This window comes from Sander lucioperca, chromosome 10 (assembly GCF_008315115.2).
Source record: "Sander lucioperca isolate FBNREF2018 chromosome 10, SLUC_FBN_1.2, whole genome shotgun sequence".
Taxonomy (NCBI): Eukaryota; Metazoa; Chordata; class Actinopteri; order Perciformes; family Percidae; genus Sander; species Sander lucioperca.
Window position 1 is genome coordinate 36,222,156 of NC_050182.1, and position 115,000 is coordinate 36,337,155.

The 115,000-nt window shown below is 39.2% G+C and overlaps 3 protein-coding genes across 10 annotated transcripts in view; 1 reads left to right on the plus strand and 2 right to left on the minus strand.

Moving 5' to 3' along the window:
- Positions 1–14,796: 14,796 nt before the first annotated feature.
- On the plus strand, positions 14,797–78,394 carry LOC116035353 (zinc finger protein 236). 2 transcript variants are annotated; one of them, XM_031278392.2, is made up of 32 exons: positions 14,797–14,936; positions 17,426–17,565; positions 24,893–25,057; positions 25,167–25,345; positions 26,172–26,302; positions 27,238–27,410; positions 31,849–31,971; positions 33,528–33,701; positions 34,881–35,058; positions 35,348–35,620; positions 37,123–37,326; positions 37,557–37,689; positions 39,380–39,640; positions 40,547–40,779; positions 41,889–41,990; positions 47,201–47,343; positions 47,559–47,662; positions 51,319–51,470; positions 51,992–52,168; positions 52,591–52,897; positions 54,502–54,605; positions 55,177–55,614; positions 56,985–57,130; positions 58,178–58,400; positions 58,950–59,141; positions 59,881–60,039; positions 64,941–65,098; positions 65,945–66,064; positions 66,534–66,707; positions 70,907–71,036; positions 73,851–74,024; positions 77,280–78,394. In XM_031278392.2, exons 1-32 carry the CDS (start codon positions 14,885–14,887, stop codon positions 77,399–77,401), a joined length of 5,544 nt encoding a protein of 1,847 aa, XP_031134252.1. In that variant the 5' UTR covers positions 14,797–14,884; the 3' UTR covers positions 77,402–78,394. The 2 variants fall into 2 exon arrangements, with proteins under 2 accessions (XP_031134252.1, XP_031134251.1); XM_031278391.2 differs by having other exon boundaries at positions 14,798–14,936; positions 66,513–66,707.
- Positions 78,395–88,331: 9,937 nt separating this feature from the next.
- On the minus strand, positions 88,332–105,209 carry LOC116035355 (myelin basic protein-like). Of its 7 annotated transcripts, XM_031278395.2 has the most exons (7): positions 104,879–105,207; positions 95,711–95,815; positions 95,505–95,531; positions 94,496–94,525; positions 92,700–92,783; positions 92,542–92,560; positions 88,332–89,703 (listed from the first exon to the last, which is right to left on the minus strand). In XM_031278395.2, exons 1-6 carry the CDS (start codon positions 104,966–104,968, stop codon positions 92,558–92,560), a joined length of 339 nt encoding a protein of 112 aa, XP_031134255.1. In that variant the 5' UTR covers positions 104,969–105,207; the 3' UTR covers positions 88,332–89,703; positions 92,542–92,557. The 7 variants fall into 7 exon arrangements, with proteins under 7 accessions (XP_031134255.1, XP_031134260.1, XP_031134261.1 ...); XM_031278400.2 differs by lacking the exon at positions 94,496–94,525 and having other exon boundaries at positions 104,879–105,209; XM_031278401.2 differs by lacking the exon at positions 94,496–94,525 and having other exon boundaries at positions 92,700–92,774; positions 104,879–105,208.
- Positions 105,000–115,000, minus strand: part of mbpb (myelin basic protein b) — a 57,162-nt gene continuing 47,161 nt past the window's right edge. The window contains exon 4 of the mRNA XM_031278393.2: positions 105,000–105,397. Within this exon, the coding sequence (XP_031134253.1) occupies positions 105,099–105,397 (299 nt within the window). The 3' untranslated portion in view covers positions 105,000–105,098. The remainder of the gene's footprint in view (positions 105,398–115,000) is intronic.

The following is a 115,000-nucleotide window of genomic DNA, read 5'->3' on the forward strand; positions in this document are numbered from 1 at the left end:
CTAGCAGCTAGGCGAGCATTATAACGTGTGTTACAAAGTGGCGCACGTTTGTCTCTGAAGTAAAGGCTGGACTACAATAGAGCTGTTTGGAGCAGTTTGTGAACAGAGTTTTCTGTTGGAGATGATGAGTCCCTTTGGGGTGGACTTTGGGCTTTTTCACTTCATAAACCTATTACATGCACAAAAAAAAGATATATAACACAATAAAGGAAAGGGAAAAAGCCAAAAAACATAATATGAGCACTTTAATATGCGCTGTTTGGTAACACTTAAAAAGATGTCAGGGCAGTGCATAAACATAAGCACATTTGTGGTGTACAGAAAAGCTGCAGCAGCATCTTGCTGTCTTGCTAGGGTTTCGCTCCATCGTCAGTTATCATTGTCACAGAGTGCAAAAGTTCAACTAGACGAGGCATTTTCCAGTCTTCATGTGTACGTGTGTCAATCTGTGTTTTTGTGTGAGTTTGAGGTGATGCGAGTGAGACGGAAGCATTAATTAGGCCAGCGGTTTTCTTTCCTTCTTTTTTCAGGTGGCGTATTTTTTTCGACCGAGGTCAAATGAACTCTTCAAGTGGTAATGCAATTGTTTCTCTCGTGCATACTCAGGGTTTCCAGCAATTATTCTAAAGTTAATTTTGACAATATTTCCATAACTTGAAACTGTAAACTAACAGCTTAAAAAGTGAATAATATTTGAGAAAGATTTTGCACACCCGGACTTTAAAAAAACAATTACTTTGATTCGGTGATGCCAACAGGCTACATTAGTAGATACATCAATGCAAATATAACAGTAAATATGTAGTTAATTTTACACATGCTCCACAAAATGCTAATAGGAACCATATTCCATGCTAACAATGCATTTAAATATACGATAACACTTTACTTGAAGGTATCTACATAAGAGTGACATGACGCTGTCATGAACACATGACACTGTCGTGACACAGTCATGACACATGAACCCTAACCCTAACCCTAACCATTACCATAACTTGTCATGACAAAAACCGAATGACACTTACTAAAAGAAGTGTTATGTCATCAAGGTTTATGACTTGTTTATAATGTTTATGACACGTTCATGACAGTGTCATGTCACTCTTATGTAGATACCTTCAAGTGAAGTGTTACCAGATATACTGATATATTGCATGTTAACATCCATTTGTGTTGTCACCATTGGGTTTCAGTATTTTAGTTAATAAATGCATCCATGGTTCTGTACAGTATTGTACGTTTAAATAATGATGTAGGATGAAGATGATCATGTGCCAGATTATGGAAGGTTTTAGTTTTTTGAAGCTAGGAAAAAGCAACCACACTGAGCGGAGTAAATTTAGGTGACTCCTAGGTGTCATTTTTCTTTTTCTTTCAGTTTGACGCCCTGCAGTATTGACTATCCATGAAACATAACTTCAGCTGGAGGAGCTTATAGAGTTCAGGACCCATATTTACCTGCTTTGCAGACACTTACAAAATCTGAAATAGTACTATATCTAAAACCTGCTTACACACCCACTCATCTAACCCTCGCCTCAAACACTCTCACTCACACACCATCCCACACTCACTTCCTCCCCTGTCAGAGAAATTGATATTGCCACTACAACTAATAGTACTGCTACTTTTGTTTGACCACAGTAAGAGTTCTTGTGGTTCAAACTCTGTCTGGACTCACATCATTGAAGGGGTCAGTGTTGTATTATGGACAACTTTAGGGCCTTGCAAGAGACAGATTACAGAAATAATGTTCAAAAGCAAAGCAGCACAGGTCAAGATAGCGTGCCTGGTAAACACCCTGTTTGTAACACCATTTTAGTGTCTAAGCCCAAACTGACGTAACCCTGATTACATCACTGTGACATCATCAGGGATATTTTCTCAGGCTTGACAAAGCTTCACTAGAGCCACAGAAAACATTAAACCGCTTTCATGAGTGTAGTAGTACTAGTAAAGTAACTAGTTCTCGTAAACTGATCTTTGTGTGAAATGATCCCGTTAGTGTCATTTCATGTTTGCATCCAGCACCAGAAATCTTCAATCTTAACATCTCTTTCGGCTTTCCACTGTTCCACTTTGAAGACCAATGAGGTCCTCCTTGAATCATTGCACATTTTGGCTTGTAGTTAGTGAACTGAGATTTGCTTTAAAAAGGTTGAACTGAATTAAAAAAAAAAAAAAAAAAAAAGATAAAGACAGTTCTTTAAATCAGTCAAACCACCTGTGCCCCAATCTTGGAACCCATCAGCTATCAGTCTGACAAATATTTAGCCGCTGGGGGCTGAATGGCCAATATTTCGGTGTAGCCAGAGGATATCCAGGCCAAGACTTCCTCTTTCGTGTGCTGGGTCCGATTAGCGACTTCAGACGTGAGAAAAGAGCCAGAGTAAAACAGGTATCTGCATATGAATGCAGATAAATACATAAATACAATAGATTGGTCGAGTATACCTGTAATAAAGGAATATATCCGTGTCAGGTAGGATTTTACTTAGCTCACCCTTACGCTATACTAATACAGTGGTGAAATATGTCACAGCAAGCTCCATTTCATGTGTGTGAAGTAAGGCCAAGGGACGCCGCAGCTGAAGGAGTTAATCGCCTGCTGTAGACTGGTTGTTGGTTAGAAAACTGGATACATGGTTTGGGCTGCCTTGCTTTTCCCACACATTGCAGTACATTTATCATTGGGCGTGATGAATTGAACAGTGATTACTAGTATACAAATACACAGGTGGTCAGCAGGGTGACAGAGCCTTGTGCTGGATCTCCACTCACATTAACTTAGTTGACATTTACCAGCTCTGTGTTAAGATAACATGTACAGTCAACAAGTTGGTGCACATTTATCTGCAATTGTGAAACTTAAATAGATGTTTAGCAACGTACAACACACACACACACACACACACACACACACACACACACACACACACGTCTTGAGTTGCCCTCCACTTATCTTGATCTTGCTAATTATATCCAAGGCATGTGTGTGTGCCTGAATACGCAACTGTGTGTTTGACTTTCCTACTGATGCCACAGACAGCTGTTGTTTGTATAGCCCCAAGTGCTCAAACCGACTTTGTAATTAGCCCTATCTATGTTTTACTTTACTAAAGTGGTGTGTGTGTGTGTGTGTGTGTGTGTGTGTGTGTGTGTGTGTGTGTGTGTGTGTGTGTGTGTGTGTGTGTGGGACCAGTTGACCAGCGCCATCCCAATTCACAACACCCTACCCACCCCCAATCCCTTCTGCAAAGTCACACACACACACACACACACACACACACACACACACACACACACACACACACACACACACACACACCCCCACACACACACACACACACACACACACACACACACACACACACACACACACACACACACACACAGTTCCAGCCAGTAACAATAGCTCCAACACAGAAGCCATGTTAAAAACAGCTGACATAGAAAAGTGTTAGTTTATGACCTCATTCCAAAGGAATTGAGGACATATGGAGTGTATGTTTGCACGGAATCATACTGAAACAATATTTATCAAAGTCTGCTCGCATATCAAAGCTGCTTATACCCACACAAACCTGTTGCCTGAAGCAGCAAACTTCAGCAAAGAATTTTGTTTTTTTACTGTAATCAATGCGAGAGTCAGTCGCATCGATCAGGATAAATTAGAGTATTTTTCATTATGGAAAGTTTGAGTTGAAAAACACAGGCCTAATATAGGAAGGTGAGGGAGGAAATCATGGCAAGGCATGCATTTTTTTAGCGAGAGAGGGGGGATGGGTGGCTTTTTAGATTGTCCCTCCTCCCTCTTCCTCTGTCTTTTTTTCTCTTCTCTCTCATCTTTGTTCAAGGGCTGCCTGGCTAAAACAAGCCGCCCCTGCACACCGAATGAAAGTCATAATAAATGAGTCTAAAGTCGTCGGCAAGACATTGTCACTGACTAGGAGTTGGTGTGTTTACTTGAGATGTTGTATATTATTATTGTGTGGTGGTGGTGATGGTGTGTGTGTGTGTGTGTGTGTGTGTGCTTGTGCATTTGTGTGTGTGTGTGTGTGTGTGCATACGTGCGTGCGTATGAGAAAGAAATGACTAAACATACACACATATTTAGAATATTCATACATTCAAAAACATATCAAAAGCAAATCTTGTATTGCTTGTTACAATACCTCATCATCCTCATCTTTCGTACAGGTTTTGTTCCCTTTTGCAATGAATAATACATGAAAGTACAGTACTACAAGTGGCTCTGGTATATCTCTTGGTTTAATGACCACTGATGACGCACAAACACAATTTCCAACTTCATCTCTGTGCTGCGAGTAGGCAGGGACACACAAAGCCTCTCACTGAAAACTCCTCTCTCTCTCTCCCTCACAAAGCCTGCATGCCTCTCATTTGTAAATCACTTAAAAGCATGACAAATGTGCAGTGGAAGTTTCAGAGCGTCCCTCTTGAAAGCCTTCTCATTCAAGTCTCTCATTCGCACCCCTTCTCCGAAACACAACCGCATTGTACTAACTAGGCATATTGCTTGGCGTTAGATACACGGTTATGGTCACTTAATTGCTATCAGGATGGTGGCGGCCAGGTCAGTGTGATTTGGCTGATTACATTCAGTGTTTCTAGTTACTGAGCAGAAAGGAGTTTTGTAGTTGTGAAATGATTTGAGGGCAGAGAGAATGTTCGACTGAAATCCAAAACAAAGGAGTCTTGTCCACAACACTAATCCCACAGGAACATTTCTGCCGTAGACTGGGAATTACTGTGTATTTCAATCATGTGATGGGCCATCAAGCAGGGGGTTACAGCATTTTCTGGTGTGTTTGGGTCTGAATGTAGTCTAAGCTGATGGCCAATGGCAAGGCATGTATATGGTAACAGTATAAAAAAAAAAAAAAAAAAATGGGGGTAAAGTATATTTACACCACTGTTTAAAAAAAGCCTGAGTTATGACTCACCAGTAAGAATATTTTGAATGGGTCACTGATTAAGTAGATATCTCTTACTGCAGTCTCTCCTGTGGCAAACAAATGTAAGGAAGAGAGGTTGGAAGATGGTAACATATTTTGCAGCCGAGACAGCTATTGTTCAACCTGTGTATGCGTGTGTCATCATTGCAAAACGTGTTCCTGGAGACACCTCCTGTAGCCGAAACTGCCAGGCTGAAACTGCCAGGTGTTTATAAGTCTGTTTGTGGCAAGATTTTGTCACCGCAGTAGCGTCACAACCATAGACTGTAAATATTAATATTTACAGTCTATGGTCACAACCGTGCAAGATGCATAGACAAAACTTTAAATGTGTGTAGTTGAAATCAAAACAAAGGCCGAGTTCGAAAATGGGTGTGGTCCGAGTAAGGGCGCCGGAAGTAAGGGGAGTAGGCCAGCCCCTAAGTAGTCTATATCGACGACGTTCCACCTCTGGGATTGTTCAGGTGCCGCCTGAAATTCCACCGGATGTCCGTCACCTTACGCTTTCTTTGTGTTGGCGTTCTAAACTCTGGTGGATTTCTGAGGACTATGGTTAACTGCTCCTCAGATCTCTGCAGGGTAAATCCAGACAGCTAGCTAGACTATCTGTCCAATCTGAGTTTTCTGTTGCACGACTAAAACAACCATTGAATGAGCATGTTCCACCAAAACAAGCACCGTCATTATGTCCGGTGCTTAGCGCCGCCTAAGACGATTGTGATTGGTTTAAAGAAATGCCAATAAACCAGATCGGACTTGGGGACAGGCATTAAAAATTAAACTAAAATAGTCAATCTTCGCCCTGGTCTCGTTTGCTTAATGTAGTTCATATAGAGGAATCAAAATTACATTGAGACTGTTTCATAAGTAAAATCTCCTTGTAACTGCTTTAATTTAAATAACTGTTTGAGGGAAAATGAACAAATGTTTTACAAAAAAAGAAAAGATTAGAGAAAAGTCTGTAAAAGTAATACACATTTGAATGGTAGAATTTGTTTTTTTTTCTTCATAATACCCTATTAATCATCTCCCGACCCTTTAAACCTCTGTCTGTTTTACCACTGGCTGGTAGACAAGCCATGCACGTTTAATTACATGATTAACAATATGTAACCATTTGCTTTCAGAACAATGCCAGCTGTCAACAATGACTGGATGTATCTGGCTGTCTGCCTACAGACTACACAGTTATTACAGACACAAGATGAGACTGTTGGTGCCAGTCCAGCACACTGAGTAAGCTGAACAATGGGACAAACTCCAAAAAAGCTGGACTTTTTAAAGGTTTTATTCACAGGTTGTCCATCATCTCTATATGTGCTAAATTGTGACTGGGATCACAACATAGCATGTGTGTTCAAGCCATCGATATCTATCTACAGAAGATTGTCAGTGGTTGGTTGGAGTTGCTGCTGTCACAGGAAGTTATGGTTTACTGTCAAACCTGCCGTTGCAAATACTTTCTGAGATACTGAAATGATTCCTGTGGTTTTTAGTGCTTGACATTGCCAAGAAGGAATGCTGTGAATACGAAATGATTGTTTAATTATGTCTGCCGTAATAGATGTTACTAGTCTATTAACAATATCTTTGATTAGCTTTGGCTTATTTATATGTCACCGTAGGTTTGCTAATCCATTTTAATGTTTCTTTGTCGGTTCACCTGTGACCATGCTGACACATGTGAATGATGTCTCTAATAGTTTGTGTTTTATATTAAGGGATTTAAAACCATGCGAAAAATACCGACAAAAACTATTGGTTTCCTAACACATTGGCTGCCAAGCAATTGTTGCCATCCTCACATATCCCTGACAGAGGTGTAACATATTGTCCATTGAGGAATCATGTTGCACAGCCATTTACTACTGCACAGAACTCCCAGAGGACACGAGGCATGCTTTTTTATTCTCATGAGCAATAAAACACAGGAGGGAAGTCTGTTGTTTTCACTTCACCTTTTTAGTGTTATCTCTGTCTTAATGAGACATCTAAACACCCAGATGCTTATGGTTTATGTCTGAAATGAGTCACGTTCTCCTTGAGCTCGGCTCGCAAACTGACAGGGAATTAAGAGACTGTATGGTGAGTGATCATTTGGTCAGATCTATACGCTGTTTGAAGAGTAGCAGTATACCTCCAAACGCTATACACCTGACAGTTTCAATGGATACAGCTATCACATCTTCGTGATTCACCCATAAATATGCCGTGATGAAAAATGGATGAGGTATACTTTGTCGAAAGATCAATTATTTATCTCTGCAGAAGGTTTCAACACCTCCATTAAGCGTCTGGTCACTCCCTGCAGGACTGTTATCTATTCTACTTCACCGCAGCGCACACACACACACACACCGAAAGGATTTCACATCACATCAAAGTTTTCAGCCTTTATTTCTGCACTTTGGTGTCTTTGTCTCTCAAACGCTCACTCATAATACACATATGCACACCTCTGCTCCCCCCACCCTTGTGTCTTTGAATGAGACCCCTGCCTCGCCTCCTGTTGTCATGTTAATTACCTGTTTGCTCTGTTTTTCAGCGGCCCACCATCCATCAAAGCGTCTCCCGGCTTTTCATCTCACACAGTGCATCTCTACCTGTAATTAGGTTTGGGGCGAGGGAGAAGATGGATTTTGTGAGCACCCTGCAGAGGGAAAAGAAGACATTAGGAAGTCTCCATGGCTGTTCTGGGACCAGCCTTTAATGGTGTCTAATTGATCTGAGCTGTCATGGGGCTATGGCTTCATGTGGTAGGAAGCTGACTATCCTTATGTGTCATCCTCAGTGCATGAGCATTAGCTCAGCGCTCTGGCTTTTACAGTCTGATAAGGTGGATGCATGTGCGCGTGTGTGTGTTTGTGTGTGTGTGTGTGTGTGTGTGTGTGTGTGTTTGTGCATACAGGTGTGCACGTGATTATGTGCATCTGTGTAGCCAAATATAACTACAAATTCTATGCACTCTGCATCTGTGTGACTAAAAGTTGGGGGATGGGGATCCTGTTTGTGCTTGTGTCTATGTGTGCATTGCATTCAGGCAGTCACAGATTAGTATGCACTGTATTGCTGCGTGTAGAAAGGGTGATTACGTGTGTGTGTATTTCTAACAGTGTGTATGCGTGTTGTGGCCGAGGAGAGGCTGTGCTGCGGTCAGAGTAATTTAACATCCAGATGTGCGGAAGCTTGAGGGAAATCTATACGGACGATGGCTCCCAAGCAGGTGATGAGCATACTGTCATAATGCAGTAAGGATGGAGAGGGATTAATATTTAACAGTAATCTGGACTGAACAGATGGCCGTTCATAAAAAAACAAAACATTGAGGAGTGTGAAGATGAAATTATATCAAGGCCAAGTAACCACAGTAAACAGTAATATAGTAATCAAAATAAGTTATAATAACATCTAGTGTTTAGATTACAGCCTGTAAAATGATAGGGCATCCATAAAATACTTATTGGGTACCTATTTATGAATGACAGGGAAGGAGAGAAAGGGTTGGGGAATAAGGGTGTAACAATGTTATGTTTAAGAGGGACTTAAAAAACAAATTACCCATGTTTTAAATTACTGAATACTTCAACAAAATAGTGAATTTATTCAATTTATACAAATTTAATAATTTGTTTTTTTATATGAACAAGTACATATACACTAAGTCTGCTGCATGGTACCCTGTTTGTTCCTTGTGATTATTTAAAGTGCCCATATTATGAAAACACTTTCTGGGATTTGGGGTGTTCTGTTGTGTCTCTGGTGCTTCCACACACATACAAACTTGGAAAAAAAAACAACCATGCTGTTTTGAGTGAGATACGGGTTTCTGAATGTAACCTGCCTTCAGTCTCCAGGTGAGCTGGTCAAAATCTGCAGGATTTTCTACATCACTAGCCGAAACGAGGGGGCTAAACCATGCTAGCGGTTAGCCCCCTCGTTCTCAATGGCAAAACACTGCTACAACACACACAAGTTCACTATAATCTACAAAAGAACTACTTACATGTCCCACTTCTGCAGGTATTCCACGCAAAGTTGGAAGCGCGCACTCGTTTAGAAGAAGTCTCCCAGCTAATCCTGCCTTGTACTGACTGACGTTAGAGAAACAGCTAGCTAGCAATTGTGAGCCTTACCTAGCTACTGAGCATGTGCGAATCCCAACAAAGATGGTACAGAAGTAGGATGTCTCCCTCTGTAGCTAAAACAGAGAGCTCAACACACAGGGTTAAAAGAGGAGCTGCAGCAATGTGCAATACAACAAAAATATGGTGTTTTTATTAGCATAATAAATTAAAATAAATTAGCATAATATGGCCACTTTAATATGTGCTGCTAAGTAATTGAAAAAGTACTTACCCCTTAAATGCAAGTGTTGTTTCTTGTACTTAACCAGCACCCACAGGTGTCGAGTAACTATGTCCTTCTTTATTATACTGTAGCTTTCTGGCTACAATCTAAAGCGTTACCCATCTTGTCATCTAAAGCATTCTATTGAAAAGATTAGATTACGCTAGTGATCAGATTACACGACTAGCTCGGAACAACCCTGATTACGTTACAAGCACTTAATCAGAAGATTCTTGTCTATTACAAGAGTCCCTTCGTGACAGCATATAAACATGCAGCTAAGTATGGAAGGAGAGAACGTGAAAAAAAAAAAGATTTTCTGTTTACTTCCTCGTGTGGTGTACTGTAGGGACGTCCATGCTGCTCTGCTGACCTTCAGCATGAAATGAAAAAGGTTGTGATGCCTCTGGTGTGTTTGGAGGGGCTTTCTCTTTTCCGAAGATGGACAGCCATGCATTATTGATTACAAAACACTCCTGCAATGCTATTTCATCTTTCCAGCACAGCTGACCATGAATTGGGCCTTACCTTTTTGATTGTTTGTGTAAAGCTTTCTCTCTCTCCCCCAACTCCCCAAACCCCGCTCACCTCCGTTCCCTATAACACCCGGTGGGAGGCTAAACGGTAGATATGCAGAAAACAACTCCCTTAGCTCCACATCCCACTACACAGTACACTGACAGAGAAATGCACAAGACAAAAGACAAACGTAGGCAGAGACAACCTAATGGTTATCACACATAACAGAATTTGTTTGGCTTCATTTGGAGTTTTGTGGTTCAGCAGTTATTAAAACACACGTGCATACTGAAAATGTATATCAAGCACAATCATGTTTCTATAGTGCATATATACCTCAGCAAACATTTTATATGTTTACATATACTAAAACCACACTCATTGTTCTGTCATTTTGGTCTCACTGTGCTCTACTCATGTTATTCTGCACAACCTGCATGCTGTTCACAATATCTCATTGTAATTCTTATTAATTCTAGTGTCAATTACTGACTGTGAGATGTTAAATATTCATTCACTTGCTTATTTATATTCTAGATCCTTTTCTGGGCTCCTCTTTTGAAGCTGCAACATTTCAACAATCATTGAAGGTTGATTGTGTTTTATGTATGTTGTGTGTGGAATTTTTCACAATAAAGCATAAAAATCTTTTGCCTGGTCAAAAGGTCCTTTACCTATGCAGGGACCCAGCGGACCAGAGAGTGTTGCTGAGCGTGGCCTTACCTCCCCGGTCCCCCGTTGAGGATGGTCACAGGGGAGGATGCCCATGGCGACCGCGGCTGTCAGATGCTGTTTCAATGATGCCGAAGAATGATTGGTTCCATGGATCCGGACAGTGCTCTCCGACAGCGCGGGGGGGGGGAGACTCTGCCACACCTGGGAGAAGAAACACTGGCAGGATGTGAAATGTTACTGAACAAGGTCTTTCCAAGGGTCATTGTAAGACCTGTCAACCGCCCCCCTCGCCTGTCGTCATTGAAGAATTTACAGCCTGGCCTTGTGCTTCATATTGAGAATATTGTGTCTGAATTTATCCTTTGTTTGAGATGGGACTCTGACTTAGGCTTTGTCTGCCTCTGCGTGAGGTGGTGGTGAATCTGTAGACAACAATGTCCTGGTTTGAAAAAGGAAACGTACTAGCCAAAATAAGCAAGGACGCCCTGCAGGCAATGGTTGTTTCTGTTCTACCTGTGAATAGTCGGGTATCATTAAATCGCAATAGAAGCTTCTGATTGCACAGGAGTTTTTCACTAGATACCTCATCTGCAAAGTGCTGCAAACAAGCACCACATTTTCAAGTCTGACTCATGTCTAGCCTAGTCTGTGGAAAAGCGCAGCCAGCCAGTGTCATTTGATGTCAGTGCTGTCGGTGAGGCCTGTTACCATGAATGACAGAGCTAGAGATGTGACTCAACAACAGCAGCTCCCTCACTCTCTGCATGTTTTCCACAACATGAGTTTGGCATGTCTCCTACAGAGGTGGGCTTCGTGACAATCCCACACCCGGAGCCCATGACAATTTGAATGATTGATCGCTCGCCTCTTGACTGCGGTGAAAGGGAAGAGAGCAGGCCACAGAGCAAAAAGAAAAGCGGAGGGAGGAAAAGAGGGGCGTGAACAATCCCACAAGGTCAGAGTGATGTCCAGTCTTTTGTTTTCAGTGGTGAGATCAGTGGCCTGTGCAGCCGCGAGGGGACAGGCAGAGTAACTGGCGGCCTGGCAGGAACAGATGTTCTTACACAATGAACATGCATTTGGTTGGTTGCTTATTCACTAAAGTCAAGGGGCTGACTTCCCCTTTTTTTAGAAACAAAGAAAAATACAGCAAAGAGTCACGGCTTTCCACCTGTAGGCCTACAGCACATCACGGAGAAATGTTGCTGAGGCAATCAGGCTCATATATAGAATGATTTACGTTCTGCTAAAGATACATCCACCATCCACCACATGGGTATCTATTTATGGGCATGATAATATGTTAAAGTTGCATATAATGCTGGTGTGTGTTTGTGCGTAAGAGGTCAAACACTCTTTTTTTTCTTTATAAAAAAAAACGTCAGGGCTGGGTCCTACTAGTTTCTTCGTTCAGACAAAATGACTATTACTTCCAGTTATTTTTTTCATTTAATTTCAAACTTGACATAAAGTGTGTACTGGAGGATTTTTTCCTTGATAATTCCTTATGGAATTACAATGCACTACATACAGTGTACACTACACTACATGCAGTATGGCATCACATATGTGCTATGTTTAGTATGTACTGTAGTATCCAATTCCGGACGCAGTGTTCTGAACAGAATATTTGAAGTCAGTTATCTACTAGCTCACCAAACAAATTGTCCCAGCAGTTTAAGTTGTAAAATAAATGTGTGTAAATTGATAATAGTGTGTCCTTGCTTTTAGCGGTATGTCTATTTCTGTGTATGTACATTAAGAGCAACAAAAAGTCAAATTCGACTCGAATTTGACTTGGCTTACTTGGCCATTAAAACGGATTTTGATTCTGAATAGTGGGAACAGCAACTTGAGGTCCATCAGATGGAACATACAGGCAATCAATGTAATTTCATGGTCATTAGCAAAGACTGAGTGATAATACTACACCCCATCGCATGTGCAGATACTGTAGCCCAGAGTAGACACTTTTAATAACAGATTTGGGGTCAGACTGAAATAAAATCTTCTAATGAAACAAACATTAACACAAATTCACAGCCCCCTTTTTTTTTTTCAACACACAAAGGCCTACACAAAGTGTTTTTGTCTCAATCACTCTGGACATCCATACTCTCTCGCTCTTCCTTTATTTGAACACACAGCTCTGCTCCCTAATGGTCTGTATTCCATATATAGAGTGCCTATTTATGTCAAATGAAAACATACATTTTCTTGACTTCCTGTCATTGTGAATGTGTGAAAGAGATGTTATCAATAATACCAACACCACCATGTTATAAGTATCCAGGGAAACGCATGTAAAATGAGACATGGATCTAGTATTAAACATAACCCAAGTCATCTTGTGTGCATCTGTGTTTGGGTGTGTATGAGCTGCCTGTGTGTTTTTCAGTTGGAATGTAAGATCAGTTTCTAGTGTTAGGTGGGATATTCACCACATTCCAATTTGCTGGAAGTCATTAACCCTTTCAGATCCAGTGAATCACACAGTCGTTCAGGCAGTTGAGATCTGTAGCACAGTTCTAAACAGGAACATCCGCTTGTTGGCATCTCCAGGATTATTGGCCTATAAATGACCAAAGCCGTCTATAACTCATTGCCTCCCTCTGCTGGTGTTAATTGACAGTAAAGTAATTTTACAACAAGCCTCATTCTTTCTTGAAAAATCAATATGATGTTGTCTATGGCACTCAGTTGTGAGTGCAAACATAACATATCACACTATGATATTTTATGTCTGATAGTCCTTCGGGACTTAAACTATATCACAGGTGAGTTTAGAGTCACCTTATGATACAGTTATTTATGGTATTTTTTAATATCGTATCAATAATATTCCAGTAATATCTCTACAGGTGATTTATGAGTCACTGCAATCAATACTGAGTTTATATAATTTGTGGTGTTTTCTCTCTTATAGTAGGTATACCACCAGAACGTTTCCTCTTTATTACAGTTTGCAATACTAAGTTACTTTCTCTCTAGTTTGATTAATATAATAATAGAAAGGTTATCAATGATGATGACTCTTAAATCTTCTTGAATGTGTGTGTGTGTGTGTGTGTGTGTGTGTGTGTGTGTGTGTGTGTGTGTGTGTGTGTGTGTGTGTTTGTGTGTGTGTGTGTGTGTGTGCATTGCGCATGGCCTGGGTAGTAGTAAGGAGTTGTAAAAATAGGCTAATTAAAAACAAGATCAATAGGATCAAACTATTCATCATCAATATCTCAATTTTTTACATTTACTAATAGCTTGCCTTATTGCTATTTTCGGACTTGTTATTTAATTATCAGTTTCCTTTTTTAGGCTTTTTTCATGTTTCATGTATTTAGCCTACTTTTTTTGGGCTGCCCTCGAAAACGAGACGGTACATCTCAAGGGGTTTTATGCAAATAAACAAATTTCAACACACTTTTGACGTTAATATACTACTGTAATAAATGGCTAAACGATAAAACCGGCTAGAGGGTAGCAGGGTAAAATATTTGCTATGGGCCCCTATTAATTCCCTGGTTAAACAGAAAATAATTTAGGAATATGCATGGTATCATTTTGATATATGGTACAGGGCAGGTAATAGCCTTATGCAGTACTCGCCTGTAGAGCTTTATCATTTCAGTTATTAATGTGCTTTGTTGGTGCATATTGCCAAACAATTGGCTATAGTCTAAGTTATATTACCTCAAACAATCAGACTTACAATGGGTCTTTCGGGGCCCCTGAGGGTCTGTAGGCCTACAACTAAAACAGCTGCAGATGTCATGTAGATCATGTATCATAACACTAGGCTACTAAGTATTAAAGCCTACATTTATACACATCCTACACTTAATGTATTTACAGTGAATTATTTGAGAAAAACAAAAAATTATAAGATAGAAATGATAACAACAAAAAAGTGCAGTAGCCATAGGCTACTATATACTGAGAGTGGAGATGAAAATTAGCATTTAAGCCATTTCTCTGTATTTTGCATCATATTTCAAGAATTGAAATGTTTCTTTATTGTAGGCCTACATGGTCCCTGTCAAAAAAAAACAAAAAACATTAAATACAAATAAATAAATAGCCTAATAAACAAAGTGGCACTGAAAGTGTAAATTCCTTAACTATTTGATTTAGACCTATTAGTGTTTCATTTCATTTCTTATAAAGTAGCTCACTCTCCTGTGCGTAAAACAAAAAAGTTGTTGTTTTTGTGTGCACCTGAAGATGCATGTACAGTGAACCAAACGGTAGATGTCTCCCTACTCCGTGCAGCTGTGTATCTGCATGGGTACGATGCTGTCCAGAGATGACAGAGTCGCCATTTTGAAAAGCAAATCGTTCACAGCACACCCGCCCTGAGTACTGGAACTATGCCGCGGGGCCGACCTCGCAAATTGAGAGTTAAAAGCAACGACGAAACAGGTAACAAGTGCCAAAATGCAACGAATAAAAAATACAGAGTATGTGCTATCCAAATAACCTGGTATTATTTGGACAAACATCTCTGCATCTGATATAATAACACTTCAATGTAGTGTATATAGTCCCCGGATATAGTATTGCGGGTGGGCTTTGCTTTGTGCGGCGAAGGAGTGATTGAGGCGGAATGATATTAATAACGTTTCGGTGGCTCTTCTTATTGGCTTCCAGTCTAAATTGGTGTCCGCGAGGAAAAGAACAGCGGTCTGGTGTAGTGTTGGTCAATGTACGGTTTTTAGACTAAATCTTTGTTTATTTGTAATTCGTCGTTAGCTTGTTGTTGCTAACTAGCTCGCGTTGCTATCGTTAGCTTCGAGGCTAACACGCCAAAATGTTGGCCATTGTTATTTTGATCCTGCGATGCACTGTAAGCGCTGCTCTCCAGCTGCTGATGGATCAGAACAAGTTGCCACATTCACGTATTGACGTGCTCCTAAAGTGTTGAAATGTGCTGTCGGAAAGCATTCACTGTGCTGGCATGTTGGTGTCGTTATCGGAATACAATATGTGACGTTATCTTGGTATTAAGACATGTTTGGGTAACTTAATTCGTAACCACACTTTTCCTCGAATGGATGTAACGATAAGCTAGTTGGCAAAACAAAACCGCCTCACATTAGCATTAACGTTACATAGACTTTTCACATTGGGTTGATTTCCTATCAGTCACATACTGTCCAAGCAATGCCTGTGACTGCGACAGCTAAGATGGGAGTGTGGAACCAAACATGGTTACAGACATTATTTGATAGTAGGCTAACTTTATCTGTGTGCACTCAACCTATGAACTGAAACCCAATTATAAAACAATATCTCATTGTCTATTTATTAATCTTCTTGGGAGGCAAATAAGGTGAATAAAAAACGTAATTTTACTAGCGTACCTCCATTATGTACGTTACACAGACCTCTATTAGTGTGTTGTTGAACATAGACTAACGTAATTAGTAAAAATACAGTCAAAGACTGCTATAGTGGTTGTGGAAGTCTACAGTTAATTTCCATCCATACATTTGAGATATAACTTAAGTTTAGTCAAACCTGAACATACTGAATATAATATGAATCTACATTATAATTGTAATATAAAAATACATGCAGGCTCAATTCATAACACACAGTGGTGGAAAGTACATTTACTCAACTAGGCTACTACAAATTTGAGGTACTTTTCTTTTCATGCTACTTTCTACTTCTAACGTTACTCCACTACATTTCAGAGATAAATATTGTACTTTTTTACTTTAACTACATTAATCTGAAAGTTTAAGTTACTTACAAATTAATATTTTTGCACACCAAACAAATGGAGTTTATAAAATACAATGTTTTATTATAAAATTAAACTACCCAACAATATAAATATAGGCCTACACAGCTGAAATGATTAGACGATTAAACATACAACTGTCTTGATCGTTTCTAGTTTCTAAAATTTGAGGATTTTTCTACATTGAGTACTTTTAATACTTTAAGTAATTTTTCCTGATGGTACTTTTACTTAAGTAATATTTTCAATGCAGGACTTTTACTTGTGACAGAGTATTTTTACAGTGTGGTATTAGTATTTTTACTTAAGTAAAGGATCTGAATACTTCTTCCACCACAGCTAATACATTATATAGACCAGGACCCCAAGTAGTTGTTGCCCTAATAAACAAAACAATACAACTTTACAATTCAAAGTGAAACAATGAAAAACCTCATGCATTATTTAGGATTAGCCTATAGTATTTATTTTTATTTTTATAAAGATTATTTTATGGGCATTTTAGGCCTTTATTGACAGGACAGCTGAAGACATGAAAGGGGAGAGAGAGGGGGAATGACATGCAGCAAAGGCCGCAGGTCAGAGTCAAACCCCAGGCCCGCTGCGTTGAGGAGTAAACCTCTATTTATGGGCGCCCGCTCTACCAACTGAGCTATCTGGGCGCCCAGCCTAGAGTATTTCTTAATAGTGAAACTACCCTTTTCCACTTAATTCTGAAACTGCCTTAACTATCTGTGTATACCCGATTTTGTGAAGCACTGAATTCATATGGATGCTGTCACTGTGTGTGTGTGTGTGTGTGTGTGTGTGTGTGTGTGTGTGTGTGTGTGTGTGTGTGTGTGTGTGTGTGTGTGTTGTACGTTGTGTGTGTGTGTGGGGGGATGTTTCCTTGGATGTATTGGTGCTACCACATCAATATTTGCCACTACTTTCAAATTCCAGAGAGAGGACGGTCATATGATGGGGTGTATACAAAAATACTGTTTGTATGCACACCAAACACAATTTTTTTTTTTTTTTTTAAACATAAAGCCACTGAACACAGCACCTGTGGAATTTAAGTAGAAAATGCATCGTATCATGTTCTTCAGCTATTCTTGTCACAAGAAAGCCTCTTGAACCAAATGAAGGTATTGAAGTGTTTTCTCTTGCACTCGATCAGATGCGGATCCCAGTAACACTAAGGCAGACGGTCTTATTGATGGAGAGCTCAAGGAAAAGAAGTGCTCAATCTGCTTCCAGGTCTTCACCACTGAGAGCCAGCTGCAGAAGCATCTCCGTGAACATGAGATCAACGATAAGGTAAGTACAGCACAAGTGTCAGCACTCATAGCCATAACAAGACAGTGAGAACAGTTTTTAACCTTTTATTTATCCAGACAAGATCAGAAGAGTATGCTTGCTCTCTATCATCAGCACTGTATTTGTATTCTGTAGGCCAGTAGTGGAAGAAGTATTCAGATCCTTTACCTAAGTAAAAGTACTAACAACACACTGTAAAAATACTCTGTTACAAGTAAAAGTCCTGCATTGAAAATGTTACTTAAATAAAAGTATGTACGTATCCTCAGGAAAATGTACTTAAAAGTATTAAAAGTAAAAGTACTCAATGCAGAAAAATCCTCACATTTTAGAAACTGGAAACGATCAAAACAGTTCTGTCACTCAACGAAGTGTTCAATCTCCGCTGTACTTGTAGGCCGTTATATTGTTGGAATGCTTAATTTATAAAAACATCGTATTTTATAAACCACATGTGTTTTGTGTGCAAGGAAAAAGTACAATATTTCCCTCTGAAATGTAACTTAGTAGAAAAGACTTGTAAAGTACAACTACCTCAAATATGTACATAAGTACAGTACTTATATAAATGTACTTAGTTACATTCCACCGACGGTAAAGGTAAATAAAAGAACAGCTAGAACAGTCTCGGAAGTTCAGAAAATGACCACTTTACTGTAATGTAGCCTTTAAAACCAGGAAAAGACAACACTTATACTGCCCTACAAAGGCAAAACGCCGTAACATCATGTTTGGTCAAAAATGAGTTAATGTCATTTTTGGGTTATTTGAGATCTCCTTTATCATGTGAATAAATATCGTTAGTCAATTTGATTGTTTTAACGAGAAAATAAAGGGCTATGACAACCGTAACATCCAAAACGATACGAGAAACCACAGCAGAACGCCGTAACAGCTGTTAAGGCTCTTTGCCTTTGTTCCGGTACACTGAAGTTGAGTTAAGGTGTTCTGACTTTGTTTAGCCAGGCTTCAAGAGAGATGTTACTGTGCCGCTGTGATGTTACTGTACTCTGGCTTTGTCATACTGTCAAAGTTTGCCGCTTTTAATTGTCACCAAACCACGTAACATACAAACGACACATCTTTGAAATAAAGTGGCGATGGTTCAGATCTGTCAACGTCAGCGACAGCCCGGAGCTAGCTAAATTTAATCTGTGTCACGTAGCGCTAACGGTGATGCTGACACACCTCCTCACTTGGCGGAGCCTCACATCAGACGCCGAAACCCATTTATTAAATACACAGGCATCCTACCTTTTCATGCAATCCGATATAATTCATGGAAGATATAATCAAAGCCTGTCTACGGAAAGCCGTTCCACTCCCTATTCACTCCCATTGTACCGAATGTGGTTGCACTTCCACCAGAGTTCCACTGGGGGTGATCGCAGTCCAATGCAAAATGAATGGGACTCTATGGAGCTAGACGGCTAAATTTGTCTTTTTCGCCTGATTGACGTTGAGAAACCTCAGATTTGATTGTAGTTTTTGCAAGTTCAACATGGATTATAGGTCGAAAGTTGAATGAACGAGTAATTATGTCCTTTCGATTTCTTACAGGTTGAGTAGTTGTTGCCCATAACACGCTAGCATTCTGCTAATGAATGCTGATTGGTCAGTGAAGGACTGATTACGATTACGACAGAGATCCCGCTTGATGGCACCCGAAGCAAAACCAGAATGTCAGAGTGAATATTTCGGCGTGGTCTTTAAAACATTAGCAAACCTCTTTCTAGCACGTGTATTGACAGGGAGAGCCTTACCTGTTAGCTGTGTTGTCGATGCCTCGAGAGAAAAAAGGAAGCGACTCAGAGCTTGCCGTAAAGCAGTATCTCTGGCCGTATATGTGTATGACGTCATTGACATTTTAAAAGGCTTTTTAGAACAAAAAAGCGACTTTAAAAAATCTAACACCCAGCAGTGTGTATTTTCTTAGCCTCCCCTTTCGAATGCAACATTCAAATTACTAGACTAAAAATTTTATCCTGAGAAAAGTGGATTTTGAGGGGTATAGCTCCATAGAGTCCCATTCATTCTGCACTGGCCTGTGAGCGCCCCCTATATGGAACTGCAACCAGTTCAGAAGCCGGAAGTAACGAGAGAGTGCAACTTCTTCCCTTATTAGAAATTCTTTGATATAATCCATAGCAATGCACGTCATCTGCTGTATCCACAACAATCCATACTTGTTTGAACCATATTTCCTTCTTGCTTCCTTCCTTCTTTCTTGTTCATGTCAGATCGTACACAAATCCATAATAGCACTAAGCTAGTTATCGCTAACGTCCGTACAAAGTAGGCTAACCTAAATGGTCGGTCAACTCTGTCAATGTTATCTCAGAATTAAAAAGTGGTAATCCAAGTCGAGTTTGTTGACTGTGCATCTTGAGCAGTTTGGTGGCCCTTAACCAGGGGCGATTCTAGGATCAGACCTTTAGGGGGGCTCAGCCCCTAATGAGAATATGAAATGGATACAGTGCCTTGCAAAAGTGTTAAACATAATATATTTATTGTTAAACAATAAATATACCTTTGTATTCAATTATAATTAAATTATCTTTATTGAGAAAATATTTCTTGTATTTATTCATATTGTACATACTGTACTGCAAAGTAACTTATCTGTCATACTGTTTAACTGTTAGTGTTGCCGCACTATCCTGATCATTATAGCACTAAATAGGAACAACCAAAGGTCTTCTATATAATTTAAAACAAATACCATGATGACTAGACCTTGGTTAGGTGTTCTTATAATGGATGTAAGTATGGTGAACAGCAAGCAAATATTGATTATATGTCAGTTACTGCCTTTTGCCTTTGCACGACTCCTTGTTTTTGGCACATGATACAAAGGCAGAGTACAGTAACTGCCAAACAAGGGTCAAAGGTCAATTTTGAGCTCAGGATTTTTTGCATACAAACATTTCTTCATTATAGCAACTAGTTGTCAAATTTTGGGAGTCCTACCTATAATACTTTTGTCTGGACAAAACAGAAACTTTAAAGTCATTTTTCTCAGTTTCACACTCTAGCGAGTTAAGGTCTTTTGCCTTTGCAGGGCAGTATACATATAACACATATTCCAATATTACGATATCCAAACTTTGAGACGATATCTAGCCTCATATATGGATATCAATATAATATCAATATATTGCCCAGCCCTAATTTCGAGTAGTTCTTCATAATGCTAAGCCAGGCACCACAGGACATACCAGAGCATTGCAGCTGTGATGGAGCCCTTACAGGAGCACTAAGCTTCCTCTTAAGGTATAGTTGACCAGAGGCCTGTACTACGAATCAAGATCAACATGCCCTGGATTTATTTCAGTTACCCGGCTTCACTAACCCTAACAACCGCGGTCCCGCATAACCTGTGTCACGATGCTGGTTAACAACTAGTTCAGTCAACCCAGGGTTTCCCAATCCAGCGGCGCGCGTTCACATAAAAGAGGCGGTGTTTGCACGGCACGACCAATCGCAAACATCTACCAGAGCCGCATATTTTACATAAGAAGAGCAAATTATAATTCTACATAAATATGAAGACAGGCAAAACGCAATACAGTTGCTGCTTCCTAAAACAGGAGGAAAGCTGGCAAAAAATACCCAACGCTGTAAATGCGTAAATCACAACGCTTATCAATATCTTCCCCATCAGTCAGGCACAAGATCTGACCATAACACTTGTGCTTTCCATAAACTGCGGTTGCTTTAGCCTATTATTTCAGTTACAACCCTGGCAGTGGAAGCGATGTGAGAGCAAATAAAATATATAAAAACATAATTCAAACTGATGTGCGCATTGGCAACACACGGCTCAAGATGCCGATAGCCTATATGTAATTAAAATCTATATATTTCATAAAAATACCCATCAGGGAATGTTAACGGGGTTGTCGGTCTCTAAATGTTTTAACTTTTATGAGCGCATCTCTCTCTCTCTCTCTCTCTCTCTCTCTCTCCCTCTCTATCTCTCTCTCTCTCTCTCTCTCTCTCTCTCTCTCTCTCTCTCTCTCTCTCCCTCCCTCTCTCTGCGCACCGAGCTCCAGCTGATCTTCTAAGAACGGTCGCGCCGTTATCAATCGAGTATTGATTGGTCAGTAGGCGGTGCTTTTACACCGGTTGATCTCTAATCTCCAACTTAACCTGCTCCCGACAAGGTTAGGTGTTCAGCATAAGTTACCACGGCGATTTAACCCGGTAACAAGTGATCCACCGTCGTGGTACAGAAAACCCTGGGTTGAACCTGAAGTTACCTCGTTAACGCCAAATCTTGCTTCTTAGTACAGGCCAAACACAACAAAAACTCTTAACACTCCACCTGAGTTGGGTGCAGGTGATGAGGACAGCTATGTCCCAGCTACAGGTTGGATTTGGGCCAAGCTTGTGGCTTACCGTCAAAGCCGGAGGTGTCCTGGATTCTTCAGCTCAGATGATTTTTCACAATGTGGAAAATTCAAAACTGCCGTAGATGCCATTGGATTGAAGCAGCAAACATTCAGTGTAAGAGTAAAAAAATGACATAACATTATTTATAATAAGTTTATTTGATTCACAGCTGCTACATAGTGTTTTGACCTCGACAACCCAACTGCATTTTACCGCAAACTTGCGACTAGTTAACTTTCTAAAGCAGGCGCAATCACCTGTTTGCTAAGAGTCGGGTCGGGACTCCAGCATTAACACACTGACAACATTGAATTCAGAATATTAAATATTTTTTGAGCTGTGATTTTTAATCTGTGATTGTGTAAAAGTGTTCACGAGATACCAACCTTTTGTGAACTTGTGAATTTCGCCAGCCATCTTCTCTCGTTTTCATGGAGACAGACGCTGTGTGCACGGAGGGGAGGGGCTGTGTGTGTGTGTGTGTGTGTGTGTGTGTGGCCTATGTAAGAGAGACGCGAGTGACAGAGAGACAGAGGAGAGCAAGGAAATGCAGCTGAACGAATATGCTGCGTTGTTAAAAAAATAATAACGAAACGCAATATGTGGCGGCCGGTGTTGATTGTGTGGCGCACCGCCACAAATTAGTCTATGTGTGGGAAACACTGTGGCTATGTAATTCATAACACTAGTGCTTTATGAATTACATCACAGTGGATTTGCTGTGAGCCATTCAAAGGGAAAATGCATACATTTACATTGTTGCATTGCTAGTCTTTTTTTGTTATGGTGGTGTAACTCAGTTATAGCTTGACTATAACTAACATTTTGCTAAGAAGGATCAAAGTTGCTTAATCTAACCCCCACCCCCTAGCTGGTGCCCAATAACAGTCTTAAATAGCACAGCAAATATTACACCCCCTTCTCGTAGATGTTAAATCACAGCCGCAATTTCCTTTGCCACAGTGTTTACTGTCCAATAATAGTAAATTGATTTCATTTGTTTGAATTTCCATTTGCTCCTCCCGTATTTTGTGGCCCTACATATGAAAATCCTACAATACATATAGCACTAAATCAAAAACATAAATCTTCACAGTGAGCATCCACTAATGAGTCAGATGGTTCTGCTAATCATGCTTTTGTAATTTATAATAATTACCATGTGTTAAGATACTGTGTGAAGGATTTTCCTGCCCATCAAGGAGGTACGAAGATGTGTTTTACACTTTTCACTGGCGACTCTTGGAGTGAGGATAACGGAATGGATTTGTGTGGGAACGTATTTTTCCATGGAGCAATGGATGATTTAAAAAAAAACAGAATAAATGTGAATTCATTTATGTTTGGCCACCCTTTAGTGTCTAACTGAGCACTCTTCTCTCCATTTACCAGCTGCAACGACACACATTTTGCCCTCTCCCCCTTTTAAGATCCATCTACACTCCCTTGCTGTCTCTCTGTCACCCTCTCTCTCTCTCTCTCTCACACACACACACACACACACACACACACACACACACACACACACACACACACACACACGGGCTGCACGATATGAGGAAACTGTGATATGCGATAACATTGTTTCTGCTGCTTTCGGTTTCTGTTGCTTTTGATATTCTACTAAAATACAACAAATTGTTTGTTGAATTTAAAACAAAAGGAAATCATTTCCAACATTCTTTTACTGAACAAATTGAGCATTGAATTGAACATAAAAGGCAGCACTAAAAAAAGAATGACATTTTGAAGTGAGGTATTCTGTTGATATTTTCTTTCAACTAACAAAAAAATCTGAGTGTTGCAGCCTTTCGCGATACGTACATTGCGACCAGTTGATTTTGCGATGACGATTAAAAAACGATATATTGTGCAGCACTACATTACACACATAATCACGGACCAGTTAAGGGGCTAGGTTTTTTCACGCTGCGCTAACCCTAAGGAAAACTTCTGTCATTTGGTCTCCTCTCTTGACCGTCTCTTCTGGCTTGAAAAGACGATAATAGGACTCTACCTTACTTCATTTGCAGCGGCACCTGTAGTGGGCCATTTCAATTTCAAGCCCACTATGTTCCCACTTCCACAGGCACTGTCTCTGAGGCTGAAGAGCAGCAGCCTCGGGGTCTGCCACTCTGAATAAGACTCACCGCAGTCAGAAAGTACTCTGGAATCAAGTCAGTCAGCTCCTCTAATAGAAATGGAATTTAATATTGGGGCCATTTCTGCCTCATGGGAAATCATTTTTTATGTTGTCTGGTAGTTTTCTGTACTTGTATGTCACAGTGTTTTTTTTTCTCTCTTCATGTCTCTTTGTTATTCTCCCTCTCTCTCTAGCTGAGACACAACTAAGATTAGCCACACAAAAAAAATATTATTTCTGATTAAATGATAAAGTGAAATATTATATTTTAACACACCTGCTGCCTTGCAGATGTCTGTCCCTGATTCTAGGAGACACTTAAGTAGGACGGGGGGGGGGTCCACAGCAAATGTAGTTGTTTTAAGTCAGTTATCTTATAATAATGGTAATTTGCATATATTACCTGAAGAGAAATCTATACATTGGATAAAGCCAGGTTCAAAATTATTTTTATTGTTGCTGACATATTAGAGTCAAAGGTTTTTATCGAGGGAATTTTGGATTTATCTTGTTATCACTACATAAATCAGAAAACACTCTCAACAGCCATAACATTTTCACCATGTTTCTAGGCTGGCGGGCTATAATTGACGCTTACGCGTCCGGTGTGTTTTCACTGTAAGGTAGTACATTGATTAAGGTGCTAAAGAAACTCCTTTGGTCTTCACCTATCTCCACCAAGAGTGAGAATTAACATCAACAAGGACTCGATTGCAGAGGGAGACGTCTGAGAGCTTTTACACTGACATTATTCACTACTTTCTTTAACTTCTCCTCTCTCCCTCGCAGCCTCATCGGTGTGACCAGTGCCCACAGACATTTAATGTGGAGTTCAACCTCACACTCCACAAGTCCACACACACCACCTCAGACTTCACCTGCCCCGTTTGCAATAAAAGGTTCTCCCGCATCGCCAGCCTCAAGTCCCATATCATGCTGCACGAGAAGGAGGAGGTTAGTCAGCTCGACGGTCAAACATGAAACCATCATTGCATTTGCATTTAGGAACAACTTTTATCTGTCTGTGTTGTCTCCTCTACCACCTTTGCTACCCACCCTGCAGAATTTGATCTGCGTGGAGTGCGGAGATGAGTTCATTCTTCAGAGCCAGCTGTCTCTGCACTTGGAGGAGCACCGGAAGGAGCTATCGGGCGTCAAGGTCTACACCTGCAAGACCTGCGACAAGGAGTTCAAGACGTCCGCCCACCTGAAGGAGCACATGAAGAGTCACGTCAAGATGAGGTCACGCACGGCTGCAGAGGCCGATTTATTTCATTTGACCGAGTCACGCGGAAAGCGGCCTGAAGTTAAAAAGCGAAACATAAATCCAACAGCTATCAAAAGGAACTATGAGGATCTTGTTCTAGGCAATTTAGGGTCTAACGTCTACCACTGTGATACCACTGACAATGATATTGGGGGATTGTAGCTGCCCAACGACAGTGTGTTACACCTCCATTTAATTTTTCCAATTTGTATGCCAAATGGATTTCAAGGAGGTAGTGAAGGAGGGGCATCTTGAAGAAGGAGAAGGAGGGGCATCTGAAACAGCAGTTAGACTATCAAGAGACAGTAACACTTTCCAATAAAAAACAGCAGTCCTAAAGGCCAGAGTGACAGAATGACGCAGAAGATTTCAGTATAATTCTTTATTATACATGAATTATATATTCAACTGAAAGTTGGCGTTTTTGTACATTCTCATTCATTCTGTTGAATTATACAGCCTATACAAGGGCAACGGCCCTCAGTGCTGTGTGCAAAGCCTCTATAGACTATTTCTAATTAAAGCTAAACATTAGAACCATGGTTCAAAAAGAGCCTCACAACAACAGTAACAAAAAGAGCTTGAGAAGATTCCACTTGTGCATTTATCAACTCCAAACTGCATGTGTGAAAATTAAAGATGGGGTTTGATCTAAAACTAGTATCAGGGACAGACAAGACACTCCAGAAGAAGAATGATGACATCTGCATTGAGGTCATTTTGATGATTGTCTGTGATCCCCTGTGAACTTATTGTTATGTAAAACAAACTTGACATTATTTGTGTCTACTCCTTCCGCAGGCTGCTCAGCTCTAGTTCAAGAAACTACAAGAAAAACATTGACCGCAGTGGGTTCCAGAACAGCTGCCATCACTGTGGAAAGGCTTTCAAAAAGCCCAGCCAGCTTGTTAGGCACATACGAATACACACAGGTGAGTGAAAAGCACAGAAAAGGGATGACATGTTAATGACCTTTTAATGGTTCATGCTCAGAGGAATTACTGTAAAAAACTTGTTGTGTGGGTAAAATTTCACTATCGATATAACAAATATTCCCGTGCGGATGTGCACTTGTTCAGCCGTCTGGGTTCAGGTGATGTAACCAGTAGCCTTCAACCCACATGCTGTTTGTTGTTTATACAACGTCCACATGTTAATTTGTTTGGTTGCCTTGCTGGCTGAATGACTAATGGTGGACGGAGTTAATTCCTCTGTGCTTCGATTATGAAACTGCCCGTAAGCTGATGAGGTTAAGAATCGCTTTGGGAGACTACACAAACACGCATGCACGCACACGCATGCACACACACACACACACACACACACACACACACACACACACACACACACACACACACACACATGCACGCATTCCTTAAGTATTATTAATACTAAAGATGGATACAACCAACCAGGGTGTCGTATATTTCTGTTTGTCTTAATGTCTCAAATTGCTATAAAATACAACCAAACATGATGATATAAGTCTGATATGTGTAAAATATAAGATTAACCGTATCTTGGTAAATTCTTCATCTTTTCTTTGTTAAAAATAATAAACAGCATAGTTTAAAAAAACAATCCAATTTTCTTTTTGAGTAAATGCATCTGCTTGAAAAAAGTCACAGTAATGAACTGATCCAAATATGAAATGCTGTAACCAGCCTCAAAAGCTGCTTTAAGTAATGAGACTGTAACAATAGAGTGGAGTAAGTGAGGATGTCTTAAAGGAGCCCCCAGTATTTACCCCTATCCTTCACTACTTACCTTTTTTGTTTTGAAGTTATTCATTTAGATTCTAGAAATTGCCATCAGCGTTTCTGACTATTTGATCTGTGTTTTCCCTGCCCTTTGCTCTTCCCTCCAGGTGAGAGGCCCTATAGGTGCACACATTGTGGCAAGGCTTTCAACCAGAAGGTGGTGCTGCAGACTCACATGGTGCGACACACTGGAGAGAAACCTCACCTCTGCATGTTCTGCCCAGCTTCCTTCTCCCAGAAAGGGAACCTGCACTCCCACGTTCAGAGAGTCCATTCTGAGGTAAGAGCACAGTGCTACAGGTTTGCAAGTGAAATACTCACACCTCAAATACTGTATAGGAAATATCTCTGTGATGTGATTAGGGGGACTAGAGCCCAACAAACCAAATGTGGGACAAAGAGTATGTTTGTGTGTGACAATGTTGGACACGTTACCATGGCTGAGAGCTTGGATCACACATTTAAATCTCGTAAAAAGAAAAACAAATAATATTTTTAAACGGCAGACATTATTTTGTTTTGTTTCATATTATATACTACAAATGTTGAACCTGATCCAAATCGTACCCTATCATCCTCCTAGATTTCAGAGTTAATTTCAGAGAGTTGTATTGTGCCTCAAGGGGAAAATGTGATCTGCGGTTGTAGCAAAGTAACCTAAACAGTGACTATATACAAAATGCAACAAAGTACAATTCCGACTATATATCTGCAATCTGTAGTTGAGATTCCAATGTTAGAGGAACATATAAAGTCTTTCATTTTCAGTTGACAATGTCTTGTCAAGTTTAAACTTTCAGTCTTGGACTATTAAAGACAGTGGGGTTATGATATCTGAATTAGCAATTTCTAATTATCTGGACATAATGGACAAAAAAGACACAGGAAATTGGTGCGATACAAACATATCGTCACCTCTTTATCGTTTCTGCAGCCGGGGCGTTTTAATGGTGTTTCCTTTAGAATAAATTGAGTCTGAATAAAAAGCCTGACACTCAGTTCACTGTGATGAGCACTCAGGTTGAATTAATGCTTATGAGTACATTTAATGGCTGTTTTTACCCCATCCATTGTGTTCCAGTCCAAAAATAGTGTTTGTACATGTTATTGAAATGTTGGATAATCATTTTCTTTTAGGGGTTCAATTGGTCGAATGGCCTTTCACACTTTCTTTTTGTCTTTTTTTTTTTTTTTTTTTTTAGGTCAGAACTAATTGAAGCGTGTATTTTGTTTTCTTTCTCGCTAGCTTACGTAGTTGTGTATTCCAGGCTAAAAGCCCATGATGGGGCCAGCTGATTGAATTACTTCTGGGAAGCCAAACAGTAGGACCATTTGAATAATGCATCTAATTTTCACAAGTGTCCTTCAGCTTTCCTTTTTCAGATAGAGTTTGTCCTCGTGATTGACTGACTTTATGAATAAATTATGGTCAGGCGTTATTCACATTAGATTTCATGAGCAGATGCATACTCGACAGCCAGGGGACTACAATCATCATCAAATTGCATAATAAACGGCACGAATCAGCCACAGAATATAAATCTATCCACTCAACTGATTCCATCTGCTTCCCATCATTAAACTTCCACTGCTTTAATTGCTTGAACTTCAAAGCCTATATATTAAACATGCAAACAGTTTACATTTCAAGACGTTTGAACCTGTTTTTGCACAAAACGTTGCAATTTTTAGCGTAAGCGGGCACACTTAGATTATCTATTTATTATTTTATGGGTTTAACAATAATAATGATAATACATTAGCACTACCAACACTGTTTTTTTATTTTAAAGTTATCCCCCATCACAACCACCTTTCGACTTTCTTAAAGTGTGACCCCGATAAACATTCTGCCTTCAGTTTCCTAAAAAAAAAAAAAAATCACCCCTTTTTAATATGTCTTATCCCTCACTGCATCAACCACCAAATATGTTGTAACCTTGCTTGCACAATCAATGACATAAACTGCAGAACATGACTTCCAATAATGTTCTACCTATCTACAGTATGTTTATGATTGCTATCATCTTCCCCCTGTCCTTTCTCCGTAGACCTGATTTCTGTCCCTATCTTTTCCTCATTGTTGCCATGTCTCTACCTTCACTCTCTTCACCGGCTTCTCATATGACATCTATTCCACCTCTCTCCCTTCCTTTGCAGTCCTTTGCTCCCATCTGTATTCATCACTACAGTCTTGGCCCCATGCGAAATGACCTCCTGTGTGTCCCACCATCTTTTTTTATACGTTCAACACACTCGTCCTTGACCCAGCTGCCACGTTATCATGATGGTGATAACACCTTACTGGAAGCTCCTTCATATGCCCTCACACACTCTCACAAACATACTTCAAATGCATCCTTTCTCAGTCCCTCCAGAAAAACGCAATTATGCGATCGCATAATTAAATGCATAATCAGCCAAAGTCCGCATATTTATGCAGGGGCCGTATTTTTCATCGCATAAAATTGCATAAATATCCCACATATTCCATCGCATTTTTTAAGACCACGTGCCACATAATCATGGATTTTTGCCCTCAACAATCACAAAAAAGCTCCGCATTTTTCTGGAAGGACTGCAGTTCAGCCACCTTTCTCCACTTCCTGTACACAGTCCCTGTCCACTTCACCGTTGGGTTTTCCCTCATGGGAAAACAATCGCCTTCCCACATTATTTATTTATATTTTTTATGGCACACTTTACAGGCACACTTGCTCTTATGTTTTTTTTCTTTTCTTACTGCTCCTTACACTCCCACTCAGTTTTTGAAGTAGCATCACTTAAAACTTTGTTTTCCACCCACCACTCGCTGCCATTTCAGTCATGGATATCAGTGGCTCAATGTTCAAGCTATTTTCACCTCTCTTACTTAAGCATCTTACTCATCCCTGCTCAATTTGTAGAATCCTCAAGTTGAAACTCAAAAAATCTGCTAAACTCAATCAAGGGTCCATGTATCTGCTCTGGACGTTTGCTTTCCCTAAGGCCAATTCAACAAACTCCACTGTTTTTTTTTTTTAAATCCAAAAGTCAATACTGCTTCCTTCTCATTTTAGATATTCAGTGGTCATCAAAGCACTGTACTGTACTGTACATTACTGACACTATTAACTAAGGGTTTACAGACTTTTTACTCAATTATACTTTTCCACATCGTGATATAATAACTCACGAGCCAACAGGTGGAGATAGTCACAAGAGAACACAACAAATGACTCCCTAAGGAGTGTAAGTATTGATAATGTATACCTTTTTAAGCCTACAATCTTGAGCAGTTCCCGGTTTATAACAGGAACTTGCATTTGACTCACCAACAAAGTCGTAAATACCAGTAGTCTGTTTGACTTATTGATTATCAACATATCAGGAAAAAGGTGAATATAAAACAATGTACATTGATATAGCAGTCCCATGCCTAGACGACTAACAAGAGCAAAGAGTGAAGTTTATGTCTGGCATCCGTTATCTACAACTACATTATGTTTTCCCTACTTCAGACACATTATACAACTTTGACACTTGATAATTGTCTGACTTTCTGTAGACAGACAAAATGCAGTGTTTTTCTATCTTTAAAGTGATACGAGTATGATAATCTCAACTAATAGCTCGGCCTTATATTAGACTCCCACTTCAAATGTGAAAAATGTGAAAATGGCGAGCAGGGTTGCAAAAGCAAACTTACACACATTGAGACAGCCTCCCATTTCATGCTGCAAATAGTTTCATGCACGCTATGATCTTTTCGCATCTAAGTTATTGTGTAACCTCTTGGTCACAAGCAGCACCTACAATAACAAAGCCTCTTATGACAATATACAATCAAGCAGTTAAAATTTTTGGCAGGAAGCCAATAAGATCTCATCATGGTCATGTTCTCAGAGAAATTTTACAAAATTTGCAAATCTTAAACTTGTATATAAGTGCCTACATAGCCAGGTTCTCCGGGTGCTCAGTGACCTAGTGGTTCCTCTTAGAGCTTTGGGTTCTGTATCGCGTAGACAAGAGCATCCAGCCTCCTCTTTATGACAAACAGCCTTTTCTGTTCGGGGGATCAGTATGTGGAGTTTGTTACCTACTAAACTCAAACATGATCCTGACTGGGATCATTTTAAAGTTCTTCTGAAACTGTTTTTGAAGAGGGAGCAGTCATGTAGTCATGAATAATCTGGTGCTCCTGTTTTATGGTGATTTATTGTATTAGTCTGTGTTTTGTATTGTTTTGTCTGTATTTTCTTGTGAGTTTTGCATTTTATGTAAGTGTTGAGTTATTGTATTTAAAAAAAAAAGGGTCCATCAAGGGACGTGCATTGCAAATTAGCTTAGGCTATAAATGCTGTGGTGTGTGGCATAGGTCTATGCTACATACTTGTCCCTATAAAAATAAACATAAATAAATAATCATTGTGTGAAATGGAGCGCCAGAATCTGCCTTGCTTTAATTAGTAGTACTCAATCTATAATCTTCAAATAGATCATTTATTTATTGGGCCATATAGGGATATCAGCTGAGTTCTACCAAATCTGCGTACATTGCGGATACTCCACAAAACTCAATTTGTTTGGGATTGTGAAAGGTGGAGTTAATATCATTGTACATTTCTCTCTGAAATACAACATTTTCAGTGACTAGAATGAGTCACTGGACGGGAGCTTAAAAAGCAAAAGACATACATCCAGCCAGGGATAATGTCTTGTTTTATGTTCTCTTACAGACTAAAGGCGTACCCCTGTTCCCGTGCATGGACTGCAGCTGTGTATTCAAGAAGTTGGGCAGTCTGAATGCTCACATCAGCAAGATGCACATCTCTGTGATTGAGGTGCCCTCCAGCACTCCGGTAAGATGCAGAGCAGAACAGATGTGCAAAAAGGTTCTTACACTTAATCGGCCCAGCATCCACTTTGAGTATACTATTAACACACTTATTCTTTGAAACAGGGTACCACAGGTATAGTATACAACAGCAGATAAACAGAGGGCATGTAGTTTCAATGTGCAACTATATATTAATTCCGAATTTAAAAAAATCACAATATTTCTGAAAAATTATTCATTAGTTGCATTATTTACTTATTTTATTTGAGTCTATTGTCAAGATTGTCTGTAGCCTCTGTCTCACTGACTTAATATTTCCTTTATAAACCATGGCTTCTTTTGCCAAAGATGTTTTTATCTTTCTCCTTAATGGTAGATAATGATGCTAGTTATTTTTTTCTATTGGCATTTCACTACACCATTTCCCTTTGCCAAAAAAAACCTTAATTTGCCCTCAAAGAGCATCACTCTCTTCCAGTTGTATGCCGTTAAACATTTCTGCCATAAATCAAGCAAATTGGACCTGACATACAGCTGAGCCTGCCAGTCTTCTCAGTGATGGCTTCCTTTGGTTACAATGGTAACAATATTTCAACATAATATGGTACAATTAGTAGGTGAATAATAACTAATTATCATTTGCAGTTTAGTGATGTCAAAATGCAATAGTAGACTCAGGCTGTATGAGCAGCAGGGGAGAAAAAATTAAAAAAGCCACCAGCTGTATGCAGCGGGGCATTAGTGCACAGAAGAAAACAACAGGGGCACCAGGAGGGCATTTTTCACCATAGCGGCATCCCCTGAGGGCACATTGTCTCGCACGTAGAGGCCAGCACATTTTCCAGCATGCGCTGCATTACATTATCTCCACTGAAAAGGCCACCGTAGAGGACACTTTATCATATTTTATCTACCACGGGGAATCCAAGAGGGCACTTTTATGGCATTTTTTTCAAACATGGGGGCACCACCAGTGTTAAAATGCCGGTTACCGGTTTCAAGGTATGCTGCGGTTTGAAAAAGTCACGGTTTCAAAACATTTTCCGTCATATCGTTCCTAAGCTATGAGCTGTTTTTTATGAATGGTCAAGGAGAAAAACTGCAGTTTAGTAATCCCTCTCCCTGCCAGTATGCAGAGTGTTTAAAATTTTTTTGTTTTTTACCCAGACATTAAAAAAAAGTAAAGCTGTAATTGTAATACATATACCGTGAAACCGTGATATTTTTGCTGAAGGTTATCATAACCTCAGAATCGTATACCAGCCCATGCCTACGTACCACATATCCTCAGACAAACTGACCTTGTATATCATATCCACTGCCTGTATTTATTTTATTCTCTTTGGTGGCCTGATGCATGATAAATTAAAGTGTCAATGATTCACACAGATGTAGACACTAATTTACATTTTGTTCAAATATGCCCATTATTTTATGCTCCAAAGAGCCCCAACAATTAAACTAGTCTGCTTTTAAACTGCGGCCTATCCTGATCTTGTAAGTGTCCCTTTGTCAAATTGGTCCTCGTCTTCTTTCTTCCCTTCTTCTCGCTCCATTCCCCCTCTTCTTCCCCCTCAGGATACAGAGGTGACAGGTCAGGCTCCTGGGGAGTCAGAGGGTGGCGAGGGGGTGACAGATGTCATCCAGCAACTTCTAGAGCTGTCGGAGCAGGTCAGCGGGGAGACAGTCCAGCCCCAACCTCCAGAGCCAGCTATTGCCATGGAAACTGCCATCAACCAAGACATCCTGCAGGTGGGCAAAGAACATTCACCCACGCTAAATAAATTAGAGGATCAGAACAAAACGCAGTAGTATTCAGGGCTCCATAAGACCACTGGGAACCACATGCCTCAGACCTAACCCACAGTATGTGATTCAAATGTAAATCTTAAAACATCCGAGTGCACCACTTCAGCTCCAATCCCTCAATGTGGCATGCACTTGAAAAAAATGCACAGCTCAAGATTCAAGAGAGAGATTGTATTTGTCACATATGCTGTAAATACAAATGCTACAGTATAATATATACATAGGGGAATGTCCTTTGGTATATTTTACTTCAAGAGTTTATTTTAAAGATTGCAGCCACAGAAACCATCCATTGCTGGGCTGGTAGGTGTCCTTTATTATAATCCTTGCTCTGCTTATGCACCTCCTGTTGTACAGGCTCTGCAGGGAGGGGGGGGCGCGGTACCCATAGTGCGCTCATCCGAGCCAATCCTCTGCAGGGCCATCCTGTCCTGAGAGGAGCTGCTGCCATACCAGGCAGTTAATCTTCCCACTCCAAACACGCACACACACACACATTTAAATGGAAATGGATTGGATTTGGATGGAGATCGGAGGACCCACAGTGGGAATATATGTGGACACAGAGAAAGATAAAAAGAAAGAAAGTTTTTTTCAGACTCACTAAAATGTCCCTGAAATAATGTTTGTTTGAAACCAAATTATTCTCTGTCAAATTTTTTTCCCCTTTGGTGACTGAATGTCAGGATGTTGGTGGTGGTGGTGGAAACATGATCCATCCAGAGGATGGAAAGGAGACAGTATAATAATGAATTAATGAATTTGTACCAGGAAGCTTTATAAAGGAGTATTGTTCGAGAGTTGGATACAGCCTCGGCTCTCCAACACAAAAGGATGTGATTATCACTGAGCAGTGGTTCTGGACCATGGCTTATATTTTTTGTCAATATATACAATGTTTTGTCAATATTTGCCACATTATTTCAAGCCATACCTCAAATTGTTGCAACTTACAATAATAATAATATTTTTTTTACATGAATATGTTCAGTATTTTCCTAACATTTGAGAAAACAATCCGTTATAAGATGTGTCTGGCATTTCCATAACTGTAGTTTGTTGTACGTATGGAGTCATTTTTAAGCTGTGGTGTTTGAGCAGATTTCGGTTCTGTTTCTGTAGCAAGCTCTGGAGAACAGCGGGCTGAGTGTGGTCCAGCCACAGAGCGATGCCCCATCCAGACAGTCACAGAACCAGACCACTGAGGGAGCTGCTGCAGAAAGCAAGAAAGTACAAGGTCCCGACAAACCGGCTAGGGAGAGGAAAAGGAGCATTTTTAAGAAACCTATACAAATGCCAGGTATGTGGGGTCTTACAGAACATTCACTGTGTCACAATCACAATGAAAAGCCTATAAACATCAAGTAAGATTTTGACTCCTTATGAATTAGTGCTGAAGCTCAGTAGGTTTGCCATTGCTTTTAAGTGAAAATCTGTCATTAAATTGTTTATTCTTCATATAAACTGTGCAATCAATTGTTTACGAAGATAATAGATTAATTCGTAATGAAAACAGCTTTCAGTTGCAGCACCAAGCTATCGACTGGCAGAAACGCTGGGCAGCTGCTTCACTCTGCCTTCCTTTCCAGGCTCCATCAGGGAGGAGAATGGCGTTCGCTGGCACGGCTGCCCATACTGCTCAAAGGAGTTCAAGAAACCCAGCGACCTTGTTCGCCACATTCGCATCCACACTCATGAGAAGCCTTTCAAGTGCAAACAGTGCTTCAGGGCTTTTGCTGTCAAGAGTACCCTCACAGCACACATGAAAACGCACACGGGTATCAAGGCCTTTGAGTGTCAGTGCTGCCTCAAGTGCTTCTCCACTTCTGGTAGCATGAAGGTACACATGCGTCTGCATACAGGTGAGAAGCAGGTCCACTTCATGAAAGGGTTATTTTTAAAGCCAAACTGAATTCAACATTTGAACACACATTTTTTACTTTATTGGTTTATTCCTTATGTCACATTTCTACCAACACAATTAGTATGCACATAAGTAAAAAGGAGACATCAAGCTTTCAACATAATGTTTGCAGCAAATGACAAATGCTAAACTTGTATAAATATAGTCTACAGCTAGAGCACTCATTTGCACTAATGTGTTTGCAATCATTCTGTATCTGCTTCTTCTCAGAGAGATAACCTTAAATAATGGCGTTTTTCCATTACATGGTACCTGCTCGACTCGCCTCGACTCTACTCGCCTCGACTCGACTCGGCACACTGTGCGTCCGTTTTCCATTGCATATTTTAGTACCGCCTCAGCGTGGCTGGTCGTCTTGCTGGCTCGACGCACACACCAGCGCACAAGTATAACATCAGGCCACTTGAGCTTGTTTTACAGTTCTGTGGAGGCTCCACGCAGAGCTTTCATAGTATGTGGCCTGATGTATACATTTGTCAGCTGGTGTGTGCGTCGAGCCAGCATGTGTGTGTGTACGTAGGATACGGCGAAAGCTCTGCCTGGAGCCTCCGCAGAACTGTAAACAAGCGGCGCCGACACACACACAGAACGTTGAAGGTGTGTGTTATTGCCAGAAGACACATTTAGTTTCTAAAGAAGCTGGAGGCAGCAAAAAAAAAAAAACAGCTGGCTAAACTGTTTAAAAATAGCGGGTTTGTTCAGGACACCCCCCGTCTGTCGCTTTCACGTCACCTTTTCGGCTCGCCTCAGCTCGCTTGGAACCTCGACTGAAGAGGTACTAAAAAAAGTACCTGTTAGCAGGTACCAGGTACTTTTTTTCGTAATGGAAAACCAAAAAAGGCGAGTAGAGTCGGGGCGAGTCGAGCAGGTACCATATAATGGAAAAGCGCCATAAGTATCCCCTGGACATAAAATGTCAGCATTAGTGTAAATAAACAGAACTGTAACAGTTGAATTACTACGTGCATCTGTGCATTAGTTTTTGTCTCTCTCATTGCTATGTGATGGCACTGTCTATGTTAGGTGTTCCCTTTAGCTTTTGTTATGTGTTAGCTCCAAGCTAAGGCTTTTGATAGATATGTTCTCAGCTGTTTTTCTAAGGCTTTGTGCTTATACAGGTCCATATCTGTCACTTTTCCTTGTGCTGTAAATGGGTTTCATTTACATATATATTGTCTCCTGCTAACTGAAAGGCTTTGTAACCTTTTGTAGACAAAAATTAAATAAAATGATATGAGCTTGATTACATTTTTGGTTTATGTGTGAGTTTCATATTCATTTAGATTGGTTTAAGCGTAGTGGATTCTGATATATTTTGTATAATTTGTAGCTTATTTTTTAGAATATTTTGCTGTTTGTATTAAAGGACATATGGCAGAATAAGTCTAATTCTCTAAATACTAATTCTCCAAAAGTTCTGTTTTTCCCCACTTTTCCTAGGTGTACGTCCTTTCCCCTGCCCTCACTGTGACAAGATATTTCGTACATCCGGCCACAGGAAAACACACATTGCTTCTCACTTCAAAAGCTTGCAGCAGAAGAAGCACAAGTTTCCACGGAAAACCAACAAAGCCAAAGTGTCCAAGAGTAACCTACCTCTGTCTGATATCCCCCTGCAGGAACCCATCCTCATCACTGACTTTGGTAAGAGCATGTGTTAACAGGCACATTCATACACATGGGGTGGTGTGGCATCTGTGTTCATGATTGTAAACATACTGTACACATACTTTTTCAGTTGTCCTGGGGATGAAGTAGAATTCATTGTTCAGTTGCTGTTCGTTAATGTTTCTTTGTGTGCTGCGTGGCTCTGCACAAAATGAAATGTCTTTTTACATAGAACATGTGTTGCTTCTTCACATGTTGCTTAACAGGCCTCATCCCATCCCAAAACCCCCGCTTGGCTTTCCAACAATACCTTGAGGTGGTGGGCAGTGACCGGCCATACAAGTGCCAGTTCTGTAGTAAGGCATACAAGAAATCCAGCCATCTGAAACAGCATGTCAGGTAAAGCTTCTTTATGACACTGCAATTCCAGTACAGAATGTAGAAGAATTGAAGCAATGTGACTTTTTGAGGGTCAATACAAGTATTTTCTGATTTAATGTGCTGATAGTTGATGCACTTCCTTCATATACAGTACATCATATTGAATGGAATATTTTTCCTGAGAGACAAGATACGAGGTGATGGAGAATGGTGTCCTTTTCCACACAGTGGTATTGAATGTTGTGTTAACTATATGACTTTGTGGAAGCATTTACACAGAGAATAAAAGTGGCACAAGGATATAGCCTTGGGAAGCATCACATATCAGTGGGGCCACCAAAGAGGGGCATAACCAACAACTACTGGTACTATTTGACAAGTAGGACTTAAACAAGTCAAAGGAATAATTGCTAACCCCTGTTTTTGTGGTTATTTATTGTCCCCAGAGGATGAACCCTACTGATTGTGATGACACCTTTTCATCTTTCACTTTTCCCAGGCCACAATTTGTCCTTGAATATTTGGCCAAGAGAAGGAAAGTTTACCATTATGGAGTCTCTCTCCATCGATGTTTAACAGAGAATGAATTAATCTGTACTATTGGGAGATTCATGGAGAATCTTCATAATCGCTTCTAAATGGTTCTTAGAAATTAAGCCTAAATAATCATGTCAGAGAACTGCCGAGAACAGTGTTCAGCTTGGCAAGTTTACTTTCTGGAATGAGTTTGATGTGTTAAAAAATAACCAAGGTGGGATGAAATTAAATGTGAGACAGAAGAGGGTGAGAAAAAAGAGTAGTTAGCAGGTGGATAGAGGAGAAGCAGCCAGGTGGTGTTCAGCATTGGCCAGGCAAGAACAACCCCAATTTCCCATTACACAATAATCGTTAAATCAACCTATTTATATACTGTTATTCCCATTATTGCAAATCCAATACTGCAATTAAAGGTCGCTTAGAGACATCTACCTTAACATCACTGGCTCTTTTCAATACCTGACATGAAACTTTTTTTACAAGGTGTTTTTTAAACTAACTTTGAAATACCCATGTCAATCATGAATACAACAGAATATTTAAACAGTAGCACTAGAATGATAAATAGCCTGATAACTCAGCTCTGACCTATGTATCTCTGTTGAATTTTCTAGCCTTTACATTATGAAAGTCCTCCATCATTTGTCTTCCTTTCAATATTGAGAGGTTAATCTAAATATTGGCACTGTCAACCCTGCAGTGCCTTCAGATTGCTGCGCCTCTCCATTCACCTTTTGTTAGTAGCACATTGAGATTAATGGCTTGCATCTCAAACAAAGGATCCATATCTGTCACTAGTGACAGTTCCCTTGATTCACTTATTAACCTGGAACTGCAACTTTAATAAAAAGCCAGGGGATATGTTTCAAATTGGCCAAGTAATAAATTGTTGCGACGGTTCGCTTAAAACCAGCATAGTAACTTTCCGCCTTGCTCGGAAGAGGTAACGACGTTTTCTGTTCCTTTTGATTATACTCATTGGGATAAAATGTTATGTTTTCAGTACATAATATTACCACCATTTTAAATCACTTGGAAATGTCATCATTTGGCAGTAGCATTTATATTAACATGCTACATCATTACTCGTTGTGTCCCACTCAAAACTAAATACTGAAACTGCAGTTTCATGTCTAACTAGCTTAGTGTTGCTATCCTTTTATCATCCCAGGTCTCATACAGGAGAAAGGCCCTACAAGTGTTTGCAGTGCAGTCGGGGTTTCGCCTCCTCGGGAGTCCTCAAGGCTCACATCAGGACCCACTCAGGCCTCAAAGCTTACAAGTGTCTGATGTGCGACACCACGTTCACCACCAGCGGCAGCCTGCGACGCCACATGACCACCCACAGTGACCTGCGACCTTACATGTGCCCCTACTGCCAGAAGACCTTCAAGTCATCGCCCAACTGCAGGAAGCACATGAAGACACACAGGTCTGGGCTTTGTCTGCGTGTTTGTTCATGGCTGCGTTCGTTTGTTCTTTTGTACACTTTACTTTGTACTGTACTTAGGAGCATCAGATAGGTAGTGACAAGGAAGTTGTAAACCCACAAAAATGTCCAAGTAAAAAATATAATTACACATAGGGCTGGGAAATATATCGATATTATATCGATATACGAGAATAGATATTGTCTTAAATTTTTGGATATTATTATATCCTGATATGACATATAAGTGTTGTATTTTCCTGGTTTTAAAGGCTGCATTATAATAAAGTGATGGATGGACTGTTCTAGCTGTTTTATTATTTGCCTTTACTAGGGCTGCACGATATGAGTAAAATATGCGATAACTTTGTTGAAGATAACGATATTACTTGCGATAAACAGATATTATAGTGTACTCAGTTCTGCATTTCTGCTGCTTTCAGTATTCTGCTAATATACAACACATTGCTTGTTGAATTTAAAACAAATGAAAGGAAATAATTTCCAACATTATTTTATTGAACAAATTGAACATTGAATTGAATATAAAAGATATGACACGAAAGAATGACAGTAACATTTGAATGTGCACAACACAACAAATCTCGGAGTATCTTTCGCAATATGTCACAGCCTTTCGCGATGTGTTTATTGCGGCAGTTGATATTGCGATAATGATTAAAAAAATATATGTTGTGCAGCCCTAGCCTTTACCTACTTAGTCATTATATCCACATTACTGATGATTATTTATAAAAAACTCGCATTGTGTAAATGTTTTGTGAAAGCACCGATAGTCAACCCTACAATCTCGCTATTGTGATATTGTTTTTTCTCCATATCGCCCAGCTCTAATTACACACTAATATATAAAATCTAAGTCCTGTCTTTCTTGTTCTGCCATACCAGGTATGAGCTGGCCCAGCAGCTGCAGCCCCAGTCAACAGATGACCCGTTAGGAGGGGGCACTGTGGCCCATGATATGCAGGTGGAAATAGAGGGAGATTCCCTCCAGCAACCATCTGCTACCTCTGCAGAGCAGCAAAGTATGCTGGGACTGGGCCAGACAGAGGTTGTGAATGGAAGTCAACAAGTGACATTGGAGGCACCCCTGACTGACCAACCCCTTGTACAAGGAGAAGGTAAGCTGCAGTGGCACATCATAAATGGATTACTGAACAGGCCTACCGGGTATAGGGCCAGGGTCCCTGGACCAGAGCGTCTGTATGGATGAACTGTTTAGATTTCTTTGTTGGAAAGTCAAACAAATGTCTACAAAGAGACACAAAAGGACTACAAATGGGTGCAAAATGACTGTGAGGAGACAGAAAATGACGACAAAGAGACACACATTACCACAGAGATGCGAACTTATCGAAACTTAAAAACATTTTTTTAGGTCAAAAAGAAAGAGAGAAATTGGAGAAAAATATGTTGCAATTTTGTTGCAATGAAAATTTCTGGCTTTTGAAAAAAATTTCAAATAATGGAAACCTCTCAATCCACTCTGCAGCGTGATCAATCTCTCCATGGTCTATCTGTCAGTGTGTTCAGTATAAACTATAACACTCCAGTTTCCGAAAAATATGACTGAATACTCTACCCTCCAGTGGAGCTTCAGCACTTTAAGGAGAGTAATAACATGGCATGGCTGTAATCTCCAAAGACCAGGACCCGGTCTCTGAAAATAGAGTTCATCACTGTCCTTCAGAACCAAGCAGATCACTGAAAACTTTTCCACAATTCACTTTTTGTTTCCAGTTTAGAATTGGCTTTTCTTAAACTACCTCAGTTTAAAAATGCATGTCTTGTGGTCAGGTTCAGTACTCCTGACCTCAGCTATCTATATTTGATGACATTTTAATAGTGTATAGACTGTAATTTACCCTCCATACAAAGGTTTAAAGGAGGAGACAAGTCCATAGAATGTAGTATTTTCATATTGTTCCCAAAAGCAGCACACCCATAAGCTACACCTAATCTGTAGTTAATATAAGCAATTCTTTGTACACACAAGAAACTGTTTATATGTATAAGTGACCCGTGGAAGTGCAGTGGGCAAACACCAACAAAGATGGAGACAAAAATAACAACAAGACCAGAACAGTTTCACTTTAAGTCCACAGTACTTTTTTTGTTTAACCTGAACTAGATGCAGAACAGTCAAGATGTCCTCTCTATCCATCTTTGTCTTCGTGAGTATCAAACTAATCTGTTGTATTGCTCTGCATCTCTTTCTCTGTGGCGACAGACTCATATGTGACTACCCAGCATGCTTTGCCTCAGAATATCAGCCAGTTTGAGTCACCAGCACTTCCTCAGCCTGCTTTTGACCAGCAAGCTCTAACGCAAGGTACAAACACACACACCTTCTGTCTCACCCATTTCACTCATGTAGGCTTTTCCATTCAGTTTTCAAACTATTATGTCCGTAATGCATGAAAATACACTATTGAGTGTCAATCAATCAATCAATCAACCAATCAATTTACTTGTCATGCGAAATAATTTAGGATACAATTTAAGTAAAATGTGATCCTGTCAGTTCCTTCAATTTATGCATTAAACACAGTTATAATAATAACAATATATGTGTAATAAGGGCTGTTTCTGATTGAAAATTGATTGATTATTAGTAATAATGAGCTGTAGCAAGTCACTTATCATTTCAGTAATTGCCCTGCAGTGTTTTACAGCTGTAAGAGTTAAATTATTGTGCTGTATGCAAATGTTGGCCTCAAGAAATCCACCTTGGTAATAACATTTTTCACTTAGGATTATCGTTAAAAAGAAATAAATCAAACAGAAACATTGATGATAGAATAAACTTTCTGTCGTCTGTCAGAGGAGACAGCAGCTGTTGGTTTTGGGGGAAAAGCCAGACTCGCAACAACTCAAACAGCAGTTAATTCAGTCGTAGAGAGATACAAGACATTTTCACAGATGGTACATGTACTATCTGCACGCTTTCGTCACTCTCCATTGTATAACTCTTAATCCAGTGTAGTGCTCTCAAACATATGGTTGCTACTTTACTTCCACCAACTAACTCACCAGTTTGTACCATTTGGATTCTGGTGAATCATAGTAGTGGGCAGATCTACCTTTTCCATTCTCTCAGGAGGCACTACAACCTTTTTATATGTCCAGAACAGACCTGGAATTTCATCATTTTTGGGACGAGGACCATGTGGCCCCGAGGCCCATCAAATTTGCAAGGGCACATGTGCCTGGGCTAGAGGACTCTTAAGCAGCTATTCCTATTTAACCACCAGTACACCTCTGCCATGTGTAAAGCATTATTACTAGGGCTGGGACCATATCCTTTTGTCCCGATTCGATTATTTCACGATACATGGGTGCCGATTCGATTTGTATTGTGATCTTTTCAATTATTGCAAGCATATACAGGCAAGTATTGCATTTTGTTTTGTTTTCTTTTTTTTTTGTTGCAGTATTTGAGATTTTCTTTTGCGTCTTTAACAAAAACAAAAGTTGAATAATACACTTCTAGAGACAATATATCATGAGACATTTCTAAAAACTAATTGTTTTCTAAAAAGAATGCACAACACATGTTGTCAGTCAGTCTGACATTTATTTCATTTGTAAAGAAGTACATAACATGGATTTTCTGCATTTTCTGCTTTCGGTCGGTTTTGCTGGAGGCGCATATGATGTCTTCAGTGGTACCGTATAAACACAAAATATAGTAAAAAAATATCGGTTCTGGGGAAAAGAATCAATTTTATAAATCGTAACAAAAAGAGTCACGATACATACATGAATAGATTTTTTTCCCACCCCTAATTATTAAGTTGTTTGTGATATAACTTGTAACATTGATCCCTGGGGTTCCATGTGGGGTTGTTTTGTAATTTGTAACTTACTGTCGTCTCACTTCTCTCAGTCTCACGTAAATTGCTGCACCTCTAAGTTCACAGGGGCACGTGCTGTGCTTAGCATGACGCTCACATACTGGGTCTGCAGTAGAGCTGCAAAGATTAATCGATTAGTTGTCAACTTTTAAATTAATCGCCAACTATTTTGATAATCGATTAGTCGGTTTGAGTAATTTTAAAAATTGTAAAAATTCTTTGATTCCAGCTTCTTTAATGTGAATATTTTCTAGTTTCTTCTCTCTTCTGTGACAGTAAACTGAATATGAGTTGTGGACAAAACAAGACATTTGAGGACGTCATGTTGGGCTTTTGGGACACACTGATCCACATTTTTCACCATTTTCTGACATTTTATAGACCAAACAACTAATTGAATAATCGAGAAAATGTTCAACAGATCAATCGACTATGAAAATAATTGTTAGTTGCAGCCCTAGTCTGCAGCCAAATGAATGGCTCTCAGACTGCCACAGAATGAATGGTTGCGTCTGAAATCGCATAATCAGTATGTATCATTCAACATACTTTTGTGTAAACAGTAGTGTGTATCTTTTCGGACGCACTAAGCTGTAACTTTCAACGTCACTTCCCGAGAGCCTCGTTGCCGTTAAAGAAGCGTAACCATGGTAACCCCTGCCGACCTCCGCTCTAGCGGCATCGCCAGATAATGCTTAAATTACCGAAAGAGGTTAATAACTAGACCAACAGTTGTGATTTTCAACGTCACTTCCTGAGAGCGTCCTTGCCGTTGACGACGCGTAACCATGGTAACCCCTGCCAAACTCCGCTCTAGCGGCATCGCCAGACAATGCTTAAATTGCTGAAAGAGGTGAATAACTAGACCAACAGTCGTTTAAATATGTAGAAATGTAAATAAGAGCGTTATTGACGTTACAGAGCTCCTTGGTTTCTGTCCGTTTGTCTGTTATGAATCTTGTCGTTACTACCGCATTGCATTGCTGGATATTTATGACAGCGTAGTGTCCAGTATTGCATACTGTAATATTTTACCGGAAATAGTATGCAAATTCGCACACTATTGGTTTTCAGACATACTAAAAAATCTCACATACTGTTTTTGTTTATGGAATTTCGGACACAGCCTATGAATAATGAACTCTTAGACTGCTTGAATACATTTATTGTAATTCGCTCTGGACAGGCACGTCTGCCACATGAATGTAATGTAATAATTTTATGAATCCTGAGAGGGGAAACTAGTGTGGTCGCCCATGCGTGCACAATAATAAATAACAAGCGATACACAAATCAGACAACTCACAGCATTATGCACAATATACTGCCACAATAATATAACACTTACACACAAACCCACACATACTCCAAGAGAATATTAGTGTGGCTCAGAAGCCCACCAAGCTACTAAATAAAAAAAAATTAAAAAAACAAGCACTATAAAAAAACAATATATGAATACAATCAATGTATTAATAAATAAAAAGCAGACCATAATTGATACACCTGAAAACAGAACCAGTAAATATGAAATAATTCAAAAGTCCCACAGCTGTGGAAACAAAAGACCAACACACCAAACAGGATGACATTCAAACTGAAGTATGGTCTTAACACTCATTCTGGTTCTTTTCTCAAACCAATAATCACTTATTATTATCACACATAATCATATGGGAATGAGCAGAAAAAAAACAATAAATATGGATACTTAAGTATTGATTATCGATCCAATAACTAGTTAGTTATATGTAGCATCTGCGCTACAGCAGTATTCAGAGCCTTTACTTAAGTAAAAGTACTAATACCACACTGTACAAATTCTCTGTTACAAGTAAAAGTCCTGCATTGAAAATGTAAAAGTATGAAAGTATCATCAGGAAAATGTACTTAAAGTATTAAAAGTAAAAGAAATCAATGCTGAAAAATCCTCACATTTTAGAAACTGGAAAAGATCAAAATAGTTCTGTCAGTCAACAAAGTGTTATAGGCCTGTATATTGTTGCGTAGTATTTTATAAACTACATGTGTTTTGTGTGCAAAAGTTTTAATTTATAAAGTAACTAGTAACTAAAGCTGTCAGATGAATGTAGTGGAGTAAAAAATACAATATTTCTCTCTTAAATGTAGTGGAGTTGAAGTAGAAAGTAGCATGAAAAGAAATATAAAGGACAAGCACCTAAAATTTGTACTCAAGTACAGTACTTGAGTAAATGTACTTAGTTTACATTCCAACACTGCTACAGTAGCAATCACATTGCTGACTGACAATATGTGAACACACTGTTAGGTTACAGTAACACTGAAGCAGCAGTTAAATGCTCTCTTGTCACTGGTCTTTCCAAATGCATTTATTAATGGCACTTAACAGCTTGTGGTCACATTAAATTATTTGTCTAGTGTGTTTTTTTTTTTTGTTACAGTTTATGCACAGATTTCTAACAATAACTTCTTATGTCTCGAGTCTCGAATGTTTTGCTCAGATCCGATTTTTCGCTTGGCTGTTCACAATACCTTTTAAAATGTGGCCTATATCGGATTCCGGTGTGAACTGTTTGCGGTTTCGAACTGACCCGCATGCGCAAAAGAACAATAACAATGAAATCAGACGCAGCACGCTGTTGCACTAACGTTAGGGAGGTTATGGAGGAAGTAAGCATTTTCACTTTTATTTCAAAATGTTTGTGTAATGGCAGCCGTAACATTAATGAGCATGCACTAATTAGGTCTAACACCTCACTCTCCCTCCATTGACTGCTCCATCACTGTTCTCCATTTTGTAGGCATAGTCAAGTTTTTAATTTTACTGTCTGTGTCTAGGGCTAACTCCCACCGGCGCATAATTGTGACAAAAGTCGCATTAAATCCACCTTGGTTGTTCACACTGCAGCCGCATTGAAAAAAATCAGACATGGGTCTGATTCAGGACCACATATGGAAGTGGTCTAAATCTGATTTGAAAAAATCTGATCTGCGCAAGATTTGAGTGTTCACACTACTTCTGAAGAGGTCTGACCTGGTCACTTGACCCCAAAAAACATCAGATTTGGGCCACTTTTGCCTGCAGTCTGAATGTAGCCTTAGACTCAAGGCTGTACATCATCTAACATCTTTCTGCTGCAGGATGTAATCCATAGGCTGGTCAGTAATCATTGCCAGCAGTTTCAATGAATGATGGTGTTGTGCTCACAGTTCAGTCATTTAAAATCAATAAAAGCCATTCTCCCTGCTGGCGAGCTAAGTTTCTGCATGTTGTTTTGCTGTTTTGTGCGGAAGTTGGATAAACACAAATGCGCACCTAGATTTCATAGTTTGGAATTATTATTTTTGCTGAGAGCAATATTTGTACTTTATTGACTTATCAACTGCTTTTGTGCTGAGTTGTAGTTCCACTTTTGCTGTGAAATGCTGTGGCATCAGGCATTCTGCCTCTTTAAGGCTTGGTGTTTGTATTCTAAATGTTTCCATTGCTTACAAAACTGCATTATATTATCTAGTATTTATACGTGTCATTGCAAAGTGTATTAGCCAAGAACTGTTGAACGATTATTCGATTAAAAAAATAACCTTTTTTTTTTTTTTTATTTATTTCTTGTAGAGCCAGCATTTTAGTCAGCCAATGCTAGTGCCTTTTAATGTGATCAATAACTCAAGAGACTGATTGTTCTCTGTTGGATCCCTTCAGGCTTCACCATCACTGAATCGAGCTACAATCAGTCTCAGTTCTCCACAGTCCAGCAGCTGCAGGATTCCAGCACCCTGGAGTCTCAGGCCCTGTCTTCCAGCTATCACCCCCCGAATCTGCTCCATGTTTCCAGTGCTGAGGTGGTGAGTCCTGAGCCTCCACGTGTGCCCTTATCCCTTTCCTACACGCACTTGGACTTTAATGCTCAGATTTAGAACGCTGATTTATTGAAGGACATGAGAGTGAAATCAATCAAACATAAGACACTTGAAACTAATAATGTCCTTGTAAATGTATTTCTCTATCTCTATCTGCATTAAGGTGAGTACATTTAGTTGATTTGTCTTTTTTAATCTAGACAAATGGGCTTCTTCAGCAGAGCAGTCAGGATGAGCTTCAACTGACCACTGAAACACAGGACTACCAGGAAGACAGCGAGGACAACAGCAAGAGAGCCTACAGGTTATTTCTTGTGTGTGTGTGTGTGTGTGTGTGTGCGTGTGTGCGTGTGTGCGTGCATGCGTGCGTGCCTGCTTGTATGAGTGATTCAGAAAGTGCTCCTTCCTATGTACTATAAAAGCAGCAGTACTGGTAATTAGAGCTAGGGCTGAGCACTATATCGACATTATATCGACATTGATATGTGAGGCTAGATATGGTCTTACATTTTGGATATCGTGATATGACACAAGTGTTGTCTTTTCCTGGTTTTAAAGGCTACATTACAGTAAAGTGATGTCATTTTCTGAACTTACTAGACTTACTAGCTGTTTTATTGTTTGCCTTTACCCACTTAGTCATTATGTCCACATTATTGGTGATTATTTATCAAAACCCTCATTGTGTTAATATTTTGTGAAAGCACCAATAGTCAACCCTACAATATCGCCGCAATATCGAAATATATAGATACAAAAATATTGTGATATTTGATTTTTTCCATATCACCCAGCTCTAATTAGAGCTTCAAGTTTTCTGGTTCTTCTGGTTCTTCCTTTTTTCATCTTTGCACACCTGCATTTCAATTTATAGCTTCTTTTCTTACAGATCATTTTAAACTCTGTCAGAATAGATTGAGGAGCCCGAAAGCACGATAACGTTATACGGTGGAGAGAGATAGAGTGACCGAAGAGAGAGAGCGCACAGTGGCGTTAGAACAAAGCCGTGACTCAGAGAAATAAAACGTGTTTTCGCCGATTCATCACTAGAAGTATAACCGTAGCAAGCATCTCACTATCACTAACTTTATCCACATTCACACATAGAGGAAAAAAAATTATATATCCAGTTACAAAAAGCCTGGCAGTCAGAAGTAGAACGGATACAACGAGATGTTGTCGTGGAGATGTTGCACCGTCTAAAAATGCAAACAGCCAGAGAAAATCTTACCTTGGTCCTCAAAGCGGCCGCTTCCAAGAGATTGACAGGAGATTGTGTGATTACGTGACAGAAAATGGAATGATGGGATGCCCATTACCAGAGCAGTCATTCAGCTGAAGGCCTTGGAAATATTTACCGTTAATTTAAATGTGACACTTTCATCTAAAAAGATATTGAAAATATTATTTTCTTTTAAAGATGTTAAAAACAACAGCCTACCTTGTGTTTTTATTAGAATTATTTTCAAATAAAATTATTTTCTTTATGAAAACAATATTTGGCTTTTATGAAGTATTTTCTCCAAAAAATTAGTCTTGAAAAGGGGGAAGGGGTCGTCTTATAATCAGGGTGATCTTATATTCGGACCAATACGGTACTTCAAGAAGTTTTTACCCATGTTTTTTAATAATGCTTTAATAATCTCTTACCAGCTACTACCCTTAGAAACTGTTATCTGAGATGCACCAGAGGGCTGAGTAATTTCATTTCTGTTTGCCAGTTTGCTGGCTTTTAGTTTCCTCTCAGTGTTTGCATTGTGTTTGTGAGCTCTGCAATATCCAAACAAATCTTTTCCAGGGCTTAAAGCAGATTAATGATAAGCATCACCTTAATACTGAGCCCGGGGAAATAATAGCCATTGTTTACAGCACTCACAATGACTGCCTTTAATAACTTTGCCTGCCTTTGTTATCAGCTTCTTTCATTTAAAACTTTTTCCCCAGATAAAGCAAAAGCATTTATAGACATGCCCCAGAGATACACTCACGGTTGACCAGGTATCAAAGGCATCTCCTCAATATGTTGTAATCACTGTTCCATCTATATATCAGGCCTGCCAACAACTATATAAACAACTTTGTGAAAAGTAGAAACTGAGTCACCTCCATGTTTTTATGAATTTCTTTTAATTCATTAATAGGATTTCACTAGAACGAAATAAATAACCTTAAGTCCTCTGCATCATCCGTAGTTGGATATTTACCTGATAGCCTGGATTTACCACAATTTGGAGAGGAACAGCAAAAACTATTTTCATCATTCTCACACGCTATGTTTTCCTCCCTGACATCAGCTTTATATTTAGGGCAGGTCTAGTGAGGGTGGATGGTAAACGGGGTTAAAAGTTCACAGGAAGAGAACGCATATACAGAGACACACAAGTTCAGAAAACTGACATCACTTAGATCTGACTTATGAGGAGAAACAAATTAGTCTGGTTTCTAATGATATCGGATATTGGGCCAATACTGAATCAAATAGCTGTATCGGCTATCTGTAAGAATGGGGCCCATCTATTCAATTATGTGTGTTAAGTATGTTTATATATTTTATACACTATATACTGGAATTTGGAATTCCTGTTTAAAAGTTGACTAATGCGATGCTGCATTTAAAAGGTTTACACTTGAATTGTTGTTCCTGTTAATTTTGAAGATTTTTTTACCAAGTTGCTGATACCTACCCATGCAACAAATAAACAACAAACAAAGCCTTAAACTGCCAGCTAGTTTGGGGACAGTGGACACTTGGCAGCAAAAGGCGCTGGTGTTTATGATGAGTGCCGGCCTCCTGAGTATTCAGTGTTTGTTTCGGGTCAACAAAGAGGCGAACCGGTCATTAGTGTAGTTTGGTTAAATATAAAAAAGTCTGTATAAAATAAGGGTAACACTTTACTTGAAGGTATCGACAAAATCGTGACATGACACTGTCATAACTATGACATGACACTGTCATGAACGTGTCATAAATGTTATAAACAAGTCATTAAGTGTCATTCGGTTTTTGTCATGAAAAGTTGACATTGCTTGGGTTGTCTTGATTATGACAACTTGACATTTATCAAAGTGACATTACCAGAAGTTGTCTTGGTCATGACAAGTTGACATTACATTTGTTTGGGATGTATTTGTCATGACAATTTGACATTAAATGTCTTTGGAGTGTCCTTATTAAGACAACTTGACATTAAACAGGATGACATTATGTCAAGTTGTCATGACAAATACATCTTCTGGTAATGTCATCCTGGTTAATGTCAAGTTTTCATTACAAAGACATCCCAAACAAATGTAATATCAACTTGTCATGACCAAGACAGCTTCTGGTAATGTCACTTTGTTTAATGTCAAGTTGTCATAATCAAGACAACCCAAACAATGTCAACTTGTCATGACAAAAACCGAATGACACTTAATGACAGAAGTCATAAACGTTTATGACTTGTTTATAATGTTTATGACACGTTCATGACAGTGTCATGTCATAGTTATGATTTTATATATATATATATGATTATGTCGATACCTTCAAGTAAAGTGTTACCAAAATAAGTCTCTTAATGTAATATATTGCATATAAGAAGTGTCCCTCTTGGTTTGTGGGCTGTTACGTAATCCTTGAAGAACGCAGATTTGTTTGAAAATTATGAAGGAAACATACTGACATTTGATTAACACACACATATAGAGTATGCATGCTGTGTTACTCTATCCTCTTTAGAAGATTTAAAAACTGCTGAACAGATAAAGAGCCAGTGATTTGACATTGAAAAAAAAATGGAAAGAAGGTGAATAGTGTGCCTCAGTGTCAGGACAACTTCTCTTTCTCCATTAAAAATAAACCACGCCCACTATTGGCCCAATGTGTTATGTTATGTGACTATTTAGTCTGGCAGTTTATCATCAAATTCTTTTCTGAGTGGTACTGTAAATAACAGCAACAATTATTTCCCTCTTCAGGTGCAGTTGGTGTAGTAAGGGCTTCAAAAAGTCGAGCCATCTGAAGCAGCACGTGCGCTCCCACACGGGGGAGAAACCATACAGATGTCATCTCTGTGGACGAGCTTTTGTATCAGCCGGAGTGCTGAAGTCCCACCTCAATACACACACAGGTGCGCTCCCTTTGTACCAGGTGCTGAGAAAAAAAATGTAATTAGATTTTCCAAACTGAAAGTCTTTAAAGGCCACGCACACTATTAAATATACCATATTCCACATTTCATTTGGAACATTCAAAGGATTAAAACCCGATTGGGACATTGTGATTAAAAATGGTATAACCTTATCTCCCAAAGCCAACTACACGGTTACAAATTAAAAAAGTTTTAAATGAAACTTGGAGCCACAGGTACACCATTGACTCCCGCAATCAATCATTGGCGTGTGCTGTGCAGTTCAAGATATGTGGAAAAAATAAAATGCAAGTTTTTTTTTTTAATGACTTTTAGCTAAGGACATAAGGTAAATAAGCAGTAATAAGAGAAAGTTATGCAAAGTTATCCAGTTTTATAATTTTTTTTATTTTATTTTTTTAATTTCTCTCGTAAAACCTTACTAAAGTTTTTTTAAATGGAAGTCCCTGAAACCTGCAGACAGCATGTGAAACCCTGCTTCTGTCATCTCTCGCTGACAGGAGTGAAGCCCTTTAAGTGTAATGTTTGCGACGCCTCATTCACCACCAATGGCAGCCTGAACCGCCACATGATCATCCACATCAAGTCTTTCAAATGCTCCATTTGTGACGAGAGCTTCAGGACCAGCCTGCTGTGTAAAAAGCATATGAAGAAGGAGCATGCTGTGGAGGAACAAAGTAAGGACGCCAAGACAACATTCGGCTGTTTCATTACATGACACTTAACGCACAGGGTATACACAGACTATACACAGGGTTATTCAAATTCCATTGAATTTCAAAGTTATAGGAAGGCTGTTTGAAAAGTTTAAAGACAAACAAAATTGCGTGGAATATGTGATTTTAAAAAGAATCTATCAGCGTGCCAACAGATTGATTTTTGTCTTTGAATCAATGGAGAGAAGGATCAACGCTGTTTGTACACCACTGTTTAAAAGATCTGAGCTTTCAAGTAACATTTGTGTGTCTGTGAAAATGATTTCCATATTTTTACTCTTGAAAATGTTTCAATTTGCACACATCTTCGCCTCAGTTTCGAGTTGCCTAGCATGAAACGAGACCCAAAGTCACATAGTGGTAATAGACCCCGATTCTCCCAGTTATAGGTCTGGAAAGTCAAGACGTTGATGAAGATGATGAAGAAGAAGAGGACGAGGACGGGGAGCAGAAGTCAAAGAGGAGGGGTTTGGAAATCATCACTTTCACCGAGGAGCAGGCGGCCGAGCTGGCAAAGGATCCTGGCGAGGAGGCCTCGGTGTCGGAGCGGATACTCGCCCAGTCAGCGGCGGAGAGGGATCGAATCAGCGAGATTAAAGACAAGGCCGTTGAACTGGAAACAGAACCCAAGTTTGCCAACTGTTGTAATTTCTGCCCCAAGAGCTTCAAGAAGCCCAGTGACCTCGTCAGGTAAATATCACACCTGTTATATCGTCTTTTAGGAGAAACGTGTCAGCTGACGCAGAGATTGAATACAACGAATATACTACATACTGTATGTTCATTGCTATACGCTCGCTTAAAGGTGCAGTAAGCGCTGCTGCGCAAAGATTGTTGATATTTGAACACAATTGCTAAACCCCTGCCCCCCTTTAGAAGCTCCGCCCCCCAGATTCACGGACAGATAACTACTGGCCGGCACATTCACATGCTGCCTACCCTTAACTGTTGCTGATTAGCTGGAATTGTGTTTTGTGGCTTGTGCACTCCTTTGTTTGTTTTCCATTTACACAGGCAGGGCTGTGTATTAACATCAGGGTTTTTTTTCCCAGGGCACACAGAAAATAGAGAGCTAGGTGACCGTGAGGAGGTATTCGCTGAATTTGACAAAAAAGTGTATTGGATTAACATCACGTACTATACCTTTTTAAAAGGGAATTCTAGTATTTTTCAACCTGGGGTTATTCTGTTAATTGTAGCCTTTCTGTATATGGCTTACGATAACTTTGCGTCCACCACCTTCATTTTAGAGGTTGAGGAAACGTGGACAAGCAGTTTCAGTGTCCTAAAGCTTTTCAGATACACTTACAGTTTACACAAACCATTTCAAATGTCTCTGAGTCAGTGAGAAAGTAAACACAGTAATTATCCCCCACATTAGCTATTGCAGCTAACTGTAGTGACATTATGCGGCCCACCCCTTTTTGACCTGACACCACATACACTGCAGATAATAAGATAATCTTTGGCGCAAAGTTACATTCACCATTAACTATCTTACAACTAGTTCAACTAGTTTACTGTGTGTTGTAGCAGCATCTCAATGTTTCCGTGGAGAAGAATATCAAGAGCTCTGATGGTAACATACAGTATATAATATGTGTATGTATGTATAATATGTAATAATCACTAAACCAGCGGATTTTACTTAGCCACTCTGGAATCTGATTGGTCAACATAATTTAAACACATTTTTTCACCCAACTATGTATTACAATGTATATTTGATTGAAAATATAATTTGGAATATTTAGCTTGTTTCACAATAATAAGACCATGTCATAGAAAACTGAGTCTCCACTGTTACTCTGCGTTTGGATGAAGAAATATTGTATCGTCACTTGTTTTTGAAACAACCATAACTTATGTTATGATGTTAAAGTATAAACGTAGCACATTCCCACTTCTGGTGTAGACAGAAAGTTCAAAGATAAAATAGCAGAGTCACTTTCTTCTCCTGAACAAGTCAGCTACTCACCAGTGAGCCACATTTATTATTTAAGTTTTCATATTCAGAGTCAGAGTGCATTTGCAATTTCTTGCAAGCTCCTGTAACAAAAGCACTGGGAACTAAAGGCATGAGATGGAAGAGTGCCCTTGGGCAGTAACCAGTAAACACTGGCAAGGCTTTTTATTGTGCTGGCTGTTTCTATTACAGTATGTCACTCGTGCCATATTTTCATGCAAACAAACTGAAGTTGCACTCACTTGCTGTATTTTTACCCCACTTTAAATCTCTCATCTGCCCTTGTGCTCTTTCAAATGTACCTAAGATGATTTGCTTCCATGTCTAGGCACATTCGGATCCATACCGGAGAAAGGCCTTACAAGTGTGATGTATGTGGGAAGAGTTTTACGGTAAAATCTACTCTGGACTGCCACGTGAAGACACATACAGGTTAGAGTTTTATCACAAGAAATCATTGCTTAAAGGTGCTGTACTCGATATTCACACTGCTCTCACAGCCCTCTGCGTCTGCCGACGCACAAGGCACTTGCATGCACTAAACAAACACAAAACAAAGAACAGAGAAGCTCAGATTACAACACACTCAGAGGGAGTGTGACTTCATTCTCTGCTCAGGACGTCAGTACTCCACTATATCTTTACATAGTAAATAGTTGTTTACTGCTATATTAATGTACTGAATATCGAGTACTGCCCCTTTATGCAAGTTGAGGTTGGAGTTGTTTTGTTTGTGGTTGTGGAAATTCTCGAACATTGTGGCATTTGGAGAAGTGCATAAACAAGATTTCATCGTTTGTCATTCTCTTCGGCCGGATGTCCATTACCTTACGCTTTCAGAACCTCCTCCGCAGCGATGCGGACGGAAGGTCTACCGGATCCATAATACACAAAGAACAGGGAATTCTGAAATATTTGACCACAAAGAGACAACAAGCTGGTGTAGCCTGGAGTTGTGACAAAGCCACAAGTCCTATTCACTCTCCTTACTGTGTCTCTGCAGGTCAGAAACTCTTCAGCTGTCACATGTGCAACACCTCCTTCTCTACAAAGGGCAGCTTAAAGGTGCACATGCGCCTCCACACCGGCTCCAAGCCCTTCAAATGCCCCTTCTGTGAACTCCGCTTCAGAACTTCAGGCCACCGCAAAACCCACATCCAGTGCCACTTCAGGCCAAGCCTCGACAGCCGCAAATCCAAGCGGTCTGCTTCATCTACTGCTCAGGCCGGTCACGGTCAAGACCCAGGGACTGGGCAGGCTGTGGGACCGGGCCAGCAGCCAGCCGTTTCAGAGGCTCTGCAACCTGTGGGTCTGCTACAAACGTCCAACTCTGACCCCAATATTTACCTCCCAGCCAACCAAGTCCTGACAGGGCAGTTTGACCAGAATCTACTGCAACAGGGACTGGTTGGGCAGGCCATCCTTCCGGCCTCCATGTCAGGTAGGGATTATGGATGGGTCACACGGAACAAAAAATGGCTTGTAATTAATCAGGCAGAGCGGTAGATTATCAGGACATTTTGCATATTTTACTGCGATTGATGCAGAGTAGCAAGAAGTCAAGTCTGTTTGTTACAGAGCAATGATTTTATTACCTCAAAGTTATAACGGACCATGGTTAGCAGCCATCATTTTGAGAGGATGAAATGACGCAAGACAGTAAAACGGAGGCACTGAATTTTATTATCCCAAGGTGTCACTGTGCGGTGTTATAAATGACCCAACAACAACACATTTTATTGATGGTCCTACTCTGACCATAATGTCAGGCTGATGATTAATGCACCGACGTTTATCGGTGGAGCTGGATTGCTGCAGGGATCATCATTTCTAGTGTCGGTTGATAATGAGTTGGCAGTTGCACAGGACAAGATGAAGGATGTGGCTGAGGCTCTAAATCTGAATCAGAAAAAGGTTTATTGCCAAGTAAGTACTTCAAAATAATTTCCCTTGGTGGTTGGTGCATACATAAACAAACATATTGAACATTAATTTTAAATAAACAATAATTACAGAAACAAATATATACAAAATAGCTGTTTACCCCCCTTTCCATACTGTTTGCAAAACGCTCCAATTCATTTAAGTTAAATATACTGAAGTCTGGCTAACGTTTGCAGCCATGAATTGACTTTCCCCACACAGCTCCTGGAGCATAACACTTGGGGAGGTGGCCAACAATGTTTTCCAATCATTGCTTCCTTCTTCAGGTTCACCACACCAGGTTTTTACAAGTGCACAGTTCACTGCAGGCAAACCTCTATCCTTTTATCATTTGGGAAAAGACTGAATACATTGCAACATTTTCTTTGTTGTCTCTCAGTCTTTTTATTCATGAGATATTCAGTACTTCAGGGGTATTCTTGCTCCAGCAGAAACCATAGGGTCATTTTGGTAGCTCAGACGCCTTGCAGTGCATATAATGGATTGTATGTCATGCCTTTACATCTGCCCTTTGACATAAGATGTATCATTATGTATCTCCCTCCAGGGTCATCCTCGTCTGGTACAATTTAAAGTTTCAGTTTCAGCATTTTATTAATAAGACCTCATGCCTCTTTACCGGTCATAACCTGTCTATTAAATGCAGTAGTTATGATTTCATCATTTATTGTTATGTCAGATGATAAAACTGCTGTAAAAAAAACCTGTACTTTCTGTCCTGCAGCCACAAAGGTTATTTAAGGTCTAACATTCACAAAATGAGTCAAGTATTCTTACCAGAATGTCAAATATCTGTGTGTGTGTGTGTGTGTGTGTGTGTGTGTGTGTGTGTGTGTGTGTGTGTGTGTGTGTGTGTGTGTGTTGCAGCTGCAGGAGACCTGACTGTGTCTCTCCCAGATGGCCTGACCACGCTGGACGGCATCCACCTGCAGTTGACACCTGCCAGCCTGGTGTGCCCCAACGTTCAGATCTCTGGCATCGACGCCAGCAACATCAACAACATCACACTACAGGTTACATGTTAATTCATTTGAGCCTTTTTCTGTTGGTCATGATGAATCAAGTTCTTAGTGAACGGTGTGTGCTGAGTTTTGTGAGAAAATTGAGCCTGTGCTCTGCAGCATATTTTTTATTAAAGGAATTCAAATAACTTAAAAGCATCACTTAGAGGAGCAATTAGGAGCAGTAATCTCTTTTTCATGAGTTTATTTCCTAAAATACTCAAGTCTCATGACCCAAACCTTCACATATGAGAGTATGAGCTATCACTGACAAAACCACCAACCTAAAATTAACATTAATATGTTAGAAATCAGATCCATTGTAGTTTACTGCAATTCTGTTTATTAGCTCATATTATTTATTTATAGAGACACAAACTATAGCGTATAATGTGTTTGTATAAAGTGTCTTTAAGCATAATATTGCCATTATATTATCATTCTCATACATAATGTATGATTATGCTAAACATTGAATAAAACATTTTCTTGTTTATAGCATTTTCAAAATACATGCTCTCTTTAAAAAAGAAAAAAGAAAACATAAAATGGTTCACACTTACATAACATTTGGAGAAAGAAATAGTTTATAAGTCAGAAAAGTTTTTGTACATTAATATTCTGTGAACCAGAATCTTGCCAGATTATTGTTACTCTCTGTAATTAATCAAATATTTTTTTGTATATTTCAGATACTGTTGTTGCTCATATCCTCCATCAAAACTCATAACAAATTTACTTGTCAGAAACGTTACACATTACCTGCAAGAATAGATTAGAACCAACCTTCCAAAAAATATAAAACATTAAGAGAAAGTGTGTAGGCCAAACTAAATTACATCTTAATTCTTAATCTTAATGTATTTTAGATCACAGGTTTGAGTCGAAAAGTAAAAGTATTAAAGGGTGGAATTTTCCTCATTGACACTGAAACATTTTTTTTCTTCAAAAAGAAACCATACTTAGGCTTTGGTCATACATTCCCACAAGTCTCACTCTCCTTTTCCTCCTCAACATCACCTTTCCTCTTTCATCTGAAGTAGTGCTTTCATCTTCCAGATTGACCATGCGCTCCTCCAGCAGACCTTACAACAAGGCGGTCTCCTCTCTCAACCCCTGAGCGTCGACACTGGCCTCGTCTCCCACTCTGGCAGCCAGCTAATGTCCACCACCGACCCCTCAGTGTCCGCCAACGTGGTCATCCACCCGCTGACCAGCCTGGCCCTGCAGCCCTCCGCCATGACACCTGCTCAGGTCAGCCTCTCTGAGCAGGATGCTACAGGTATGTATGGCGGCCTCAAGGGAGAAAAAGCAGACACTCTCTAGTTATGAGCTGAATAGTCTATATCGACAGCGTTTCCTTTCCGGGATTGTCAGGTGCCTTTGGAAATTCCGTTGGGTGTCCTTCATTTTTTGACCGGCTGTCCGTCACCTTCTGCTGTCTTTGTGTTGGCATGCTAAACTCCGGTGGATTTCTGAGGACTATGGTTAACTGCTCCTCAGATCTCTGCAGGGTAAATCCATACAGCTAGCTAGACTATCTGTCCAATCTGAGTTTTCTGTTGCAAAACTAAAACAACTTTTGAACGTACACGTTTCACCAAAACAAGCTATTTTGCAGTGGCACCTTTGCTACGTCTGGCACCTGCCACCGCTCAAGACAATTGTGATTGGTTTAAAGAAATGCCAATAAACCAGAGCATGTTTTTGTCTAATCAAGAAATGCTGTGTGGACTAGCCAGACCCTCCTCCGCAGTGCTGTGGAGGAAGGTCTGGCAATGCGAGACTATGAGCTGAATAAGTGATCAGTGCTTTCCTGTGGACTCTGCAGGTTCTCAGGACCTAAGCCATGTCATAAGCAGCTCTGGGCTGGTAACCGGAGGCACCAGCGGTCAGGAGATCACACTGACTATCAACAATTCCAGCCTGACTCAAGCCCTCGCCCAGGTTCAGGCCCAGGCCTCAGCTTCCGGTTCCAGCACTGCAGCAGGAAATACTCAGGAGATTACTCTCACCATATCAGGTATGGACCACTCTACAATGTAGGTCCATAAAAAAAGCATACAAATACATAGCTGGATACTGTATACAGTTACCTTGTCTGTTCAAGTGCAGAAACAGACTATCAATAACAAACCAACTGATGAAATAAAAATCCCCTCAAGGATCTGTAACACATTTATTGATTTCGCTCAGGTTATGGGTGATACATCCTCTTCACAAACCAGTTTTTTCCTATACATGTATCCGTTGTGTCCACAGTGTCAAGGTAAGTTGTGGCTGTGTCAGTTTTTGAGTCAAGATAGATCTGGGTACAACTTGGACTGTCTTTCATTCAGCTTTCTGACACATTTACTGTATTGTGATCCAAATCCTTTAGACTAAGGCAATAGCCAACTATCGTTATACAAAGCCTTATTTTTTGTTTTTCCTTCTCTTGAAGCTGCACCAAGACATTCAGTGCAGTGTCTCTCTCTGCATTAAAGACAGTGGAAAAGAATCGAAGATGGATCACAGTGCATGGGTTCCAAGCAAAAATGTCTGACATGATTTTTTTTAGTCACTCTCAGCTAATCCACATTTGTGTATAACTTGCCATGCCTGGCAGAACAACACTTTTCTTCCTCAAATGGACTAAAATATTCTACATTCTACCCTACCCTAATATATGAAAAAAGAGCTTGAAATGTGAATGACTGAAAAATAAAAGCTAATTTCTTGAATTCTGGACTAAAAATGCCTTTTTTTCCATACTGTTGCAGGTCAGGATCTGCTCCCCCAGCATAGCCACACTAATGGTGCTGAGATGAACGGCAGCATCAGGCTGGCATCACCACTCAATAGCCAGCCCACCAGCGCAACCCTGACTATCACCAATGAACACCTCCTACCTCAGAGTCACGCCAACACTGGAATGACAGGTTAGGACTGGTTTAGATATGTGTGTTTTGTATCTCGGGGGGACTACAAGGACATCTTCTCGCTAATAAAGTTAAACAGAATATTATACAGAATATTCAAAACATGTCCCTGAAGCAGCTGTTATGTTTTCAGACTTAACTTATCTTGTAGGGGTGCCTCTGAGTTGGACAGTGAAAGGTTATTTTGTAAACTTTAATCAAACACTACTCACTCTGTGGAGATATCATGTTTAATATGATTAGTCAGTATGCCACAGGAAGATCTGGATTGGCAGGACACATTTTTCTTACACATTTTGGCAAAAAGCAGGTTTCAAGGGTTACCAGTACATAAGGATCTTGAGCTAGAATGTCTAGCAGACTACCAATCACAATCAAGTTGTAAATGGTACGCCTTTTCGTCAACACTTTTATAAAAAATTGTTACAGACTGCTTTCTATTATTTTTTTCTCCCTCAATCCCTGTCTCACTGTCAACCGTGCAACATCCCTCCTAATCTGCTGCTTCTGTTCTTTTACCATGCATTTACATACAAACAAGGATACACACAATAACTACTTCCTCAATGAAAGGTCAATATCACCCTGTCTCTCAAGTTTGCCAGACATCAGTTTATCTTCAATCAAATTGGACTCTATGATTAGTGAACAAGTTTGTGACAGTAAGCGAATACATCTCACTCCTTTATTTATAGAAATGTAATTGCGAGTGAAATGTGCCTGTGTGTACCTGGAGAATCCTGCTACTGTCCAGGGGTATGGTAATAAAGTTATACTTGAATTTAGTTACCATCTGCTGCCCTCCCTTCCCTTAGAATAGTATAGTCTATCATCTTAAGACAAATTCTTGTTTTTGTTTTCAGGGCTTCTGTAGGTAAATGGTCAAAATGTTTATTGTCGGTTAAACGGGTAATCATTAACATCCCTACCAGAAATGCATGGTTACTAATAAACCAGCCCCTCTCTTTCAGTCAACTTTGTTCCACACAACTTCACTCTGTGAGTGTTATAAATGCACATAAAAGCCATCTTTGACCTGCATCAATCCATCATTAGTGACCTCGTCCATTCACTCATAACATCACTTGACTCTGGGCCACCACTTTAAGCCAAGAGTATGGCAATGAAGTAGGAGATATCCAGCTGGCTGTTGCACAAATATCACCACAATAACCCACTTGGGCAGAACTGATTACATTTATGCAATGAGTACGCACACCAAGTGGGAGATTCTTGCGTATACTGATGTAAGCCATTGCAATCATTGCCAACACATAAAGAATGAGACACTGCATAGGCCGAGTCTCACCTCTTGGTGGTTTAAACAGCAATGGATCACATTGGTTTACGGACTGAGCTCTCTCTCTCTATAAATGTGACTGAACACAAAGCCTTTTCTGTCCGTCAGTTATACCAGGTCAAGAGTAAAGAGTAGAGATCACCACAACAGCAGTAATCTGTAGCTTTCAAATAGAAAAAATACAAGACAAGTTAAAACATTTTAAATGTTAAGCTTTTCATTCTCGCATACCACATATGCTGTTTACAATGGCAGGTTTACCACTCAAAATTTGTATTCATTTTTATCTAGTATTTTATACAGTGAAGTAAAGAAAAGCAGGCTTTTCATTTCTAGCCAGCAACCGTCAATTTTGTTGTCTTGAATTACTTTTCCTAGCAGATTTGATCAGATTTAGCTAGCTAGCAACAGTTTTAGCTAGCTAGTTTATTAACGCTATCTCTGTTAGAGTTAGTGACAACCTGCGTGTCTAGCTGACCGTTTGTTTTCTGCTGACTCTTTTTAATTAAGAAACCAATATGGGTTTTAAATATGTTTGTGCTTGCTACACACATTATATAAATATTAAAAGACTGAGAGTAAAGCTGCATGACCCAGGGGAAAAGTCAGCTATGTTCTTTACTTTGGAAGAAACGCCAGGTTAATACTGTACTGTAGTAGTAAGCTTGTTTGCCGAGCATGCTAACCTACAGTATACTTTAGAGCAGCCAAACACATTGTTTAAACTGTGTACAAAGTTGTTTCTTTTGTACTGAGAAACGGACTGTACAGTGGACAAAATTGAGCTGGGCACACTTGGACTATCAGTTCTAGCCATGGTGCGGTTTTCTGGGGTGGACGTGTGGGATTTTCCCCTTTCTGGTCTACATATCCCTACCTCTGCTGAATTATTTTTATCCCCGGTGGGGACAAAATGTATCTTCCACTCAAAGTGATCAATGCTGCTTCACCAATAGACCATATATTCTATATATCTTAAATAGAAATATTTTAAACTAAGTAAAGCGCTGTAATTTCAACAGTCTGTAGTGCGATAGAACGATAAAATCAGAGCGGCAGTTGCTAGTTGTATTTAGCCTCTACAGAGCTCTGGGACGCTGGCTACAGGCAGCAGGTGTTTAGCCGCTAATAGGTGAATGTAAGCCGGGTACAGGCACCGCCAGATGACTGTCCTTTCACGGCCATGGTAGTGGAGTTTAGCCAGAAAAAGTGAGCGTTAGTGCCTGGTGGGCAGATCGATCCAAATATCGATAATATCGATACCAACGTTGGTATTGATATTGATCAGTACCAGTGTAATGAGATTGATACTGTCTGTGTCTGTGTACACTTTGGTCCTCCTCCCCCCTCTTGTACCGTCACGTGACTCAGTGGCACCAGGCAAACAAGCAAGCAAGCAGCCAGGCCCGGCGGTGGCCAGCAGCACACACACACACACACACACACACACACACACACACACACACACACACACAAAAGCAGGACAGAGACGGAGCAGAAGAATGGCAGAGAGGAAGAGGAGCGCTGTGTGGCTATATTTTCAGGCCAAAAATGAAACAACGGCAAGCTGTATAATTTGTAAAAAGGCTGTAAGATACAGTGTTAACACAACAAATGAAAAATCACAAAACCACTTAAAGGTCATGAACATTTGTTCAGATCAAGCAATTTGATGATGCATCCACCTAATTTATTAAAAAAGTATCTGTATCTTATCGCTATCGGCGATACTGCCCCTGTATTTACTTGGTATCGGATCAATACCAAATTTTGCAGTATGGCACACCACTAGTGAGCATCATGCGGCGATGACAGTTAAGTTTAGGCGCAAAAACGTCTAAACATTCTAAACATCTAAACGTTAAAACACACCCAAGGAACGAACATGCGTTTCCTGGGTGAAATTATTTTGTTTTCGCTGCAAAGTGAACTCCGCTCTCCGGGCTTGAAAGCGATGCGTTTTATGCTGCCACCACGTTGTGCTATTTCATTTTGAGATTATTTTTCATTGAATATTGAAGTTCATAAATAAGGTATGCCTGGCCGATTGGCACTATATCCATGTTATTTAAAGGGGGATTTGATTATTGCATGTATTGTTTTGTTGTGCATGATCAAAAAGCATCCCCCTCCCCCCCACTGCTTTTTTCACAAATTGCACCCTGGTTCTAGCTCAGGAACATCATCACATAAAAGAGAATTCATAATCACTTGTAGGCATACAAGCCTAGAAATGACACACCCTGATCTTCATGTCCTTGGTTTTAATCTGACCTGGGATCTATTTTGCGTGTCATCTTTTAGTGCTAGAAAATAAAATAAATTGCAAATGTACATTTACTGTACATGCATCTATCAAAAGGATGTGCATTTGAGTTTGAAAACTCTGTAAATGAAATATTGTCACTTTATAATTGGGTATGTGTGATAAGAGAGTAAAGGGGTTGTGTGCTGTGAAGTGAGCAAATAGGATTTGTTTTGGCAGAGTTTGCTTCCTGATTGTTCTGTTTACTGCCTTACTTTTCACCTAGAAGCTTAATCCAATTTTCAGTCTCATCTCTCTCTCAATTACCCTCCCCTCTCAACTCAAGTGGAAAACATTCCCACTGCTTCACAGAGACACCAGAGCATCTCTGCTTTTGTTGATTAGACTGAAGCATCCAGTCACTCTGTATGTTAAAATGCTTCAACCTGCGCTTTGACTGATAAAACTGTACGGGGCCTGTGTTGGCCTTTTTACTTCGAATATCATCTGGTGTTATTCACCACTAATAAAATGGAAGTTCCTCCCTGACCAAACTAATGAATATGTCGTTATTATTTTTAGTCAGTGTGCAAAGCACCAAAAGGGCTTTAGCCAGCTGGTTGCATTCACTTCAACAAATACAGGCACACATTTTGTGGTCATCACAGCAATCCATGTACTAACATCCACTGCTCCAAAGTTCAACTCACATTCAGGCCTGTAACCGTAGAAACCGTTTCAGTGCAGCGTGGGAGGTTGATATTTGCTCTTCATAAATCTTTTAGTTTTCAGTTTTGGTTGATTTGGGTACACCAGTGGTAACAGCAAGTGTTGTTTAATACTACAGATCCCAGAATGCTGGAGCAACAAACACTCCTTGAGCAGCCTTTTATGTAACTGTGGGCTTCGTTTAATTACTCCCTGCTATATTTAAAACTGATCAGCTGTCAAAAATGCAGCTGCTTCACAATACAAGCCAGTTAAATGCTCTTATTGTGAAGCAGCAGCAGTAGAAAATGTTACTTTTGCATTGGCAGTAACTTATTACAGCTCTAATACAGCTGTAAGAGAGTGACAATTAGACATTAAGGCTGATTATTAATGTGATTAAATTACAATAACTCAATAACAGTAACTCTGAATGATTCGCTGCATCATTTCCTGTAGATCCCTCATGCATAGTTGGGCTATTTGAACTGTATTACAGTTGTGGCAAAGAACATAATGGTCCCCATTTAAATACAGTTTGTATACATTCTACTACATTTGCCACAAAAAGAATACAGCTCTGGCTGTTGTTGAAATGTCTTAAAAACTTGTAAACCCTAACTTTAAGGTCTGTCTCTCCCCTGTCAGTCTCCAGCCTGCCAACTAGCACCACCCTGTCACACACTGCTGCATCCCAGAGCCTGGTGATGTCACCAGGAGGCGTGGCCAGCGATGACAGCGTTACACTAACACTGGCAGATGCTCAGGGTATGCTGGATGGTGTCACTCTAAACCTCAATACACAGGTAAAAAAAAGATGGCTTGGCTTAAAATGTATTTTGTAACAATATCTGATTTTAGAACAGAAACATAAAAAAAATCTGTGATGTCATTAAAGGAACATGCCGACTTATTGGGACTTTAGCTTATTCACCGTATCCCCCAGAGTTAGATAAGTCCATACATACCCTTCTCATCTCCGTGCGTGCTGTAACGCTGTCTGACAGTTCCACCGGTAGCTTAGCCTAGCACAGAACATGCAGGTGAATGGTTCCAGTAATCCTACTGCTCTGAATTGTGACAAAAGTGACAAAATAACGCCAACATGTTCCTATTTACATGTTGTGATTTGTAGAGTCACAGCGTGTACAAAAAACAACGTAACATGAGACACAGCCATCTTCTAACCGTAAACAAACCGGGAACTATATTCTCAGACAGGTTTGCTGCAAAGCAAATCATTCTGCCCAAGTACTATATTCTTCCGCCTGAGAATATAGTTCCCGGTTTACAGTTAGAAGATGGCTGTGTTCCATGTTATGTTGTTTTTTGTACACGCTGTGACTCTACAAATCACAACATGTAAATAGGAACATGTTGCCGTTATTTTGTCACTTATTCGGAGCAGTAGGATTACTGGAACCATTCACCTGCATGTTAAGTGCTGGCCTGATGCCGCTGGAACCGTCAGACAGCGTTACAGCACGCACGGAGATGAGAAGGGTATGTATCGACTTGTCTAACTCTGGGGGTTACGGTGAATAAGCTAAAATCCCAATAAATCGGCGTGTTCCTTTTAAGCATGTGTGATGATCAAAGCAGACATCGTGTAGTTTTTCAGCTGCCTTACCAGAGTATCTTTTAATATTTAGGGTCAGACGTTCCCTGCAGTGCTGAATGACCCAGGGCAGCCAGCCAGCTCAGGCCAGCAGGTTATACTGGTCAGCCACCATTCCCAGTCTTCAAACGGAGCATCTGACAATGGATACAACGTGAGTGTGTTTGTTTTATGTGTAATATGTGCTATTTAAAATATCCAGTGGAGGAACTGTCCAACGGAGCTGGCAGTAAGTTTTACATTGATAAATTAAGCAAATGCTTAAAATGGCAACACGATAATCGGGATGGATTACCTATCTCAAGCAAATAACTGTCTACAAGTGGTTTTGTATCATTAAAATGAATGGTAATCAGGGGCTGCCTGGAAGATATAAAAGAACACATTCATCAAACTCCAAAAGTTTGGGATTTTTTAATGGAAATATGCACCATGAGTTTAGGACATTTTTTAGATAAAACCAGACTTATGTAAACTAACACTGTATTGTAAGCATAAGTACTCTATGTTAAAAAAAGGAAAATATTATGAGATATTTTCACAATGCTGGTGTAGGTGTGAGCTTTTGTGAGTAATCGTAAAAATGTTGTGATGTGATCCAGATTACTGACGATGGCCATAAGGGTGGGAAGGATGGCCAGACGGAGACTGATAATCGGAACCAGTGTTACTACTGTAATCAGGTGTGCCAGAATGCCAACACACTGCGACGGCACTGTAGACAAGCTCACGGCAAGGACCGCTGCCACGTCTGCACTCTCTGTAACAAGGCCTTTAAGAGAGCTACACACCTGAAGGTAATGAAACTGTGTAAAATGTGAAAATGTCAAAACGGTAGTACTCGGATGATAAGCGGTTTTTAAGATACTGATGGCTTATATGGCTCGTATTTTTATTTAAAGATATAATATGTAATATTTCTGCATTAAAATATCTAAAAATGATTATACCTATGTTATAAATATGTTTTAGTTGTGTACTTACGCTATCCCAAATGTTTCCAACAATGTTCCATCCCAGAGAAATCTGTAATTTTAATTAATTCCATAGTAAGTGTCATTTGGTCGCCTGTCAATGGCGTCATATAACCTTTGATCCTTGTAGTTGCTCTGACTTCCGTCAAAACACATCAAATACCCGGAAACCATACGGTACGTTAGAGCGTAATTGTAAACAGTGTTGGGCAAGTTACTTCCAAAATGTAATACATTATTGATTACTAGTTACTGTCATTTGAGAGTAATTAGTTATATTACAGTATTACTGTCTCTGAATTCTAATGCTTTACACTACTTTTGCGTTACTTTTGAGTTACTTTCACCAAAATAAAAGCGGAAGTATGACTTGGCAGGTAGCTTGTGAATTTCACCACCGGATCAACAAAGTATCATCTTTATCCACTTTGATACATTATAATTTATTCATATTATTTTGTATTATTAATCTGAAGCTGCAAAGTAACTAAAGCTATAAAATAAATAGTTAAGTAAAACGTACAATAGCCTACTTGACTCTGAATTGTGGTAGACTAAAAGTAGCCTAATAAGTAGGATTAAATTAAAATACTCAATTAAAAGCACCTTACAATCGAAGTAGTCTACGGTATAGTTACTATCGCTGATAAAATGTAATGATATTACGTGTAGCAAGACTAAACATTGATTCCCAACATGTTATTATCTGTCAGTTGCTCAGGCACATTGCTGTCGGCACTGACAGGACACAGATGTCTCTAGCCTACCGTCTCTGGTTCTGGCTCTGACCACGGGAAGAGTGACAGGACAGCTCGCTTTAAAGCAGCATAAACAACTCCTGAAAATAATGTCCATGTAGCAAATGTATCCATCTCTGCAGTCATTTCAACCACCGAATCCAGCAACAGGAAATAACACCAATACTACCATCACTGATGCTTTACACTACTTTTGCGTTGAAATCATACAATGTCAAATAAAAAGAAATACAGCACTTTCTCTGCCACACAGCATCATTTTTTCATTAATTACATGCCACGTCTTAACACAGTGATACAGTAGAGACCTAGTTTATTGATATGGCATTTCAATATTGATTCCAGCTTACTACAATGTGCTACGTTAAAGAGTGGCTCATGCTAATGCTTGGTGGCTAAACCGTACGGTAATGTTATAGGATTACAACAACATTAAAGTTAAAAGTTATTTTTAGTATGATTGTTTTGACCACGGTTAACACCGCTGTGCAAACCCACGAATGCATTTGCCATGTTACATCAGCTGTATTGGTAGTAGACTAATCTAATGCTAAGTTAGCCAGCTAGCGCACCCCGGTCCGTATGCTTCACTCCCTGGTGCTATCAGACTTCTATCAGGATATGAAAACATCATCAAAAGTTTGTGTGTACTTCCATGGTTTAGATTGAGAGACCCCTAGTGGCTGGAAATTACATACTGTACGTTTCTTTTAGCAATGTATATAAGTGAATAAAACAGATGAATAATACTCTGTTATATTTAGTAATCAGCCACATCAGGCTGAGAAATCAGTGCTGTCTCACTCTTTGAAGCAAAAATAAGGGTAATTCATCAAGTAGCGTTTCAGATAGACACTTCTAACTTGTCACTCTCCACAAACAAAACACTTAAACTGAGAGGTGCTTTGCAGCCTAATTAGGAAGAGAAGCATGTGTCTCTTCATGTGTTCGAGGCACTCAAGCACATAAATGCCGGGCAATCAGATCAGGAGAAAAAGAGGAGGAGGAGGACATGGCTTTATACACAAGCTATTTTACCACCATGTGTAATATTTCAAAACAAAGGTCATTGTGCCATAGGCTTCTACTTTTGTAAATGTGCCTCAACGTGCTGAGCAGTAATTGTCTTTGAGAAAAGAAATTAGGTGGGTGTCCCAGTGAGAGTGACCGAGCTTCATCCTCTGGTCCCCAGGCTGCTTATTAGTCTGCAACGAGAACTCAGATGCTGATTTTAGATGTTTAAAAAGGCCCAGTGGTGAGAAGATAAATTGCTAGTACTGTAATTTTTCATTTTGTTGTCGTGCAGATATTAATGTTGCCATTTAATTATAGCCAGACAACCATAAACCATGGCTTTATAATTTGGGAACACTGGGAAAGATATTCAGTGGTAAAGTTTTAAAATATTTGTATCAAGAAATAATTAAAGCTAGGCATTCTGCTTGATGGGTTGGAAAAATCAGTAGACTCACACAGTCCTTACATGACCTTAAAAGCCAGATAAATGAAGGGGATTTTGGGTATTGGCCCACGTTAATGAATCCCATCTGCTTACAATGCTTTTCACAATTACTTGGTCATTAAAAATGTCCATCTATCTTATTTTTTCCATAACACGCACACTCGGACATTTAATTAAAACATTTTTTATGAAATTTAATAAAAAGATGTTTCTACAGGATATAACTCCCCCACACAGGCTCTCCAACTACAACAACAAACGATCCATACATCAAAACAATATACATGTTTAAGATAATAATTTCACAAATAATTTTACAAATAATCACAGACATGTATAAGTTCAAGTTGTAGGCTGTGAAATGTGTAATGGAATTGTGTAAATTTTTTAAAGGAATATTTACAACATTTATGGAACTCTTTCCAAAAGGTACTGGGCAATGGAAACTGCTTTTTGGTTATGTGTTTGAAAGTTTTTTCTAAAGTTCTAATGTGTACCCAAACTAACCCGCGGCACTTTTAATAAACACTGTCTCCATAATGAGCCCAAACACCCTCTAGACATTCTTATCTCCTTATAAAGTTGATGCAGTTACAGCATATTTGTTTTTGCCCATTTCCCTATGAACGTTCTGATTATGCCTTTGTTTCCATCCCTTCCCTGTGTGCCCATCTGCTTTGTGCTGCCCACTATCTGTCTCGAATATGGCTCAGTGCTAATAGGTTTAGTAGTATCATCAGTATTCTGGGTACATATCACTGCTCTTTCAGTCCTTTTATGCAACAATGTGAACCAAGGTATTATTGTATCAGAATAATGATGATAATCATTCAAACGGCCCACTTTGTTCACTGTGATACCTTTGAGGGTTAGTAGGTGCTGCCAGATTCCCATTTTGAGAAGTTGATGAGACAGATTAACACCCATGGAACATTAAAGGTCCCATATAATACTCATTTTCAGGTTCATACTTGTATTTTGGGTTTTCTGCTAGAACTTGATTACATGCTTTAATGTTCAAAAAACTTTATTTTTCTCATACTGTCTGTACGAATATACCTGTAATGTAAAAAAATAATGCGCCGTTTTAGTGCATGTCTCTTTGAGCACCCCTCCCGAAAAAGCACAGCGTGCTCTGATTGATCAGCATTTCAGGGTCTTCCGCATCAAAATGTCAGAAAAAAAAAATAGTTTTCAACAATAAGCCCAATGACATAGCATAATATTCCCACATTTGAGAGGCAGGGTTGGTCAATTGATCAAAATAATCTTTTCAGTTTTACGACACAGTACACAGTGTGTGGCAGTTTTACCTGTTCTTACCTGTTCTAAACTGATAACAGAAATAAAATGTATCAGGTAACCATTCAGTACACTTGAAAAGATTATGTGGAGGCATAGTGGGTACATTATTGGTTAGATTTTTTCTAATTACCATACGTAGTATTTTGCCTCTAAACTATGAAATATTTGAACTTGATGAAATATATGAGTCAGTCATCAAAAAGCAACATAACATGCATAATGTAACATTAGCTTAAAGGGATCAAGTACAAAATATAAAAACAAGCATTTTCTCAATATCACCAATGTCTAAACACACACACACACACACACACACACACACACACACACACACACACACACACACACACACACACACACTTTCAATGTTTCGTTTTTCAACTTATTACATCAGCAATCCGCCCAGCGGTTATAACAACCTTAGACCCAAATAAGTAGATTGACCTTGTATGGTAAAGTAAAACAGTAAACAGTAAAATGATTTTTTCTATCTACAGGAACATGAACGAGTACACCAGCCGGGCCCGTCACCCAGCTCCCAGAAACCTCGAGTCTTCAACTGCTCCTCCTGCGTGAAGGCCTTCGCCAAGCGCAGCCAGCTGGAGAGACACAACCGAACACACACAGGTAAGAGCATTGTGGAACAAGTTTGCACAGTGCATGTCACAACAAAAATCACAACATTGTCATGGAAATTAAAATTCATTTGATCTTTATAATGATCCCACACTACCTATTGAGCCCCAAAGTTGTATGGTTCATTTTACATTTTTATTTTTATTCATTTATATATCTTTATATTTATTTATTTATATATCTTAGGAGTGTCTGTCTGTTCGTCCTTTGATTTTCTCGACAACCATTTGTCTGATCAACTGAGGACCCTAGGAGGTGGACATATTTATTAGTAGTGCGTTATGTGTATTTAAAGGGGACCCCTGTTAACTGTTACACCGTTGAACGGTATGCTGGGTACAGCTTGTTCTCTGTCACTCACTACAGTACATTCAAGAACAGATGAAGAAAGAGAGACTGGAGATGTTACACGGAGAGCGTAGGCATATGTAAGGAGATAACATGGACACAGGCTAATTATTACTAACTAAAATGCTAGTTAACATTAGTAATTAAACTTAAACAGCTAATGTATGTCGAAACTGCCTGCGAGCTTCTCCTGTACTATACGGTAATTCCTCTATTATGAGACAGTAAGTCGCGTGGTTATGACACAATCGTTAGCCTATTTTTACAAAAACGTCTGCTACAGAGCCATAACGTGAGATACAAGGTAATGGAGCCTTTTATACATTGTCGTGTTTCTTTAGAAATAAACAATGGACAAATAAAGTCTTTAAACGCTTCAGATGTAAAGTTATTCTCTGTCAAAGTGACGTCAAAATGAATGGCAGTCAATGGAATGCTAACGGGGGGTATTCGTTTTGTAGCATCAAAATGGCGCCATAGGAGGTTCGAGCTCTGAAGCGAAGCTTACCCCCTTGGTTGTCACCAGTCATGCCCAGTGTTGCCAATTTAGGCATTTCCTTTCTAGATTTGGCAATTTCTTTCTTTAGGGATTAATACTTTGTTACACAAAAAAAACCCAGTGAAAAATTTAGCAACTTTTTGGGCAGACCATAACTTATTTCACAATTTATTTGTTTATGTATAGGACATTTTATAGAAATTATTCAAACAATAATTATTTTCATAGTGTATATATGATTGGTTTAATATTGAACACTTTAGGGCTCCAGTTCAGAATCTGTTTTCCAGCAGGAATGGGTAATATCATGCATCTGTGAAGTTTAGGGAAGTTGTGTGAATGTAGAGAAACATTTGAGCACCATGGAAACGTGTAGGTCAAATCTACAGTATGTTTAGAGTGCTGTGTGCAAACGTATCATCGGTGTATGTTACTTGGTCCACGAACGGTATACTATATGTCAGAAATTCCACAGTGAATTACCAATCACCATGCTTATGATTTTGATCACTCCACATCAGGGCAACAGATGTTTGCCCAAATAACAAACCTAGTTTCCACTAAACATCTATGTTGTATAATTCCTTAGTTCACTCAGGGAGATTTATTTTTAACTATTGACTAGTAAAAACAAGTTAAATGTGTCTAAATCTAGAAGGAGTCCTGATACAGTCCTAAACAACATTAGCCTGACAAGCCAGACCCACATCAAGATGTTGGGTCTGGGAACTCACCATTGGCTGGGCTCAGTCCGAGGGGCGGGATAAACGGTTGTCTTTCAAATTCCCTCTGCACGCAATAGGATAGCGCTACAACCAGGCAGAGCAACGAAGATCCGGTTGGCAAAACTCAGAACACATCTTCCTTTTTTAAGTTAAGTTAAAAGCTTAACTCCAAGTCTCCAGAGTCACGGCCAAAGCCGATTCGAAGACCGCTGTTCGCCAGCAGCAGCAGCCATCGTCTTTGTTTTCAAGTAGCAGGGAATTCATGCAGAACCGTCGTAACAATTGATGTGATTGGCCTGGTTGGCGTTAGACCCCCCTGGCTGCAATTACATTTGCTGCCGATAGGGTGCGTCTAGATTTCGAATATACCTGTAATGTCTAGATTTCTAGGCTAAAACAACATGGTAAAATAATCAAATGTGACAACAGGATCTTACACAGATGTGATAATATTTAATCAAATTTCCCTGTCAGACTCACCAATTCAGACACAGCGAATGAGCAGCTAAATGCCTTGAAAGCACCTAAGCACTCAGAGTGTTGCCATGTTTAGTTATGTTTGCATTGTGCAAAACTGGAAGTTGTCAAGGAAGATACAGTATGCCGGTGTCGGCCAGGGATAATTTGGCCCTCATCTGGCGCCTAGTGGATTATAACTTTTTGAGTATCCAAGTACACACAAAGTAGGTAGGCGCTCGCGTCACAGACACTCGTCTACATGTACACAAGCAAGTTTATCATTAGGTTGGTTCATTTATGAGTTATGCTGAGGCAAGAATGTGAGTTTCTTTTTTTTTTAAATCAACACCATGTACTAACCATGGATATTAAATTGGCAGAGAACGATTTTACACAAAGTAGTACCAATTGCAGTGTGTATAGCCATGTCTGTGTGCGTGTGTGGACATGTAGAAGGCCACTAAAGTACTTTGCTTAATCGAATAAATAGCTGCAGAATATTGTATGTGTAGGATTATTTAGGGCTTGAACAGTTAGTTGCTTTTTTGCAGTTTGCTGTTAATGCTTTCTCTGTCACTTTACATTATTATTATTATTATTTTATAGAGTCCAATAATCTCAACTCAACCATGGCTTCATTTATTTGCACTAATTATACCAAACTACAGTACTGTATATCACAATTAATCTGACGTCACCATTATAATGCATGGACATACTAAACGCAACGACTTTGAGTTCTAAATGACCTGTTTGATCTGTGTTTTCCTGCAGGCGAACGGCCCTTCAAGTGCAATCAGTGCGACAAGGCCTTCAACCAGAAGAGCGCTCTGCAAGTGCACATGGTCAAACACACTGGAAAGAAGCCCTTCAAGTGTGAGGTGTGCAGCATCAAGTTCACCCAGAAGAGCAACATGAAACACCACATGAAGAGATCCCACGGCTACGGTGAGTAGCTGACTGGCATCACACCAGTGCACACACACAGACCCATCCAAAATCACTTGGGTGTACAGCCAGCTGTTGAAGCAGCTGGGCAACAAAAGCTAGTAATCATCTCTCTGTTGCATATCTCTTAAAAAAAGTACCCATTGAAGATAAGCTTGCTATAGGTAAGGTAGCCACTATGGTAGCCGTACAGTTAAGCTTAAGGATTCACTGTGCCTTCCACGTATATGTTTAACGTTAAAACATGATGTATAAATAATAATATTTTCATCCATTCGGCCCAGTTTAATATGCAACTCAATTGTATACAATATATGCACTAGGGGGTCTCTCTTTCAGCTAATGGGTCCCTAGTCTAAAAAACATTAAAGACCCCTGCCTTATATAACAGACAATGTGTTTGGAAGACACTGCACATTAAAAGGTGTCCCTGAGCACTCAGAATGCTGGGAGGCAGTGTTGGCCTGTCCCTATGGAACATTAACAATCTGTCACACTCAAGTTCTGTCTGTGGTTTTTCAGTTGATGATCCTTGTCATTATCTGCTGATAATGAGCCTTATGCCAATGCTCAGTCACCCCTACATTCTCCACTAATGTGCATTCACACACACGCCCCCGTCTAGCAGACTCTCTGATATTGCAGAGCAGAAAAACGTCCTGAATGTTTAGTCAATACTTCTTCCTGACAGCCTTGGTTAAGGTTTAGGTTGTGTCTCCCCTTTGTTTAACCTTGGCCAAGAGTTGGACCAACACACACACACACACACACACACACACACACACACACCTTGGAGCCTGGCAGACATCTATGGACAATTACTGAGCAGGAGAACGATGCTGACAGATCTGTTCTACACTTCTACAGAAGCTTCCACCCAGGTTCCCCTACTGGGTGCAGATAATTTAAAATGTCATTTCTGAAAAATTGGTTTCTGTTGTTTTTTGGGAATAAGACCCAGACTCTAAAAGATTAGGGCACACTGCGTTTCACTTTTTGAGTGTTTTCTAAGGTTCTAATGCAAATCCTCGAAGACCTGTTGAAAACAAAGCACATGGTACCAGGTCAGATAATGTTTCAGAAATGTGTAAAATATTGTGTAACTTCTGGAAAAGTCATTTCTGTTTTAAATATGACTTTGATTTGGTTACACATTTGCCCGGACAAAAACCATCTGTGTTCACAGAGTATAGACCTCACAGTTAAAGCTCCCTGGTGCAATAGCTAACTGAAAGAAGACTGAAAAGATGACCACCGGCTTGTCTTTGTTATGAGAGTCTCACTTCTTACTGATCTGGCCTTGCAAAGACTTCATCTACACATACTCACTAGAAAAGCAGGAAACAGTTTGAAGTCTAAACAACGGTTGAATAGATTGCCATGCAGTTTGGTACACACATTCATGTCCTCCTCAAGATGAATTATTTTGGTTATCTCCTAACCTTTCCTGTAGTTCCACCATCAGGTTAAAAATACCTGCAAAACTCATGACCTCAGTCTCAGCTGTACTTTGGGTTAGCATGCTAACACACTAAACTAAGACGGTGAACATGCTAAACATATATGCCAAACATCAGCATGTTACCATTGTCTTTTTAGCATGCCAGCGTTAGCATTTAGATAAAAGCAGCTCACAAAGTGCATAAGTACAGCCTCACAGAGCTGCTAGCATGGCTGTAGACTCTTTGTCCTGTTGTACGAGTTGAACTATGTGTTTAAAAACAAAATCTGTAGAGACACTGGCAGTAACTCATATTAGTTCTTAGCTACTGTATTTGTGACTAGGGGTGACGATTTTCACATGATTTTTAAATGATAACTTTCCCGGAATGTACTATTACTATATTTCCTTGGATTACTTGCCACAAATGAAGTATTTTTAATTTTTTTTTAAACAGAACTGCAAATAATTCATTATAAAATGACATTGAGTCTTATTTTCAGACAATATTTGTTACATTTTTTAGAAATATTTTAATAGATCAACAAGGTGGAAAAACACAAGGCTATCCTGAAGTAATTATGTGCTTTCCAGTATATCCTCTCAGCAGTTCAAGATCCAAGTGGTTATTAGAGCATAAAACTATTTTAATAATGCTGACATGAGGTATTTACTGCATGCAATGGCAAGGAAGGAACATCGTCATTTTGGCACTGAACTGTCTGCATAGTTTCCAGATTTTTACACCTTTCTTAGTTTTCTCAATCTGGAAAATATTCTTCCATACAGCTGAACTGTAAGTTGACATTTTAGCAAGAAACATAATTGGAAGAAACCAGGTGAAGCATTTTCATATTCATATTCTCAATTATATTACTTTGATAATAGCAGTTTAAAGTTGGACTAAATCTACAACAGTAGTAGTGTTTCAGTACGCGTATGTTCTTCTGTACAAGAATGCACACAAGCACACACATGCTAAATATCCCAGGATCCTGAAGGTATTTTTCTTTGGAAATTGAACCATGTTTTGGCAAGAATTCCTGGGAAATACCAGGATCTCCGTTCCCAGTATTCCACCTATGCCTGCACGTGATCGTAGGCATGTTCATGATGTAAAAATATTTAAAAATGTTCAAATTAATCCTTGATATTTTTTTATTTATTTTTTTACATTTGTGTGGCTGTTCAAGACTCTCTTTTACAGTCATTTTGCTTGTGCAAAATACTGGAGGACTCAAGGCGCACACTAGCTTGCAACTTAATGAATATGTGTTAGAAGTGTTTCTGATATAAAGAGCAAAAGTAGAGGGAGATAATTAAATGACTCCCACTGTAAAACATAATTCAGTGCGTGGCCTGCAGCAGTAGAAAAAGCGTGTCTGAACCTCTCAGCATGTGCCTAAGTGACTTATTGTTGTTTTGTGCTCAAATTATTTTAGGCTGAATGCACAATGACACATGGCTCATATCATAGTTACAACTCACAATGAGCGTATTCCACATCTGTCAAGTCTTATTATATAGTTTGTGCAACAGACATCGCATTTTTAGAAGAGCAAACGGAGAGAATGTAAGATATAGAAACAAATGGTGGGAGGAGGGAGGAGCAGAAGATTGCTTTTTGACTAATGCTTTCATTTGCATGACAGCCACTGGCAAATTGAATACAGAATCAGAACTGCTGGCGCTGCTCTGTATATGTGTTTTAATGGGACTTCCTCCTGGTTTACAAAGCGTTGCGATTATCTCAAGTGTGAGTGTTTTACTGCACGTGAGTCATGCAAACACCTTCTCATTCTTTGTCCCTCCAGGTCAGATCCAAGACGTCTCCCTGAGCCAAGAAGACTCAGCGCACCAGGTCGAGGTAACACCGGAACTTGACCTGGAAGTGGTTCCTGAATCATCCGCAGACTGGCACAATGTCTTCCCCTGACCACAAACCACACCAGTTCCAGAGTCGGAGAGTACAGTGTGCTGAGCACTGATAAAGAACTAAAAAAGCGAAGCTTTGCCAAACATTTTCCTCCTCTCAAAAGGCTTATTTGGTTAGAAAAAGATTGAAGACTATAGATTTGCTCCACTGTATACCGAGGGCTTTTACCCCCAGTAGCAGCCCCCTGCTGTTTATCCAAATTAGCAGTGAAGTAAGGGGAGTCTGGTTCCCTGTGATTGGCTTAATGACTTTTATCTGTTTTGCTACCGTCTGATTGCCATCAATACGATAACCTCCGGAGAGGTTTGGCTCAATAAACACAGTCATCCCAGAGAATTCTCCAGTCAGGAGATGCAGGTCCCTCTCATGCTGACCCTGTTGGAAAGAGAGGAAACTTTATTCTGCAAAAAAGCTACCCAGAGACAAGTGTTTTGTTACTTCAGCATGCACAGGGATGTACACAAAGCTCCAAACAGCTGTACTGCTGTCATGTGCTTTTTTTCATGGGTCTACAAGAAATGTGTCACTTTATTTTTTTTTACATATTTGTACTGTACATATTTCATCTTGAAGTGAAATGTCTTTTGCAGTTTGTTACATGTTCGTTTTAGTTAGAAAAGAGTGCCCAAAGTGGTGCGCCAACATGTTAGTGAAGAACAGCTTGATGTGAGCTGTGAGGACACTTGTTGTCGGATTTGTTGCTGTACGAGGTTTTTTGACTGAAAGTTGTGTTTGCTGTTGTCATATCTTTCAGACTCACAGCTCCAACTTCTTTTACTGTAGTTCCTTCTGTAAATAGTGTAGTTAGATTGTGTATATTTTCTGATGAACCGCCACAACAAGGATTGGTTGGAAATGTGTCATTTGAACATAATGTTGCATTTGTAATGAAGCAAAGCCAATGTACAGACAATGAGCTTTCCCCCCCCTTTTTTGCAGTTGTATTTTCTATTGTCCATAATAAATTAAGAATAAAGTAATTTTTCTACTAATTTAAACTTGCATTTGTTTTTATTGTGTCTTTTATTTCCCCCTTAATAAAGGAATGGTTTCACATTTTAGTAAATATTCTTATTCACTTTCTAGAGTTAGATGAGACGATCTCATGTCTCATGGCTCAAAAGCAATTAAAAAGTCATAGTATAGCAGGTCGTAAAAATGGATAAAAAGGTAATAGTATATTATATTTAAAAAATGATTTAAAAAAAGTAATAGTATAGTATGAAAAAAAGGCCCAGGGTTTGAATCCGAAATTGTATAGTATGAAGAAAAGGCTCAGGGTTCGAATCTGACCTGCGCCAATTTCCTGCATGTCTAACCCCCTCTCTCTCCCCTTTCAGTATGTAGAAAATAGCCATAGTATAGTTATTTTGAAAAAAAGAAGTCAATTTAAAATAAGTAAAAAGTAATAGCATGTCAGAAAAGCCATTAAAAATGTCAAAAAAGTGATAAAGTCATGTTATATGTAGAAAAAAAGTGATAGTCATGTAGTATAGCGAAAAAAATATTAAAAAGTCCTGCATGTCAGCTTGACGAAAAAGAGTCATAGTATAGTATGTAGAAAAAAAGTCATAGCATAGTATGTAGAAAAAAGCCATTAAAAGTCATAGTATAGCATGTTGAAAAAGGCCTTAGTATAAAAAAAGCCATTAGTGTAGTATGTCAAACATTTTGATAAAAAGTCATAGTAGAGCATGTTGAAAAAAGTGATAAAAAGGCATAAGATAGCATGTCAAAAATGTTATAGAATACTACATCGTAAAAAGTGATGAAAAGAAATGTTATAGTATCTCGAAAAAATGTGATTAAAAAGGACATTGTATAGTATGTCGAAAAAAGTCCTAGTTGAGTATGTCAAAAAAAGTCAAAGTAGAGTATGTCGAAAAAAGTCATAGTATAGTATGTCGAAAAATGACGAAAAAAGTCGGAGTAGAAATAAGTCATAGTATTGCATGTCAACGAAAGTCGAAAGAAATCATAGTAGAGAATGTTAAAAAAACTCAAAAAAAAAAGTAATAGTGTAGTATGTTGAAAAAACTCATAGTATAGTGTGTCGAAAAAATTAATAGTATAGCATGTTGAAAAAAGTCCTAGTATAGTATGTCAAAAAAAGTCAAAAAAGAAATAGTATAGTATGTCGTAAAAAGTCATAGTATAGTGTGTCAAAAAAGTCATAGTATAGTATGTTGTAAAAACTCGATATCGTTCAAATTACTGAGGACAGAAAATGAAAAACTTTGAAGGCAGAACTGGAGCTTGATCCTTTACCCACAGATTATGAGGTATCAGTTGAGCCAGCAGCTCATCTTGGTGAGCTATTCCTCGAGCTGTGAAGTCAGTTGTTCGTTGTATCATTTGTTATTCACATAAAAAGAAGTCATAGTATAGCATGTTGATAAAAGTTGATAAAAAATCATAGTATAGCATGTTGATAAAAGTAAAAAAAAAGTCATAGTATAGTATGTCGAAAAAAAACATAGTATAGTATGTCGAAAAAAGTCATAGTATAGCATGTCGAAAAAAGTCATAATATAGTATGTCGAAAAAAGTCGAAAAAAGACAGTATAACATGTTGAAAAAAGTCATAGTATAGTATGTCAAAAAAAGTTGAAAAATGTAATACTATAGTATGTATTATTTGTTTTTCACATCAAAAAAGTGATAGTATAATATGCCGAAAAAAGTCGAAAAAAGTCATAGTATAGCATGTCGAAAACAGTTAAAAAAAAAGTCACAGTATAGCATGTTGAAAAAAGTCCTAGTATAGCATGTCAAAAAAAGTCATAGTATAGCATGTTGAAAAAAGTCCTAGTATAGTATGTCGAAAAAAATTCATAGTATAGTGTGTCGAATAAAGTAATAGTATAGCATGTTGAAAAAAGTCAAAAAAGGTCATATTAGCATGTTGATAAAAGTCGATAAAAAATCATAGTATAGTATGTCAAAAAAGTCATAGTATAGCATGTTGATAAAAGTAAAAAAAAAGTCATAGTATAGCATGTTGATAAAAGTAAAAAAAAAGTCATAGTATAGTATGTTGAAAAAAGTCCTAGTATAGTATGTCGAAAAAAAACATAGTATAGTATGTCAAAAAAAGTCGAAAAAAGTCGGAAAAAAGTCATAGTATAGTATGTCAAAAAAAGTCATAGTATAGCATGTTGATAAAAGTAAAAAAAAAAAGTCATAATGTTGAAAAAGTCCTAGTATAGTATGTCGAAAAAAACATAGTATAGTATGTCGAGAAAAGTCTAAAAAAGACATAGTATAGTATGTCGAAAAATGTCGACAAAGGTCATAGTATAGCATGTCAAAAAAGTTGGAAAAAAGTCATAGTATAGTATGTCGAAAAAGTCATAGTATATGTCGAAAAAAGTTGAAAAAAGACATAGTATAGCATGTCGAAAAAAGTTGAAAAAAGTCATAGTATCATATGTCGAAAAAAGATGAAAAAAGACATAGTATAGCATGTCGAAAAAAGTCATAATATAGTATGTTGAAAAAAGTCATAGTATAGTATCTCAAAAAAAAGTCGAAAAATGTAATACTATAGTATGTCGTAAAAAGTCAAAAAAGGTCATAGAATAGTATGTAGAAAAAAGTTGAAAAAAGTCACAGTATAGCATTTCGAAAAAGTCGATATCGTTCAAATTACTGAGGACAGAAAATGAAAAAATCTCAAGACAGAATTGGGGTTTGATCCTTTAACTTCACTTGTTCATTTTATCATTTGTTATTCACATAAAAAGAAGTCATAGTATAGTATGTCAAAAAAGTCATAGTATAGCATGTTGATAAAAGTAAAAAAAAACGTCATAGTATAGTATGTTGAAAAGTCATAGTATAGTATGTCAAAAAAAGTCGGAAAAAAGTCATAGTATAGTATGTCGAAAAAAAACATAGTATAGCATGTCGAAAAAAGTCGAAAAAAGTCGGAAAAAAGTCATAGTATAGTATGTCGAAAAAAGTCACAGTATAATATGCCGAAAAAAGTTGAAAAAAGACATAGTATAGCATGTCGAAAAAAGTCATAGTATAGTCTGTTGAAAAAAGTCAAAAAAAGTCATAATATAGTATGTCAAAATAAAGTCTTGTTCGTTTTATCATTTGTTATTCACATAAAAAGAATTCATAGTATAATATGTCAAAAAAAAGTCATAGTATAGCATGCTGATAAAAGTCGAAAAACGTCATAGTATAGTATGTCGAAAAAAGTCATAGTATAGTATGTTGAAAAAAGTCCTAGTATAGTATGTCGAAAAAAGTCTAAAAAAGACATAGTATAGTATGTCGAAAAATGTCAAAAAAAGTCGGAAAAAAGTCATAGTATAGCATGTCAAAAAAAGCCAAAAAAAGTCGGAAAAAAGTCCTAGTATAGTATGTCGAAAAAAGTCACAGTATAATATGTCGAAAAAAGTTGAAAAAAGACATAGTATAGCATGTCGAAAAAAGTCATAGTATAGTCTGTCGAAAAAAGTCAAAAAAAGTCATAATATAGTATGTCAAAATAAAGTCTTGTTCGTTTTATCATTTGTTATTCACATAAAAAGAATTCATAGTATAATAAGTCGAAAAAAGTCATAGTATAGTATGTCGAAAAGTCTAAAAAAGACATAGTATAGTATGTCGAAAAATGTCTACAAAGGTCATAATATAGCATGTCAAAAAAAGTCATGTATAGCATGTTGAAAAAAGTAAAAAAAACTTCATAGTATAGCATGTCGATAAAAGTCGATATTGTTCAAATTACTGAGGACAGAAAATGAAAAACTCTCAAGACAAGTGGGGGTTGATCCTTTAACCACAGATTATGAAGTAACGGTTAAGGTAGCAGCTCATCTTGGTGAGCTATTCCTGAAGCTCTTGTTATGACCCTGGGGTCATGTTTTGTGATTTGTTGTGCCCTGCTCTATCAGTTGTTTTCCTGAGTGTACACAGGTAATGAAGAACAGGTGTGAACACCGGATTGGTCCAGCAGAGATGATTGCTGTCTCCTGATTGGTCGTCTGGAGGACAGCAGCCATTTTAAGCCTCATTGGACAGGAGCTCTGACTCTCTCTCTTCATTCTGCCATTCCCAACATGTGCCTGTGTAAACCTGTGTCTTGTGTTTGCAGTTGTTGTGAGTAATGTTAACAGCCTTCAGTCAAAATGGTTGTTTTGGGTTCTTGGATTTGTTATCCTTCAACCATTTTGTTTTATCTGTGAATACATGTTTCTTTGACTTATTTGCTAGTAGCAGTTTGGTAGGAGTGAGAAGTCCTTTTTTTGTTGGTTCCCTTTTTCTCCTGTTTTTGTTATTAGCTATATAAGCTTAGGTTAGAGCTTTGTCTTTTATTTACGTTTTGTTTTGGCTTAGGTAAGTTTAGTTTGCCTTTAGAATTGTTTTGTTTGTTGTGTTGGGACCTCATCTCCAAAATAAAGACTGTTACTTTGCAATTCTTTGTCCTGGCCATGTTTGGGAGTGGGAAGAGTGGGGGGGGGGGACACACATTATGTTGCGTCCGGTTTACCCCTAGACATCAGGTCGTAACACTCTAAAATCAATTGTTTGTTCTATCATTTGTTATTCACATCAAAAAAGTCATAGTATGGCATGTTGAAAAAAGTCATAGTATAGTATGTCGAAAAAAAGCCGAAAAAAGTCATGTATAGCATGTCGAAAATAGTCAAAAAAGTTCAGAATATAGCAAGTCGATAAAAGTTGATATCGTTCAAATTACTGAAAACAGAAAATGTAAAACTCTCAAGACAGAACTGGGGATTGATCCTTTAACCACAGATTATGAGGTATCACTTAGGCCAGCAGCTCATTTTGGTGAGCTATTCCTGAAGCTCTATAACCAGTTGTTCGTTCTGTCATTTGTTATTCACATCAAAAAATTTATAGTATAGCATGTTGTAAAAAGTGAAGAAAAAGTCATAGTATAGCATGTCGAAAAAAGTCATGGTACAGCATGTCGAAAAAACTGGGGTTTGATCCTTTAACCACAGATTATGAAGTATCAGTTGAGCCAACAGTTCATCTTGGTGAGCTATTCATGAAGCTCTAAAATTAACTGTTCGTTCTATCATTTCTTATTCACATAAAAAAATTCATAGTATAGCATGTTGAAAAAAGTAAAAAAAAAAGTCATAGTATAGCATGTTGAAAAAAGTCATAGTATAGCATGTCGAGATGGTATTGCCCCTAGATGGTATTGCCCTGGCCTCCAGCACTACTGTCAGAAATCTAGGAGTCATTTTTGACCAGGATCTATCCTTTAACGCCCACTTAAAACAAACCTCAAGAACAGCCTTTTTCCATCTTCGTAACATTGCCAAAATCAGGAACATCCTGTCTCAAAACGATGCTGAAAAACTAGTCCATGCATTCGTAACTTCCCGGCTGGACTACTGTAATTCTTTACTGTCAGGCTGCTCAAATAAGTCCCTCAAGACCCTCCAGCTGATCCAGAATGCTGCAGCACGTGTTCTGACAAGAACTAACAAAAGAGATCACATTTCTCCTGTATTAGCTTCTCTGCATTGGCTTCCTGTAAAATCCAGGATTGAATTTAAAATCCTTCTCCTGACCTACAAAGCACTAAATGGTCAAGCACCATCATACATAGAAGAGCTTTTAGTACCTTATTGTCCCACTAGAGCACTACGCTCCCAGAACTCAGAGCTACTTGTGGTTCCTAGAGTCTCTAAAAGTAGAATCGGAGCCAGAGCCTTCAGCTACCAGGCTCCTCTCCTGTGGAACCAGCTCCCAACTTGGGTTCGGGGGGCTGACACCGTCGCCACATTTAAGAATAAACTGAAAACCATCATCTTTGATAAAAGCTTATAGTTAGGGAGTGAGGAGTTGCAGCATAGTAGAGTAGAGTAGAGGGAGGCAGGAAGTACAAGCCCGTTCCGGCAGGGGAGAGTACGAGCCCGGTCCAGGGCCCCTCTCTTTAGCCTGCCTCTCTTAGTTATGCTATTATAACTCTAGACTGCTGTGGGAAGCTCCTTCCAAGGACACAATGAGCCGCTCCCTCTTCTCTCTTTTCACTTGTCTCCTTTTGTGTGCATCTTAGTCCCAGAAATGCCTGTTACTAACCTAGCTCTGGGGAGTTTTCTCCCCGGAGTCCCTTTGCTTCTTCTTCACCCAGAACATCGCCTTGGAATTGGGTGGCACCTACACCGGGGTCCTGGGTGCAGCTGACGCTATGGACTTACTACACCCTGCTACGCTCTGCGTTTCCCCGCAGTGTCCGACTGCGTCCTGCCGCGTCCAACCGCGTCCACCCAGGCTGCTGTGCCACACTACACCCCGTAACGCCCTGCTGTGCCCTACTATGACATGAACTACTATGACTACCATTGTGATCACTGCTTCACTATCTTTATTATGACTATTATTGCCACCATTCACCACTCCCCCAACTGGTGCCGTCAGACACCGCCTACCAAGAGTCTGGGTCTGTCCGAGGTTTCTTCCTAACAAAAAAAAAAGGGAGTTTTTCCTTGCCACTGTCGCAATAGCTACTGCTAATGCTTGCTCTTGAGGCAACCACTGTAATAGTTGGGGCTTCGTAAAGTACAGAGTTTGGTCTAGACCTACTCTATCTGTAAAGTGTCTCGAGATAACTCTTGTTATGATTTGATACTATAAATAAAATTGAATTGAAATTGAATTGAATTGAAAAAAGTCATGGTACAGCATGTCGAAAAAACTGGGGTTTGATCCTTTAACCACAGATTATGAAGTATCAGTTGAGCCAACAGTTCATCTTGGTGAGCTATTCATGAAGCTCTAAAATTAACTGTTCGTTCTATCATTTCTTATTCACATAAGAAAAGTCATAGTATAGCATGTCGAAAAAAGTAAAAGAAAAGTCATAGTATAGTAAGTCGAAAAAAGTCATAGTATAGCATATAGAAAAAGTAATTGTACAGTATGTCGAAAAAAGTAAAAAAAGTCCTAGTATAGCCTGTTGAAAAAAGTCGACAAAAAAGTCATAGTACAGCATATTGAAAAAAGTTGAAAAAAGTCATAGTATAGCATGTCGAAAAAACTGGGGTTTGATCCTTTAACTACAGATTATGAGGTATTAGTTGAGGAAGCAGTTCATCTTGGTGAGCTATTTAGGAAGCTCTAAAATCACTTGTTCGTTTTATTTGTTATTCACATCAAAAAAGTCATAGTATAGTATGTCAAAAAAAGTAATAGTATTGCATGTTGAAAAAAATTCTAAAAAAGTCATAGTATAGTATGTCAATAAAAGTCGAAAAAATACATAGTATAGCATGTCAAAAAAAGTCGAAAAAAGTCATAGTATAATATGTCGTAAAAAGTCCAAGTAAAGTATGTTGAAAAAAGTCATAGAATAGCATGTTGAAAAAAGTAAAAAAAAAAAAAAGGTCATAGTATAGCATGTTGAAAAAGTCGAAAAAAAAGTCATAGTATAGTATGTCGAAAAAAGTCGAAAAAAGTCATTGTATAGTTTGTCGTAAAAGATACTTTGAATTTTTTCAATGTATTATGTGACTTATTTCAACGTACTGGAAGGAGAGGGAAAGGTGAAAGACATGCAGCAAATTGCCTCAGGTCGGATTTGCACCTTGAGCCTCTTTTTCAGGGAATAAACATCTACATATGGGTTCCTGCTCTATCAAGTGAGCTAACTGGGAGCCATAGTCTATGACATTTTAATGGCTCTTTTTGACAAACTATACTATGACTTTTTAATGGGGTTTTTCGACATACTATGCTATGACTTTTTAAAACTTTTTTTCGACATGCTATACTATGAATATTTTTTCAAAATAACTATGCCATGGCAATTTGCTACATACTATGACTTTTTTTAATACATACTATATGACTTTTTTCAATATACTGAAAGGGGAGAGAGAGGGGGAAGACATGCAGCAAATTGTCTCAGGTCGCATTCGAACCCTGTGCCTCTGTGTTGAGAAATAAACCTCTACAGATGGCTTTTTTATGAAATATGATTTTTTTTATCACTTTTTTCGACATACTAAATGACATTTTTCGACATGCTATACTATAACTTTTCATGACTTGTTTTAGACATACTATACTATGATAATATTCGACATTTATGACTTTTTTTATAATTTTTTTTCACATTTTTTTTTCATCATGACCTTTTTGGACATACTATACTATTACTTTTTACTTATTTTATATTTACTTATTTTTTCAAAATAACTATACTATGGCTATTTTCGATGTACCATACTAAGACCTTTTATCACTTTTTTCAATATACGATGTGATTTTTTTATGACTTTTTGACATACTATACTATGACTTTTTTTTCAACATGCTATACAATGGATCTTTTATCACTTTTTTTCGACCTACTATACTATGACTTTTTTATCACTTTTTTCGACGTACTAGATGACTTTTTGGTCATACCATACTATGACTTTTAAATAGCTTTTTGTCATACTGTACTATTATTTTATTATGATTTTTATCATAATACATATTGATCCACATTTCATCCACATACTATAAGAAGACTTTTTCATCACTTTTTTCGACATACGTCATACTATGACTTTTTAATGGCTTGGTTTCCTTGTTTAGATTCCCAGTCTGGGCTGGGACTTGTTGTGTGGAGTTTGCATGTTCTTCCAGACTTTGTTTGACATACCATACTATGACTTTTTAATGGCTTTTTTGATCAGATCTAACTTCACTCCACATCTGAAAATATACCTTAGGTATGTATTAACGTTCTTCGAAATGTCGTGCTTTTTTCATAAAATGCACCATTTCTATAATATGAGAGCTTATCCACTGTAATAATACCAAGTTTTGGTGAGTAAATGTAAATATAACTTTGTCTAAAAGATGACTTCACATACAGTCAGGAGGTGAATAGCATGGCTAAGCATAAAGATTCAAAGTGAGGGGAAACGACTAGCCTGGCTTTGCACATAAAATCACCTTTTGCAAATTTCGAGCGACGCAGCTCGGGTGCCAGCACAAAGGATTCTGGCAAGAAAATGCAGAGAAATTTAGCAAAAGAAAGTTCAACTTGGCTCAACATTCGCGAGACAAAAACATACAAGCTCACACTTTGACATTGTAACATGAATGCTGCATTTCTACTGTTTATCTCACAACTGTCGCGATAAAAGATAAACATAATTACAGCCGTGATAACTTTCCAGGGTTATATATGTCATGTCTCAGTATTATAAACTGTGTGCTGTGTTTTAGCGTGTTCAAAGGCTTTAAACACATATGCTACTTAAACCCAGGCTTGGATCAAATTTAATGCAATCATGTCTATAAGTTTCACTGTGCTTATTTAGCAATAACATGTCAGTATACTGCATTTCCCTCTGATTCATGTTTCATTCATCATTACAAAACATGTTTTCAAACACCTTTTTTATTTAAAGGGAATACAAAAATGATGTTATGAGTTAAAAATAATTTCCTTTGTATGTTTTTATTCACAGCCAGCCATTGCATCTTTATCATTGCAAATTCATGTACTATGTGTGATTGTATTTGAGCCAGAATGGTGCTCTAGCTGCTTGCATGAAAAGGCTCAGAAAGCTCGGCATGAATAATGAACACCAAATAAGTAATGAATTCTTGCTTTGTAAAAGAAACAATGTCGTACATTTGCCTGTTGTGGTGATGTGACCTGACCCAATAACATCACGTCTCTCCCCTTCAGCTTTTTCAAAATGAATAATTTGCCGTTGGTGGCGCCACGCCAGACAAAACACACTACACAACGCAGAGAGAGTTGGTTTTATAATTTTTATTTTTTTATTCTCAGTTAAGTGGCTGGTCATTACACATACAATAATGAAAAGGGATCTTTACATTCATCCACAGGATCCATTCAGAAAAAAACAAACACCACACAGCACTCACGAGGCTCAAGCACACACAGTGGGAGAGATGCTTTTTTTTTAACACGTACAAGATGGATGTTTTGAACAGCACCAGTGGTAGTGCTGAGCTTTTTTTGTTGTTGAAAACTTGCAACTTACACATTCCCAAGAAACACCTTATAATGTGCCACTACAGAGTTAGTTACAGAGCACCTTTTTGAAATTGTGTTTGTGTTTTTTGAAATTATCCACAAAAAGGCAACACAGCACATTGTTTTGGTAGTCAGGAGGAAAGACACTTGTTGAGCGAGGAGTTTTGGAATTTAATTTACAGTATGCCTGCCGTGCATGAGATAGAGACAGCGAAGACGAAGGAGAAACCTAGACTACACTAAAGCGAAGAGGAAAGGTCTGTAAGCAACAACATCACCCTCCAAAGTCTGGCAGTTTTTAAAGGTGGAAAACAGTGCACTACAAAATTATTCAGTCATATATATGGAGAGGAAAATTAGTGCATACCATTATCTCATGGACTGAAAAAATAAATGATACATTAGAAATGACAAATTTATTTGTTTTCTTTGAGTGACTATTGCAGGAAATATGATTTAGAAGGTTTAGAAATGACATTTTTAACAAAAAATCCACAGCTAGCCTGAGGCCCTAATGACAAACATCACATTTATAACAGGACACTTAACTACAGCTAAGACACCAAGGTTGAATTAAAACACACTGTGACCAAATGGCTCTCATGACAATGTAAAATCTGTTAAACACAGGTTTATGTTTGGGTTCACAAAAAACGTTCTGAGGGAATGACAAAGACAGTGAGACAAGACAGAAAACCGCTCTTTTTAAAAACAGAAACAACCAAACAACCCGGCCTTTTCACCCAATCAGCAATCGGCAATGACGGTCAAGTCACTGGGACTCGCACCGGCCGTAATCCTTCACCTGCTCCAGGTGTGCTTCGGTTCAGCCACCTTTTTGTTAGAGGAACCATCGGAGACGTCCACAGAAACTCAAGCACGAGTACAGAGAGCCATTGCGGGGGGGGAGGGGGGGGGGTCATTCGGGCTCCACATGTGAGCGGCTTCGGGATCAATTTCAGCAAAAAGTTCACGCTAATGATGATGACTGCACAGACTCAGCACAACGCATGCAAGGGGGTGGTGGTGCGGGGGGGCAACAGATTGTGTCGCTATCTACCAGCCAAAGGGATGGGGAGGTAATAGGGGAGAAGAGGGATTTAGCGTACGTTAGAGTGTTATCAGAGGTGGAGGGGACGGTGAGTTTAGGGGGTGACAAGATTTCCTCCTTTTATTTTTTTCCTCTTTTTCAACACTTTAGCCCCGTGATCTTTAACATCCGCCCTCGTGCTGTTGGAAGGGGTTGTAGAGAGGGACTTCAGCGTTTGGCTGGAGAAGCACTCCTGCTTCCCTGTGGAACAGACAAGACACATGGGATGAATATGTGGAGGTGGCAGTCCATCAGGTCTAGTTTAGCATTCAAGGACTACTCTGGTGTTTTTTGTAGTCTAGCCCCTTTGGTCATTTCACTCAGTCTGCGATGGGAGTTTACACCTCGGTGGACAGTGTTTAAGCACTTAGGCAGAGAGCAGGTTGAGTAATTGTAGGCATTAAGTTGTCACAGAAAAATTCTTCACCATTGATGAAGGATATTATGGATCAGCTGTCTGGCTAACCTGTCACACCCTGTGACAAAAACAAAAATCTCTTAAGTATTTCGTCAGGCTTAACAGTTATTTCTTCAAGCCTGGGAGTTGTAGTCACATATGAGTAAATTAACTTATTTTCCAGCTTTTTAGCTGTTACAAGTTAAGCTACTGCCTAATAAGACTAGGGCTTAACATGGGAGAGGCAGAGTAGTCCTTTTATGTGAGAAATAAGCTGGTTAATATGTTGTGGGCAATGTTCAGACCTGCAATGATGCATAGTTATGGAAGCCGATAGAGAAAAAAAATCAAAATAAAAAAATCAATGAAACGTTAAGAATGATAGAAGGTAGAAATACTCATATTAAGTCAAGTTATGATTTAGTGAACATTTGACAAATAATTTAGGCTCAAAAAGTCAAACTTGTGACTCATAATTTTGACTTAATAAGTCAAAATGTTGACTGACTACATCACAATTTTGAATTAGAATCTCATATTTTTTGAATTATAATGAGTATTCTTATCTGTAGCATTCCTATGCATTTTCTTGGCAGAAATGGGCTTCCACTTGGCTGATGTTGCACGTCATTTTGTAAGCAGGTCTAAAATCGTTTTTGTTTTTTTCAATCTACGGAAAGGGGGTTATATAAGAGGAGGTTCCCACTGGATTTGTCCTCGAGTAAAGAGAACAACATAGTTGAACAGTTGAATAGGAAATCAGGTTCCCACAGTTAAATACATATTGCTTCACATATCCTGCAAATGTGTTTTATTTGTGGTCTAAGGGCATTAGATCCTTTCAGAGCTAAACCTCCCAGTTACTTAATTGTTCTTTGCCCCCAAAGTTTCAGATCAGACATCCTGTGTTTATCACAAAGCCGTCTCTGAGAATATGTTGCACTTTTTCCATCCCACTCTCTCATTCAGATGAAAACGTGGGAAGAGTAGAGGATTCTAAATGGCAGAAAGATTATACAAATGAGACAAATCTTGATGGATTGTTTAGGAAGATAATCCATATCGTGAGAAGCTTATTACTCCCTCCTCATAAAGCGAAGGCTGAGGGCTGAGCTTTTGTTCTAAGCTATTCTTAGAGCCATTCCAGATGAAATTCATTGTCTGTCGTGAAAAAGAAAAACTCAATATACAGAAACATGAATAGAAACAAAGCGTGGGACATTAATTAAAAGTCAATGTGGCTTTATGATCACTTCCATTTGGACTGTGAAGCCAGTTTGCGTACGGGGGAAACGGATTGTGATAGTGTGACGGCACCGAGTCAACACTAATTAGCTGTATCAGAAAGATTTAAAACGAGCGTCCCAGATGTTCGTCATCTCCAGAGCTGTTTACTCTCTTGTAAGTAAGTGACGACCAATTCAGCCACTACAGATGAGGATGCAGCCCTGGGGAAATTTGGATTTCTCTCCAGCTTCAGTAATTGCGAAACTAAGGAATCTAAGGTACAGTGAGAGAGGCTAGCTAATTAAAACCTGACAGGGGAAAACTGGCAGAGCATGAAAGCCGACACTCCTTTTTATGACATATGAAAACAAATCAACTAATAAGAAGCCTCTGTGGAAATTGAAGAGTCGGTAAAAACGGTATCAGATTGAATGTCCAGAAACTTTTCCACGTGAAAACTTCAGTTAACCGAGTCATACCAGGAGCACAGAGTCATGACTTCCATCTGTGCTCAGAGTAGGTTTGACATTTCAAAATGGGGTTATCAACCTGTTCAGTGCAGTTTTTTTCAAACTAGCCTATGTAATGGATTTTTGTCCATAAAGCCAATGACTCCAACTTGACCCTGTCTCACACACACACAAGTACATTTTTAACCGGGAACCCATTATTTCACCACCACCATGCCTGACTAACTTTGTGTTTACACTTTGAATTTAGTTTTCAGCAGTTTCAAACACATTCATACATTGATTTGAACCTGCCTGTGTATTAACAGTTGGTACATGCTTTATAGCATAGGCTACAGTAAAATCAACGAATGCAGGTTTAAATGAAGTGTTTGTAACATAAAGGACTACATTTTAACATGCATTCATTTTTACCACTTGGGGGCAGAACAACAAGCTGTAAACATATCTTAGTAAGTGCTTTATTACAAGCTATAAAATTGTAATAACGATGGCTTTTATTTAGATAATACATTACTGGCCATTGAAAGATAGCTTTTTCAGGTAGTCTATACTGTGTGTTTAATGATCAGTTTTATATTTTGCCAACATTTGTGCACAGTCCAAAGCACCTGAAGCACTCAGTCGTGCTTGGCAAGTGAATGATGATATTGCATAATACTGTTATATTATACATTATGCATAAGCAACCACTCCCTCCCTGTAAAGCAGTTACAGTATGTTAGCCATATAGCCCCACTGGAACTCTTTTCAGAACTGGATATACCATCTTCAGCATGATTATATCCACGCTAGCTTGTAGCATACACCATGATCAACCCTGTGTCTGAAAGCCTTTTATTATTCGACTGCTGCTGCAGAGGTAATGAGATTAGGATGTCTTCTCAGCATATCAATGTTTAACAAATGCGGAGTGAATCCCCCCAGTACGAATCAGTTACTCACTCCGCTGCTGATATCATCACTGAGGCAGAAAAGAGAACAGGGGCAAGAAAGTGGTTAGGGAGATATTTCTTTTTCTATGCAATTTTGCTTTCAGGAAGCAGAAGTAATGTAGAAAAGCTACTGGGAAATATATTGGAAAGTCTATGACAAGTTTTTACCATTTTGAAGATCCTAGTCAGGGAGCCTTTGCCGTCCCCTGCACTGGCCTTCTTGGCTTTAGCAGACTGTGACTTCTGGTCGCCCTGCCAGAGAGTGAAAAAAAAAGGAGTCAGTGTGTTAAAAGACCTTTTTACAGATAGACCCAGATTCCATTTTTAGAGAGTAAGGAGAGAAGAGACTATAAAACATAAGACCTTCTTCTCCGGGGGTGTGCTCGGGAGTGAGGGACCGATGTGTGCTCGACAAAAACTTGATATCAATTGCAATGCAATCCCATTTTGCCCTACTTTTTACAGTATTATTGTTTTGCATTTCTGGAAAAGTTTTCAACCAATCATTCCGTGTGAATTATGAAGCAGCAAAGTTTATGAATAGGATATGAATATATCAAAGGGAAAAATTTTCTGCTTGCATATTTTGTTGAGAAATTGAATCCATCAATGGGGAATTTCATTGCACAACATTTTCTTAATCTTCTGAAAACATAGACGCCTCTCACTTTTGCCCATATGACAATCATTTGTTACCTGCATAGCACAGTGACATGACATGCATATTCTAATCCGCTCTTGACGAGTGCTTTCAGTAAACTGGTGATTATTCACGTCCTTACACTGGGTGCAATGAACCAAATTGATTTTATTTTGGAAACATTTCAAGACTCTTGGATGAAATACCTTATATGGTTATAAAGCTTCATCCTTTCAAGTGGAGAAAAAAAAACAAAGTTGTGGATGTCCGATCAAATTTGCATGAACTACATGTACTGGTTTTAAGGTTCATTCCCTTAGAAAAACACTTAGGGACTGAATCATTTCAGTTAACGGAGGACTGAATCTTTTCTGTTTATAGAAATACCAAGGCCCTCGCCAGCATCATTGATATTGTCCCTGAACCCTTACTTGACTTACAAAAAAACTGCATCACCCTCCCAACATGTCCAAATAATATAAATGGGTGTGTGAAATTGGTCCTACATGTTTTATCCCATTTTGTTTTTAAACTACAATATCTTCATGGAACATCTAAAGTGTGCCAGTGCATGCACTAATAAAACCCAGATGCAGAAACAGAGCTGTTGTCCTCTGCATATGGCATAGTGCATCCTTATGAACCATGGCACAGGTGAAAGGTATCGTTTTGTTTTAACTATTTTTGTCACTAATAACTATATTGGAAAGGAAGGCTGAAATAAAATATAAGCTCAGGACAAGAAAAAATAAAACTTCTGCTTTTGACTTTCCTGCCTTCACCCCAAAGATTACATTCAAGCAAATCTTTTGTCCCCCTATACCGCCCAAACAATTTTCTGTCTCTTAGGAGAGTCTCCTTTGTCTGAGCACACACACACACACACTCAAACACACATGCATGAGGGCCCTAAATTAAGTGCTGATAGTGGTCGCCAAATGAAGCAGAACGAAGCCTCACTGCAGCCAGCCACTGGAGATTTTTTAAATGAAACTAGGCAAATGAAGAGCAAAATGATGTGTTGTGTGTGTGTGTTATCGTGAATATACAATACACGCACATGATATGGAAAGGTCAGGCTGCAAAGCTACAAAATGGGTATGATGTCTTTGAAAATGGACTTAAGTTGGAAGGAAATTAAAGCGTTATCACTGATGTATGGACAGATTACGACAGCTAAAATGGTTGATGGAGACTAAATGGAAATAGAGCCACAGGCGTCACACTCGAAGGCTGTTTGACAAGATGATCTCACTTGCTCCCTAGGTTTAATTAGGCATGATACGTCCGCGTTTTAGCTGTTTGTTTTTTGTAAACCACCTACCAGGCCCATCTTGGCTGCTAGTCCTCTCCACTGGATGTGTAGAGAAACAAGAGACAAGGAAAAGAGGTAAAAGGGAGAGGGGACAAATAGAAATGTGTGTCTTACTCAGCACAAAGGCAGGATGGGAAGGAGAGGAGGCAGATAGAAGGGTCCGTCCGGGGGGGAAATCACAGGGTCACAGGGTCACAGGGGGGCAGGAGCAGATGAGGAACAGAGGGAAGGGGAGCAGATACGTTGGGGCAAGGAGAGAGGAGCGAGGCAGATGCTCACATTGGAAAGAGCACAAATTTAGTGACATTCAGCAGCAACAAAGCCAAAGACATACAGCATGCAGAAAATAACGTAGAATAGAAATAGAATAATAATAAATAATAAAAAATAATAATAATAATAATAAAATAGAATACACCTCCAGTGAAAAGTTTAAAATGAATTGTGTTATAATAATTCAGAATAATGGCTGAATTTGTATGTTGCATGTGCGTTCGTCAAACTTCATCCAAATGTTGCTACTTTTGTGCACTTATGCATTCTATGTTTGCAAATTTGCAGTGCATGGGTTTCAACTGACATGGCCCACTACTTAATATTTACTAAAATCATATAAGGTCTAGTTACTGTCATCTACTTCCAATGTGATAAGAATTAGCTCTAGGGAAGTCCTTTATCTAATCTGATTGCAACACTGTGATCAAACTTTAGTGTGCAGTGGGATAGGTTAGGTCTTTCCTTAGAGAGTTTTAGTAATCTAAATCATGTCTCATATAATATTAATTATATATACTGTTTTCTACACATTTGAAGTGTTAGTATCACATCTCCACACACATCTCAGTGTTGTACATAATACAGTAATTACACTATAGGTACAATCCTTGACTGTCTCTTCCGAATGTATGTATAATGTATATATCTACTGGCAGTATTGACAATATTGGTCTAGTATTTTTGTATTTCACGTGTGAGTGTAAATTTGAACTTGAATAGTAGCAACATAAAGCAGACTCACCCTAGACTTGGGAGGGGCAGGGGACACCTGAAGAGGAGTTAATCACAGAAAGTAAAGAGATTTGACAGAGTTTGTGAGAGATCAGAGAAAGTAAAAGAGGAGCAAGGAGACAGACATGGAGGGAGCACTGGAAGAAACAGGGATGGTGGCAAACAGACTTCTACTCCTAGATACTGTATGAAAGGTGTATTATTTGTATTACTTACGATCGTGCGGAAGAAGTGGACCACAGCGTTCTCTGCTCCGCGCTTACGTGGGGCAGCCGCAGAGGCTTTCTGAGGGCCTGGAGAGAGAGCACCTCGGAAAGATCCCTGGGAAGGAAAAGAGAAAAGGAAAGAAAGGAATAATTGCCCTACATGTTAAATACATGTATGCTTATGCACTAAATGACTTGACCTTAAACTCTCGAGAGTTAGATGCTCAAATACAGTTTCACAAGGATTTTCTGAAAACCGTAATAATAAATGCAAGATTAATAGTTGAAGATAGCACTTAAATTCTTAAGAAAAAAGGTGAACCCTTCTCTTGGGATTACATGAGTGAATACATTCTGTAGGTTGTCCTCTTGCTTGTCTCACTTACCTGTTGAATGATGAGAACAAAAACACCAAATTATTATTTTTTTTAATATTGTTGACAATTTACAAAAACATAGCCATAGCACCAAAGGTGTTGGCTGATGGGTGACAGCCGCAGCTCAAAATCGTAGCGTAAACAGGGTGACTTACCTGAAATACGATTAATAATTTATTTTGAATCTAATTTTGAATGAATCTGTAGGTTATTATGTAGCATGAGTATATATGTAGGTATGAATATGTATATATGTAGCTTAGGTCATTGTTATATATAATGCATGTGGCCTACCATCACTCAAGACAATGGATGCTAGTTTTGGCACAAATGGTGATTTAATATCTGTATCACAGAATGCTGCAATATACAAAAAAACTTGTTCACATTGAATTCATATATAAACAGGACAGATTTCCTGTTTGGTATTGTTTTTTTTGAAGATGTAGGGATAATTTTGGGTGAATTTAAATATGAATATGAATGTACATCTAAGCCATGCTCAGAAACTTGATTCATTTGAATGTTTTTTCCATTGGAAATTGACATCTGGAACATCTGCTTCAACACCTGTATATTTCTTACATACCTATTCTGCTGTATTAAGGTGGGAAAGTTTTTACCCTTAAAACCTGCTGCATAGTCAGACGTGTCTGGTGAGTTGCAGAAACCCTGAATATGAATATATTTTAATCAGCGCTGCTTAGTCTTCTTAGTGAAACGTCTCTTGATGACTTCCATTCAGCCACAGATAGTCATTCAATCAGCAGCATTATTATCAGTCTCACGTCACCGACAACTCCCACCTCATTAATCCTTATCCCAACCTGGCAACAACCTTTGGCCTCAAGTCATTCAAAACAAATTAAAGTGGAATGAGCTGTTGAGGAACGCCAGACTTGATCTCAGCAAAGAAGACTAATTATCATCCCAAAGAACAAATCAATGCAGCCAAGTTCTTCAAAGTCAGACTTTACAAAGAGTATGTCAAGAAGACTCTTCTAATACGGTTGATATCCTCTGACTTTTAGGCCTGAGAAAAAACACGGGTACATTAATCCTCTGTTAAGTTATGCAAACAGCACAGACACGTAAAAGGTGAACAGCATAATTCCTCTAATACCGAATGCCATCAACAACCTGCAGAAAAAAACAAACTGATTTCCACCCACTCTGTATGTTCAGTCTTTTCAGTTAATGCTTCCTTGTTCATCCCTTTCTCTGACCCCATTAATGTAACAGGAACGTGTGTGTGTGTGTGTGTGTGTGTGTGTGGGAGCTGTTGATGATTCACATCCATCTTACATCAAAGAACCATAATGTAACCAAAGGGGGGGGGGGGGACTCCACCATGCCACTACCATTTACACAATATGATAGATGTGCTGTTAGATTATATGTCACATTTACTGTCTTTTATGGCTTTTGTGAAAATGGACCAACCAACAATTAGATCAAAACAGTGTAGGGGGAAAATAAAAGGTTTCTACCTGGGGCACAATCTGCCCAAATGGATATCTAGACAATGTAAAGAGAAGGTTTGTTCCATTTGGAGAAAAAAAACAACAGTACAGTGTGTATAAAAAAAAAAACACTATTTCAACTATTTGAATAGGAGCAAATCTAGCCTGTTGTTGCCTTCAGCATGTGTATTCCAGCTCTGTTAGCTCCCCCCTCTGCTTAAATTTTCAATAGTGACCCCTTAATGATGTCCTCTTGAATAAGTGTGTGTCTCTTTGTGTGTCTTGTTTCTGTCATGTTGTAAACGTGGGCAGAAATGAAAAGGGAGGGGAGAAAATAGAACATCTTTTTGTGGCTGCTGCTGCTCTTTTGTTTGGGAAAAGGAAGAGATGGGAGAGGAAATAGCAGATCAAAAAAAATGCTGTATGAATCCTGCTACCAAATAACTGCTCTCATGAGGATGGATCATTTCATGCATCTACAGTAAATGCAAATGATGTTTCCATTAACTCCTGGCATGCTGTTCATGATGATGGAGACATTTAAATCTTGAGTAGTGACACTGAGGCATTCGTCCAAGTCTGAGCTGCTATTAAGAGACATTTTATGCTGCTAAAAGTAAAAAAAAGAAAAAAAAGAAAAGTGAATTAAAAGTTGTTTTGGTAAATGTTGAGGATATTATGCCTCCGCTGTTCAGCTTTTCAAACTTCCTCTCAAACTTTCTATTCAGTAGTATCTTTAGAAAGACCAAGGTTGCAATCATTGATCCCTGTTTGATGTCTGAAGAGGTTCAGCTGTGTGTAGGTGTGTGTGTGTGTGTGTCATGAGAGAGAGAGAGAGAGAGAGAGAGAGAGAGAGAGAAAAGAGAGACACACAAAGAGAGAGACAAATAGCTCATCTGCCAATTTACAAACAGTTTGTATCGTGACACTTTTCCATTGGATTTCCAGTTGATGGTTTTTGATTTTCTGTTTTTGGTACTCATGCTAAGCTATTTAGTTCTTATTCGTATCATTTTACCAAGAAATATTTATTGCGAATAAATTAATAGTTGGTTCCTGGATTTCCTGAAGTTACTATAGGTTGAATTAAAGTTACCCACTGTTAGCATTCCATTGACTGCCATTCATTTTGACGTCACTTTGACAGTGAATAACTTTACATCTGAAGCGTTTAAAGACTTTATTTGTCCATTGTTTATTTCTAAAGAAACACGACAATGTATAAAAGGCTCCATTACCTTGTATCTCACGTTATGGCTCCGTAGTAGACGTTTTTGTAAAAATAGGCTAACGATTGTGTCATAACCAAGCGACTTACTGTCGCATAGTAGAGGAATTACCGTATAGTACAGGAGAAGCTCGCAGGCAGTTTTGACTCACATTAGCGGTTTAAGTTTAATCACTGTTAACTAGCATTTTAGTTAGCAATAATTAGCCTGTGCCTGTGTTATCTCCTTACATATACCTACGCTCTCCGTCTCTGCAAAATTGGGAATGACTGAGATTTCTCTTGGCACAGCTACCAGAAGACTTACAACTTTCAGACAGGTTGCTCGCGTCACATCTACGTCGTCTCTCTCAGTTGGAGGCTGCGCAGTAACGCTTGGCGCTCACAGGAAAAGTGCTTCTAATATCCTTCACTGGTCTCCGTCCAGAGCAACGGGATCTGTTGGTCCAGTTTATATACTGTCTATGGGGGAAACAGCTAGCTGGCTCTGTCCAAAGGTAAAAAAAAAAGAAAAGAAAAAAGACAAGAGTCTGCAGCCATGCTAGCGTCTCTGTGAGGCTGTACTTAGACACAGCCGTGCTTTGAGCTAAATGCTAATGCGCATATGGCAACATGTTCACAGTGATGACTCTAACATGTTGATGTTTAGCAGGTAGAATGTTTACCGTGTTAACTGTGCTAGCATGCTAATATTTTTTAATTAGCGCAATGTACAACCGAGGCTGATGGGAATGCCACTGCAGGTAGGCCTGTGCTACATTTTTGATGGTGTGTTACATGAAAAGTAAGGGGATCACTACTGATTACAATTGATCCTGTTGGGAACATGATTGTACCACATTTCATGAAAATCTATCCTACATTTCACTCATAACCACAAACGTAGACTTCATGGCGTGGCTACAGAAAGAAAAAATTATCCTTTGGGGATCATTCACACTTACACGTATAAAATCCCATGCCAATCCATCCAATAGGGTAGTTGATGAGATCTTTCAGTCTGGGCCAAAGAGCTAGAGCGATCGACTGACTAACATTGCCATCCCTACAGCCAGATGGTTAGCTCAAAGTCAGTCTACAACCCTGAAGCTCATAAAGTTAATATGTTATATCTTGTTTGTTAAATTCATCTAAAACATGATAATAAGTGAGCCAGGCTAGCTGTTTCCCCGTTTCTAGTCTTTATGACTAATCTAAACCAAGCATCTCCTGGCTCCAGCTTCATAATAATCAGATTAGCCATGAGGGTGGTATTAATTTTGTCATCTAACTCTCTGCAATAAAGTGATTAAGCGCTTTCCAAAATGTTGAACTGCTGATTTGTATATTTGACAGTAAGCTCAGTAAGCTGGGCAGCTCTTGTTTCTGCTGTCGCTCATACAGTGTATTCCAGATGGGTGAAAAGAGGAAAGTGAGAAATCAGGATTCAGGACACAGATTGAGCTACAAGGTCCCAGTGCCCTGTAGATTTTAATAAAGAGCAGGCTAATGATCACAACTGCCTCCTCCGAGGTTAGGGGTTACAGCCTGGCCAGGAATCTTGTTTAATAATTTATCCTGAGCAGAGGGAATGACTTGGAGATTCTTCCTCATTGGTGAGTATCTTCATGGATCATTATTATAAAACATACCAACTAGCTTCACTCAAATTCACACTGTCCAAATTAGAAACTTGCATTTAACATTTATCAAGAATTGCGTTGAGATATCTGCAGCTCATTTTCAAGAAACCAGGTATCTTTGTGCACCCTGCAGCACTCTTTGACATTAAGTAATTTCCTCACAATCTGCCCCGTAGTGTCACACTGTAAGAGTTATAATTACATTCAACTTTCACATTTTTTTTTCTTTTTTTTTTTCTGCCATGTATTTGCACTCTTTCAGATTAATGAACAGAGGGAGCGCGGGCCAATCGATCTGGCTGACAAACCCAGCAGTTTGTCTGCTGGTGGGGATACACAAACATGGCAGCCGCAGCTCGCTGTTCCCCTCGGAAGGCAATCAGGCCTTGTGACTCGCAAGATCAATGGCAAATAAAAAGGAGGCTAACCAAGCCATAATCTGTGCTGCAAAAACAAAAAAATATATTTTCTTAGGGAAGGCACAGAAATTATTAGGGAGGAGGGGAGTTTAGAAAAAGGGGAGGGTGATGTATCTTTACTTTTTGCTGTAGGGAAGGCAGTCTGTTTGCAATCATTTTGGCAACTGCAAAAAATATACAATAATGCTGGAGAGGGCCGTCCTTAAAAAAAAAAAAAAAAAAAAAAAAAGTTATGTTTAGCAACCCCAAATCATTTTCACACAGTCCATAAAGTCTAATTTGGTTACATGCATTTGCTAAGTAGCACATAACCAAATCCTACAAATGAAATGCTTGAGCAATATTTGCGCATTTAATTTCTTTTTTCATGTGTGACCGATAAAGCGGTCCTGCTGTAAATTCTGCAGTATCAATCATTTGCAGCTTGTGTTTAAATGAATACGCATGTCTGTCCAAAATCCTAGACAGCGTTTGTTTTCATTGTGCGATCATTTCCTGTGCAAGGTAGCACTTGTTTCTTGGTCCATCTAACCAAGGGAATACAAACACACGTTTTACCATCTTAAATAGAAATCCAAAGGTTACCTTTTGTATTCCTCATGAACATGCTGCTGTTCAATCTATTTCAATTTACGCACATCTCCAGGAAGCAAGAACAACCAGCTTGTGGTGGACAAACTATAGAGTGAGAGGTGTTTTATTCTCTCTTCTATCCATTTCATCTTCAGGCTCACACAAACAAGTCAAGCCAGTCATCCATTTCTCAGTACTGTCAGAGTGGAGATAACCAGTAGCTCTGCTTTCCATTAAACCTTCTGATAATTTATTTGGTTTTGCAGTATGTTCATATGATTGATTGACTGAACTCTGGAATATATGAATCAGTCTTGGAGACTTTAATCCTAAAGGCTGAGACTGCAGAGGAACCAAAGCTCGCTGAATAAATGCTTTCAAGTTTCCCTCATTCTTTGTCGCTTGCGGCTATTCTAAGAAAGAGGAATTGCAACGCCCCTTCAGAGTGGCTGGATGTTGTTAGCAGAGCAGTTAAAACAATGTATGATGCTGCTTTTAGAACAGAACAAGAACCAAACGAGAGACATCGAGCATTAAAACAAAACAAAGAGAGCGCTGTGGGTGTTGTTAAAGAGTTTTAATCAAGCAATAATCCAAAAAGCTGAGAACAGGATTGGGTTAGGAACAGGTCACCGGTCACAACAGTTCACAACAGATACAAACGCTTACAAGTATCCAGTGCAAAAGTTGAAGGCGTTACAAAGCAGGGATCAGCAGCGATCCACTGCTGGACACATGAACCTGAGGTGAGCAGACTGATGTGAGGGGGGGGGGCACCGCTGACACCCCCCCCCCCTCTTCATCCAAGACACTGGGGTTAGAGAACAGTATTACTTTTGGTTATGACTGTGAGCTGCTGAAGCCTGATTCCTTTACAGTAATTACTCTTGTGTTGCATTATATGACTGATTCTGTCTGCCATTTAACAAATTAATATGCAAATTACAAATATTCTCTCGCTTTTTTTTTTTTTTAAGAGTCTACATTTTTTTGCTTGATTAGCTAATGTTCATGCAAAGTTAATTTCCACCCCAATTAGCACATCATTATGCCTGTAATTTGAAATGATCAAACATCCATTAGCATTTAAATGCAGATTTCCTGCAAGGGTTTCATGTCCTTAGACTGGAGTTTTGGCGACATCTCAACAATTTATGAAATGCTGTCTTAACATTTTGTCTCGGGCTTGGATTAAAAGTTATGTAAATGAGTCAGACAAAAGGACATGAAAAGCACAAGGGATCAGTTTTGTAAAATGTCTCCACACCTGCCACATGTTAAAACAATTCAGCATTACTCAAATAAGCATGCATATTGAAGATGCAACAGAAAACACAGACACAATCTTTCCCTAAGAATACTGTAGCCTACAAGTCAAAGTGTACATTAAGAGCGTCTGTAGAGAATCTGTGCACGCAGACAGGCAGGGTGGATCAGAAATTAAGTGGAAACATATCTGTCTCCATGATGAATACTTGCTGGAAAAATATGTTTGCAGCAGAAAGTTTTGCTAGAGGCAACGGAGGTGGGGCGGACCTGTCTAACACTCATCATTTGAAGGCAAACCCTTGGTGAACACATAAATACATATTTGTACAACTTTGTTTTGAGCAAATCCGTCATCAATATGGAGAAAAATGTACAATTATATGGGATAAAGAATAAGAAAATCAAAAGAAATACTGCAGCTAAGTGGTCACTAGCCTAATGTTGAATGAAAGCTTCACACTTTGTTCTGGTGACATTTTTCCCTGAACACTTCATTGGTTACATTTTACAAACACAAACCACTATCTGATCAGCAGGTTAAAGCACAGATTTGTAGCATACAGTATATTATATATATATATATAAACTATTTTGTTATCCTGAATCCTACACCAAACACCTTCAAATAGTTGACATAAGGCGTGGGGGGAAATGCATATTCTCATGGTGTTGTTATTTATTTGCTATTGCCCTGCCAAACCTGCTGATTAGCGCTTTGCAGGTTTAGAAAAGCTGGATAGAAAAAAAAAATATATATATATATTTTGTCCACAGGCTTTAGTTTGCTGTACCGTAGCTCTCCTTTCAAGCCGTCGTCAGTAATGTCCATGTTTTAAGACAGCAGTCACAATGAGCAGGCTCATGATGGAACATACATAGCAAGGGTTCCATTTCCACTTTCTGAGAGCACTACAAGAGGCTTTGGGATTTAGCTTCAGCATGTCGCGGTAGTGTTGTCAGGATAACCAAAATTTCAATCCTCAACATTTTTTTTTTTAACCACATTTGGTGCAGAAGATGAAAGTCAATTTCATCGCCCCCTCCAGAGGGCATCACTGAGTGCACAGACTGAAAAGGAGTGGAACCAGTGGAGCTGCAGTGTGGTTCTTAATGGCTGTGGCAACAGTTCCAAGCAGCCCACCCTGTCTGGAAGTGGGTCCCAGTCTGTCTAAACCCATGAACAAACTGGTGCCTCAGGTACAAATGGAACTTTCCATACCACAGCAAAGATGGACACTAAACCAACATAAAAAAACGTCTTCTTTTCAACAAAGTAGCCCTGATCAGTACGTTTTTACAAATTACTAATGGTCAAAATTATGGTATCCTGACAACACTATACAAAGTCATTAAAAAGCAATGCAGGCTCAAATGCCTCATAATCCCTTGTCTGCAACACAGATACGCCTGTTCTTACTTTATAGAATGCTCCTGTATATATTCCCAAACAGGGGATGATAATATGCTCCTACTCTAATACACATCACTGTATGTTAATATACATCTTATATCTCTTTGATCATTTATAGCATAATGTGATCGTTAACATTAAAAGTGACTTAGCTGACTGCTGAACCGTGCAAGCAGTGGTAAAGTACCTCCCTGTGGCTGACAAAAATGAACCTAGAGACAGAGACATCCAGGAGATCAACTCTCTACAAAAGGAGCTGTATGAACTCTCTCTGCAGAGTAGCTAATGCCTTTACAAAATCCAAAATAATGTACATCATTATCATTCTCAGTTTGACATTCTAATGAAAAAAACTGCATACTGGCAGCAAACAATTCCACCAAATCACACCAACAACAGATATATTACATTTAACTGAAGAGAACAGAAAATGCTACTAATGTCAGTACCATTCAAATAAAAGAAAGAAAACACGGAACGATATAGAAATGTAGCCTTAAATGATTCACAAATCAGAACTCTTTGTAATAAAAAAAAAAAAAAAATTGAAAATCAAACAAACCCCACCCAAAGTCATTATCAAGCGTTGATTCATAACCTATAAGCCAGTTAATGTGAATCAGAGGACAATGACTTGGTTCACCAATAAAAACAACAGTAAAACCAAGCACACAAATTTATATGACAAGTATGTCCCAACGGACAAGATCTGTTAAAGAATCAGAAGTAAAAAGTGGTTTTGGGAGTAAATCAGCAGACTAAACAAATACATGAGAAGTGTCGAGTTTTCACCCTCGACTCTCCCTGCTTCCTCACCTTGCTCTTCCTCTTCTTGTCCCCTTCAAAGAACTTTCCAATCTGATCCAGGAGGCCGGGGGTCTTCTTCTTGCTGCCTGCGGATGCCATGGCTGTAGTAGTGGTTGGTAGTATATTTGTATTTGTCAAACGTGGGGCTCTTGTCTCTCTCGTATATCAGAGAGTGAAAAACAGAGGAGGGAAAAGAGAAAGAGGGAGGGATGGGAAAAATGAAGCTATCCTAGTCTAGGTCCTGTTCGGCACTCTCCGACCCGCACTCTGAAGCCGCTCCGCTGTGTTCCTGGATGGTCTGCAGTTCGTCCGATTCGGAGGGTCGCTCTTTGAAGGTGTTGTCCTCTCGGCCCGGGGCATCTCGGGAGAAGAGGCGGACCAGGTGGGGGCGTGGCGTGGCGGCGTCAGGGTCAGCTGTGCTGGCGTGGGGCCAGGGCTGGTGGGGGCCCTCAGCGCCCGTGGAGTCAGTCACCGCCGGCTTCTCCGAGACGCAGCCATTGTTCTGGTTCACATCTGCCTCACCCAGGCCTGCGCAGAAAAAAAACAAGGGTCATCTATGGGCTCGGGCCTGCATGGCACACAACAAACCGCAGCAGCACAATGGGCTCTTTTGACCAGGCCGTGCCCTCCCTGCTGCAGCAGGGAACCGCACAGCTAACATTTTCACATTTCAACTGGGACAAACCTTACCTGCCCAACAGGAAAAGGTAGAAATGTGAGATTTAAAAAAAAAAAAAAAAAAAAAAAGCTAGAAATGTGATAATTAAAAATATGAGCAACTGAAAAGTGTTAACTGAGTTGATAAGTACCGCTTTATCTCCGAGGGCCCTTTCACCACCATCTGTTTTCACACTTTTGAAGTCAAAACAATGTGGCAGGTGTGCTCACGGTTCCCAGCTTAATTTGACTGGAGCGCAATGCAGTAGAGTGCTTGCACATAGTCTTGATTTGTTACAGTAACAATTAAAATAGGGTTTTACACAATTTTACAAGAGAAGCTTCTTAAAAAGGGCATTGGAATAAACTGAAACCTGGCTGACTCAACCCTGTGCAGTACATCAGGTCTCCTCTCCCTACATTATCACGGCTCATTTTTCAGTTCACACGTGAAAAAAAAACTGTGTTTCACCGTAATAGTTCCAGTGAGATGGAAATACAGCTGCTTCTCTAATGTCCACTTTGACAGCTATCCATTAAGTTAGCCAGCTCCCACAGCAGAGGACATCCAGTGCATTCCTGCCTCCAAAACAATATACACACTGTACTGATGGCAGAAATGTTGTAGCACTACACCAGAGAATCTGCATGCTAATATTGGCTGGAACAGTGGCCTGTTGTCCGAGCTGCATAGTTATTACAGAGAAACAATGGTTCCAGTGTCACTAAAATAACTCCTATAAGTATGGATTTTCAACCCAATGCACGGTGATACTTATCTGATTTGGGGCCTGAGCGCCACAAGGCCGCTGTCTCTGGGTGCAGAGCTGCAATGTAGACGTTTATGATATCTTACAGTTTTAGATGGAATTACTTCTAAAAAAAAAAAAAAAAATCTGTAGCAGCAACACCAGCACATAATCTCTCAATATATGGTCTGACTAGCAGATTTCCAAGTCATGTATCAAAATAAATGTGAATAAGAGTAGATTTAAATATGACTCGGTTTGTGAGATAAGATAAGATAAAGCTTTATTAATCCCCAGAGGGAAATTCAGGTGTCATAGCAGCAACAGCAATGACAATGGAACACAGCAGAGGTACAGATAAACGGTATAGAAAACAGTATGAAGTACCAAAAAAAAATAAATAAAGATAAAAGTAAAACATTGAGAAGTTGGCCCAAGATATCTATAACATATGTACAGTATGTCAATAGGCTAAATATGTACATATGTACAGTCTATCAATAACTTTTCTATCTATCATTCTCTGTCCATCCATAGATATGAATGTACAGTACATATGGGATATGGGATAGGATTCAGCAGTTAAACGTCCAAGAACAGAATGTAGACAATCAGATTAACTATTTCTTTAAGGAAAGGAGCCCTGAGGAGCCTTTATCTGTCACACACACACACACACACATCACTGCTCCATATAAAAGTCACGGTTACTACACCTTTGTCAAAACAATGGTTATGGAAACAGTTCAACTTGGGTCTTGCCGTTTTAGCGTAGGCCTTTATCCAGAAGCGAGACTGGGAGATGATGAGATTCCTGGCTTGATATTCCCCTCATTTCCAGTAAGTTATTAATCTTTAAAGTTCCCTGGACATGGCTAATGTTTGGCTGAGGTCAGCTGAGGACATTTGACACTAGCGTTAGCCTGTGTCACTTTTGGTCACATACATTGTAAGGGCAATCTGAGGGTGTTTGTGAACCATTCAAACACACTATACCACCAGATGGATACCTGCAACAGTTTTCATTCAGAAGAGGAAATTCTCAAATGCATATGCATTTTTCAGCATCAAAAGTCTTGTTGTGAAGAATGTCATCTAACGGAGACCCATTGGCCTTGTCTCCAACAAAGGTCTAATAGTTAAGAAAACCAAAAATCATCCTTAAAAACAACTTCTGTAAGACAGTAAGACATGATGGTAAAAAGGAATAAAAATGATCTGATAATACCATTCTCCTGCTGTTGGGGGAAAGTTGCTACAGCTTGGCCACACACACCGCGCTGCTGTAAAAAGTACTTGGTGAAATGATCTGACTCAGAGCCTCATTTTCTCATGATCTCATTGAATACGTTTACATGCACACCAATATTCCACTAATATTCTGAATTTGATACAGGTCATGTAGACAGCATATTCCAGTTGGATATTCTGAATAAGGCCTTTTTCCGAATATAGCATTTTCCAATTTAGACATGTGGGTTATTCCGGTATTATTTGGGTTTTAGAGGCATTCTTTGGATATGTATACAGCTCATTCGGAATATGTGTCTCAATCGGGGTTTTTACAGCAGACTTATGGTCAGCTCTGTGCGTTGCTATGGTTGCTGTACACAAACCAACCAGCCAACAGTTTGCAAGGCTGCAGACCCGATAAGAAGGAGAAACGCAGCTACTTTTAAACATTATCAAAGACTTGGATATCAACAGGTTTTTGGATATGCGCACACATCGCTACGACGACCTTTTCAAGAAGCTGGTTGAAGGAATGAAAGAGGGACGCTGTGTTTGCACGGTCCAACAAGTCCGCCACCGCTGGTAAACTTTGAAAAAAATTGTATTTTGCATGGCTACACAACGGCAATATTAGTGGAATATTCACTCTCATTAGCCATGTACACAGCTTAGTCGGAATATTGTCTTTTTCAGAATAAGGGCAAAAACTGGATTATGTGCATGTAAACGTAGTCAATGTTGTTAAGGTGAAAAAGCCATTTTAAAAGGCCATTTTGAGACAATAAAAGTCATATTTTAAAATTTGCACTTGCGCAATTCAAGAAAGCTGTTAAAGTTTAGTTTTTATCCCTGCTTGTGCAAACTTTTCAACTCACTTATACTCTTTTGCAGAGTTTGTGTACACCGTCAGCAGTTTGCAGTTTTCATTTTCTTCATTGGCCTGAAAACTTTTTCACTGTGGTTAAAACAAAATAAAAAATAAAACCAACTCACTGTTGTGTTCAAGTTTCTCCCAGGAGTTCTGTAGCACACAATGACCTGCCAGTCATTTCAGGAACAGCTGGCTCAAAATCTTGGCAGCCAACAGAAAAGCTCATTAGAGAAACACTGTGCATATTTAATGTGTTTTATGGATCTGTGACAATTCGAGAGAGGGATTGCAGCAAAATAAGCAAATCAATCCAGCTCATTTGTTGAAGTTGTGAATGTGGGTAAAACTTTATTTGAAGGGGTGTGCATAAGACGTGCCACCGTCATTATTATGACATGACACCTGTCATGAACATGAAGGAGTCATTTTGAGTATTCATGACTATTGTCATTAAGTGTCATTCGGTAATTTTTTTATGCAAAAGTTAGCATTGTCCAAGGTGTCTTTGTCATGACAACTTGACGAAGACAATGGGTTACACTTTACTTGAAGGTATCTACATAAGAGTGACATGATACTGTCATGAATGTGTCATAAACATTATAAACAACAACAAAAAAAAAAAAACAGCAAATCAATCTTCTCTAAAAATGCTGGACTCAGTATACCATGCAGCACTAAGATTTGTAACTAATTCTAGTTTTCGTACTCATCACTGTAGCTTGTATGAGAGTGTTGGTTGGCCTTCTTTGCACAATCGCAGGTTGGAGCATTGGTATCTTTTTAAGGCCATACTGTGTGAACTGCCTCATTACTTACCTAAAGTCGCCACCAGGAAATGTAATCTTTGATCATATGGGCAAATCATGTATGACATTCCCCAAACGCGAACTGTCTTCGGTGAAAGTGCCTTTAAAGTTTTTGCATCCTCATCCTGGTATAAATTGCAGAATCATCTTAAATTAGACTACCTACCAACAATGACACAGTTTAAAATTAGGAAAAAGGATTATTTGAGTACTAAATGCACATGTGCTGTTACTGAGCGCTGCTGGTGATTATGCTGAGAGGATGTTAAATTGCCAACTGTCTTTTGTCTGTTTTATATTGTTTGTTTTTCACTGTATATTTTAATATGGAACTATTCTACTGCTGTCTTGGCCAGGACTCCTTGAAAAAGAGATTCTGAATCTCAATGGGATTATTTCCTGGTAAAATAAAGATTAATAAAAAATAATAAATAGTGAACCAAGTGACTCAAGCTAAATTGTTTTTAAGCTCCAAAAACAAATAACACAGGAGTATGATTTGTTCTGGTAACATTGTGTTATTTACTTCTTTTGTGATTTAATTGGATCACAGCTTAGACTAGATTGCTTACTATCTCTATAGTCTATACTGATTTGTGTCCATTACCATGCACCGTACACTGGATCAGATAGCCATTGGTGTTGTTGATGTTCTCTAGTTGCCAATACAAGTCCATTTAACAGAAATAGACGAGGTAAATGATTATTTAATTGCTGCTTGTGTGTTTTCAGTGTCTGCAAACCCACCCTGAAATATGTTGTTATTAAATTGAACAAAACAGTGCGGGGTCTGTGAGAAAAAAGATAAGTCGGAGCCAAATGTGTTTTTGTGAAAAATAATTAAGCGGCTTTAGGTAAGAGTTTTAGCTACGTGAGCAAAATGTGATAGAAATTCTAGTGTGTAAGTTTCCATTCCAACAGTACCGCAAACCTAAATGCATTTTTTAATGCCATGCTTTATGGGGAAAGGCTGAAAATTGGGACCTTATCCTAGTGTACGACGACTTGCAAGACAGTAGCCCATGGAACTAGCCTAGAATCACCAGACTCGCAAATGTGCATTAGTTAATTTTTTGATTTTCAATGCACAGACCAAAATGCCTCTGGACGCAATTGAATATACCTACAACCAATCGGAGCAACAATAGGGGCCTACAACAAATCAAAGGAAACAACCTAGTGCTAAGCGACACATGCAAGTTAATGGGCGCTTATTCTGTTTTGAAGCAGGAAAAAATGGCTACCTTGTAACTAAGTCCGGTAAGCATGACGCTGTCTTTCATCGTCTTAAACCCGCCCCATGTGAGATAACGTTACTGGCCCGTCCAGGTTCTAGCTGACTGGAAATCTGTCTGAATGTGAGGGGTACCAGACGTATCTGCCAGAGCAAATGAAACATGACCTTACAGATTGGTCTGGTTTCCAGGCGACCACGGGGCTGCAATCAATTTAAAATGAGAAGCCCAGCATGCTTCATGATGGCGCTGGGAGGACAAGATGATCTTGTTGGTTTGTTTGTTGGAGTTCCCTTTGCCTTATGGATATCTAAAAGTTAAGCTCAGAGTGCTGCCTTTTTTTCTATGATACGTTCGCTGAAAATCCTTGCTCCTTATAATAAATTCAGTACTAAATGTAAGATGAACCTGACAAAGCAGAGACTAGGTAGATCTTTTGAAGCCAGCTAGTTTCAGTGGCTGGGTGGCTGATGGCTGTGTGACGGCGTACACTGCTCAGTGTGCTGACTAATTGGGCCGAGGCTCAATGTCTAAATTACAGCCAATCACACACTGTCGTTTCCACCATGACACAAGTCTTCCCTTCAGTTTAAAAACTGACGCCACCGGTCAGGCAATCAATGAGCACCTAGAATAGCTTAATAACACCCTCAGCACACCTAACCAATTTTCCAATAATTGTCTGTGCTGCTCAGCCTGATGACTCAAACTGTGGTAAATGTTTTCATTGCAATTTAAAGTCATCCTTACAGTCGAGTGGCAGTGTGTTTTCCTTAGAAACATTTCAGACTATTTAAAAGGAAAAGGAAATAAGCTTTTCATGTCATATTTTGATTGTTTCACCATACGCTAAGAAGAACTAACAGAAGTGAAGGAGACAGGGATAATAAAAAGTATTGTTTCTTTTCCCTCTGTATAGTCCTTCACGACTTTAGGTTATGCAAAAGAAGCACACCTTGTAAACAACACAGGGCCAATTATCTAGCAGCCTGACTTACAACACAGCAGAGAGAAGCAGGGGTCTGCTGATGTACTGCATGTTGCATTCTCTTTGCTGGCCTCCTTCATAAATACTGGATTTATTAATGCGTTGAGATCCCAAGATAATTCCTGTCCATCACTGCTGGTTTAGCAGAGGGGTCCTTAAGCCACCACAGGAGAAGACAGTAAGGTCAGAATCTGCTGCACATCAAACATTGCTCTGTAAACGTGGCTTCATTAGCACCGAGAGATACTGGTTTTCAGCTTCTCGTAATGTATGTCTGAGGGTGACCAGATAATAGCCTGTTACCTCATCTTGATTAATTCACCGTGACAACTCCAAGATGTTCCTATGACGAGTAAGGCGCCCAGGTGGCCTGATAATTCTGGTGAAATGATAGGGGACAACTGAGGTGACCTGTCATCTTGGAGTCTCTGATTATTGTGCCCAGAACAATTACCATCACCGTCTTCTGCACGATCCAGATTAAATACTTGGGTGAAGTTAACTAAAAATGATCTGATCAGTGGAGCAATTTTGCACCCTGCAAGAGGGGAAAGATCAGCATCTGGAAGGGAAGAGGTATGCAGGGAGTGGGCCTCAATCTCATTTTTCCTCCTCTTCCTTGGTGTGAAGAGGATGCATAGCCTAGCCTCTGGGACAACAACAAGGCCTGTGGTGGGACTGAGGCACGGGAAGCATTTCTCTGAAAAAACATCCATCGCTATGTGGCCCTGGACCAAACCTCCCACCCGAGGGCGAAAATCCTTCTACCGCTGCATTCATGGTGGATCTGAAGCACCCACGAGCCTTGAGAAAAAAGCCCCTCTCTGTCTCTGAAACCCCATTTGGCATTCAGGTCGTTAGTCCTCCGGAGATTTCTTCTGTACGAGATAAGAGCCACAGGAGAATCACTCCCTTCTCATAACCCAGGCCATGTTCGTGACCTTTTAAACTTCACTTTGAGCAGTGGCTTTAAATGGGGAAGGATATGAGCTGGGCTGCACAATTATTCGCAAGTTTATTGAAATCGCAATATGGACTAGTGCAATATCCAAATTGCAGGGGGGGGGCAATATTTGTTAAAGGCAAAATATGTGTCAAACCATTCTGAATTAAGTATTGTAGTGCTGCAGAGATGTCCCGGCTTACAAATCCTATCCTACAGACTAAAGAAAAAAGATCTTTGTTTGGTACGTAACCTCGCACACTATAATCATTACATTTTTATAATTTTAATATTTTAAAATGAAAATTAGAATGATACAAAAATCATTCATCATTATTCCCTCCAATATCGTGAATCATATCTCAATATCAGTCAAAATGATCACAATTAGATATTTTCCTCACATCGTGCAGCCCTAATATGAATCAAAGGGAAAGTGTGTGTTGTTGCATGCTCCATCATACACACAGCAGTCAGAGCTTCTGTATTTATCCAAGACACTGTGAGGCTCACCACGCAGTGCTACCAGATATAACGAGAGCCCTGGTCTGTCATCACCAAAAGCTCCTCGCATCCATTTGATTACTGACAAACATCAGCTATTTTCGCTCTCTATTTTTTCACCTTCCTGTATCACTCTTGTTTTACTGACAAGAGCTGATTAAACATTTACAAGTTTCCCCTCATGGTCTGTGAGTGTTTGTGTGCCGTTTTCTCCTCAATATAAAGAAGGTAATATGAGTTAGTCCAACCAGTAGCTATGTCCACACCAAATGAAAATACTATTTTATTCTGTTTTGGGGCTGCAAATAATGTGTACTGATTCCATTACCTGTTTATCAATTATTTTGAATCTATAACATTTCAGAAAAGTGAAACATGCCCATCACATATACCCTGAGCCTATGTTGACATCTTCAAATTGTTTGTCCAGAATGCAAAGACATTACATTTACAACAACATAAAAAGGATAAATGCAGCCAAATCTCACATCTGAGAGGCAGGAACCAGTTATTGTTTGAAATCTATGCTTGAAAAATTACTTAAAATAATAGTTTTTATTTATTATCAAAATTGTTGTTGATAAAATGTTCTTTGTCTGTGTAATCAATAAATGAACATAAGTTCAGCACGATGCTGTATGCACTAGACGTTGTTACAACTTGCTGTGACTTCACTGTGACTTTGGCATTAAACAGTAATACACTGTGATTTGAGGTTAATTATAGTTTTCTACAAGCTCACTCATGAATCTTAATTTCAGTTCAGCCTGGTGTATTAATACAGCACTATATCTCTGTCATGACAGACGTGTTTGTGGAGGATGAGGTTTTCATTGGCAGCCGGTATGAATGGGTGTCTCTAGTAGGACAGTGGGACAGCACAGAAAAACAATACAGTAGAGCTTAACATGGGTTGATGCCATCAGCGTAGTGCTCAGGGACGTTTCCTCACCCGCGGAGACCAATACACATTTATACATAGACACACACTTCAACAGGGCAGTGGACATGACGTAAGCCGGCTGGATGCTTGTGTCAAAGGCTTCAACTGAGACATTACACTTTAAATTCTTCTGTGTGAACACTGGCACAAAAAACATATCATCCTGAGAGCTTTAGGTCAAACATTTGGCTCTGTCAGGCACCCAAGACCTCAAAACCTTACAAAAAGTACAGCAATTGTCACCTAAATTAAACTGGAAAACAAGCCTGCATAGCTGTGACCAGTGCTCTGACCAAGATGTAGCAGCTTTTTAGTATTTTTACCCACTAGGAGACACAAAAGGTTTATGTGTCTCGCGATATCAGTACACAAGTGCAGAGCAGCAGCCTTGAAATTAGCATAGAAAATCATCCAAAATGTCACTGTGAGCAGAGCAGCGTCCCTCTCCTCTCTCGCCGTGTGCACGCAGGCACAGCGAGTTACTATGGTGATGGGAATCTGCGTCGCCAGGTCCTTCATAATGTAAGCCTATGTCAAACTTGACAAAAAACTTAATAGGCCTATGTAAATGTGCGATAGTCTTTGTAACATACAGTTTGTGCGTTTGCTTTGTGTTTTTTTTGGGGGTGGGCCGCAAACGTTATATAGTAATATAACGAGTAACTAATTCATTTTGATACTAAGTAATACGTAAAGTCAGATTACTTTTTCAAGGAGTAAGTAAAGAGTAACGTATTACACTTCCAGAGTAACTTGCCCAACACTGACTGTACTTCCTCTCAACTGGACTCAGACACAATCTCTATGTTCCTGGATAAAACATACAATGTACAGATACCACTTTAGGTTGAGTTATTCGTTTTCTTCCAAGGGGAAAGGACTCCAGTTCATCTTGTCTGACATATGGGATGCAGTAGCTAGGGTAGTTGTTTTTTTTTGTACTCTCTTTGGTTACCCATCATCCCCTCCCCTTGGACTCGTGTAGCGACCGACCCAGCTGCTAACACACATACACACTCAGTGATTGTCCTGCCAGATGGTCGAGGCCAGATGACGTGGCCTCCTGAACTCATTGCAACACCAAGGCACAATCTCTTACAACATGGCACACAAGCACACAGACGCAGAACGCCCAGATAAATGGTGTGTGTTCATGAAATCAATTACGAAAAGCTCCAGACACAAGGCGGCAACGAACA

Bases quoted from the DNA above. Each gene is read 5' to 3' on its own strand.
- LOC116035353 (XM_031278391.2), top strand. From the start codon at position 14,885: ATGCCGCGGGGCCGACCTCGCAAATTGAGAGTTAAAAGCAACGACGAA. The intron at 37,327-37,556 runs GTAAGAGCATGT...GTTGCTTAACAG, and splicing joins CATCCTCATCACTGACTTTG to GCCTCATCCCATCCCAAAAC. The intron at 66,065-66,512 runs GTGAGTGTGTTT...GATGTGATCCAG, and splicing joins CATCTGACAATGGATACAAC to ATTACTGACGATGGCCATAA.
- LOC116035355 (XM_031278394.2), bottom strand. From the start codon at position 104,968: ATGGCATCCGCAGGCAGCAAGAAGAAGACCCCCGGCCTCCTGGATCAG. The intron at 95,816-104,878 runs GTGAGGAAGCAG...TTTCCTTCCCAG, and splicing joins ACAAGAAGAGGAAGAGCAAG to GGATCTTTCCGAGGTGCTCT. The intron at 94,526-95,504 runs GTGAGTCTGCTT...CTACACATCCAG, and splicing joins CTGCCCCTCCCAAGTCTAGG to TGGAGAGGACTAGCAGCCAA.